At 42.8% G+C, this 144,179-nt stretch overlaps 1 protein-coding gene and 1 long non-coding RNA gene across 3 annotated transcripts; one reads left to right on the forward strand and one right to left on the reverse strand.

Annotated features, from left to right (window-relative positions):
* Nucleotides 1-1,170: 1,170 nt before the first annotated feature.
* On the reverse strand, nucleotides 1,171-34,240 carry LRRN1 (leucine rich repeat neuronal 1). 2 transcript variants are annotated; one of them, XM_090022495.1, is made up of 3 exons: nucleotides 34,053-34,240; nucleotides 28,111-28,237; nucleotides 1,171-6,153 (listed from the first exon to the last, which is right to left on the reverse strand). In XM_090022495.1, the coding sequence occupies exon 3, from the start codon at nucleotides 5,895-5,897 to the stop codon at nucleotides 3,747-3,749; it is 2,151 nt and encodes a 716-aa protein (XP_089878621.1). In that variant the 5' UTR covers nucleotides 5,898-6,153; nucleotides 28,111-28,237; nucleotides 34,053-34,240; the 3' UTR covers nucleotides 1,171-3,746. The 2 variants fall into 2 exon arrangements, with proteins under 2 accessions (XP_089878621.1, XP_089878620.1); XM_090022494.1 differs by lacking the exon at nucleotides 28,111-28,237.
* A 6,731-nt stretch (nucleotides 34,241-40,971) lies between these two features.
* LOC149855909 (uncharacterized) lies at nucleotides 40,972-110,020 on the forward strand. The gene is made up of 3 exons (XR_016438486.1): nucleotides 40,972-41,057; nucleotides 107,853-107,986; nucleotides 109,894-110,020. It is a non-coding gene; the product is annotated as an uncharacterized LOC149855909 (long non-coding RNA).
* The last annotated feature ends 34,159 nt before the right edge of the window (nucleotides 110,021-144,179 follow it).

Raw genomic sequence — 144,179 nt, forward strand, 5'->3', positions numbered from 1 at the left:
TTGACAAAGAAAGGGGTGTGGGAATCGCCAAATATACCCCCATCTCCCATGTCCCCTTTGTAGGGCTTAGCAGCCTGCTTGTTAATAAGGAGTCTGGCATGAGTCCCTCCAGCTCTCCATGTTTGTACCATTCCCTGCAGAAGTAGACCATGCCTTTTATAACTTCCCACCCCTAATCGGAGATCTGACCAGTAAGCTGCATGAGAACATATCTGCTCACTTCTTCCTGAATAGATCATATGAAAATATTTTAGTCAAAATGTTGGCTATCAACGAAACAAGAAAGTATAGGAAATGACAGATAAGATCATTTGAAGTTATAGGCTAAGAACCCAAGCCATCTAAATTGTTGGTTGTATAACTGTCTTCTCTGTAAACTGAGGTTCTTAATAACATATATATATATATATAAATGCTCTGAGCAGGAGTCGAGGACAGACTTTTAAAACTTTGTGCAATCATGTGTGAAATTATGCATCTTCCGGCAAATTTGCATGTGCACTTACCATATCTAGAGTGAATGGTTTGGCCTGTGTGTCAAATGCTCTGTGAATCTAATAGGATATTATGATTTAGGTGATGAAATTAAAAACGAATTTTGCTAACTCACGTAATGACACAACTTTTGACGCTTGCTGCTCTTTAGGGAGCAGGGCCGGTTCTACTGTTGTGCAGCCAAGTGAGAAAACTGCAAAAGTTTAGTTGTGTGTGAAATGTTCCTCCTTAGCACAAAGCAATAGTTTAATAAATGCTAACAGCATGGGAGGAAAGAAATTATAAGCTACTTTGTTTCATTTCTGAGGGAAAAAGTTTGTGTCTAAAATGAATAGAGGAAGCAAATGTATTTTGGAGGGAATTGGGTAAACATGTAACATGTATTTATCCCTCCAATAAACTACAAGCATAAAATTGTCTCTGCTGTGCTACAGGCCACCTGCTTAATAGCTTTTCTCCTGTCCTCTTATTTCCTTAAAGACCTTGCTCTAAAAAAGTAGCAAATAGCGCCAAAGATGGATTATGCCACCACTGCCCCATCATTTCATGAACACAGTTAAAGGAAACCTGCTTAAAAATATTCCACGGCTCATTACACTTGGACCAAAGTTAGCTTGTTTTTGCCATCAGGTTAGATAAGAAGTTTCAAGTAGAATACCACTGTCTTTTCAGGTTCTTTATTTTGAGTGCCATTATACAGATGTGCAGCGCTGCTGTAGGCTGAAAGAGATGATCAGAACAGGGCCTGCTCTGCAGTATCCATAACTTGCTCAGTGAATGATTTTGTAAAGGCTACTTAATGATGCCACACAAGTGGGAAGCCATAACTTTGCTGTCAGCCTCGTCCTTGCCATGCCCTTTACAATGAACATGCCCTGTTGATTTCTCTGCTGCAAAACCAACCCCAGCTTTAATTCATCACGTCTGCTATAATAGCAGGAGCCACTCTAGGTTAGCACAACATATAGGCAAGATGGTAGTTATTGCTTTGGAGCTGTTCAATAGTTAAAAACAGTGGACAATACCTTCCATGGACAACGAAAGGCAGACAAAATAGGAAATGACAAAATAAGAAATAGAAAATAATACTGCTGACTTTTTTGTTATCTCGGAGGAAAGCCCTTTAAAATCCCACATGCAAATAGCATATAGGTACACGTCTGAGCGATTTCATGTGAATGTAAAGGATGTTGTGCAATGATAAATGTTCTTGGTTACAACATGTAATTTGGCAAGTCAGAGATAATTTAAGTGTACAGATGAGGCAAGTCTTCCACCACTAAAATACAGATAAGCCTATGTTGAGACTTTTCAGATATTCAAAGGCAACTGACTGAAGATCTTTTTGTTTTGTTTTGGGACATCACAGGCAGTTTTGAGTTACTGGGGAGTAAAAAAAAAAAAAGCCACCAAAACACTTCAAACATAAAGACGATTTATTTTTGCTCACTAGTAACTCAAAAATAGTTACTTGATATGGAAACATGTTCCAAATTTGCACACGCCACGTGGTATTTGCAAAGTCGGCACTTTATTACACCGGGGTGAGGAGGAGAAGAGGAAATGTAGAAAATTACTTAGAGAATTCTGCACTTGCTCCTTTGGCATCTGGCATGACAATAACAGATGTTGCATCAGAAACCTATCCCTTTGGTGACCTCAACGCACTGTCCTTGTGTCAAGGACTTTGCTAGGAGCCAAAACAGATTGCTTCTGAAAACCCAGTTGTCAGCTGTTAATAAAATTTAACCACAGTGTTCTTTAATTTTGAACCACATTAATCTACCCTCTATTACTTTTAGTAATATAGTTTGAGCTCAGGTTATCTGAAAGTCTATACAAGACCAATATTGATTGTTGGACACATTTTACATCAGTTTATGATATGTAAAACTGATGCATTATTACTATGTGAGAAGACAGAAAAAAGTCCAGATAAAAATGGATCTTTTTAACGGTGAAATATGTGTATGGATTCCACCATTATAATTCAACTTGGTGATCTGAGAAACAGTTCTTTCTGTCAGAGTGGCAGCAAAATGCTTCAGGTGTATATTTTTTTTGCAAAAATCTACTTGGTCTACCCAGAGTTCTGATTCCTCATGTATCTCTTAGCTTTCAATACCAACTAAAAAGGGAAAACATTATGTTCAGTATAGTTTCTTGCCATGTACCTCATTATATCAGTTTTAATTTTGCATGTGAAACAGCAACAAAGTCTTAGACCACACTGTCTTTCTGATTACGTTCTCTTCAATATTTTGTTTTTAATATAGAAACCCAGCAAAAACACCCCAATTAAAAAGAGATACTTCTTTAGAAGAAAAAAAAATTGGAAATCTGTTGAGAACTGGCTTTATAGAAAATCCACACGTTTTATATAGCAGTTTGGATATATTTCAGGTCTAAATATGTTCACCAGCTGAACTAGTGACAACTAAAAATGATACGTTATTGTGACCGTTCTAAAAAAAAATCAGAACAAAACTGTAATTTATTATAGTTCTGCCTTCATTATACACCATGTGTTGGTGGATTAAGCACAACAAAACTCTAGTAATCTTTAAAATAGTCTACTAAATATAATAAAAAGAATAAGATAACAATTAACATTTAGTCTGTTACATTTAAAAAACTGGATGTACATTTTTCTATTGCCTGTTAGCTTTACCTAAGCCTTTTAAACTATTACAAAAAGAAAAAAAAAGGAAAGAAAAGTCATTGTTCAAAAACATTCAAATCAGTTGATACAACATTACAGTACAGTCAACTAACATCATTCAAGATCTAGTCTTTGTTTCTCAGTTAAAGAGTCTTTAGACCAGAGTGTTACAGAACTATTTCAATGCAGTTTCAAAACTTTATGTTAGCTTTTGCAGGATACTGTACTCTCTACTGATGGCTTCAGAAAAAATGGGGTCTTGCTACTTGTGACTCACAGGGAAACCCCAGCCTGTCATTAATTTTTTTCAGCACTGTAGTTAGAACAGTATTATTAACTTTAGCACAGAAACTAAATAAAAAGATAAAAAAAAATAATAAAAAAAAAATTGGAAGCTAGGTGAAGCCGCCATTTGTGTCAAACAATTGCGATACGCTATACTAAAAAATTCTGAAATATCCACCTGTCCTCGCCACTCTGCCACAAACTAGCAAAGTCAAAAATATAAAAGTCTTCAACTTTTCACTTTTGCAGAATAAGCAAAAAAGTCTTTGTGCTCCTTACTACCAGAAGCAAAATATCCTCTGAGTTACCACATGTAATAGCTTCTGGATGTGTCGACTTGAGTTGGCTTGGTTTCTGCAGAGCCATCTTTGTCTTTTTCACTGTCACCTTCCCAGAGATTAATAAGTGGAGGATATAGCTCGTTCAGTGGGATCGAAGATGTCTTTTGCATATATTTTTTCAATGAATGGTGGTAGTTTTTTCTCTTAAATCTTTTAGCAATATAAACAGAGATGGAGGCAAGGCTGATTACGGCAAACATTGATCCCATTACTGCTGCAAGGGCAGTGCTGGTTTCTTGGTCGGAAATGTCAAGCGCAAAAGCTGCATTTTTTGTCGTAACATTAACGCAAGACTTTTGTGTTTGCTGATGGATGTTTGACACAGTTAGGCACACTTCATAATCTGTGGATGGCTGCAAGTGAGTGAGGTTATATTCGTGCACATCAACTGGGACCCTAGCAGTATATGTAATGTGAGGGTTATCAATCTTCATAGTGGCTGATGACCATTTTAGATTAGAGGTCATGACATTAGAATTAACTTTCCAAGAAACTAAGATTGAATGAGATTCTGCTTGCTTGACATATATTTTCAGAACCTGAGTACCATCCAAAAGCGTTCCATTCACTCGTATAGTAGCTACTCTTGTATCGGCCCCTTCTACGTTCTGAGCCACACACGTATATCTCCCAGAGTCTTCAATCTGAATATTAGAGATTTCCAGGGTACCTTCACTACTTAACTTGTATTTGTCCGAGAGACTTTCAACTGTTATTTTATTTCCCAGTGGAGTTACCCAATAAATTTCCGGTTCTGGTTCTGCCATGGCCCGACAGTCTAAAAACACTGTCATGCCTATATCCAAATTCAAATGATTTGGAAAAGTCTCATGAGAAATCATTGGAAGACACTGTTCACTTGAATCTTGTATTAACACTTCTTTCACCTGTTGGCCTCTGTATTCGGGTGGCATAGCACAAAACATGGACAGGGGCTCCATGAAACGGATATTGGTTTTATTTGAGTTTATCCAGTGAATGACGCAGTCACACCTGAGTGGATTACTGTGGATACTGATCTCACGTAGGTTTGGAAGGGATTCCACTGTCTTTTGGTAGACTGCATTCAAGGCATTGTTGTTGAGCATCAGGCTTTCCAGTGCAGGAACATTACGAAATGCTAAACGATGGATGTAAGACAACTTTGGATTGTTGGTGGCTTCAAGCTTTGTGAGTTCAGGAAGGTTATCTAGTGCATATCTATCAACAGAAACTAGTTCTCCCATATTATTTATTCCAAGTTCCTTTAACCGGAGCATATTTTTAAAGTCACCTTCCTGTATTTTGTGAATCGGGTTTTTGTTAAGATCCAGGAATTTTAAATTTGGTACTTTCTCAAGTGCAAGCTGAGGAACTTTGACCAATTTATTATCATAAAAGGAAAGACTTTCAAGACTATCCAACCCAACTAATGCATTTCCAGGGATATCGGTGAGGTACATGCCTGCCAAAACTAGACTTCTTAAATTTGACAGTGGCTTGAAATTCATGTCTAGTATTCCAATCACTGGATTTTCACCAATCATCAGAATTTCCAAATTAGGAGTAGAATCAAACCAGCGACTATCAATAACCTTTAATTTGTTAGAATTAAGATGCAATCTTAAAAGATTCTTCAGGCCAGAAAATGCATTTGCAGAAATGCTGCTAATCTGGTTGTGATTTATATACAGTTCCTGAAGATTACACAGGTCCTGCAAGCAGTAGTCAGTCATCTCTGTTATCTGGTTTTCCTCCAGATGTAATGTAGTGAGTTGAGAGAGATTTGCGAGCCCCACATCTTTAATGCTAGTAAAATTATTCTGTGAAAAATCTAATTCTGTTAAATTGAAAAGCTGTTGGAGTTCATCTGTAGTCTTTGCAATGTTGTTGCTTTGCAAGAGAAGAACTTGAGTGTCACTGGAAAGATTGCTGGGGATTTTTGTTAAACGAAGGTCATTGCAATCAACTGTTGTAGCTTCTCTGTAGGTTGACTGTGGTGTAAACCATGGCCTGATTTCGCATACGCAAAGCTGCGGACATTCATTATTCTGTATGGAAGACTCCGTTAATGAATTCATCAGCAATTCTAGCACCAACTGGAAAACTGTTAAAACAAATCTAATCCTAGCCATGCTGGTTAGCTGGTAAGGTCAACTGCCAGCCCCTTAAGATAGAAATATAGTGAATATATAATTGGTTATCAAGCAGAAAATATAAAACTTAAACATCAGCTTGAAATGTTTGGACATCCAGAAGACAGATGTTTTTAAAAGTTTCCTGAAGACAGGAAATGATCGGAAGTCTCTTTACTGTTCCTCTTTGTTCCAGAAGCTTGCCCAAAGTTCGGCTGTGAGCTGATCAACCCAAAATCAGTATCTGGACAGGTGCCTGAAAAGCAGAGTAGGACAGATGTTATGTTCATTTCATATATATTTTCTACCTGCCTTTCGTTTTTTCAGCCTCTGGAAGGTAAAGGTACTTAAAAGAACAACCAAATTTTGCAAACCTGCTTAACGCAAAGTTATTCTGGTATGATAAACCAGATCTATTTTGGAAGCTCTTCTTTATATATCCCTCAATAATAAGAATTATTTTAATATTTCTAGTTAACTGACCATTAAAATATAAGTAGCTACAACACTGTTTAAGGACACTTTTCTGCAGAAGGTTTTTTGTGCTATACTTGTAAGTTGGTGTTTAAGCACTTAAATTCTTGCTTTTCTTAAAATGCTGAATATTCTGAAACTCTCTGAAATATGTTTGCAACTGGAAGTAGTTCTGAACTTGATCCTGATTAGACTGAAGAGTAATGATTGCAGTTGTGCTCCACCTTACTACTCGCTATATTATAGGAGTTTCCTTAGAAATTTTAGTCAAACACATGAAATCTTCCCAGGTTTGGACAACTGCAATTTTATATGAACCACTTCCATAAAACTGGGCACACCTACATGAAATGCTACGTCAAAAACTCTGACACCACAGCTAGGTCGCTGTAGCAACATGTTCTCTTGCTATATTGCATTGCTACAGCAACATAATGGCTAAAATAACTTTGCGCCACTGGCACGATGCAGTATTGGCTGTTACTGCGCCATCATTCAGTATTTCCAAAAGGAAGTACTAATTGACAGCACAGTAATAACGGGACTGTACATGGATGCGCCCACTGGATTTATATCCAATTTAGCTTTAGTGATAAACATTGGGCTGTAAATACTAGAGATAAAAAATTATCTAGGAATTCAAATCCAGAACAAATTTTGTTCAGTTATATATAAATTATCATCATAACTACATAGCTATAGAGGCTGTGTTATTGGGAGAACTTCTAATTTTGCATAAGAAATGAAAATAGCCCAGCAATGCAAGGTAATTGGGGTATACTCTTTGCCACTATATATTATACGTGGGTAGTAAGAGAACCGATATGCTACGGAGCTTACAGAGAACTGATATGCTTACTATTTTTAGCCCCCATCCTACCCAGAGAAATTTCTCTTTACTCTGGGATGTCAAAAATCTGAATTGTCAAAACAATGTATATTGGGCTGTCTTCAAAACCTGGATCTGATATTGTCTTTAACCAGGAACTATTCCCATTAGGGCTGTACATATACATTAGTTGGCTATCGGATCGGCACCAATAAAAGAAGAAATGATGTTATAGGTTATCGGCTTTTTTGGTCATTGTAGCCAATAGTTATGGCTCCATGCCCGGAGCACCCTGGCAAGCGCAGTCTGGTCCCCATGCTCCACCACTAGCCTGAGCCAGGGGCAGACTACAGGTTGTGGCGGGCAGTGGGAGGGGAGAGGTCATCGTGCAAGGGACATTCTGCTCTGTCAGGTACTGGGCACCTTTGCAAAAGCGCTTTCTCCCCAGCAGCCATGGGAGCTCAGCTACGTGAGGCCCCCCAGCACTGAGGCAGCAGTATGCTCTGTGGCACCCAATGCACCCAGAGCTGGTGTCCTCATGAGGATCCACCACACCCACCTGGGATGGCAACACAGGTTGCATGGAGAGCAAGGCTGTGGGTAAGAGCCACGGGCGAGCGAGTGATGTGCATGGGAATAAGGCAGTCCCCACCTTCCTCGTTGAGGGATGGAGCAGGCAGGAGGCACGTGTGTGTGTGTGTGTGTGTGTGTGTGTGTGTGTGTGTGTGTGTGTGTGTGTGTATATAAGTGCAAAACAAACAAACAAAGAGGTTTATGTATGTCAGTAGTTTAAAATGCCTGGCACTATTACTAAGCATCAGTTATTGGATTGGCATCAGCTGATATGGTTGGTTAATCAATTGGCTATCGGTATCAGCCTAGAAAAGCTTTCAGTGTACCCCTAATTCCTATTAATTACAGGTAGAGCTGTTGCAGGATAAGGCCACGTAAGTGATAAGTTACATTATACCACCTTCTCAGTTTAGCTGTTTGTCACTCTCTTGCTCATCTCTGCATTTGACTGTTCACAGCACTGATAAATTACAATGAAAAGCTTGCAACATTTAGGTATCAACATAGACAGGAGAGTGCGTGTCTGAATTAATCAAAATACAGTATCTGACAGTAGTGGGAAATTCCATTAAAGTGCTTTTTTGAGTCATTAAATGTTCATTCAAGAAAGATACCGAGCTCTTAACAGAAAATCACCTTTGTTGCCTTTGGTGGAGAGGGGAGAGAGAAATGGTTAGTGTCATATATGCAAACCTAGTGATATTTTCTCTTCTGTAAACAACACGCATGTTTTCTCTGTGTGCTTGTGTAATCCAGTTTCTGTATTCTTAGGCCGCCTCTACACATGCAGGCAAAGGGGTGATTGGATCCAATGCATGATCCGTGCAATTGTGGGATTGTGTATTAGATCCAGTTGCACCTGATAGATGGTGTAGAGGGAGCCTGGTCCTGGGCTTCCCCTGTATCAGTAAAAAACAGGCTCCCATGGCCGGGAGCCCTTTTTCCGGTCCAAGCTGTGGAGGCCACGTGCAGTTGGGACTGAGAACCCCGTCAGCTGTGGGACTTCCCAGCCTCTCTAACTGTTGGGTGCTGCTACAGCTTCCCAGCCACAGGGGTGCAGCTGGGAAACTGCACTGGCTGAAATCTTCCACGCCCAGGGGTGTGTTGTGCTCCCCAGCACCTGGGAGATAGCAGTAGCTGCAGTCTCTCAACTGAAGAGTGCCTACACATGCAAATTAAAGCTGGATAGAAACCAGCTATCAAGTTATTACACCTATTTAAGCAATACTTTTATAGCTGGTTGGACCTTTTTAATGCAGGATAGTTAATCTGCATGTGTAAATAGTCTAAATTTGTTGCACAATTAACAAGGTAACTGCACAACAGATATAAGATGTAGAGGGGGCCTTATGTACCACTGCTAGCCCTGTGATAGGAAGGATATTTTAATGGGTACTTGGATTCTACTGTAGACTCATACTCTACTAAAAGAGCTACATGGTTAACAAAATTAATTCTGTTCTCACCTTGGCTTACTCTGGCTACTCAGTTTAGAGGGACGTATAAAGGTAGCAGTGAAGCTACACAGGCATTTTTCATGGGTTCTAGTCAAGGTGGATATTTCCGCTATATCTAGGTTTGTTCTTCACTGAGCATGTTGCTATTGACAAGTCAGGTTGATCCATTCTCTTGGATAGTTAAGCTATGTGTATCAAATTCAATGCAAAGATACTAAAAGCAAACTATGGGACAAAACTGGATAAGAAAAGCATGATTTGGCCTCTGTAAGCTGACTGGGAGACCCATAGGTTTCTGTTGTGCAGATTTTGACGATATTCATCCGAACTGAGGACAGCTGGGGAAATCATATGTCTGAGTACGTGTGAAGGAGAAAACTCTTACTTAATTGCCTTTGTTTACCAAAGCAGATACAAGCCTACTATATCCAAAAAAAGGAAAAAAAAAGAGAAGGAAAATGTAACACTATAGGACTATACTTGTCATTATACAGATTGTAAATTCTTTGGAAATATCAATTTTATATTTAAAAAGTACATATAAAAATGGGCTTTAGCTGAACTACCAAAGTTCCTTATCCTCTCTTAAAAACACTAAAGAAACTCTTCTCCTTTTTTGGCTTATTCTACTAAAATTATGGAAATCTGCTGTGGTTCCTAACTGGTATCATGAGAGGTCCGTCTTCTAATTTCAGTAAACTTTAACCTCAGTTTTAATGGAAACTGATCATTTGGTCTTAATTACAGAGAGATTCCAATATGTTCCATTTGACTACTCGGGCATCTTTTTAGTGAAGACTTCTAAATTAAATGTTATTTTAAAGTCTAGTGTATTCCTATGAATAGTGCATACCACTGTTGAATAGGGGCCAGCCTCCCAAAGCTGTTTATTCCACTCTTTGAGCTTGTAAGTGGCTCTATAATTCACCATAGTCACCTTCATAGGAAAAAACCATACATCCATGCCACACGTTCTACCATTCCCTCTTTCAAAGCCCCTTCTGTAACTTCTATGATACAGCTAAGGGAGTAGCGGCCAAGATATTTACTGGCAAAAATAGTCATAGAAAGCCGGGGTGTCGATGCTGTTTTTGCTTGTTCAGTCAGGAAACAGAAACACTACCGAGTGTTTCTTTTAAGCTATTATAGTTAAGCTCAAATCACATACCTGATCCTGAGAGTACACCAAAAGACTCTTTCTTAAATACATATGAATAATGAATCAATACAATGAAATTGTTACCACCTCATGATGCCCAAAACCAGAAAGAGCTTAAATTTAATATTTACACCTACATATTCAGTTTGTTCTAAATTATTGGCTTAGCTCCACTCTGGTTACATGGACGACAAGTTTTATTGTTTGTTTGTTTTCAAATAAAACTGCACCAGACTGTTTACGTACACCTGGATTGTGGACGTATTGTGAATTTCTACCTTTTCTTTGTTTCAAACGTATCCTATCAGATGTGCATTACATTTATAATTCATTCTCTGTAAGACTGCATTTCTAGTTTTATGGAATGGAATCCGAGTTCCTGAACATTGTGGATATATAACTTAAGATGTTAATAGTGATACTTCCTCCCTCTTCTCTAGTTATTTTTAGTGCAGCTAGTTTTAATTTTCTTTGACTAAAAATGTTTTTCAAAAATGACTTGAGGGTTATTGCCTCCAATCTCCTCCAGCCCAAGGCAGCATGGATGACACTGCAAGTAAAAATCCACTGTAATCAAAAAACAAATTGATTGGTTTTGCAAGCCCCAGTCCATTTTAATGTTTGTGCTCACGTGAGTGACACCCTACAGACTAGCATGTAAAATAGTGTAGAAGGAAATGCTGGAGGTTTTGACAGTTTAAACTTCTATCACCTGGGCCAGGTCAATATTGCAAGAATCAGAGGGTTTTTTCCTTTGATTTTGTTCTTATAAATACCCAGTATCTCAGTACCTGGATGACACATGAATTAATTCTCAGTTGATCCCATTTCTTTAAAACACATTAAATTTTGAAGTAGGATATTTATAAGCATTAGTCCCAGGAGAAGGGGAAAATGAGGATGTTACAGAGAAACAAGATATGTCTTTTACTACCCACCTTGCAGATAGGTCTTTTACTATGATTTCTCCTCTCTACCTTTTCATTTTAATTCTTTAACTGAAACACACTCCCAATCTTCCAATTCTTCTGCCACTTTATAAATCGCAGGTGCTGGTATGCCGGATTTTCAAGGGGCACTGGAATATTTATCAATGCTGCCAAAATGAGGCAAGGGGCAACTGTATTATGGGAAATGGAGCAGTTTTGCCTATATACACTTGGGTCTCAAGGAGCCCACGGTAGCCAACAGGAAACAAACCCAGGAATGCAGAATGTGAAAACACACTAGTACGTTTAATATACACCATAAAGCATGTGGCCTATGGTTCATTTATAACCATGAAGTGTCTTAAACACCATCATTAATACTAGCGAAGTGAAGAGATGCCAATGGGAGGGTGCGGGGGGTGCACTGATGTTTTGTTTGGTTGCTTTTTGGAACACTTTTAGTTTTAAATCTCCTGTCAGTTAGGAAGAAGATGTGTGGTGACAGCATACAGAATAACTCATGGCCACTGTGCAAGTGAAACAGTACGCACACACTTAAGTAAACAAAGCAGTATATGGTAGAACAAGCATAAGGAAGAACAAGTTGGAATAATAAGAAAGAATAAAAACAATTTTCATAATTAATAGCAACTGCCAGCTAGCACGACAGAAGTAATAAAATGTTCTTTACTGTAATGGGGTGAAACATGAGCCTTTTCAATGAAAGGTGTCATTATTCTTGCGGTGGTACCAATTATAAATCGTTGAAGTATGGAAAAACATGCCCAGGCCAAAAAGATAGGAATATTTGCTGCTGAAGGACAGAATATTTCTGATAAGTACTGTAGAAATTGCTGCTGTATCCATTCATCTTGCAAAAATTCCCTCTACCATAGTCTGCATAAGTTTGGATTGGTAGCTACGTAAATGAAGCCTGCCTCAGACAAGTCTAAGTTGAGCCATGAGCCACAAGTCTTCACAGGATTGTCTGAATGTTGCCCTCTTGAGTGGCCTTCTTTCTGACCTCAGTTTGTGAGGCCCTTGCCTTGCCTTGTTGTAAAGCAGTTGATGCTGGAATAGTTGCAGTGGACTGACAGATGCTATCTCCATAAAGTCTGTTTGGAAGATTTTATGTTACATGAGAATGCTACATATGACCAACTATTCCAGGATGTTTGAGGGGAGGAATATCCATTAAGGCCCATCTACACATTACGCTTGAGGCATGTTAGACTAGGGACAGACATTAAAAAAGCCAAAGCCTCAATTGATTCAGTCTTTGCAGGTTACTCTAACCTGCCTAGGTTGAACTGATTTGCAACTGCACAGACATTCCCTCTTGACTGAGGAAATGCAGGCCCATGCCTGCAGTTGCTCAGGGCAGGAGCTGGGGGGGGTGGTGCTAGAGCCCCCCCTTGGCTGCAGGGAAGCTATACTGGGTGCAGGGAGGGGGACCATGGCCAGCCTGGGCAGTATTAGTTAAGTCTGATACTACATTCAACCAGGTTTTGGCTATTTTGAAACCAGTTTCTGATCAGTTGATGTATGTAATGTCTTTCCCTAGCCTTAATCACGTCTTGAATGGTTACCTGGCCACATGTTTATATTCCACAAAATGTGAAGCAACTTTGTAGCTGCTTCCTATCACACCATTAATTGTGTGGCCAGGGGTCCCAGTGGCTAGGAGCCCCATAAACTGATTGGAGCTGCTAGCTGTGGGGAGCCATGTGAACCTCCAAGCCATGAGACCTCTTAGCTGACACTGGCTCCCAGCTGTGGGAGCATGTCCCCCAGCTGGGAGCCCCATCAGCTGACAGGGGTCCCACCTGCAGGGACTTCCCCATGCACCCCTACAGCTGGGAGACGGCAGTTGATGCTGCTCATGTGAGTGTCCCAACTAGGCAGGTGCTCCATGCACCCTTGCAGCTGCAAGACTGCAACTGATGCAGTGTCCCAGCCACAGGGGTGCTCCATGCACCACGTGCAGCATGGTAGGAGATGCAATTGTGTGGATTGCATATCAGAATCCATGTACACCTGCATGTGTAAAGTAGAGATAAATTGGTCCAATATCAGATTAGCACTGATATAAAGAAAATTGACTGCATCAGAAGTCACCCTGTTATGGCTGATAAATGCCCTGTTCATATGCGCAGCCGCAGTGCAGCACATAGGTGGCAAGCAACACAGCTTGGCAGCTTGGAGAGCTGTGTACACCTGGTATGTCTGTTGTGGTGGATGGGGAGAGGGAAGGGAAGGGGCAGATCGAGGCCCCCATGGTGAGGGAGGAGTGGGGCTGTGGATGGAGCTGTGGCTTGTCTGATGGCTGGGGGGGTAGGGGGACAGCTCCTGCCTCTACATGCACCCAGGAGGGCACAAGGGGGGGCATGTGCCCCCCAGATCTGGAAAGGGTGGGGTGAGTTGGGGCCAGGGCAGTGCTGGGTTCTTCCTGGCAGGGGTTGGGCCAGGCTGCGCTCAGGGTGGGCAGCAGCGCTGAGAGTGGGGGTTGGTGGGGGCACTACAGCAAAGCTTGGGGTGGCTGCAGCTGCCCCCTATAGACCCCCTTCCAGCGCCACTGATGCCCGTCCTGAGTGTAGCCCAGCCCAGCCCTGCCAGGAAGAGCCAGGCACTTCTCCCGCCCCACCCCATGCAGATCTGGAGGGCACTTGACACCCCCCCCCAGACAAACCACAGTTCTGTCCCGTACCCTGCCCTGTGCTGCCCAGGCAGCACCTGCCCCAACCCCAACCCCTCTATCGCAGGGGCCCTTGATTTGCCCCCCATGCCCCTTCCACCACAACAGACTTACCAGCCAGATGCTGCTCTTCAAGCTGCTGAGTTGTGTATCAGAAAAGCAGATCAGTATCGGCCAATATGCCTCCTTAAAAATCAGCTATTGGTATTGGCCCCAAAAAACTTATCAGTGCACCCGCAGTGTAAACGAACATTTAGAGATGGAAACGAAGTAATGCCATTGTGTAAAGTCTTGGGAACACTGCATCTAGAATAGAATGCACAGTTCTAATCACACATGCTCAATTAAGATGAATGCAAACCAAAACAGATGGAGAGATGAGCTTGTAGGGAGGTCAGGGGAATTAAGAGCCAGTCAAATGATTGGGGTGTGTGTGAAAGAACTCAGCTTGTTTAGCAAGTTGAAGGCTGAAGACGGATATAATTACTTTCCATTAGGGTTGTAAATGCAAGGAATAGAAGAGAACTACTTAACTCAAAGAACAGTGGTGACACAAAAGCAATGAGATGAGATGTTCCCTATCACCCTTGTAAAATGAGGGGTGGGGGGGAAGGGACAAATGCACATAATTGGTTTTAAGGTAAAGCCCACATTTGAGACATGATATAATGTGGATAACAGTGATAGCAGGGGCCTGGATCTTTTCCAGTTCTCTGCTTATTAGGGCTGTGCGAAATTTCGCTGAGTGTTTTGTTTTGAAGCTGTTTCGATGCCTTTCAGGCAAATCAACACAAAACCAAAAGCACTGAAACAGCTTTGAAACCAAATGAGGGCACTCAAAATGTTTCAAAAGTTTCGAAGCAGCCCAGTCATGGGAGGCAGGGGAGAGCCAGAGTTGCTGTCCAAGTGGCTTCACAGCCCCAGGTAGCTCAGCCTGGCTGGGAGGGCTGCGCTCTGTGGGGCTGGCAGAGCTGGGTGGAGCGCAGCGCTGACTCTGCCAATCGGCTCCACCACTCCCATGGAGCTCAGCCCAGGCTCTGATCAGCCATGCTCTGCACTGGTCCCAGGCACCAAGGCAGCCTCCTCTCATCTGGGGCACAGATCCAGGGGCTCACACCCCTGGGAAGGCTGCTGGGCTGTGCTGGACTCCTCCCGGGAGCCCCCAGATCTGTGCACTGGATGAGAGGAGGCCCAGGCAGCAGCAGCAATCTTCTCCGGTGCTCGGTGCAAGCAGCGGCAGCCTCCTCATCTGGCATGCAGATCTGGGGGCCTGCAGCCCTGGGAGGAGTCTGGCACAGCCCTGCAGCCCTCCCCGGGGTGCAGGCCCCAGGGTCTGCGTGCCGGATGAGAGGAGGTTGCTGATGCAGGCAAGTGTCAGGACTTTTGCTTTGAAGAGTTTAAGGTGCAATTTTCCAGAAACCCCTGTACCCATCTACTTGAACCTTGGCAGGTTTCATGCCTTCTGAAGGGGCTACCATTTCTGCAATTCGCATCCAAATCAGGCAAGAAATGACAATGTTTTAGGTATTTTCATGATTCCCCATTATAGCCTATAGGCAAAATGTCAAAACAATGAAGTAGTTTGGGCTAAATGAAGCAGGACATTGCTTTGAAATGAAACAAAATGATGAAGCGAGACACTGTCCCTTCAGAACGGCGAAGTAGACGTCGAAATGAAACGATGGTGTTTTGCACAGCCTAGTGTTTGTTTGTTTCTATGCGATCTTAAACATCAGTTAAGAAGCCATGCGAATTACTTGGTATTATATGCTGGAGTGGTCAAGGACCTCTGAGAACGGCTCACTGTACCTAAAGGGATGAGGAGCATTTTGAATCATTCAACAGCAACTATTTGGGCCCATTGTGCAGTGGCATAAATACACCTGGACGGATGGGTCAACTGCCAATTTGGGGAGTGGGACAATAAAAAGTGGCTCCAGCTGCACAATCGCAGTTGCGATCACAAAGGCTAACGGGAGTTGCTGCTGCCTGTGCTCAGTTGGGTCCCTACACCGATGCCCTTATGGACTGTCAGTGCAATAAGAAAACAAGGCAGGTGAGTAAAGAAGGAAGAGCGGGTATCTTTAATACTTGGAAGGGAAAGCAGAGGCCCACCATGTTATAAAAGGTAAGACAGTTCAGTTCAGTAACGTAGCAGCATTGTCATCTTAAAATACGTGCCTCCTTAGAATCCAAAAGATTTGTTTCACATTTAGGCAACGCGTGTTTTGGGGAGGAAAAACAGAAGTCCCAGCAGCCCCTTCCTGCTGTACCTCCAGATCAATGACACACACATTTCCTAGTTTACATCTGCAGGCAATGGGCCAGATTCTCTTCCAGTTAAATGTTGACTGATGCGACTCCACTGGATTCCTTTGAGCTGTTCCTGATTTACACAGGACAGAAATCAGAATCCAAGCCTGCATATCTAAATTAGTTGCTGCCATTTTTGGAAAAAAAGTATGCATTATTAATGACTTGTTGCTAATTAGGACCTAGTCTTGAGAATACAAGTGACTGGGGAAACATCCAGGCAGTGATTTGCTTGTGCCGTTACTACGCTTATACGCAGAATTGCATGAAATGTGTGTTGCTTTAAAATTGTAATTGTACAGCCTACATTTTATAATTGCTATAATCTGTTTCACTCTGGGAAAAGAGATCTACCACCCAGGACTCTTGTATCACAAAAATCAAGGGAATCTGTGGAGACAAAAATTGGATCATGGTCTTCCATTGGAAATAACCAGGATGTTTACAGGGAGCCTATTAAAAGAGCACTTTTCTCATGTGTTGCATTTAAAATAGTTTTGTCTGCACAGAAAAATATCCAAAAATGTTACTGCGAAGCTCTCTCAGTTAATTACTGAAATATAAAAAGTCTTATTAAATATTTCAAATGGCACTGAAAAAAAAAAAAGATGTTTATAGATTCCACCTGTATATGTTTTAGAAAATGTCAAGCTGAAGAAGATGCCAGGGAGCCTTTGTTTTGTTAAAAGAGCATGCTGTAGCTCCAAAATCTGCATGGGAGCTTGCTAATAGAAGCACAGTAGTAAACAAAGGCTTAGAGTATGAAAATTGCAAAAAGCATTTTATAACCCTAAAAGAGTCCTAAGGTATGTTTTATTTTTTCACATTTTTGTTCCTCCATAGACAGCATTTCAGTTAAAATTATTTTTTAGTACATTTGTAGAGAAACCTTTAAATTGTTTAATTCCAAGCAAGTCAATTTGCTGTATTTCAGAAAATAACTGTAGCTTGTTCCGTTGGTTTTGTTTTGAAAATATTAGAGTCTATCTTCTCAGAATCAATGCAAAGATCAGTCCATTAATAATATGCATACTATAGTACCAGCGTATTTCAATCCAACAACCCTTCTAAAATTTATCAGTTACTGAGCCTTGTTTTTAGCCTATGCATTAGATACAGCAATTTTCATTAACACTTTGAAGTAAAGTCACAGTAGAGAGATTCTTCTCATTTATACATGAGTGCAATGTGGGTGCTGTGCAGAATGTAGCTACTGTATATTGATGAGCGACCAACTCAAGCATGGAATTGCAACACTGCCTCTCTGTTGACTTCCAGTTGAAAACCTCTAGCAAATTAGCCTTAACAAGCCATATTAGAAACCTCAAGAATAATAAGTGCTTTCAAACAGTGGGCTGTCAAATTACATGTGCTAATAGTCTAGTTATTCATTTTTAAAGGGAAGAAAACCTCTTAAAAACATTTAAAAGCTATGAAAATCTGCAAAGCAAAATATAACATAATACAATAGTGGCCAATTTATTGGGTAGCATTGTGCCTGTACACTAATTTTTACTGATGGTAGAAATGACAGGTAAGCACTTGGGGAAATGTGCTGTGCTTCTGCTGCTACCACTCAAATGTTAATGTTCTGTTAAGCAGAGGGACGCAATCCTTTGATGAAAAAAAGTCTGTAGCAACGTTCCTGTTTAACCAAGGATATGCTCATCAGAAGGTGAGCGAACTAAAATTGCTCGCAAGATTCTCTAAATAGGGTAGGTCTTCATATAACCAATGAAATATTTCACATTTGGTTTACAGTTAATTTGCTGGAACCTTTTTGGAGATGAGGTGTGGATTCTCCTACTCCAAGGAGCAAGGCTGACTCCACAGACTAACCTCAAACATTTCACCTGAGAAGAGATGAAAGTGATATTTTCAGTATTTTCTTCACTATGGTCTTCATTTTGAGGAGTGCCTCTAACTCCAATAGTACACGACACAACATTTCATGGCTTGACCCTCTGACCCACTCATCCATATGGGAATGTTTTCATATGGGCAGTAACCGCAGTATACTGCCAGCAACCCAGACATCTGCTGTTACTATTCACTACCCTGGGCAAATCTAACTCCAAATGCCACCTTTATTTATTGCACCTCAGTGGCTGTATACAGCCTATTTTGCTCCCATCACTATTGGTGACCAGGTCAGTCACTGCCAATAGGATAGCAGAGCACTTCCACTGCTCACAATGATTGTGATCTGTGCTCATCTTCCTTACATTTACAGCTCCATTGCTTGGCATTTAGGATGAACTTCTGTGAATAAATTCTTCTAGGATCAACATGGTGGAACCTTATGGTGTACTCCGATCTTGCACAACTACAAAAATGCTCGCGCTGGGTTTTGACCAGTTTTCCTCCTTCCTTCTGCTAACTCTGACCATCCTTGAGGATCTTCATTAAGGAAGTTCAGAAGCATGGCAATTAGAGCAATGTACCACAACGGATGGAAAGTAATACCATTTTTTTAACACAACATTTAGAACCTCTTGTATGGCTAGAATACCTTGGAAACTTCATCATTGTCTCGTCCTCCTTTTGCCTTTACTATTCTCATAACCATGAATACCAGACAATCTCTTTTCTGTACTTGGTCACATTTGGCATAATTGTGGACTTCAGAATGAGGCAAGGATAGTCAGCCTCACCTCGGTCTCTGGAAAATTCATGGAGCAGGTATTCAAGGAATCCATTTCTAAGCGCTTGGAGAAGGTAGTTGGGAGCAGTTGCATTGGATTCACTGACCAACTCCACTGTCTTCTATGATGAGATGCCTCTATGGATGTGGGAAAAGTAGTGGATGTGATGTACCTTGATTTTGGCAAGGTTTTTGGTATGGTCTACCACAATCTTCTTGAAAGAAAGCTAAGGAAGTAAGAGTTGGATGAATGGACTGTACAATGAATAGAAAACTGGCTGAATCATCAGGCTCAAAGGGTAATAATCAAATAGATTGATGTCTAGTTTGCAGCTGGTATCAAGTGGTGTGCCCCAGGGGTTGGTTTTGTTCAGTCTCTTTATCAATGGCTTGGAAGATGGGACAGAGTACACCCTCAACAAGTGTGCAGATGACAAGCAGCAGATAGATACAGAACCAAGTACAGGAGGGTAGGGCTAGGATTCAGAGGGACCTCAACAAATTGGAAGACTGGACCAAAAAAAATTTCATGAGGTTCAGAAAGGACAAGTGCGAAGTCCTCCACTTAGGACAGAACAGCCCCATGCACCAGTACAGGGACTGACTGGCTAAGCAGCAGCTCTGCAGAAAAGGATCTGGGGGTTACAGTGGAGAAAAAGCTGAGTATGACCCAACAGTGTGCCCTTGTTGTGAAAAAACCTAATGGCCTACTGGGCTGCATCAGTAGGAGCACTGCCAGCAGACTGAGGAAAGCAATTCCTTCCCTCTGCTCAGCACTGGTGAGGCCACAACTGGAGTAGTGTGTCCAGTTTTGGGCCCCTCACGACAGAAAGGATGTGGACAGATTGGAGAGAGTCCAGTAGAGGGCAATGAAAATGGTGAGGAAGCTGCGGCTCACGACTTATCCAGATCAAGTAAGCCCAGCTCCCTCAGTGTCTCAAGTTGCAGCAAAGGAAGTTTAGGTTGGCTATTAGGAGAAATGTTCTCATTCGAAGGGTAGCAAAGCACAGGAACAGGTTACCCAGAGAGGTTGTCGAATCTCTATTCCTGGAGTTTAAGAGCTGGCTACAAAAAGCCTTGGCTGGGATAATTTAATTGGGATGGCCCTGCTTTGAGCAAGGTATTGGACTAGATGCGACCTCCTGAGGTCCCTTCCAACTCTAATTTTATATGATTCTATAGTTATCTGCAGAGACCTACTGCTCTGAGTATTTTTTTATTGCAGCATATAGTGCCGTTGCTTATTCTCATGGTCTGGCTATTACGGAGGATGCATTTTTGTTCATTGTGCACTAGTATCTGCAAAGTCCCAACCAGCAAATCTGCTTTAGATGACTGACTGTCTGATTCATCCTGGTTTGCCAATACCTGACTTCAAAACTGAATTTTTTGCTCACTCGTTTTTCCATTTTCTTTGCTGATAAGATTAGTTGACAATTAAGCAGAGAGGTGGTTGACAGTGGTAAGGCACTAAAGTGGAAAGCTGATAATCTGTTTATACTCTAGCTCTTCCACAGGCTTCCCATATCTCAGTTTGCCATCCACTAAATAAATGTAAGTAATCCTTCCTCTCATTCTTTATCCATCTGACCCAGCTGAGGTGAAACAAAGGAGGTACCTGTCAAGTTCACAGTGACTGGTGTAGCGGTTTGCTCATTACAGAATCAGGGACCTGGATTTAACTCACTGGGACAAAGGCTACACCTCAATGAGTCTACAGCTCCAATGTGGCAGAGGTCCCAAAGCCATTCAAGGCATAATTTGGTCCTGTGCTAGCAAACCGTATTTGGATTTGTATAAAAACTGTAACTGTCTCTCTGCTTTTGTAAACAGTATCCAAATATTACATTCATGTGAATGATCACCTAGAAATGAGCATGTTGAGAATGATATGAAACACAACTTGTTGCAGTTGTGCTCTCTGCCTATCTCCCCCTCCCTGCCTCCAGCAAAAAAAAAAGCAATTTCATTCAACTCAGTTGGGACAGGTAGTTCCTAGCAATAAAGGAAAGAAAACGGGTTATACCCAATTTCCTCAGGAAGACTTTTCTCGACTTTTCTTTCCCATACTGTTTGCTCTCCCTCATTACTACTCAGGGCCATGGTTCAGTTACTAAACATGAACTGCATTCTTCTTCTCATCTCCCCTCTTCATCAACATACTCAGTGTAAGCAGAAAATACAGGTAGTCCTGTATCAAAGAGGACTTGAAATGTCCTTCAGATGTATCTGGCCCTTATCAGTTTCGTGCAAGGCTGGTTGAAGAGGTTTGACTCCCAGGGTCCCTATGTTTGAACAGGCAGTAGTGCACCAGGACCTAGTTGGAAGTGTTGGAGAAAATCCTTTCTTCCCCTACTCTGTCTAAACAGGGTAGAGGGGATTGCTTAGTAGAATTAATTATCATGCAGGTGTGGTGCTATGTGACGTATCTTTGACCAGAAAGACGAGAGGGATGCCAGAAATGCATATTTTTCATGAAGCCAGAAAAAATGACCTTTTCTTTCCTCCTGTACTGGCTCCCTGGTAGTGACATTATCGTGCTTCCTATACAACTTTAGATGAGGTTTCCAATTTTGTGACTCCTCTGGGTTTCCCTTCTGCCAGGGGAAGACCACAGCTTGTAGGGGTTAATATCAACAGTGAATGATGCCAGAGAGAAACCTCATGCTAGAAAGGGTAGCCAATAAATACGTAAAATAGAAGAGCCAGTGTGCATGTATAAAATTAACATATTAATGACCGTGGCTATAGGAAGCACAAAAGCCTTGTGATAAAAGCATATATACAAAAGTATACACACAAACAGTTCATTTATTTTATAGCCTAGATCTGGTACCAAGCAAGTGAGTAAAAGAGGAAAGGCAGAACCATTTTTTGTTGCTAAATCACACTTTGATCACTTCAATATTTTTCTTCACGTGGCTCTGCTGAAATAATTGCTTTGCAATTTCCAGGGTGATTAAACATTAAATACCATCTAGAGCTTTACTTTTTACAGAGTCTGCCCATGCAACCAATCTTTTTGGAAGGTGGTGCACAGACTGAATTCTGCACGCCTACTGACTTCACTGGGAATTGGATATGGGCAAGACAGAGGATTACATTCTAAATGGCATAGCGTTTATACATATAAGTTAATGCAACTGTATATAGAATTGGCTGATATAGGGACTTCTAAGTGCTCATTCAAGACTGAACACACCAATAAAAGAAATAAATAGATGAATCATGGGAGGTGGTGAATGATACAATACATAGGCTGTTAACACTAACTCGCCGATCTGGAATGTAACCAAGCCTAGATAACAGAAACGATTCCATTTAAAAGCCACAGATTTGGTTTTTTTGCAACTACACTAAATTAAAGTTTTACTCTGTGTTAGTAAGAGTAATTCTTCTCAAGTTAACAATAGCCTTATTTTCACCTCCTGTTTTACCAGCACCTTAGTGTACTTTACTTGATATATGTCTCTGTAAAAGTTTTCTTCAGAAGCAGCTCAATGTTCTCAATGCAAAGCCTTCTAGTCATCCTTCTTCTAAAGGTAACATGACATTAATCAAACATAGTGTTGTGCTTCAAAAGAAGAGAGAGATTTTTTGAGATTACTGTTGGAATTAAATAATGATGGCAAACTAAGAGCAAACTATTACATAGGATGTACTATTGTCATCTGAAAGATTATACTCTGTCTAAACAGGACTGTATTAAATGTTATATTATTTAAGCATCACCCATAATTAGCTAAACAATGCATTTATCGTACAGAAAAGAAGTCAGGATCTTGGTTCAGAAAAGTTCATAAATCTACAGACAGAACGCAGCGAAAAGTGAACAAATGTGGGTATAAATGGTTTCAATGGGACATACAAACTCTTCCCAATTTTTACTGGGGAAGCTTGTCGTTATCAAGGCAGCAAGTTTCCTGCTGCTTATCACTGCTTATTTCTTACACTTCTGAAAACTGTATATTCCGTAATTTTTGCCTGTTACAGAAGAAAAAAGTTAAATTGTACTTTGCAGTCCAGAATTTAAAACTGCTGGTTCTGTTTACTTAATGCAAATACTTTTTCTGATTAAGATGATTTATTCAGGCATTGAAATGCTTAATTTGTGTATACTGGACTTGCTTCAGTAAAAAAAGAGACAAAGAGGGAAGGCATGACTGACTTGCCAACTAATTTACGAAGAACATTTGTCTGGCTGCACTTGGCATCTTGTACTGTGATAGATGTTTTAAGGACCTGACTTTAAGCTACCGTTTCTCAGCAAGCTTTTTTTTCTTCTTCTTGTAAATAGGTCCCTTACCAACTTTGTTGATCCACACGTAAAAATCTGGATCTACAACTAATTTCTGCTCCTCGCAATACTACCTGGTGTGTTTAATATCAGTATTTACTTCATTTTTTGTTAGAAGGATAGATCATTTGTAATTTAGTGAACAGCTAAGGCCCAATCATTAACTGATCTGCCTCATACTGCAGCACATTAGCAAGGTGTGCATTTCCTAGGTATTTTTGGTTTTGTTTAAATTGAATCGACGCAGGAGAAAACAGAAAAGGTAGGATTAATTACATCCATGATAAACATGCAAATTACAGTACATAGAGTCTACCAGCTTGATTTATATTCTGTAACAAACAAAAATGTCACCATCTTCTGTTTTATGCTAGACAACCTAAACAGCCGTCTCCTCCAAAAGCAAACAGAGCACAATGCAAGCAGAATAAAAGGAATACTAGTTCTTAAGCCCAACAGTATTTTCAACTACTGGTTTTTGTGCTATTGTAAACGCATACGCCCAGATTCTCCCATACTGGAGAATGAGCAGATCCTCAAACCAGCGTGCAAACCCAAGGCAACTAAAGCAGGTTCTTTGGACCCAATCCAATACTCTTTTGAATACACAGAAGTCTTTCGATTGACTTCCCTGGCAGCTGAACCTAGGACTATTAGCTTCACAGGCCACATTCTGCACTGACATTATAAAACTCCACTGACTACTGCGGAGTTTAACTGGAAGTCAGTGTAGAGGCTAGTCCCAAGTCAACACTTCATAAAAACAAACACTCCATAAATGCATCTTAATTTGGTTACTGACATTTAAGCTGTGTGTTAACTGTTTCAAGGAGAATTAGATGTTAAAGACTGCTGGCCAAATAGATGCTGACTGACTACGGTAGAGAAGCCGTGCAAACCTTACTTCTAGAACACCCCTACCCACAAAAGCCTGGGCTAGTGTACCTCATCGACATGGACAACTCCAGCCTTACAGTCGGAAGGATAGATACTCTTTCATTTACATGGATATTTATCAAGACTAACTTCAAAGTTCTGAACATTTTTAGGCTCTTGACTGGGCTATGAAAGGATGACTGTACTTCTCCAGCTCTGTATGGGAACTGTGTGCAGCATTTCCATATCTAGACAGGACAAGAGAGAACTATATCTTAAAACAGGGGCAGGCAATTATTTTAGCTGAAGGGCCACTGAATGAATTCTGGTGAGCTGGCAAGGGCTGGAATGGTAGTCCCACCCCTTGACAGGAGCTCTGCCCCCTGGTCACCATCTTGGGACTGGAAATCCTGCCCCTAACCCTTGCTTGACCTTTTCCACCAGACGTCCCTCCCTCTGCCCCCCAGAAATATTCCCTTTGGGAGGTGAGGGTTCTTTTGCCCACCCCTGTCTTAGAAAGATGTCAAGGATAGTGGTATGAAAACTTTGAAGGTTGATTAATGTGAAATCTCTTTCCTGGAACCAGAAAAACAGCAAATCACACACTAAGTCAAGCACCCAGGGGCGATGCGTAGGGGGTGCATGTGGGTGTACGTGTACCCTCCGAGCATGGCGGTGCATCCCTTGCAAAAAGGCACTGCCAACCCTATCAGCGGCACCTGCGGGTAGTCGCTGCTCACCACTAATACCATCGGTGGCATCTGCAGGTGATCCGCGATTCCTGCTGGCCACTACTGCCACTGGCTGCTAGTGGTCTGCAGGAGCTCCCCCACTTACCACTGCCATGCTCCCGCCACCGACGTGCCCCACCCCAGCTGCCAGGGGCACGCGCCATTCTTGCAAACACCTACTATAACATTTTAATTTTATTACAAAAAATATTTTTATCATTATTTGTATTTGTGTAGTGTATATAGAAATGATTACATAATAACTCAAAAATAAAGTCTTACTTGTATATTGGGTGCGGGAGCTGGGGTTTGAGAGAGTGTGCCTATGTTTGGGGGGCAATAAGGTACGTTGCGGGGTGTGTGACCCCATACATTTGTGGGGTATGGGGGGGCTGGGACTCCCCCTCCCCTTCCCCCACCATGGTGGAGAGCCTCCAGCAGCAGCAGCAGGTGGGGGTGATCAGGATGTTTGTGCTTGGCCCAGGTGCTGCCACTGGTGGCACGCTGCTATAGCTAGTGCTGCACATGAGGGCAAGTACAACCTGTCTGGCCCACCTCTAATTGCATGGGGCTCCCCACTGCACATGCGCAGCTCCTGCACCACCAGGGGTAACCCCTGCAATGGAGCCAGCTTCCTTCCCCAGGTCCCAGGACTCTGCTGGAAGTGGAGGGGAGCCTGGCCCCTGCTTCCCCACAGAGCACAGGGACTTGCATGACAGGCAGTGGCAAAGACAGGGAGCTCCATCACAGGGGCCTCCCCTGGTGGTGTGGGAGCTGCACGTGCACCACAGGGAGCTCCGCCTGACAGAGGCAGGCTGCCTGGACTACTCTCCTTGCCCCCAATGTGCAGTGCTGGTCAGAGCTGTATGCCACCAGCTGTAGCACCTGTGCTGGGCACAAGTGCCTTGAGTGCTCCTGCCTGTTACTGCTGCCTGCGCTGGGGGCTGTGCACCATGCGGGGGGGGGGGATGCCCACCCAAACTCCACGGTCCCACCGCTCCCTAGGTATAGGCTCTGTGCTGCTGCCAGCCCCAGCCATACAGCCCTGCTTGGAAGCTGCATGCTGGCCGGGCCAGGCCCTTCCTTGCACGATGGTGGGAGCGAGGCATAATAGGGTATGTTGGGGTGTATGTGTATGCACTTCACTCCCACCCCCATGAGCAGAAGGGCTGGGTAGTGTACAACTAGTTGGTGAGCACCCATGGGCTGGATGAAATGTTTGGCGGGCCGGATTTGCCCACTCCTGTGTTAGAAAGATTGCAAGGATAGTGGTGTGAAAACTTTGAAGGTCGATGAATGTTAACTTCAAAGAAAGCTTGGAGTTGGCAATGATTTCAGCCTAACCTGTTATAAAAGAAGAAAAGAAAAAGAAAAAGCAGATAGTCCTTTACAATGCAAGCCTAATTTGTAAGTTTTAGCATTCCTCTTAGCCAGATGAGCCAACCTGCATGACTTTTTAATGCTAAATTGTCTTTATGGTGGCAGCTGACATCCAGGAGTCTTGCAGAGACCAAATACTTCTGAGTCACCTTAGCATATTTGAAAGTGAAAAGCACAAAAATGAATATATTTCATAAAGACACCATGCAGCTTAATTTAGGAATTTGAGGAACAGAATTGGTGTCAGTTAGAAATGTGCATACATATACTGCTTGGAAGACCAATGATGGAGTTAAAATCGTTTCAATAAAAGCTTATGGCCCGTCTTACAAACCCACAAGGCATGAAGAGCCAGAAACCAACCTAACATGGAAATCCACTTAAGACACAAGTATAAAAAGTTTTCCAAATCAAGTTAATCCCTGGTAAAACTTTAATGTGTAACCTGAATGGGGGTTCATTATAGGTGTGTCACTGTAACTCGGGGGGAAGTGGCGCTCTGTTACTCGGGGGGAAGTGGAACAGGAGGAGCAGCCTGTGGCTGTTTGCACTCCTAATAAGGCACAACTACCTGATTGGGAATGGGGCCCAGATGCTTGTTATAAGAACAGGGCCCTGAGCAGTGAAGCCAGCAGTTTGTTGCTAGCAGCCGGGAGAAGACCACCACCCAGCTACAGCTGCTGCTCGTGCCATCTTGGCAGTATAGGGCAGGAGCTATGGGGAAGGTGGAGGCTCCTGGTCCTGGGGCTTGAGTTAAAACTACACCCTGCTGGGGAGGATAGTGTGGTGGAACTGCTGGTGGTGGGGCAGTCTTCAGGAAATGCCACACCATGCCTCCCTAATGAACTGTGAGTGTGGGGCACCAAGAAAAAGCCTCAGCCCCCACTGCTTTGAGGGTGATCTTGTGGAGGGGAAAGGCTAGGCAAACACACCCCAAAGTCAAAGCTGGAGCCCAGGCTCACAGTGAGTCCTGAGGCTGGGGTCAGGAAGGGATCCGAGGCAGACTCTAGGCCCACTATTAATCCTGAGTGGCATTAAGGAGTTGGGTGTGAGGCCCTAAGCCTATGAGGGAGCTAGGTGTAAGGCTCCTTGGGCAAGGAGATTAAGGGGATGGTGAGCCCAGTGTAGGGAAGGGGATGAGGCCCCAGTGTAAGGATGCGAGAGGACCAAGGGGGTCCCGAGCTGGGCACAGAGCCTGAGGAGAAGGTAGGGGCTGCGAGCCCTGAGTGGGGAATTATGAGTCCCAATGTAAGGGCACAGAGATTGGGGGAACTGGAGTGAGAGTCCTGATATGAGGGCACAGGAGGGCAGATCCCAGTGTGAGGCACTGGGGCATTATGGATGTCAACTGTGAGACATGGTATAAGAGGAGGTTTGGAGCCATGTATTAGGCCCTTGGCATCGGGGTAAGTAAATGGGTAGCCTCATTATGAACATCAAGTTGTTATCAAAGGCATGGCAGACAAGGTAGGTGGGCAGATGCCCACTTGTTACAATCGCCCATTCAGATTCTATTTTTGAGCGAAGAACTGTATGAGGATAAAGAGTTTAGTTTCTGAGTGTCATACTTCTGTTTTTGGAAAACAAATGTTTTGTGCAATAATTATGATAATTTTAAAGCAATTATGAAACTATTTAAAACAAACAAACAAAAAACCACACAATAGGGCTGGGTGAAGCTTTGGTCTCCAATTTGATTCAGCAGAGATTTGGCCCAATTTGGTGGCCGAATCTCTGAATTCGAATCTAATCAGGAGACCCTTTAATCCTTCTGAATCGAATCGCAACCCCCAAATTGATTCAAAGTATTTGATGATTTGGCCATAGAAATAGCTTTAAATGTTTTTTCTACATACCTCAGGGTACCAGGCAGCTCGTGAATGCTGCAATGGTGGGGCCACAGAAGTGCAGGGAGCTCCCCAGTGTGCTCGGCCGCAGACCCAGAAGTGGACCAGAAGCACTTCTGGTCCGCTTCCAGGTTCACTGCAAGTAATGTGGAGAAGACTCCTGAATCCCAGGGTTTGCTAGTTCCTAATTTCCATTAAATTGTGTGGGAATTGCATCCATACCTGTGAGATTAGAACTTGGGCCAACATTTTAGAATGTCAAATATTTAAGCAACCTGATTTTTGGTTTTATATTCTAAAGAAAAAAATATACACATACACTCAAAAAAGCTTCTGTATTGTCATATTTCCATCTACCTGCAGTTTTTCAGTCTGTTAATTAATGATGACAGACACAGAAATTGCTGTATTCGCATTAGTTTGTTAAATTAAATACCTAGAAATGAGATGCTGACAGTCTCTAGAATTCCTAAATAAATAAGTCATAAGTCATTTTCAAAAAAGCCAATATTAAACAGGCCACTTAACTTTGAAGAAGCAAGGGGGAAAGAGTTCCAGCTGTACTGTTGTAAATGAAGACTGGCATCACAGAAAGAATTATAAAACTAAGTAAGTAAAGGTCCCAAAGTTACTTTTCAAAGGGCTGTTTCAAAACTTGCATGCATCCTCAACACAACTCAGATATTTTAAGACCCATTTTAAAAGTTATTTGCCTCGAATTAGATGGTAGATACCTAAAATACATAACTTAAAACTCTCTCAAAGCATTTGGTCTAATCTGAGAATATATATTTGATTTTAGCCTACAAGAGGCTGGGAAGTTTGGTTCCACTTCCCTTGACACACAAGTCAAATGCATACTCAGGATATTAGAAGTCTGGTGTGCGTCATTAAAAATGAGAAATTGTAGATTAGGAGATGCTGTCAATTGAAAGGTACTGAGCAATTTTTATTTAAGAGTTTCAAGAACAATCAGTAACTCCTATTAAAGTCAGTGAGTCCCAGTTGATTCAGTGGGAACAGCGTTAGGCCAACACTAGGTGGTTCTGAACATCCCATCCGTAACATTTTCATTCAGGGCCACAAACAAAAATTGAAAGGGCTGCCTACATATAGGAAAGGCCAAAGGAAAAAAATGCAAGAAGTGATGCGTTCTTAAAAAGAAATGCAAGTTTAATTTGGGCATATCTTGGGGGAAAAAAGGTCTATTATTGATCCATTTCCCATTACTAAAGGATGGCTTATTAAATCAGCTATTAAAAATAAAATTTGGAATGTCAATGACTAATTCAAAACATACACTCAGTCTATTTTCTACAAAAAAAATTGTCATTTGATTTTCTTAATAGCTTTTCAGAATATTAATTGACAAATTCTTGGGGAAGCTCATCATTACTTATCGTTATTGTGATATAATGACAGTGTCTGTGCTAAGATGCATTTGCATTTTTGTTATTGTTGCCAGGTTTTTTTTTTGTTTTTTTTTACTGTTACTTAGTAACAGTAGGGTATACATTAATTGGTAGGGTATAAATTAATTGTAGATGTTTAGCCATCAATGGGAATACTTTTTTCTTAGTTAGTTGCCCTGTGTTTTTTTCCTAAAGACACATTTATTTAGCATTGTAGACTCACAAAAGAATCTGGTGTGGAAATTCCTGAAGTATTTGTATATTTTTTCTTGCCTTTTAGTTTTCCCTTTACGGGGTGGGAAATCAAACACTGAAAACATTAAAATTATTACAGATAGTGATTCTATACAGAGGAACAGGAACAAAGAGCATTTAAACCCAAAACTTTGGTAGGCAGAGGTTGAATCTAATATTCTAAAGACATAAATAGATATGCTGCAGTATTTGAGCGTCTGATACAGTTAATTGCTGGATGTCTCCTGTGTGGTACTTAGCACTTAAGTCCTAGGAGCAGTATCTTGCAGGGTAGGATTTTAGTTAGGCAAGGGAGGTATGTTAGCATTTATTAGATTGCTATGAACCAGCACTAGGAAAATAGATAACAGGAGGAAATTATTTATATGTCCCCCAAAACTTTACACAGATTGTCTTCAGTTCTGTGTCCACAAAATGTCTGCCAGAAAAAAAAAAAAACAAAAAAAAACCTTTAGCTTGGAAGGATGAAGTATCACACGTGTATTGTTCATGTAACTATGGTAACCTACAAATGCCACCAGTGTTTCCATTTCATACACAAATGAGGGGACAGCTGTGGAGACCACATGTCTGCCAATAGAATAATATATGTGAACTGGGATGGCTTAAGGTCAGAAAATTACAACTCATTTATATTAATAAGGGCTTCAAAGAGCTTCTTAGTTATAAAATGAACATTAGAACAGAGCAAAACATTCCTGAAGGACATCTGATTGCTCAATAAACCTTTCCATTTTTCTTGCTGCCATTTGCTGGGCAATCCAGATCTCGACAGCATTTTTTTCCCTGAACATGCACAAGTCCCATATTCTTTTGTAAATGTAAGTTATTTTTTCCCCTTTTGGTTTCATTTCTTCTAAGTGCCCTAAACTGATTCCAGCCTTTACCTATTCTGTATTCTGAACCAAAAAGTCTACTGAGGTCAAAAGAAGACTTCTTGACTGGTCTTTGGACCAGGTCCATAATTGGGAGTTTTGCCTAGGCAAGTACCCTAGAAGCAAGCCCTCAGAGTGCAAAAATAGTACAGGTCAAACCTCACCCTCTGTTTATCTGGCAGAAAAGTGACAAACTTTAATTTCTATCCATAATATTAATGAATCAAACTAAAGCCCAGAAATAATGCCAATACCATCAGAAGCACTCTTACAAGACTCTTGGTTACAAAGGCGACCATTTGCACAATTGATTACTTTGAAATTAAATTAGTAAATTTGAGGCCAGCATAATAGCTGATGGTCATGAAAATTAACAGGAAACTCAAGGCAATACAAGTAATTTACATTTCAAGAATTTTAAACTATGCAGGTTGCAGTTTCAAATAATATATATGTTTTACTGGAGTTATAGTTCATTCAAGGTATTTCACAGCTTGCCTAGAAGTCAAGAGTTTCTCAATGTGGTCTTCACTGACAGTGGCAGCCTGCTGATAGAAGGATGTGCTAGGAAAGCACAGCTGATGAAAACAAACCAATTAGGAAGTTTTCCTTAGTCTCCAAAGGGCTATGCTATTGTATCACACCAGAACAACAAGGCTAGTTCATTACTTCAAATGAATACTGTTTTGAGTGCAGCAGAAGAGAAATACATGTTTGAAATAATTCTGATGGCAATTATATTACTCTGTCAAATGCCCATTTACAAAATCTATGACAAATATTAATCCACGGCCCATTAAGGAGTTAAAGATGCCCTCATTATCTCCACAAGCTGGAATGCCTGAATGCACTATTTTTTACTACCACCAATGAAAGACTTGTACATATTTACAAAGCCTGAAACTGTTAAAAAGCTAACTGAACAAAAACTCCTTTTTAACTACCAGTTTGCTTACTGTCCAGATGAACTTGCCCACCTGGGCAGAGTCTGCCTTCAGCGATTAGCCTTGCTTTCTACTTTTTAACTGATTATAGTTTATATCCCATTTAAGATGGTACAAAATGGATAACTCGTTTCCTTCTCTAATCCATAGGATGTCACTCATGTCAACTGCTGACAAATACTTAAGTCCGTTACTGCTGACTGAGCCTTTACGATTCAAGTGTTACTAGGTTATGTCATTTCATAGGGAACGGTATAAAAGTCTGCTCAGATACATTTTGAGCAAAGGCAGAAAACCTTTTGGGTAAGTGGTCATCACATGAGAGTTTCCCCCCCTTGGAGAAAAAAAAAAAATGCAACTTTCAGAGCATGAGCCAAGTATTCATATTGGCACATCAGGAAGGAATCCCCTTGTTTCAGGCTCCACAGCATCACGGGAGAAGAGGGCATCAACTTTTTCTGAAGTATCATGTATTTGTTATGGCCAAAAGCAGCAGACTTGATTTGATGGGCTGACAATCTGATTGGGGCTAACAATTAACTCTTAACTAATACATTCCCCAGGATGTTGCTTTCGTATATGCAGCTGTCTTTAAGTACTGTTCATTTCAACTTACGGGACATAAAGAAAAATATTGGTAACTTTAGGCAATGATGGGATTTACAATTAGCTCTGTTTATTTCAAATGTCTCTGGGATTGTTTCACATGCACCCCAATTACCCTACTTTTCAATAAATTGTTTATAGTCCTGCTTGAAATGTCAAGCTCACTTTATAGGCATCCTGCAACTCCATAAGGAAGACGGACTTTAATATTCACAGAAGAACCTTATTATCATGATTTGCTATTTGGTAGGTAGTTATGAAGACCAAAAAAAAAAAAAAAAAAAAAAAAAAAAAAAAAAAATTAGAAGCAGCCTGTCGGGTAATCTGCTGGCTTTGGACTATAACATTTTCTGATTTAAGTTTGTTTCTGTTACTTTGCCTTCCATTGCCTAGTGGGAAAATGCACTGAACCAGCACTAAATAACTTAAGGAAACATGTAAAATAGCAGACTAACATCTGTTGTATTCCTCCTCATAACACTGAACCCTCTAATACAATGCACACTCTCTTTCTCTCTTTCAATGAAGCTTTCGAATGCAGGGGTTAACCCCTTTCACTGAATGGGGCCTTTTACTTTTGAGAATAGCTTATGAGACTAACAAAAGGAGAGGCAACTTGTGCTTGGCATGTTAGTAGGTATATTCACCCAGACTCACGTGCAGCCCATGCTGCAAGCCTTTTGTCTAACTGGGCTTCACAATGATGGGAGGTGAACAGTGCACAGGGTGTTGTCTATCAAGCTAATGCTAGCAAAGACAAGGAAAGTCCTTGCTTTGTGGTCCTCTGAATGAGATTATTGATTTTTTTTTCAGGGTTGTTACAGTGAGCCGCATGATGCAAAACAAGAATGCTGCTGATATATATTACTATATCTCAATATAAAAATGTACCAGAATTATAGGTCGGATTATTATCTGGCCAAAACCATGCTTCATTACCTTCAATTAGCTCTCGGGGCCAGTTCTGGCCCTAAGTTGCTGGAACCCAGTGAGAGTGCATATTCCTCCTCCGAGTACAGTGTGAAATATTAGAAGCCTGCCCAAACAGCCCAATCCTTTACTGGTTTGAGGGATATTTTTCAGTCTAATGGTGTGTGTGGGGGGATGCAAGTCGAAAGAGTTGGTGCTGAAGCATTATGTCAAGCTGCAGGAGTCCCACCTCTCTCATCCATCCCGAGCAACCAAGATTTTTCAAATCTGCCCCAAACAAATTATGCAGGTACGGGGCCCCGTCCTCAGCGCAATGTTTCCATTGCAAACGGCTCCCAAAGAATTTGGCTTCCAGATAAAGGTGACAGCAAGGCGTCCAATTCCCAAACAGAAAAAAAAAAAAAAGCCTCACACTGAGCCTTTCTTCCATTTCCTGAAGGTCTATTGTGAAACTGAAGACTCCTTGTCTTTTCCAATTCCTTCATGTGAATGGATGAGGCAAGACATCTGCCAGGATACACTCCCATTTGCATGCAAATCAGAAAGGCGCACACAGGCAGACAAACGCACCCATTTCGCCGGGGACCCGAGGCCAGCAAAACTTCGCTCCTGGGGCCACTTCCCATGCAGGGCAGCTGGACTCTGGGGGGGGGGGGGGGGGGCTCATCCCATCCCCGCTGCACCGCCAGGTTCAAGCAGAGGAAGAAACTTAAGTGTTGGGGGGGGGGGGGGGGGAGAAGCTGAAATAAAGCTGGCAGCAAGGGTAGGGGGGCAAGGCCTGGGACAAAGCAGGGATAGGGATGCTTTGCCCCGAATTCAGGGAGGGGGAGGGGAGTTCCTGGCAAACTTTGCTCCCCCGGCTGACGCCTGTGCAGGGCTGCTCTCCCCCTACCGCCGCCCTGCACAGAGAGGAGGGAGCCAGCACTTACCCTGGGGACGCGGAGCCCCGCAGCAGCAGCAGCGGCGGCGATGCCCGGCTGCCCATGCATCTGGCCGGGGTCCGGCTCGGCGCGGAAGGGCAAGGGCTGCAGGCGGCCCCGCAGCTGCTCAGCTCCGCATCGCTCCCGCCCGCTTTGTGCGGCCGCAGCCGGCGCGCACCTGGGGGGGGCGGGCGGTCAGCTGACGGCCGGGCGCCGATTGGCTGCTCCGCTCCCCGCGAACAAAGCGGGGGGCGCGGCTGCCCCCGCGCGCCCCGCCCCCCCGGCCCGCACCCCCTCACGCGCCCGCGCTGCCGGCGGGACGTCGCCCTCGGGGCGGTTGGGCCGCTCGCTCTAGGCGCCGCCGAGGGGCTGGTGGTCTTCGCCCGGCCGAGTGGCCCAGCGGTCCCCAAGCTGCGGCCCCACCTCACGTAAAGCCGTGCCACCCTCAGCACCGCCCGCGCCGTACCAAGTCATTTCCTTGCCTGGCAGGTTGCCTGCGGGCCCCCAAACCGGGGCATCTGTTGTGGCGTGCCCCCGGCAGCTCTTTAGCCCGTCTGGCCTGGTCAGGCTTCGAAGGGCGGACAGATTGGCTTGGAGCAGCCGTGCCTGGGGCCGGGGGCTCGTTTGGGGCCTTGGTGCCGATGGCCTCGGACGTTTTCGGCGGCCCCTTCGCGTTGCCCCTCTCCGGGAGCCTGGCGTGAGAGTATCTTAGTGCAATAGTGATCGTACCAATATTCAGCGTAATTGGGTTTTGTTTTTATAACCCCAGTTGGCCCTCCCCTAAGGCCACTGCTTTCGTCCCGGGCTGGAGCCTGTGCGGGGGTGCTCCCTCACCCCCACAGAAAGAGGGAAGGAGGGAGGTATTGACATGTTTTATGACGCGCTTTGAGAAAGGGGCCAGGAACAAGGAGGGGGGAGTTGGGGGGAGCCCTGGTTCTTAGCCCCCTGGGTAGAGAGGTCCTGGGTTTGGAGAGGTGCAGGGGGCTGGACCCGATGATCTTCCGAGGTCTCTTCCAGCCTTACGATCTATGAATCTAGTCCAAGCCCCACTTAAAGCAGGACCATCCCCACTTATATTATCCCAGCCAAGGCTTTGTGTAGCTGGGTCTTAAAAGCCTCCAGGGCTGGAGATGAGGGTGGAGAAGGGAAGAGAAAAATCAGTTTAAATGACTGAATGCTTTATTTGTCCCAGACCGGTTTGGTGCAGGACCTCTGCATCAGGGATTCGGTGGAGGAAACATCACTGAGGGGCCTGTGTGTGTCCTCAAGTTTTTCTGCACTCCTGAAAAGAAATGTGAAGGGTGCTCCTTGTAGGGGCCGGATGCCTCTGATTTCTTGCTGATCAGACTTACTTAGATTTAATTTAATTTAATTTTTTTTAGGCTTTTGTTTTAACCCCACTGCAAGGCATTGAAGTCTGTCCATAAGGTTTTGTTGGGGTTTATCGGCAGGCTTAGGCGGTTGTTGCAGTATTTAATCCACCTGCTGAAGCCTGTCCTTACAGCCATGAGGCGGAGAGACTTCCTAAGTCTTGAAAAATTAAAGGTTAGAGGCTAAAGCCCACCATGCACTTACCAGAGAAAATTACTAGCTCACAGCCTGCCTGTGACCCAGCACCATTTGACTCTTGTCTTTCATCCAGATGGAATACAAAATGCTTCACAAACATTATTTAAGTGTATCTGAAGGCGAACAGTGCAAATGTTGAGGTGTTGTACAGTAGGTTATGCTATCGTGGCTATTAACAGTTTGGCCTTTTCCAACAAAGCACCACATTTATTTTTTCTATTCTAAGTATAGGGGCAAAGTAATCCCTGAAGCACCTTTGTATCGTAACCATAGGCAAGGGCTGCTGTTAACGGCAACTGCTCTACTGCAGTAACTCGCTGTACCTAGAGACTAAACAAAGGGCATTTCCAATTGAGGCATTTACAGGTTAAGGAAATTTTCCAATAGAAAAGTGAAACAACATCACTCGCTGAAGTTATATTCATGTTTCCTTTGTGGGTGCTTAAGTAAAAGCCTGATGAATTAGTTAAGATGGAAGATAGGATCTGGCTTGAACTTCAAGACTTTGAAATTGTTCGAATAAGTCTTTCTACATGCTCAGGTTCCCATTTGTTTCCTGTTGGCTCTCTCCCTTCTCTTCTGACTCTCAGTCTTGTGTCGTATTGTTCCCCATCTTTCTTTTGCCACTTCCGACTCCCACTTTATCCACTGAAATAACGGACTGTGGACATTGGCTGACATTTCATTACTTGAGTGCTTCTTTGTTCAGGCCTGGGAGGATGGCATCTGGGTTCAAATTGTTGGACCAAAAAAGCATTCAGTGTTACCTTTAGAGGCAATTCAGAACTGAAGCATGTAAATACACCAGCCAGACAGAGCAAAACAGACTAGATATCCCAAAATGTAAGGAGTTCAAAGAGATGAGGCAGCAGAAAACACCTTATGCTCTGGGCCATAAAACAGCACTTAGGCATGAGCAGTCACCACCGCACGAGCACTTTTTTGGTGCTTGCTTTTCTGGTGGATGTGCAAGGCCCATGGCAAGTTTGCCACTTCCAGGCCACGGTTTGCCAGGCCGCAGCATAAAAACTTTGGGAACCCCTGCCATAGGCTACACCTGCAGGTAAAAATTTTCTCTTGATGTTGAACACAAACTGGAAAAAGTGCGAGGACATGTAAGACAGGTGAACTTCGTTGTGATAATGGAAACTTAATATGGTACTTTCTAAGGAACTGATTTAAAAACCAGTTTAACAATTTATAACAAGGAAAGCTCTCTTTAATTGAGGTGAAGATAAGTTAAATACGTAGCCAATATGGTCTTTGGTTAATTATGCTGACGGCCTCAGGTTTCCCTTTGAGGCACTAAATTTTTTCTATCCGTCCAAAAGGTCATTTGGATCCTATTAAAAGTGAAGTTTTTTATATGCAAGGAAATTGAATTTTCAGAAGGAACCCATAAATGGCCTCCAAAATGTTGCTTTCTGTTCTACAGCATTCTGAATTCTCAGTCAGTCTACGTGTTATGTCTCCACTATCCATCGCTTGCTTTTGGTATAAAAAAGGATAAAGTAGCTGAAGTATTCTAGCAAAATCCTCCACACCAGGGGTGGGCAATTATTTGGGCTGGAGGGCCACTTAAGGAGTTTTGGTGAGCTGTTTTGGGAGGGGGGGAGGGGGGTTGCTGAACTGACCGGGCAGAGGGGAGTGATTGATCCTATTCAGCACTGGGCCCATCTACCCCACACACAGTGCTGGGGGTGCTGGATGGAGCTGGTGGGCGGGCAGGGTCTCCATGGAGTCAGGCCAGGACCCCTGGAGGCAGGGCATGTTTAACCGGGTGGATGGGATGGGGCCACAGACTAGGTGAGGAGCAGTGTTTGGGAGTGGGGGTGGGATGGGCAGGTGGGTCCAGGGATGCAGGGTGGGGACAGCATAGGGTTGAGGCAGAGCTGCAGTCCACTCCCCGCATGCCCCGGGACAGGCAGTGGTTCTGTGGGCAGGGACTGGGCCCTGCACTGTCACTGCCCCATGATCCCAGCCCCTTGTCCACCTATCCTGCTCCCAGATATCACTCCCTGCTCGCCCGCAGCCCATCCCGTCTGCTCGGCCGAGTGTGCCCTGCCCTCAGGGGTCCTAAGCTGGCCTCCAGGGAGACCTCACCCGCCCGCCATCTGGCACCCCTGGCCATGGGTGAGGGGCAGAGGGGCTGGGTCCAGTGGCAGCTGAGACACTGGAAGCAGCATTGATGTTTCTTTGCGTTGACGTGTTTTATTGGGACAGCTAGCACAAAATAAGGTTCTCAGTTAAGATGAACAGTGTGTTCCATAGTTCTTTGCAAGCTAAGTTACATAATTGGGCATACAGTGCTCTACAATTATTACATATGTGCCAGTAAAGAGTGTTCTTTATACACAACTGGCTTCTTCATTGAAATGTTGGGACTCTGCTGAAAAAGCTAGGACATGTCCTGGGAGGGTAGGACAGGACATTTTGAAGTAGAGTACGTAGCTTCTGAAAACCCTCCAGCTTTGGAACATGCACAAGCAGTGTGCTGGTACTGGCAAACACTTCAGTGAAATGCTTTAATTTGAAACAGCAGCTTGGGGTAGGAGTATGAAAAGGATATTAAATAGTCATCTATATTCAGAGCCATCCCTAGGGGTGTGTGGGGCCCAGTGCGGCGTTGAGTGGCTGGAGCTGGTGGACTGGGTTGTGGGGGGGAATGGTGAGCAGTCGGAGCCAGTGGAAAGGGTCGGTGTTGGCAAGCGGCCAGAGCCAGCAGTGGTGGTGGCTTGGTGGCAGTGGTGCGTGGTGGCTGCAGCAGGGCCTATGCAGCACTGACCACAGGGCCCCCAAAATGTGGGGCCCAGGGCCTGGGGCAGTTGTCCCAATTCACCCTCCCTTCTTCCCCAGGGATGGCTCTGTCTATATTTCACGTGGTAAATTTTGACGCTGGAAGCCGATTATGTTTGTCCAACCCAGTGGTTTTCAACCTTATTAAACTAAGGCCCTTGTTAGACTCAAGACCCATTGGAAAGTGCCAGTTCTTTGCTTTCACTTTCTTTTTTGACTATGGGAAAACCATAGAGCAATAAACCTTTTTTTTGTTGCAAAGAACTCAGAAGGACCACAACAGGGTAGAATGTTTTTGCCACTTCGGATTCCTATTCAACATCTTTGAGTTCATCTTGTGAATCATGTAGGTGCTTGCATGGTATCCCCAGTTAAGAATTGCTGGTCTAGCCACTAGGTTAGTTCATTTGTAGTAAACCCTAATGTCCAATTTTAGGACCTCAGTGGCTGAGTGACCAGGTGAATACGCATGCTTGCTTGCAAGAGTCTTCACCTGCAACATGGCAGAGTTTGAATGATGAGTTGTAGGAGCTCGGCATGGCTGGAATGAACTCCCATCCATATGCCGGAATTAACTCCCATCCATGTTACCCAGCTTTTTGAGTTGTGCAATGGAGGACAATATTTGACAGTGGGGCCAACGTTCACACTTATAAGGAGCCTTTAATGTTTTTCTTAAAGTTTCAGTTTCTGGAGTCAAGCTATTAGGGGAATGTCTGATTTTTTTAGTTTAAAAAAAGTTTCTCAATTGCGGAGAGAATCTACGTGGTGCAATATTTGTTAAGATTGCTCAGTTTTCAACTCATCTCATGCCTTTGAGGCCTTGTTCGTGATTTTTAAATGCTCGTGCTTGGGAATTCTGCTTCTGTCATTGAACTCATTTTTAAAAAGTGACTTGCGTGACACTAAACTGTAAGTAAATAAATTTGTATCGTAAAGATAGGAGAGATTCATGGTAATTGAGTTTTGCTAGCCCAAGACTCCAGCTGATAGGAACAGCTGCAGAAGCAGTCAGACCAGGCATTACTGAATGTGGTGGAAGTCTTTTAACCTCAACTTCACTTTATTCCTGCCCTCTTTTCATAGGGCCTGGCTTGGGTTGCTTCTCTGCCTCACACATACAGAATGCTAGATCAAAACTGTACTGGGCAGAGACCCCTTCCCTCCTTCAACGCACATCCTCTCTCTCCAGGGCCAGTAGGATGGAAGTGATGCCTCTCTTTTTCACTGCCTTGTCCTCCTTGTGTGGTCTTGGGGAAGCACCGTGAAAAGGATCCAGTCAGAAACTCTAGCTGGAAGGAGAAGAAGCAGTCAAAGAAAAAGAATTCAGCCATTAAATGAACTTCCTAAAGTTCTTAGTGCTTAATTTTCCCTGATTAGCTGTTTGCTCTAACTCTTCCTTCCCTCCCTATTCTTTTAACCTCTGTTCCTGCCCCCTTTTTCCTGCCTTGCTGCCTTCACTATGCTTTCTCCTGCCTTTTGTTTTCCTTTAGCTCATTTCCCCTTCCCCAAATTTGCAGAAATAATGTTTTTCTCTTCGCCCTGTGCCTGTCCCGTCTGTTTAGATTGGAACCATTTGGGGGCAGGGAGTGTTAGTTGCTCTGCATTCGGAGAGCGATTTGGAGAGCGCTTGCAATGGAGCCCTGCTTTTGGCTGGTCCTTAGGTGCTACCATCATGAACGTGATTCTGATAATGAAGCAGTAGTCTATGCAGCTCTCCCTGACCATTGACATTTTTTTTCTGAAACGGACATCGTATCACTAAACTGCTTAACTTTTTGAGCGTGCGTGGAGTCCTGTTCTCTGAACTGTGCTGGGAAAACCTACCATACATTTCTGTAAGGAGAACCCCTGTGATATCAGTGGGAAATCTACACAGGAAGGCAGCAGAGTATAGTGTGAGCCAGAGAACATTGCTGTGCATCACAACAGAAACTGCTGCAAACTGGTATGAAATTAAACTGAATCTCTAAAAATGCCTACCAGTTTCCTGGGATTTTTTTGCATTATAAATACGATTGTTACTGAAGACTGATTTGGGTGAGGAAATAATTGGTATTTGCATTTTGTCCCTAGGACCCTGAGCTTGGACGATAGGTTAGTGAGTGGCAACCCTACTGGGGTTATATTCAGAATTGCAAGTGGGCTTGATTTGTGCATGAAGTTACCATGGCAGCCCATTCAGTAATTAACTGTGAAAATCCAGTGGCCACTAGTATGTATAACTGGCCATTTACATAAGGCTAGCACAATTATGCAGACAGATATTGTAACCGAGTACACACAGGCATGTACAGATACATTCATCTTTTTGTATGTGCAGTTATATGTACCGGATTCCATAATACGTTTCAATATGGGCATAGCCGTGTGCCAGCCATAGCAGTATGTAGGTACCGCATTCAACAGAAAGTCTCGGTTTTGCTCCATAAAGACTGTTTGGTTTGCTGATTGAGACTATGATTTCTGTGAAGCCATCTTTGTGATGAGGAGGAATGTTTGGCTGAAAAATGTTCTGCTTCTGTTGATGAAAGACTGGTGTAAACAGTTGTCTTATCTTTGTTTCAAGGGCACCAGGAAGTAAATGCACCTTGATCTTGATGTCAGACGTTCTACAGGCTGGACCTAAATGATGTGTTCTTAAAGCAGGTCAGTCATTTCAGACAAGTATCCCATCCTACTTTCCTTATGCATTATTCATTCTGGAGCATTTCTTTTTGGTGGATGCACCCTTCCACTGTAAAGGTGAATATTTCATGAAGGAAGACTTCCAATCCCATTTCATCACTTTTCCAGGAAACCCCATAAGCTTCTTAGAAAGCTTGATTCACCTTAAAGAATATTACCGAGTTTAATTGCCAGCCTATCATTTTTCATCTACCCTAAGAATAAAAGTCATGATAAACAGGGCATGAAATCCCTTCCAACCAGACTTCCATGGTGTGCTGTTAGTGTGAGGGCATTTTGCAATGTTTGATACAAGAAATGATTCATTATATTTCCCTGACAATAAAAAAAGCCTTCCTTTAAATTTCATGATATTATATAGCAGGTGTATATAAGGCTCAGATATTTATTTGTGTAATGCTTAAAGGAGCAGGCATGCAAAAGTCTCAAAGCTGCAAAGGTACATAATGGTATGTGCATAGTCCTCACTGTGACATCTCAGTGGCCCCTAAGTAATAAAAACTGAAACACAGAAACAGCCTCTGCCTTACCTGTAGGAGAAAAGTCTTTGTTAGTTTATAGGTCTGTTTGTATATATGGTAAGTGTATCAGGAGCTAATTGTTGGGAAGTTAATTCAACAGTGAGTTTTGCATTCAGTAAACATCTATTTCAATCTCAAGGCCTCTCCTGTTTTTGGTGTTTAGTTCCATTGCTCCAGGGTAAGGAGGTGACCAGAGGCAATGGCGACCTCTTTAGTAGGTATGGCAGTTCATGAAGGGTTATAAATGCCAGCATGGAGATCTCAGGGGTATTGGTTGTAGCCGTGTTGGACTAAGGACATATAGGCAGACAGGGTTTTTGGGTAAATCTTTTTTGGGTACAATCTTTTTTTATTAGTTGGTCTAATAAAAGATATCAGCATGGAGATCTTGAACCGGACTTTGTATTCAGTAGAAGTCCAGCAGAGAATGGAGTACCAGGGTGACCTGTGTTGGTAAAATGACAGTCTGTTGCCTTTAGTAGCTTCAGAATAAGTAGTTCCATTCAGAGATATGAGTTGCAGTAATGAAGCTTGGACAGTCCAAATGCAGGGGTCATTGTAGTCATGTCTGTATCTGGTAGAGTTTGTCCTTCTTTTCTCCAATTCTCTTGTCTGCCTGCTAGTCTACTGAGATTATGAGCCTCTCAGGGCAAGAGCTATTACTGTGCATCTGTGCAGCACCTGACACAGTGGGACCTTGAGCTCAGGTGGGAATCCCAGGCACTGCCATATTATGAAAAATAACTTCTAGTTTTTCTTCAAAGTGGGGACCATTCCGAATAAGTACCCTAGGCTTCATCCTGAATTCAATCTCAAGTGCTGCTTTGTGTCTGCTTGGCTTAAAACTGATTTCTCTCTCCCCTTCTTTCCTCCCTCCAGCCTTGCACTGGATATATCTTGGCCAATTCAGAGGCTATGGTTTTTCATAGTAAATATATCTTTTCTAGAACATATTAATTGAAAAAAAAAATCTTCCTAATGTGAAATTAACCTTGAAACTGAAGAATGCTTCCATGCTAAGATGTTGAACTGGCATCTGTAAATCAATCTGTCTGCTGTATTTGTGGTCCCGAAAGGGATATGATTTGTATAGAATGAAGATGTTTTTTCAAACCTTTTCATATGCTAACATCTGAATATAGCAACTCAGAAGATATTCATTTGAGCATAATTTATTCCAAACTCCCTCTGGAATAAACATTGTGCTTTGGAGGACTGCAAAGCTTGTGAGTTTTGTACCTATATATGAAGCTTTTAACCTTTATTGCTTCCCAAGATGGTAGGATGATAGGAAGTCCCTACACCCTGTGTCAGTTGTGGCATGGCTGAAAATTAAACAACAGTATTTTCCATCTAGATCCAAGTAGATGGGTATCCATATGACAAGAATCAGCATTAGTTAGTTTTGCCAGCCATATTGGTAGTGCTAGCAGACAGACAAATACAGATGTCACCTGCCCAAAGTTATTTAGTTGATTTGGTGAAAGACTGAAGTGTGGATATTTGTGCATAACCTTCTTTTGGAGGGGTGCTTGACACATGCCAGATAAAGCACTAAACATACTTTTCAAGAACAAAGGTTAAACTTTATTCTTTATATTCTGCTCCAAAAAATGGGCAATGTCTGATGATGGCCCAGTAACTGGGTCACCTGGAACTAATTGTAGGTGAGAATATGCATTTTTTCTTAATTATAAAGCAAAATCATGTACATTTGATATGTTCCCTGTGGAGCATTTTGGAGCAATAAACTAAATAAACAGATTCTGCTGATATTCATAGCACTTTCCATGTGTGACAGGTACAGCAATATAAATATTTTCATTTTAATTAGAAATAATCTTTGTTTCATTATAAATCCAAATATAATTTATCTCATCAGTTTCATGTTAAAAATATTCTTCATTTAGAAAACTGTGGGTGAGGGTTCGTGAGGAAGCAGGTGAAGCAGATAGGCACTGTTGTAAGGCTATAAGTAGTCTCAGTAACAGCCAAAAGGAGAATAAAAGGCACAGAACAAACTATTTCCTAGCCGTGCAGATGCTGGCTAAGCTCTGTACACCCTGGAGATTCAGTGAAATGCCAGCAACCACAGGGCCTAATTGTACCTCCTGGATCTATGAGGAGAAGAATGATTGTGTTTCATAGATTTCATAGATTTTCATAGCCATTAGGGCTGGAAGGGACCTCGGGAGATCATCGAGTCCAGCCCCCTGCCCAAAGGGCAGGAAGTCAGCTGGGGTCATAGGATCCCAGCAAGATAAGCATCCAATTTACTCTTGAAGGCGTTCAATGTAGGTGCTTGAACCACCTCTGCCGGCAGACTGTTCCAGACCTTGGGGGCTCGGACAGTAAAGAAATTCTTCCTTATGTCCAGCCTGAAACGGTCTTGCAGGAGTTTGTGACCGTTCGACCTCGTCATCCCTTGGGGCGCTCTGGTGAACAGACGTTCCCCCAGATCCTGGTGGTCACCCCTGATAAACTTATAGGTGGCCATCAGATCACCCCTGAGCCTGCGCTTTTCCAGGCTAAAGAGTCCCATGTCTCTCAGCCTGTCATCGTAAGATCTGTTTTCCTGACCTCTGATCATGCGCGTGGCTCTCCTCTGGACTCTCTCAAGCTTCTCCACATCCTTTTTGAATTGTGGAGCCCAAAACTGGATGCAGTACTCCAGCTGCGGCCTCACCAAGGCCGAGTACAAGGAGAGAATGACGTCCCGGGATTTGCTCGAGAAGCATCTATGGATGCACGCCAGCATTTTGGTCGCTTTACTAGCCGCAGCATCGCATTGGAGGCTCATGTTCATCTTGTGGTCAATGACGACCCCCAAGTCTCTTTCTTCTGTAGTGCTAACCAACGTAGCACTGCCGAGCCTATAAGGGTGCTGCAGGTTTTTCCACCCAAGGTGGAGAACCTTGCATTTTTCGGTGTTAAACACCATGAGGTTCTCGTCTGCCCATTTGCTGAGCTTGTCCAGGTCAGCCTGGATCACCCGCCTATCTTCTGGTGTGGATGCTTTGCCCCAAAGTTTGGTGTCATCGGCGAACTTGGCCAGTCCACTCCTGACTCCAATGTCCGCATCGTTAATGAAGATGTTGAACAGGATGGGTCCCAGGACAGAGCCTTGAGGGACCCCACTGGTCACAGGGCACCATGATGAGTGACTGCCATCAGTTACAACCCTCTGGGTCCGACCACGAAGCCAATTTCCCAGCCAGCGGATCGTGGTGGAGCCAAGGCCACAACTGGGCAGTTTGGCCAAGAGGTGATCATGGGATACCAGATCAAAAGCTTTTTTGAAGTCAAGATATATGACATCAATCTCTTCTCCCTTGTCCAGGTGATGGGTCACCTGGTCATAGAAGGAAATGAGATTGGTCAAACAAGACCTACCTGCAACAAACCCATGCTGGCTGTCCCTTAGGATGTTAGCCTGGGCCAGTCCCTCAAGGATGGCCTCCTTAATAAACTTTTCTAAGATCTTCCCCAGGATAGAAGTCAGGCTAATGGGCCTGTAGTTAGCCAGATCCACTCTCCTCCCTTTCTTGAAGATCGGCACCACATTGGCCTTCTTCCAGTCTTCGGGCACTACACCAGAGCACCAGGAGTTTTCAAAGATCCGTGCCAGGGGCTGGGCTATGACGCTCGCCAGCTCTTTGAGTACCCTGGGGTGCAGGTTGTCAGGGCCGGCTGACTTGAAGGTATCCAGCTTCTCAAGGTGTTCCTTCACGAGGTCAGCATTGATGGAGGGTAGGGGATCCCCCTCACCCAGATTTCCCATAGCAGGCATGGGCATCCCGTGTGACTGATGAAAGACTGACGCAAAGTACCTATTTAATAGGTTGGCTTTTTCCTGGGCGTCAGTTGTCAGTTGCCCCATCTGGTTTAGGAGGGGTCCAACATTGCCTTTGCTTTTCCTCCGGCTCCCCACATATCTGAAAAAGGACTTTTTGTTGTCCTTGATGCCTGAAGCTAGTTGGAGTTCAGTTGCAGCCTTGGCTTTCCTGGTTTGGTCCCTGCAGGACCGGACCAGCACGGAGTAATCCTCCTTGGAGGTGAATCCCGTCCTCCATCCTTTGTAGGCTTTCCTTTTTAGCCACAGTAGGTCCGCTAGGTCTCTGGAGAGCCAGGGGTGCTGCTGTGCCTTCTTGCTGCCTTTCCTCTGTGTTGGAATAGATTTAGCTTGTGCACTGAGGATCGCTTCCTTGAGAAGCAACCACTCTTCTTGAACTCCCATCTCCCTGGGGTCATGGTCTCTGAGGGCCTGACCGACTAGCCTCTTGAGCTTGTCAAAGTCGGCTTTTCTGAAGTCAAGGACTTCTGTGTTGCTGACTGACTTGCCAGCTTTACGGCGGATGGTGAAGGTGATCAGCTCGTGGTCGCTGTCACCCAACTTCCCATCAATCACTAGGTCGCCGATTAGGTCATCCCCCGTAGCCAGTACCAGGTCAAGCAGCGCTTTGCCTCTCGTTGGCCCATAGACTTCTTGAGTCAGGTAGAGGTCATCCACGCACGAGAGAAAGCTTTGCGCCCGCTCAGATTTAGCTGAGTGATCTTCCCAGGAGATGTCCGGGTAATTGAAGTCACCCATGACAACCAAGGTCCTGGAGCAAGCGGCCTCAGTCAGTTCCCGGGTGAACTCCTGGTCAAGCTCGGGACTTTGAGTGGGAGGTCTGTAGTAGACTGTAGTTTCAATTATTGCATGTCAAAATTGGGGAAGATATTTCTCCAGCCGGAATGTAATGCCCTCCCTTATGTTGGGGAAAACATTATGTCCCTTCTGGCCCTGTGATGTTCATCATGGAAGGTGATATAAATGGGCTCTTGTGACAAGGCCCGTGGCCACAGGGTTGGCCGTGACACCCCCTAGTGGCTTTACTGCTCCTGCCTGGCTCAAACTCTGATGCCACTCGCCCTAGATTACTTGTCTGCCTTGCCTTGTTCTTAAATATTGTAGGTTGATTCAGGGAGGCTGCCAACAAGTGTTAGGGTGAGCCCCAATCCCAGTTAGTTCCCACAGGGTCTCTTCTGAAACCCCAGTAGCCTGAGTCCAGCCCTTAGGTTTGGGAAGTCCGTCTCAGCCTGACTAGACCCCTGTAGGGCACCAAGAGCCTTAAGGGCAAATTGCACAGTTCCTTCACCTTCCCTGTACCATGCCCCAAGCTTCATAGATGTTTGTTTTCATTGATGTAACTTTATACACATGGCCCTTTTGGGCTCTCAGGCACCTGGTCCCTTACGCAGCCCCTCCTCCGGGCTCTCGGACCTGCTGGTTTGGGTCTCAGCCTTTTTTAAGCTCCTGGGCTCCTTTCTGTCTGAAGGCTTTTGGGTTACCTGTCCCCTGAATAGGACTTAAGCCTGCCCCAGCAGGGCTCAAGGCTAAACTACCAGTCTAACTAAAATGAATAAGAAACCCCACTGCCCTCCAGCAGACATCTCAAACACTCTAGGGGTTTAACATAAATGAAGGCCACTTGCCTGTAAACCCAGTCTTTCTCAGTCCCAGGAACTTGCCTCTGTTCCCATACCTGCAGAGTAGTTCAGCCCCAAATCCAGGTTCAGGTGCCCTGCAGCCAGGAGCTCCTCACATTTTGGTTGCTGGGGAGAGACTACCTGACCAGTGCAGGCTCTGGGCTTATATAGCTGCAGCCTGAGCAGTCTTCCGGTCAGGCGAGTCCCTCATCAGCTCCCCTTTGCCACCTGCAAGCAGGCTCTTGGGCTGCTTGCTCTCAGATGAGCAGGTACATCTCAGTGTCCTGCTACAGCTGTACAAAAGAAAATCCCTTGAAAGGGAAGTTGCTGGGGCTATATCCAGGACAGCCTGGAAGCAGACAGAAGACATGCATCTAGGGTGGGAGCACAGACAAAGAGTCTTGGTTTCACACCAATAACCTGAGATGTACGAATCTGGTGGAAGGGTTTGCAACCCATTCATAAGACTGGCAGACAATCCTCATGGATTCCATCACTGGAATGAAACTCTGTGTAGATAAACTGACCCCTTCTGGGCTCTCTCCCATGAATTCCTACTGCACAAAGGGTTGATTTAGCATGCATTTAGTAGCCTTGTCTATGATGACGGAAGAGCATTGTCTGTCATTCATAATGAGGTATGTGGTGGGTAAAGCATGCTTCTGGGATGGTCTCATGCTCTGTTTAGCTTTAATGTATAACCCATGCAGCATCCCTAAGGAATGACAGAGGCCTTACAAAGGCTATAGAGAGAGAGGTTCACTGATAAAGCACCTACCACACTGGGCAGAGGTGTGCATTGACAAAAAGTAGCTTTAGCCAGACTGGCTAATGCAAGTGCTTGAAGAGTCAAGGGCTTGATAAAGATCTGCCAAACCTCAGCAGCACATAGATATCTGCTGACACTGCTTGTGCTTTTTCTCCCTCAATAGGAGAAGATTTTTCATTTAAAAAGATAAATGGCAACACAATTTCTAGTCTTCATCAAAGTGCAGTGATTGGCATTTTCTGAGGTGCCACACAGTTGTAATTCTGCATTTGGATTAAGAATGAGCCATTGCATCTCCTGTCTCTCCTTGGTAGCCAAAAGTGGTGACCGCAGTGTCATAGACATGTTTATAAGCATATTGAAGAGGAAGTGTGGTCTTGTGGTTAGAACAGACCTTTACAAAATGCTTCAGTAGGATTTAATTTCTAGCTCTGCCACAAACTTTCAAAGTAACCTTGGTAAGTCCCTAGATTTCCACATAAAATGTGTTTTTTCACCTAAAATGTGAAGAACTACATTTCTGCCCCCTTCACTGTGAGTTGTTCATTTAGACTTTATAATCTGTTTGGGACAGGGACTGAATACAAGAAATATGTCAATGTGCTATATTTCATGTGATGTGTCCAGGCAGGTGTACCTATTACAAATAAAAATCAAGTCAAGTGACACCTCTGGCAAGCTACGGCCACCTTTGTTTTAAATTGCTGAGTGCTATACTTTGATTGTGACCTTTGGCTTGCACAGAGGCCAGAAGTAGGTCTCCGACTGTAACTTGAGGACTATAAATCTCTACATAGAAAGGAGACTTCAGGAGTTGTTATAATTGGAGAAACCAATTCAGAGTGCACAGAAAGATTTATTTTGCACATATGTCTGCACTGAATCCATAGTCTGTCTACTATGATAGTGTTTTACATGTGCAGATGAGGCAAATGAACTGAGATCATAGCAGATGTGGCCTATAAAGCTTTACAGAAAATCATTGCTTTTTAAATCCCTTTATCCCTGTTATTTTCCTGCCACTGTGAAAATCTAGTAGCAGAGAAAACTGGCACAGTGCAGAGTAGATACGTAATATGTAATGGTAAGTAGGCAAAAATCCTTCTATTTGTATGATCCTGGAGACACATTTGAAATATCAGTGTGAGCTCTTCATGTCTTCTATAAATAAAAATAACTTATCCACACTCAATGGAGAATTATACGTATTTGTGCTAACCTCTTTATATGTGGTGATTTGATACCCAGGACTAATCTTACTTCTAATTAAATATAGACAACTCAGAATGCTAACCCAATCAAAATGTTTTATAAAAAAAGTGTATCCCAGATTGATGCCTGAGTATAAACATGAGTTGTGCACTGCAAGTAATACAGCCCCTGATCTCAAGTCCTTCAGTTTAGTGTCTGCATTAGTTTTTCCCACCCCCTGCATAAACAGAAAAAAAAATGGCTTAGGAAATAGAATTGTGCCAGAATGCCTAGCAGGCATCTAGAAATTTTCAGGTGCATGATTACTTCCTTCATCTCCACATTAAAGCATTCCTCCTGACTGTAGTACAAATTTAATCAGCTAAGCTACATCCTCTTACTACTAGCGGGTCCATGAGTCCTGGAAATTGGGTAATCTGCTGCAAGGGTGAGTGGGTTTTCTTCAAGTGCAGAAGTTAGGCTTGTATCCCGTACTGTAGTGAAAGATGGATGTTTTAATGTGTACAAGATATTGCATTTGGGAAAGATTTACCGGAATTTTTGAACTGAACAATAAATGTATATAAAGAGGTAGTTAGCTATGCCACTTTGAAATTAGGCAGCAAGCAGGGCATACTGACTCATTCAGAAATGCCTGAGCTTTCATAGCTACTGTGGTCAGGTGCTCCAAAGTGAGCCATAGCCTGTGAAAATTCATGCCTCCAGACAAGTTGGTCTGTACCAGTGATTCTCAATCAGGGTGCTGCAGTACGTTGGGGTGCTTTGAGATCGTTTTAAGGGAGTTGTGGGATGCCACACAATATTAGATTTGCAACAATATTAGATGTGCAACACAATCAGATGTGCCATACAATATTAGACGGGCAAACATGATTCACAAGATAAGCCCTGAGATTTCAAGTAGGAGTCCACAGTGTTAAAAACATGGTGACTTGTTGGCGGGGATCTTTCTCTGTTCTTTGCACCAGAAAAATTGCTCTATTATTGTCCATAGTGAAGATATGATGTAAATTAAGGATTGGAATTTTCTGAGGGGTGCCTTGAGCCTAACAAGGGCTGCCTTGAATCTAAAAAGGTTGAGAACCACTGTTATTTGGTTCTGCCTTGTGGATAAATGTGTATGATAGGTACATTTTTATCAGAATGTTTAAAAATGAACTTACCAATATGTATAATGACATTAATTGGAAACAATATGTATAGTGACACTAACTGGAGACTTACCTGAGAAAGGACTGCAAATTTTTCCCCTTGTGTTCAGTCTTGAGGGGTTAATTTCAAGACCCCATACTGTTATTCAGGGGAGACAAAAGAGTTAGCTTTCAGAATACCCAACATATGATCTTAAACAGAAGGATTGAAAGTTATAGCTGAAAGTTTCAAAGGAGCCCAGCTACCTCCCTCCCCACCAAGAATAAAGCTAACAAATGTTAAGTCTAGAAATGAAAAGTGAATGGACCCATTCAGTTCTCATGCCATAATGTCGTTTCTCATTTATTGTTGCCCAATCACCATAGAAAAAATAGGTCTGGATTCAACAGTCATTGCTGATTCCTGACTCCATATCCATTGCCCTTTTCCTATCCCCTGTGCTTCTCAATATCCTGCACTTATCTTGTCAGTTTTCTATCTTCCCAAAATGGCGTGTTGCTACTTATCTCCCCAGCTTTCTATTGGGACTGCAAGTCACAGGCAGTTCACAATATGCATCGTGAACTTTTCTTAGCTGTATGGGATGCAGCTACAGGGGCAGATCCGTAGTGTAACAAGTGATGCTGCCTGGACCACCAGTTCTGGGTGCCGGCTTAGAGGGAGTACAGAAAAGGCAGCTCCCGCTGGTGCTGCGGCTGATCTGGCTTGGCCCCTACTGCTACTACCAAAGAAGCACAGACCTAAGTTGTTGTTATGCCTCTGGGTCCAGGTCTGAACTACTTACCCCATCAAAGCTCTTGTTTCTCAAGGGGTTCTTGCCAAAGTAAGTACAAAAAATAGGCCTTGCTGCATTTGTCACAAAAAAAATCCAACTGCCTAACAAACCCGAAGTATGGTGGAGGCGATGACACAAGTAGCCCATTTGCTTCAGAATTTTAGCTGGAAGGACACAGTCCCAATGGATAAAAGTGGAGTGTGTGTGGTCTTTTAACCCAGAGCAAAAGGAAAGATGAAGCATCAGAGCCATATCAATTTAAAGAGCTGACGACAAAAATATGTATTCTTTCAGCCATAATCATTTAAACCAATGGCTCAGTTTTCTACTTCTCCTGACTGTACATTAGATATAAATTGCTTGAGAGTGACAGGTTTTGAGGCTCTTCTCATCTGACTTTAAAAACATCTGCCTTAGGAACTGACTTTGTATGCAACTTCTGATTGTTTCCCCCATTATTTTACCAAATAAAAGGAAGTGTTTAGTAAAAATAGCTGTTATTCTTAAAAACTGCAAAATAATTTTTTCCTTTAGGATAAAGCCAGTCATATAAAATGAGATCCGTTATAGATAAGTGTAGTGGGTGTAAATGTTTTACTTTTAGGGAGTGAAGTGTTAAATATTTACTTAAAGGGAAAATGCAACTTAAAATCTAGTCAACTGTATAATTTGTTGTTGTTTGTATTATAGCAGGGTTAAGAGGCCCAGACACAGATCAGGCTTCCATTGAGTTACAGGGACATGTGCATAAAGATAAAGGAAGAATTATTATCCACATTTTACACACACCGGAGGCACAGGTTAGACTAAATGCTTTGCCCAAGACTTTCATGGAGGCATTCAATGGCAAAGCTGAAAATGGAATCCAGATTGCCCAAGTGTCTTTTAACCATGTGACTGCTCCGAAATGGATTCAGAGTGGCTCCAGATATGACCATTTACCCTGGAAGCACCCTGCCACTTTTGTGGCTTTATCCAATTGTCACTTGTTGGGGTGCAGACAGAAGTGACATTTTTCTAGTGATCTGGCCCTGAAAGGTCTCTACAACCATGTCATAACACACATGTACAGCTGCAGAGTGTTTTTAAAAAGGCCAATTGTACAAAAAATTAACCCAGGTTAAATCAGGTATTACATTAAGGCATCAAAAGCAGAGTGCCGTAGGGAACTTGTGGTCCCTACAGGGTTAATTTCCCCCTCAAGCTGTCAGGGGGAAGGAGAGGGAGCTCCTGGCTCCTGAATGGCCAGAGCCGGTGGGGGTGAGGAATGGGATCCCATTGTCTCACAGGCCCCATCTTGCTCCCTCCAATACCCCAGCCAGGGTAGCTGGGGGAGGGCCCACAAGGGGAGGATGCCCCATTTCTCACCCCGTCCCCCTCAGCTCTGGCCATTCATGGTCTGGGATCTCTGTGCCTGGCTACAGGAATTCAGCCCCCCTTACCCTACAAGCCCAACTCGGCTCCCCTCAATACCCCAGCTGGGACATTTGGGGGGGCATGAGGTGAAGAGGCTGCATTCCCCTAGCTCTGGACATTCAGCAGCTAGGTGATCACTCTCCCTCTCCCTCCCTTGCTGACAGCTCTGGAGCCTGTGGGGGAGGGGGAGAGTGGGGACAAGGTAAGTTTGGCAGCTTCCAGGGAGGCTGCAGGAGCACCCCTGGGCCAGTGCAGGCTGGCTCTAGCTCTCCTCCCCTCCCTGCCCCTGCCCCAACAGGTGAACTTCCCTTGGATTGGGGTGGGGGCTTTAACTCATGGCGCTTTATGTAAAGCACCATGAGTTATAGCAGGGCACTAAGATCCATCTGGGCCTTTTGTTTCCTTTCTCTTACTTTTGCTCTTGTGCAAACTACCCATGCAAGCTGTGTGAATAAGGTAATGATTGATTGTGCAATCACATTTGCCTGTGCTCCTGTAAAGTTTGGTAGTGTCTGACTGACTGTGCCAAAAAGCAGTGAAAATGACTGCACATGCTGTGGTCAAATACACACTTTCAGCAACAGGGAAAAATAGGGAACTACCTAGATTTTTTTTTCAGGCTTTCTAGAACATAAGGATTCTTTTAATCAATGGGAGTAAAAACAAATTCCCATAGAAGTATGTCTGTAAGTGTATTCTAAATTAATGCCATATCATTTATTTGTCAAAGACTCATCAGTTTATGTATCAATTATAATGCTTTGAAAATAATAATTCCCTTGGCTTTGTGGAATCCATCTGTCTATATCCAAAGCCAGAATATGAGTCATAGCTGAAGCCAATAAAACAATAAAAGAGAAGTGAAAATGCTAACGTTCTTGTCGCGAATCACAAAATGACTGTAAGAACAACTTCTAACAGAACGGACTTCTCGAAAAAATCTAATCTGTTTTATATCTGTTATGTTCTAAAGGACTCTTGATTAAAGGATTTATTTTTTTCAATCACATAGATCTCATTTCGATGTCTTGGGCACATTATACACGAAACTCATCTTTGGATCACAACATTGGCAGAACGTGCACATCTGTAATGAGGGACAGTGTTCAACAGGGTTTGTTAAAATTAGTATTATGAGAAAAAATGAAAGAGTATAGGACAAAGAAAGGGGAAGGAGGAAAAACCCACATTTTGGCAAAGTTGCTTATGCTTATTCTCATTCCTTTGGTTATGGCTGCCTTAAGGCATCCATCTCAGTAACTATTATATTATGTTTAACTTGAATCACTTCCAACATCACTCTGGTGAAAGAAAGTGTTTGTGTTGCCGGTGCATGACGACTGATTTTTGGGTTTATCATGAACGCTGGCACTCTTCCATTGCAAAAATAGTATGGCCATAGAGTGACGTATTTATCAAGCCAGGCAAAAGTAGAACGGGTGGTTTTAGTGTCCATTGTAACCCTTCCTCCTCCCCAAATGTTTTTGTACTGGTAGGATTTTTAGAACTTCTGAAATTAATACCTCCTGAAAGAAATGTCTCCCTTTGGGAGCAGACAGCTTTCAGTCCTACTCCTGTGTGAAGGTAAAAGAGCTCTGTTTTCATTTACTGTTTATGAGATGTGCATTCATATTATCAAGTGACCATGGGACTCTGTGCTCTTAAGAACCTGAAAAATGAGAAGAAGCCCATTATTTTTTAATGTAAAGAGGATGATTGTAAACTTTGGAAGGGGCTATACAACTTTAGCTATCTGCCTTACTGTAGGTTATATATTGATGCTGCTAAGGCAGTTAACCATGCACAGTATTTACCAGACAATCTGTTTGGCATATAAAAGCAGTATTTATTGGGAATAACACTGAACAGGTGCTTTTTTATTGCAGAGTATGACTCATAGGAGATTGCCTTGCTCTTTGTGTGTGAATTTTGCTGTACTGTGCTTAGGTAAATGCAGGATCATATTTTTCCAAATAAAGCTTCTGCTTAATAAGGAGATTTATTATCTCAGCTCTCCTGTTCCCACACAAGGAAGGAACTTTCATTTATGCATCCAAAGTTTTCACAGCCCTAAGGGAAAGTAAAGTCAGATACCTGTAGTAAAATAATCCCATATTATTTTTCTCTAATAAATTAGGATTGCTTTTAGCATCAGATTGCTGGCATTGCAGACCTGGGGACCTGTCTCCAGCTGTGGCTAGTACTTAGCATTGATAGACTGCGTAGTTATTTTCAGTGGTAGTCTCTGATCTGGACCACAGCGCGTGATATCAAGGAAGAGAGCCAAACAATGAAGAAAATATAGAGAATTACAGTGAACCTTTCTGTCACCACAGGTATCACTGTATCCCTTTCCTATTGGCTTGGTGCCAAATAGACCTGTACACTAGTCTGGTCTCTGCTGTTTATAGCTCTTCCACCATTTACTTGTACCTGTTCTTTCACAATAATTCACTTATGTGGCTCTACTACTTGCTCTGCAGGAAGTTACATTACTGTTACGACTTTCAGTGGGAGTGTTTACACATACCCCTGACTGTGCATTAGGTACTGAGCAGTCAGTCCTGGCCGGTACTGCACAGTCCAAGTAGCGTGCAGTTATTTTTAGACACTACGGTGATATAACATCGGCATCCCAGTTTGTGTCCTCCAATACTGTGTTGCCGTAGCTCGTTATTATATTGACATAGCATCTTGTGTAGATGTGCCCAGTATGTTCTGTAGAGGGGTAGCTTGCTACCTTCATTGAGCTTGCTGTATATTTCTTTGAAAAAGTCAAGTACACTTTCAGAGTTGCTATTCTGGAGTAGTTTGCAGTATTATGTGGTGCTATCATACTATACCTGGAACCAGGGACTCCTTTAATTTTATTTATTTTTGATTAAAAGGAAGCCCAAGAACAAGTATAAAAGTGTGGCAGCAATGAACAATTCTATAAAAGGACGATAGTCTGGACTTGTTTCAACATAAGTCTGGCTAATAAAATATCTTCCACCTAAGTTCTATAAAAAGTGTCCCCTGCGGCTGGCCAACTTGCTGTAGTTCCTGGTTAATGGAGCTTACTCATAATTAATACAGATGACGAATATATCACAGACTCAGAGCTATGAACTGTGAACATGGCACATGAGTTTTCTGGTTTTATTTCTGTCTGCCTGACATTTCCAGGCCCACACTTGTACTTCTATTTATGGACAGAGTGGGTAGGAGTCCAATCTGTATTCTGAGTTTGTGTGTCCACAAATCAGGAATTTGCCTTAAGCCATGGTTATCATTGCAGAATTTCATACAACCACAGAATCCTAGAAAATGAGAGTGGGAAGGGACCTCAGGAGGTCACATCTAGTCCACACCCTGTTCAAAGCAGGACCAGCCCCAACTAGATCATCCTGCCAAGGCTTTGTCTAGCCAGGTCTTAAAAACCTCCAAGGTTGGAGATTCCACCACCTCTTGGGGTAACCTGTTCTTTCCAGGGTTTTTCTAGTGAGAGTTTTTCCTCATATATAACCTAAACTTTTCTCGCTGCAACTTGAGACTGTTGCTCCTTGTTTTGTCATCTGCCACCACTGAGAACAGTCTAACTTCATCTTTTGAACCACCTTTCAGGTAGTTGAAGGCTGCTATTAAATCCCCTCTCAGTCTTCCCTTCTCTAAACTAAATACGCCCTGTTTCCTCTGCCTCTTGTCATTAGTCATGTCCCCCAGCTCCCTCATCATTTTTGTTGTCTTCCTCTGGACTCTTTCCAATTTGTCCACATTCTTTCTGTAGTGGGGGGCCTCAAAACTGGATGTAGTATTCCAGATGTGGCCTCGTCAGTGCTGAATAGAGGGAAGAATCACTTCCCTTGACCTACTGGCAACACTCCTGCCAATGCAATCCAGGATGCCGTTAGCCTTCTTGGCAACAAGGGCACACTGTTGGCTCATATTCAGCTTATTATCCACAATAACCCCCATGTCCTTTTATGCAGAGCTGCTGCCCAGCCAGTCAGTGCCCAGCCTGCACTGGTTGGTGCATGGGATTATTTTCTCTCATCCCATTTATGTTTCTGGAATTTCAGGAAGTCATGTTCTTGCTCCTGACTACACACATTTTGAAGGGTGACCTCTTCTCTTCTGAGCCCTTTTGCCTCCTAGTCAGTCTACCAACGAGATAACCTACTCCGAGTCTGCCAGTTTCCCCCTCCCCCACAGAATCGGTAGACTGTGTGCAGGTATTATGTGCAACCTGAGAGTCTCAGTTTTGATGGATGAGAGGCAGTAAATCCTGTCTTTTTTCCCCTACTGATGCTAAAACTTCTCTTCGTAGTTTCTCTTCCTTCTCCTATTTGGATTGTCCTCCTTGGACAGAAGTAGCAACCAGTAGAGTGAAGTATAAAGATCACGCCAGTGATAGATATGACTGTAACACCCTGACGCACTGCTTGGGAACACACCAGAAACAGAGAACAGTCAACACTTCTGTGTTTTTTTTTTTTACCTCATTATTACTTATACTAGGATAGCCCCTCATGGCCTCAACCAAGAAGCAGGTCTCATTTTGTGCAAGATATGACGCGAACTAGTGGGAATATACAGTCCTGTCATCTAAATTTATGTAAGACCTTGATGCAGCACAGAAGAACTGTATAAAACAGAATGGAAAACATGAATTAAATAAGACTATCTTCATTTCCAGCTATTACTACTTGATTGGGCCAGAAAAGAAGGGAGAAACGTAAGGCCTTAATTTTTAAACAAGCCTAAGAGAACTATTTGTTCTGTGGAACAAGGGCATCTCCTGTCCTTAGTCTCCTTTTGAAATTTCAGCTTAATTTCCTTTCCTTTTAAGTCCTTCTTTCCTTTATTCACTATGTATGCAAAACCAGCAGACACAGTCTGTTTGTGACTGAGTTGGAGAGGAAGCTTTCTTGACGGCAATTACATTTGGCACATCATTTCTAGAAAATAGTAAACTTCTTACATTCATAAACAGAAAGCAAAGCCAAAGTGATTGTATAAAGTACTTGCTACAAAATCAGCAATTAATATGATATGCATATTATTATGATATGCATATTATTATTTGGAACAGACACACCTGCGTGAACATGTGTGATGAAAGAACAACATCAGAGAGACCAGAGGGTAGGCACTGCAATGAAGTACAACCGATCAGACAAGACTATAAAAAGTAGAACCTTCCACAGGAACGTGTGCAGATTTTCCTTCTTATGATCCAAACCAAGTATGGACTTGAGCACATGCTTAAGATTAAGCCCACGAGTTATTCAAATGACATCAGTTAGATGACTTGTGCAAACAGTACTCACAAGTTCATTGCCAAATCCAGGGCTAAGGTCAGGAGAATGGTGTAGCTGATCAACAAGTGACCCAGTTTCAAAAGGGTGGAAGAAGTCCATTCTGCAATGTTGAGGGTGCAGTTCCTGTTACATTTGGGAATAGTCTGCTAACAAGGCTTGTAAAAGGCATTATTGCTATATACATTTACAATTAAGCTAAGCAAAGTAGTCCAAAAATGTATAAATTAACTGTATTGAGGGATGAAATACATGGTCCAACCTATCTGATTTTTTTTCATCACTAATTTAAGGAATCATTTGATGCAATTCCCTGAATTTAAATTTAAAATAGATACTGTTTTGATACTATCAGCTTCTAGCAATTATGGTAATTTTATTAAGAATTTGCATCTACAATTTATAATTGAAACTGTCTCAAAAATAGAATGTTATTCTGTCTTCTCAAGGAGTCAGTATTAATAAATACAAAGTCCTGCCTGTGTGATATAAATATGATCCTAGGATAAGGAAGAGATTGCTATATATTAATGGCCAGTCATTAATGCATACATAATACTATACACTAATGTATTGCTGTACATTAATGGGGTGGGATGCAACAGTAGCAAAACCCAGCATTTTTAGGACAGGATATGAAAACTAATACTGTGTGCGGCTGTAACTTCAAGGAGAATTTGGACAATCCACATGTAATTAGTTTGCATTAGATTAGGACACTTGCTTTAAATCCTTATTCCTACAAAAAAGCATCCATGACTTCTTTGACTTAGTTGTACATATCTTCTGGGAGACATATTTGCAATAAAACTGTACATGGACAAACCCAGTCCATATAAATATCATATCAGGCCCTTTTAACAAACTGTGGAAAGACTCTGTGACTCAGTCCTAAATTTCTTTGCTTATTGGAGTTGAATAAGAAAAAGGGAGAGCTTAAAAGGTACAAGCACAAATTCACTTAATTTAAATGAAGCTTGAAACAGTATTATTTCATCTAGATTTGCACTACAGTATCCATCTGTATTTACTTCTTATGCCATGTTAGCTAGTAAGCAAAGTGATATATATTTTTTTAAAGTCATTCACATGGCAATGTGGAAAATGGCTGCCAGGCCAGGAATGTGATGTGAAGTAATATGAACTCTACCTTCTCACTTCCCTGCTTAAAGCATGTATTATATAATGCCCTTGCATCCCTTTGTGCTCCATTATCAATAATCAGCTGCAACCAGTGAAAGCTTCGTCTATACACTGCAACAAGAATGGCAGCAAGTGGGAAATTAGAAAGGGTTGCCTAGCTTTTGCAGAAAATGTTCTCCTCTGAAACCTTCACTGTAATCTCCAGGCTGAGTGCTTAACTCTAGATTGAGAGTAACTTTAGTCGGAGACTTTTATTTCCTCTTCATTTGGAATAATGGTTACCAAAAGTGTCACACTGTGGGCTGGGAATTATCAGTCATTCAGGATCTACTTCTTCCTCCTTTATCACTTCTGAGCAGTGTGTGAACAAACTAATTTGAGCTGTGGAGGTTGGGGTTACTCCACAATAATGTGTGGGCCATCAAAAGACATTTCATTTTGAAAAGACTCGGCAGTCCTCTTCCCTAAGATGGTTCTGTTTTCTTTACCCAGAAAAAAGCAGGATGCTGGGACTTAAAATATATAGCAGAGGAGAGGTCAAAGTGCTAACTATCCTGCTAGTTAATACCCTGTACCACCACACTGAAGCCCTGGGAGCTCAGCCCTTATGTGGCAGCAACTGTAGTTTTGCAGGGTATGTGTGTGGGTTCTATTTTTTTTTTTTTTGTCATTTCCTATTCATAATTTCCTCTCCTAGCTTGACTGATATTCGATCTCTGTGAGTTTCCCAAACAAAGAAGAGCAATTACGGCTTCTGATTAAAAAGCCTCAGCAGCATGGTGTGTGCAAATCAAGATAAACATTTATCTGCAACTGTTCCCTTTGTGCCCTTGAGGGCTTAGGCTCAGGCTTGGTTCAGGTTGCAGAAATATTTGCTATTGCTGTATTTGCTGTGTGTGTTGGGGATGGGGGATGCCAGCAGAAGAGGATAGTCCTGGGTCTGCAAATGAAGATAAGGGCTGAATTACTGGGAGGGATGGCTTTAGAGCTCACCAGTAGTCACCTGCAGATAATATGCTCTTGCAGTATGTGGGTTAACAGGGGCAGCTGAAGTGACCACAATTTCTGTATTGTGCAGATTCAGATGGGGGATGTATCGCTGTCTTATAGAAAACCCCCTCCCCTCTCTCATGTTTCAAAGGACACCTGTCAGGGCAACTGATCACATTTTAAAAACGAATAGAGGAAAATATTTTGGTGTGTTACAGTGGGGCTGCTCCTGCCATCATGCTTTCTGCTCTGTCAGAATTGCTATTATAGGCAGCTTTTATTGAAAGGCTCCTGAGACAGCCAAGAAGGAAAATGCAGTAAGCAGGAATTTAGCTACAAAAAAGAGCGAAGTGCCATGTATCAAACCCCATGGATTGTCATAAAAATATTTCTATGGGGAACAAAATCCATGGATTTTCTTGGCCTCCAATAACAGGAAAGAGTTGAGCAAGGCAGAATGTAAAGTAAAACCCCGGTTCATTCCTCAGGTTATGCCTGTTCTTTCTTGACTGAAGACCTGAGGGGTTGTGAGTGCTGTACAGATATAGGGTAGGTACAGATATTTAAGAAGTCTGAGGTGGAATCGCTCGAAGTCCCATGGTTTGCTGTATGCAGTGTACTTTTGATCAGAAGCAAACAGAACACACATTCAACCTTGGTGGTGGGGGGGGGCAAATCTTAGACTGGGTACCACCATTTTTTTAAGCCAGTCTGTGTGCTGATCTTCTGTTCTGTCATGAGTATAGACTGGTTCCCAATCATTTACATCAGTGAAAATGAAATGTCTATACCTGGCCGTAGTCTCATCTTGGTGGTTGCATGGAGTTGCAGCATGCACGGGAAGAATCCTTGCTGCTCTGAGTTTCCTGGGTTTTGGGGAGAGATTGCTGCTGTGCCACAATAGGTTATTAAATGACTAACTACCTGACCACTACCTTCCCACTTAACTTCGGATGGCCTGTAGGACAGCATGCTCTGTGTGCTCCAATGAGGCTGTAGTGAGCCAATCTCTGCTTGGGCTGTGGAGTCCTTGCCTCTCCCTGTCTGTCACAGGCTATCCAACTATAGTCTAGCTCCAGCAGCCTCTCTGATCATGAGTAAAAGGGTTTGTGATGATGAAATAATTGCATGGGTTTATATGGATTTCACTGGGCACATATGGGGTGGGGGCTGTTATTTTTTATGTCTTCTTGGTGGTTCTTTGCAGATGAAGATGTGAGGAAGGTAACTGCCCACGCCGGTTGCAGGCCCACTGGTGACTAGTCAGTCCAGCTGCAGAGAGGCAAATCCTGTTGCAATGGTTATACATGTATGGCTGATTGCTACTAGATGAGGGTGTATCTTTCCTACTTCTGCTCTTCTCAATGGCTCTGTACTGACATTCAAATAAGGCTGTTGCCTTTTTGATTTGGAGCCACCAGGTGTGCAGCCTGCCTTTCCGACAGTTTGTGGTCAGTTCTGTAGGCAGAAAAGGACCTCTTCAGGGTGTCCGTGAAATGCTTACGTAGGGCCCTTCTATCACGTTTCCCAGTCGTCAGTTCCCCATACAGCATGGCCTTTGGTAGGCGGTTGTCATCCATCTGGGCCACGTGGCTTGCCCATCGCAGCTGAGTTTGCAGGAGAATCACCTCGATGCTGGTGGTATTGGCTCTTTGTAGCACCTCCATGTTGGTGACATAATCCTGCCAGCAGATCTTGAAAATGGTGTGGAGGCAGTCCTGATGAAAGCGCTCAAGGAGGTGTACATGGCAGTGATATAAGACCCATGACTCAACACCGTTCAGTAGGGTGGAAATAACAGCAGCTCTGTACCCCTTATCTTTGGTCTGTGTCTGTGGGCTGTGACTGTTCCAGACCCACTTGGAGAGCCTGCCAAAGGCACTAATGACTTTTGAGAGTCTGGTAGGTGAACTGCTTGACAGCACTTAGCTCAGTTCTTTTGATAGTCATCTTCAGTTGTACATAAACTTGGCGTGGAGCTGGCTGATGATTGATGAAGAACTTCAGTCTTCCTCAGGCTGACAGCGATACCAAAGAGTTGTACTGCAGTAGCAAAGCAAGGTGTCGTGTGCTGCAGATTGTGGTGGGTGTTGGCCAGCAGGGCACAATCATCTACAAACAGAAGTTCACAGACATATTTTATGTAAAATGTCATGATGTCTGGGAAGACTCAATGTCCAGTGAACTAAGAATTTCAGTGCAGCAGCCCTGTCTCCAGAATTAACTTTCTGCCTTTCTCTTCCTTTCACAGCTTTGTCCCCATCTTCCACTAGCTGAGCTGTTGGACCCATTAACTTATATTGCATCAGTGACAACACTAAAGCCGAAATGTTACTTATGCTTTACTAGACAAGAATTTTTTGTCCAACCACCTTATAGCATGGCTTGATCTTGCCTTTGTAGACAAAGTTTAACCATCATCCTGACAACATAGTATTTTGGTTTTCCTTCAGTGTACATTACCTTGAATAACCAGGCCTATTAAAATGGCATTCCCCTGCTGCAGGACTGAAGTGTTTTAATCATGGTACCTATTTATTTGTTTTATTCATGTTCCTATGTCATATCCATTGCCATGATATTTAAGGGCCTAATCAAGTAAAAAATATATACAATGGGTGCATCTACACAAGATGTTTACTGCGGAGCTGCCTAATTAGTTCTGTAGCAAAACATCACCATCTACACACGCAGTGCTATTAAGAAGGATAAATTAATTAACTCCACTGTATGATACTGCTGCCAGACACAAGTACTGTCTTATGGTGGGGTTCTTTACTTTGCCACAGTGCATGTGTAGATGCTGATAGGGCTGGCTGGGGCATGAGGGTGCTTCAATGTGGAGGCTGTGCTGGCTAGGCCCACACTGAAGCACCCTTGTGCCCCAGCTACCCCATCCACAGCATGTTGAACCAGGTTGGAGCAGCCTCAGACTGGCAGGCTGACCCCTCAGGCCTCCTGCCAGCTGGGGTTGCTCCACCCCAGCTCAACATGTTGCAGTCCTGGGCACATGTACAAACAGCATGCCCAGGAGCAATAAACTCCAATGTGAACTGCTCCAGAGCTTATTCAGACATGCCAATTGCATTTGCAGATGCACCCTATAAAACTTAAATTCATGATTTGTTCCTTTCTGTGTCTTGCCATAGGTGTATAGGTCTCCTCTGCTTCTAGACCTGTTTGGGCATGTCTGCATGTGCACATTTACTGTGCAGCAACCAAAATTACTACACAGTCTGGGCACATGTCTACATGTGCATACCCACACCGTGCAGTAAATATGGTGAATTATTGTGATTTGAGTGTAAATTTGCATCATGCAGGTATCAAATTTATGCCCAATTAGTTACTGTGCAGTAACGTACATGTAGATGACTTGCTATGCAGTAACACTGTGTGGGTGGACTGACTTGGGACTCACTTTAGTCCCAAGTCAGTCCCCACACAGTGTTAATGTGTTTTAACGCTTGCACATGCAGACGCTGACCTATTTCCACTTACTGTGCAATGATTTACTGCATAGTAAATTTAAGCCAGTGTAAATGCACATGTAGACACGCCCTCTACATATCTCAGGTCTCACTGCTTCCCATGCTCATTTATCTCCATCTCTGTTTCAGGACTGATTTCATTCCCCATGAGAAGCAGTGCTTCATAAAATGTAACAGAGCCCCATTCAAAACATACCAAACTTTTCCAAAGACTCGAGGCTTTGGATGTAGGCCTGTTTATTCATTAAGTTCATCTGGGTTTGAAATTAATTCTCTTTTTCCAGCAGACACAGCTGGTAGAAGCATTCTATTTTGTGGTATATTGTAGATGTAATACATTTGTATTTCATATAGTGATTTAATGCATCAGTCATAAGATAACATTGCAAATTCTGGAGACGGCTTTCTACAATCTCTGTACGTCTGAGTGCTTGGGTTAGTTTGTAATTAAATACTAATTTAGTTTAGTATGGAAACACTTTATTAGAAATCTGTTATCTGTTCTGAAATTACCAATAAACCGTTACCTTTTCTTAAAATAACCTTTGAAATCATTGTAATCAAAATTAGCAAAGCATATAGAATTCTCAAAGTAGGATTTTCACCCACAACATTTTCCTGTTTCTTAAAATGCCTTTGGAAATGCTGATTAATTTGTAACAACGCTTGAAATGCCATCCAAATGGATAAATGAAAAATAGACTCCTCTAATGTACCTGAGGCTAGAATGGCCTCAAAGCCTTTTTGCCTTTAGAAGCTTGTTTCACTTCTTTTGCTGCTTTAACACTGCCTGGTGGTCAAATAGTTTAAAAGATAGCAGGGAACAAACTGCAGAAGACTTCATAGGAGAAAATAAATAGATTATGCACAGACTTCCTGGAACATGAAGCCAGGCCATATGGGTAGCAGAGATATGTTTGAACTCCAGTTCAGGGACAAAAAAAAGGCTTGTCTTGCTTAAAATAGACCTTGTTCATAGTGGTAAATGGGGTTCTTTTGGGGTGTATTCCACAGCAAAACGGCCTAATTACTTTTTTACATGTCAATGACATGAGAACGAAAAGAATCTTTAATCCCTTGACAAGTGAACTGTTCTTTAAGTAGGGAATATTTGGACAAAACACACCTGCTTAGTGCTTAGCTTGCTTAAAACAATAAAACTAGGGAGGGGAAGGGTGACTGGTGAGATCAGGGAAGTATAATGGAATGAAATCCTCCATTTTTAGGTTGCTGGTTGAAATCCAACTGGGGAAATGGGCAAAAGTTATTATAGTATTTCTTATCACATCATTACTAGTCAGTTGAAAAGACAGCATCATGGTGACTTGGACATGTTTATGTATACTCATATTGGGAAAAAAAAAAAGGAAAGGCCTGGCTGTTCCTTTACTGTTACTTGATATGCTGTAAGTTTTCTTTTCTTTTTTTGTTGTTGAAAAAACTAGTGAAAATCACAAAAGAAAATAAAGATTGGTTAAAGCCCAGCAGGCCCATTTTGGGGATAGTAAAGAGTATACTTGGTGGAAATATCGCCTGCTCCAGGGTTGTAAGTCTGACTATTTTGCCCTCAGTTTTTTCTTTTACTAGTAGTATTCCATGGTGGAAACGCTCAACATTTTTCATTCCTCAGCTCAGAAATGTGTGGGAGATATCTTCTAGGTTATTTTTTTCTGGCTGAATTTAATCATTGGATTTTGAGAAGGCCTAGGGACGCATCTCTCTGAAATTAGTATTTGATTGTTTCTGGCTGGTGAAAGATTTACAGCCCTTTGGAGCTACAGAGAGGCTATTTCTGATTCTGCAAGCCTGGTTCTGAGTTTCACCTGGGTAGCCATTAGCACCTGCACAATGTTTGTGTCATATGGGAAGTGAGCAGAGAATTTGGATTCGGTATGGTTTATACCCACTTTGTATCGGCTTTGCACAAGTGTAAATAGCTACATGAGTGATCAGCAGTGTGACATCAGATCAGGAGACTGAAACCTGAGTCGAGACCAAGTGGAACTGCTATCGGCTGCATGGCTGTGGTGTGAAGTGCTTGGTAATTCAAAGCAGTGATGGTGAGGGGGGTGGGGGAGAAAATAGCTTTTTTACAGAGCCACCCCAGAATCCGCAAAGCTTTGTTTGAACACTAAAACTAGTTGGCCTGCTATTCCTAATGTCCCCCTCACAGTCACACCAGGGGATCTTTATTTGCAGAGGTTCCTGGAAATAGCACGATGCACACATTTGCGGGAATATTTGCACATGATATAACTTTGGAAAGGTTCAGAGGTCAGCTTGACAGCTTTTTTGTGGGCAATGCAAGTAATAAATACTCAAAGCACTAGCTAGGATGAATAGTTAATGGATAATCTGTAGTCCAAAATAAAAATTTACCAAAACTTGTACTCTTAACTAAGGAACAGAAGGTGCTTGAGGATAATTAGTAGACAGAACAAAGGAAACATATTTAACGTTCTTTGTATTCATTGCTTCTTTAGTCCAGAACTGCCTTGCAGATCTTGAGATTTCATTATGAAAAAAGAGTGTTTCTGACTTTTATGGTTACACAGAAAAACTTCCAGTGATAAACTGAGAGCAAATTGAAAGAATGCTGCCTTCCTCAGTTTGCAGATTACTTGAAATCATAGCCACAAAAACTCCCATGTTCATCTCAACTAGTTGTTGACTCAAATATATTGAAGGTGATTAATCTGTTATATCAGTTATTTTGCTGCTGATTGTTTTAGCAGCGTTATCCATCTATTTATTACATTCCCTATCCAGATCTCCTCTTCCTTGCTTTCCAGAGGCCCTTGTTTTCCTACCCACCTACCACCAGCTTCCTCCCTAATAGCTATGGGATCCTAACACATATTCCTAATAAAAAATTTAGTACATTTTTCTAATAAAAAATTTTAGTAAATTGAGAATTTAGTAAATTTTAGTCTTTTAATAATATTAAAACAAAATATTAATATTTTATTACTAGTAATGATAAAACAAATGAAACAGGTTACTGGCTTTGTTCTCTTTTATATTTAATCAATTAAAATATTTCCTCAGAATGTATACGATGCTGCTGCACAATTTCAATATGTCCCAACATCCTGTTGCAGGCAACAGAGTAACTCTGCTGTTGAATGTCAGGGGCCATATTTGTCTTTCTGAAATTGTTTCCCTTAAATATCTTGCCTGGCTTTCCTTCTCAGTATGATGACTCCCATGTAACTCCTCAGCATGAAGATAAGGCTTTGGGATGTCTGTTTTTGGGAACAATTTTTATTTGCATTATTGCAGCATATAGGGCCCTTGCTAAAGGACCTAAATACTTTTGCCTAGGCACTGTATCCGTACAGATAATCCTTTCTTGGAAGGTTTGCAATCTAAATAAGCAGGAAGGGAGGTAGAGACAATGTAGCAGGTCAATAGAAGAACCAGGAAGAGAATTTGAATTGTCCAAACCCAGTCCAGTGTCCTGCTCATTGAATTGTGCTGCCTCCTTGAAGATGGGCCCAGACCTAAACTTTAAATAGTTTGCCCATAAACTTTTCTGGAAAATTTGGATCCCAGCCAGTGTCTGAAATTTGACATTTGGGCTGAACTCCCCTGAACATAGTCTGTCTTGCTCCAGGGCTAGAATCTCTACACTTTATAGCGATTACTTACCTTGTTTCTGAGCTGTAAAAGGTCTTGTACAAATATAAATTCAGCATCACTCATCTCAGCCTCACAAAATGCTTGTTTAACATGTAGCGATCAATGTTGAATTAGAAACTGGGGGTGGGGGAGGGGGCTGGTGGTCCTTGGAGATCACATTTCTATTTCAGCACCATTTCGTCTATTTAAATGCTAATGCAACTCTATAGCTGATAAGGTCTCACCAAGTGCAGTGTCCATATTATATTTATTGTTGTGCTAGTATAAATAAAGCAAAGACAATCAATCCTGATAATTCTCATTGGTGAACATATTCTGTCTCCTGTATGTTTAGGATTGTACCAGTCATTGATTAAAAAACATCTGAGGATCAAACCACCTTGCATCATTCTGATTCCTATGGAAAAGGACCCAAGGAAAGTGTTTCTCCATACCTAATGCCATTGCATAATGGCGTTTTTAAAAGAAGTCCTGTTTTGTAGTTCAAAGGGGAGCGGTGGAGTGGAGAGAAGAAGTGAACATCCCGAAGAGAAGAGATGGCAGTGTGTCTCCCTGGATAGCTGCCGACTTTGCTAGTGGTTTGGAGTAGTTAGTGAGGAGCCATGGATTCTTCCTCTCTCCTTTCAGCCCTTTTGGGCTAGATTATCAGAGGTATTTGATTTAAGTTGGAGTCAGATTCCTGCATCCCTTCTGAAAGTCTGGACTTTAGTGCTGACGGAGGAGGTTGTGAAGGATATCCTGTTCTTTCTAGACCTGTTATAGCTGGCAAACAGCAGTGCAAGAGGGGAGGCCTAATCATCTGGCTCAGAGGCTTTGATTCCTCATTCCCTAGAGCCAGGGTGCATTTGGTCATTGATTTCAGGGATGGTTGGACCTAGTCCCAGATCAGTATATCCTTACCTTTCAGCATGTGCTTAAGAGCTTTGGACCATCTATACATGTGCTCCAGGGTGGGGTGAGGGCATTTTAATTAGAGGGGTTCTAATTAAAATGCCCTCAGCATCACAAGTATTCAGCATCCCGCAGTGAATACACTTGTTCAATGAGCTTTAGTTAAAGTCCCCCTGCTGCCATTTTGAAATGAGGGGATGCTGAATACAAATGACAGCAAGGCTGCTGGAGCAGTCTAATTAGTCTGCTTCAGCAGACTCAATTAATCGATTAATCAAGTCTCCTTTGATGCATTCAAATTGGTCTCCTGGTGGTGCCAGACCCAAGGCTGGATTAATGCGTAGGCAAACTAGGTGCATGCCTAGGGCCCTGCAGGGCGTCTGCATCTTTTTTCACTGCAGTCACTAACTGAGCTTTTTGTTTGCTGTTCTGTGCCCCTGACATCCTCTTCTTAGGTACTTGCAATATTTTCACAGCTGGTGAAAATTAAAACAAGTGTCCCAGCACACATACACCCTTTCAAATTCTGACATATGCTTGCATACCTTGGCACATGCTTGTACATACTGGCACACACTTGCACACACTGGCACACGCTTGAAAGGGTGATGGCCAGTGAAAATTAAAATAAGTGTCCCAGCTGTGGCCCTGCTTCTGCTGCTACCACCATTGCCAAGCAGCTGCTACCAATCCATGCCCCCTTTCCCCCCATGGTGCAGCTCTGGTATGTATTACTATTCAGGCAGCTAAGTGAGTTAATGGCCTCCTAATGACACATTGTTCTTCACTTCACAGGTGTTAACATTCATCTCCCATAGCTACCTAAATAGTAATACCAGAGCTGCACCAAGCTGCCCTGCCTCTGCCTGAATTGCTGCATAGTGCTGTCAGCACCCCGCTGACTAGGGTGCTTGGAAACTTGTCGATGCTGCCCACCCTTAAGGCTGGCTCTGATTAGTGATAGAGTTGAGGTGTGCTCCATTCCCTGGGTTAGTCTAATCTCCAAATGCTGTGGAGTCACAAAGATACAACGGTAGAGTACTGAATTTGGGCTTAGATGAAGTCAGTGAAAACACCAAAGCCTAAGGCATTGCTACCATTGCATGAAATATATATGGATGCTGGAACTAGTGATGTAACAGGGAAAATGCATGCTAAATGTTAGATCTCCAGGAATTATTTAGCATGCAGAGTTGCTGCCCAGGAAAAATTATATTTCCTCACCTAAATAACATCTCTCTTCCCTATGTTGCTAATTTTGCCAGTCTTTTATGTGCCAGTCCCATGATTCTTTTAAATATTTTTGTATTAATGTTGAAATTATCCATCTGGGTGGTTTTGGCATCTGCTTGAGCGTTTTGTTTTATTTTATTTTATTTTATTTTTGGCTATGTGCATATGTTCAGGGGGTAAATGCTAGGGGGAGGTTAGATTGCTTTAAAAGTGCTGGAGGAAGTTACCCAGAGAGGTTGTGTAATCTCCATCCTGGGAAATTTTTAAGACCTGACTACGCAAAGCTTTGGCTGGGCTGATCTAGCTGTGGATGGTCTTGCTATGAGCAAGGGATTGGATTAGATGTGACCTCCTGAGGTCCTTTCCAACCCTAATTTTCTATGATTCTATCTCACCTGCCTCCCCTAGTCTTCTTGTGAATGCTGCCTGCATCCCTGGTCCCTTCAATCACTCCCATGAATCCTACCAGACCCCCCACCATTCTCCTGATCCCTCCTACAGATCCCACCTGCACCCCTGATCCCCCAACCCCCCCCCCCCCCCCGACCCTTGATCCCCAGTCACAGGGTCACTCAGGTGCCCTGTTCCTAGGAAGGAATAAGGGCAGCTGCCCATCACAAGGGCAGCTCAGGTGATGGTTGCTGGGGCAACCGTGCTGGTCAGGTGACCAGAAGGGGGCGGGGCTGGGCCTTTATAAACAGCCCAGGCCGGAGGTAGTTAGTAGTTCCCATCTGGCAGTTTGAGGTGCAGGAGCTCTGCAGCAGAGCAGAGCAGAGCACACAAGGGGCTGCACTGTGGAGAGGGTGGAGAGAACCCTGACTGGGAGGCCATTGCTAGAGAGCCAAGTGAGCTTAGATCCCATGTTATAGCCAGGAGGCTTGTTGTTGTGTTACAGCCATTTAGCTTATGGTTCTGTTTCGTTACTGTTACACGGGAGGACCGGGTGAGGCTATAAGGGGATGGAGGAGGCCTCACTTAGGAGTGCCCCGGTAGAGTGGGGGTGCTCCCAGCACCGGAGTGTGGTGCTATATTGCAGGGTGTACTACCCCAGCCCTGGGGAGGGGCACAGTGCCAGTGAGGGCACCATAGTTGGGGTATAAGACCCCAGCCCTGAGAAGGGCAAAGAGGATTTTGGGACCAGGCACGGCTGAGGCCACCAGAGCCCCACTGGTAAGGAGCACCAGTGAGAAGCCCGCAGGGGCTCGTGTTAGGCTCCAAGGGAGAGCCACACGAAGAGAAGCCCAGGGTGGGTGCTACTAGAGAGATGAGCCCGGAGAGGGCGAGTCTGTGATTACAGAGAGCCCGGAGAGGCCAATTCTCCACGTTCTTCTAGATTCAAGAATCAAAGTGCTACAGCAATCCATTTTTGTACCTCCTAGGGAGGAATTCCCAGCTGCAAAATTATTCTGCTCACTGACAAGGGAGTGTCAATTTTTAAAGTGCCATTCTGGATTTATAAAGGATGTTAGAGAAATAAATGACTACACATCTTAATCAGCATGGGCTGATGCCGTGTCCATCTTGGCAAGTGGGTACAGAGAGAAGCCCCGGTGAGGGCAAGTATTGAGCGAAGCCCCAGGAGGGGGCGTATACTATTGATAGAAACACCAGTAGGGGTGTGGACTGAGAAGGATCCCAGAGGGGCTCCCCAGTGGTGGGGACCCCGAAGGGTCAAAGGGGCCAGGTAAGGCTCAGGCCACCTGAGCCCAACTGGGAATTGATAGAAACCCCAGTAGGGGTGTGGACTGGAAAGGGTCCCAGAGGGGCTCCCCAGTGGTGGGGACCCTGAAGAGTCAAAGGGGCCAGGTAAGGCTCAGGCTGCCTGAGCCCAACTGGGAATTGATAGAAACCCCAGTAGGGGTGCGGACTGGAAAGGGTCCCAGAGGGGCTCCACAGTGGTGGGGAGGGGCCAGGTAAGGCTCAGGCCACCTGAGCCCAACTGGGAAGAGTACTGTCAGTAAGCCCGAGAGGGCTAATGGGTAGAAGGGGCGCCGGTTGCGTGACAAGCTCAGGGGTGCCAGAGAAAGGGCGCCGGTTGCGTGACAGCCCAGAGGCGCTGAGGGCGTGACAAGCCCAAGGGCGCTAGGCAGGGCGCAGAAAGGAAAAGGACCTGATAACGTCCGGAAGAGCTGCGAGGCTTGGGGCGTGCTAAAGGGGAGGTAGGAGGCACGCATAGCCCATCAGGCTGGGGTGCACCGAGTCATCCCATACGGAACAGGGGATAGTTTCAGCATAACATCGTGTACAAAGGGATCAAAGGCAGCCTCCCATAGAAACTTATATATGCCAACAAGATGTGGCGGGCGAGAAAAGAGGGTGCTGGATCGCCTACTTGACACGGTAGGGGGCGCTAGAGGGATCACGGCCGCCCCTAGGCCCTACTCTGTGACACCCACCTCAGCCTGTTTACTCACTTTTCCCAAAATCCCTGCTAGCCCCTCCCATTCTGACTTACTTAGATTGGGTGGCCATTTTTAATGTGATATAACCTCCCCAAATGTTTGTGCTTAACCTTTGGCTCTCTCTCCATTAATATAAGACATGTTATACTAGGGAGGCAATTATGCAAGCAGTAAAAGCCCCACAAAAGCACTGCAAACACAGTCTTTGGAAAGCTCTTCTGACAGCAATGCATTGGGAAATTTTTATTTGCTCTCAGAAAAGGAAACTTTTTAGGTGAGTTTCTTCCATCAACATAGTCATGAAATTGAAGCTGTCTTAGCTCATAGTAAGCCAGCCTACTTCTGAGATCTGTTCCACTGAACCAGCTTTCTTGCATAACCCAGTGGGATTTGGTTTTGGACAGCTAAAGCTTTTGTCTGCACTGTGTATTTTCTTACCTGCTGTTCTCAATGAACAGTGCTATCTGTACCCAATACTAGGATGTGCTAGTGATAGAGCAAATTCATGTATTTGCCTGCCTGCTGTGGTGTTTGAGCTCTTCCAATTGTATTTTATTAACATCTTTATGAGTAGAGAAACTGAGGGGCAGGATAAATAAAGAGAATTGTCAAAGAGCATGGAAGAAATTTATGGCTGATCACAGAATAGAACCAAGGGCTCAAGACTCCAATCCAGCGTCCTAATTGCAGGATCATTCCCCCTACCTTTTTCCCCCTTATAGGCAAGGTTAGACAACACTTACCTTGTATTGTCCTTAATACTAGCATGGCTACAGGTGTCAGCACTAGCGCATGGGCTAATGCATTGAATTGAAAACATCGGCCAAAATTTGAATTTTATTTCAGAGCTAGCACAAAAATGATCTGAAGCTTTGCATAAAGGAAAGTGTTAGAGAAAAGTCTTTGATTTCATATGGAAGAGCAGGGTCCTGTAGGATTTGAGAGGCTCAGATTATATTCCCTGATCCATGCATCCTTAAACAGTGGTGCATTTAAATATAGATTTGGACCAACTTTTGCAATGTGGAGTGATTTCTAGCAGTAATGACTGCAAATCATTTACTCATTAAAATCAGCACAACACTGAAGATGTCTAGGTTGTGTCTGATAACTAACATATTTTATGAAATGTTGATGGGTACATAAGACTTTATTAGTAATCCCAGTAATACCAGCAGCAATCACTCTGAAGTGTTGATGCCTATTGGTGATTGAATTCTGGAATGGCGTTCCTTTTGATTTTTGCATTTAAAAAATGAATTTTGTTTGAACATAGGAGACCTCAGGATGATCAAATAAATAAATAACTTTCTCTCTCTCGTCCAGTCTTAATTGCACTTGGACACAAATGGTTTATGTTCACAGTTTATAGAGATTAAGGCCAATAGGGATGATTAGATCTAGGCCATTAAATATCACTTTGCTGTTGACTCTGATAACATGCATTTAGCTAAAGCAAAACTTCCAGAAAGGCATCTAGCCTTCATTTGAAGACATTAAGACCAGGAGGATCTACCATGTTCCATTGTGACTTGTCTCTATGGTTAATCAAAATATGTATATGACAGATTTATGCCTTATTTCTAATTTAAATGTCCATCTTCAGCTCCTAGCTATTGGTCCTTGCTTTTCTCTACTAAATTAAAGTACCCACCAATTTCTCTGTAGAAAGGTACTGTAATTAAGATACTTCTCACTACTTTTTCTTTTTTTCCCCTAAAACAAATGGATCAAAAAATTCACATTCTTGCTGGCAGGCAAGTTCTGTCCGTAGCTCTTTTCTACCCCTTCTCCAACTTGTCCGTGTCCTTTTATGCGGACATAAGAACTGCGGACATCAGAACTGTACGCGTTATTGGAGTGTTGGTCTCACTACTGCCAGGTCTAAAGGTAAAATCTCAAATTCTGGGTTTTGGAATAGATGTTGACATCTAAACTCATAGGAGAATTCATAGAGAAAAGCACCATTCAGTAGAGGTTCAAAATCTGGCCCTTAGTGCATTTTATAGGGTAAGTGGCCTTTCTTATATCTACTGCTGTTGCCAGAGAGAGGTCAGAATCAAAGGATATAAAGACACTGACATTTAGATCAATATTCATATTCTGACTTTGCAAAATTGGTCCGTTTCTAATGGTTTGAAAGCAAGGCTTGAAGTTGAGCATTCATGAGCCTAATTCAAGCACAGACTGTCACACAAACTGTGGGAGCTCTTTTTTCTTTCTTTCAGACAGCCTGAACCTTTGGTTTTTGGTTTATTCCACGTCTGAGTAGGTGTTGACATTATAACCAATAATGAGAGCCAAAAAATCTGCCTGTTTAGATGTCTTTTAAAATAGCACAAACACTACCCAGGAGAGCAGTATTTTTAGTAGACTGATACTGTATAAACTAACATTACACCTAATTCAAAATATATGCTCCACTGCCAGTGTTTGAAATAAGTTCATGTGCTGAGTTCTGCTTCAAAAGAAATCATCATAGGAAATGACGTAGTTTGTGTTGCTCTTCGCTTGCTGTGCCATTTAGAATCAGGCATTTGATGTTTCTAAAGCCAGTTCTAGAGCTAATGGTGGTGCCAGGTGGAAAATTACTCTCGGCTTCTACAAAGTGATGCCACGTCTGTTTCATTAAGCACCTTGTCCTTGTGAACTGAATGTCCAACATGGAGTAAGCTACAGTTTGAGGCTATGGTTCTGCCTTGGGGATCCCTATACTGTGCCTATGCTGACCCTAAATGCAGGATCAGGGCCTAGCTGTGTTCATTCACTGGAAGTTTATTTTTACTTGTATTTAATTTACTGTGCGTGCATCTGTGGCACTACCTTTACCTGAGCAGAATCGAGCAGGATCCTAGAAAATGAGGGCTGGAAGGGACCTCAGGAGGTCACATCTAGTTCAACCTCTGCTCAAAGCAGGACCAGCCCCAACTAGATCATCCTACTACATCTCTGCCATGTGTCACAAACCCTGCCCCAGTAACGGACACTTCCTTGGTTGTACCTATGATCTTTCACGGCTTAGGCCTCCTATGGTCTGAACACCCATGCTTTTTCCCATGGCATTCACCATGCAAAATGGTAATGATTGACAAGGAGGCCATGAAGCAGCAGAAGTAACATTATTATTATTATTATTATTATTATTTTTTGGCTCATGGTGAAGTCACAGCCCCTCTCTAACATTACTGCCGGGCAGTTCTCATAGCAGTGTGTAAGGTGTAGAGAGCCGGAGAAGTCAAGGTCTGGCCCATAAGTATGCAAAATATGTGGATCTGCTAGCTAAAATGTGTGGGTAAGGAACCAAAAGCTTTCCACTGTCCTTCATGAAGCCTGGGGACAGCAACCCAGAGTGCCTGCGCAGGTGCTTCTCACCCTGAGTCCAGGTGTGTCGAGGAGGAAGTATTTCTCCCTATCTCCTGGATCCCCGTGCATGAATCCTATTTGCATGGGAGGTGGAAACTTTGCTCAGGGGGCACAAGACACATGAAGGAGTCCACTTGTTGGTAGCAATGAAATGAGTTGAAGGAACCAAGCATGTTACCCCTCATAAAGTTATAGAAAGAAAGGAAGAGGCATTTTGGTTTCATAATGGTACCAGAAGGTCTGCTGCATCGGAAGCAAGCAATGCAACTTTCTTGGCAGTAATTGAGGGAGGATGTGAAGAAAGACTTTATTCTTTCCTGTAGCCCATTTAATGAGGATCACTAAGAATTGATTTTCTGAAATCAAAAGGCTGTTTATGGTTTCAGTTGCTTCTGCAATGCCTGGTCCATGTGATGGGACTTACCTTGGAGCCGGCATTCACGGGCAGCTCGCATTCCTGTCTCACACTGCCACTGCCCTTTGTTCGTTCAAAGTCTCCTATGGAAACACCCCAGTGAACATTCAGCGTATGTAAGTGACTCAGTGCAGCAGCGTAGCGCTCTCCTTAAACACATCAGACATCTAGGAGCCTCAGCGCTTTTGTGGGTTTTTTGTTTTGTTTTTATTCAAAGCAGCGTTTCTCAAGGAAAATAAATTTTCCAAGGTGAGTTTTGATATGATTTTGCTGGCTGCTATGCTATTTGTGTATCAAAGAGCAGTTCAGTTCTGAAAAGTGACTTTGTAAAACTGGCATCATCCTTAATATCCAGTTAAACAGAAATTGTTCATTGGGTATTGATCTGCCAAGAGTGAAATCTCTACGTAGGATCAAAGAGTCGAGCAGAGTTGGGGTTTTTTTTGTTTTTTTTTTTTACTTCTCATCTTTTGCCAATATTAATATTCTGCTGGTCAGACTGGGGTCTGCAGGCAATGTGCATCATTGTCACGAGACTGTATGCTCATTGGCACCTGGCATCTTCCTGACTGGGGAAGATTTTCTGGCTGTGTAGATTGTCACAGCCCCATTAACCTCGAGGGAGGGTACTTAGGACAACTGGCAAAAGCTGAGGACCTGCCTCCTTTGCTTTGCATGGGCTGGCACAAGTGGAACTGGGCATGCACCTTACAGACTAGATATGGTCAAGGCTGATATGCACCTTATAGATTAACTAAATAAGATACATAGAGAGCACACACTCATGAACTCGAGTTCACTTCATCAGGTGGAACTGATCAATATTTGCTAACCCAACCCATCCATCGGTGACTGATTACATAGGACTGGAGCACACTTACTTTCTGTTGCATTGGTTTACAGGAGTGATAGGAATAAGATACAGTACTCAGTGCCAACAATTTTTCCCCCTAAGCAAATATTGAACAACATGTTCACACGTGGTTACTTTGGAGTAGACTCATATTTTAAAATGCTCCTGCACTTGGTCAGCCCAAACCTTTTGCTGCTACTTTCCTACCCTGGAAGGACAGATATCTGAAGGGTATTAACATCTGCACATCCAATTTTGCACAAGGCAGCTATGTCTTTATAAAATACCCATCTCAAGTTTGTCTTGGGGAAAAGTAGAGGTGAAGTGTTGTTTTAGGTGATGGCTCAGAAAACATGCAAGGAACAAGGGTTTTTTGTGGGGGGTTTATTGAACCAGCTGAATTGTTGCAGGAAAAGATGGTTCTTCTTCCTGAGCAGCTGTTCATCCATCCCTCTGAGTGACAGATTTTATAAGGACATATCAAACTGCTCAGTACCACTATACCTTCTGTGGCCTTATTGCCATTGCTCTATGATGACCTATTGGCAATAAATGTGAGGATCTGCCTTGTCTCATCACGAGATTGAACTTCTTTTAAGAAACCCTTGGCTTGTCACGTATTTAAAAAAACTTAGCAGCCAGTGTCAGTCCAATTTGACCACGGCAGAGTGTTGTTAGTAATCAAAAGCTACATTGTAATAACTATTACAATGGCACCACAGAAGCCCTTAAAAGCTTGGAAGTCAGAAGCTACGAGAGGTCTCCTGTATTCCTTGTCCCATTCACATTGCTTACAACACTATCAACAACATACTTCAGTGCTCCATAGGGTTTCTACTTCCAACTTCAGTGGGTACCAAAAAGCATTATGCACCCCAGCTTCATCAACCTTACACTGTCACACAAACATTCACAGTGACCCCACACATTCCTATGTCCACAGATCAGCATATCCCTATTGCACATTCAAGGACTTATTCTGCCTTAACATAGCTAAGTTCAGTGCAATTTTATGCTCAGAACTAGTTTATCAAAGTGGCTTTGAAGCAAACCCAGCTGCAGGTTCAAACGTTACCCTTGCATATGCCAACAGGCATTGGTATGCACTGCTCAGATCTATATTTGCATGTCTAACTATCAGACTGGGAAATGCAAACGTGCATTTTGTGCTCACAGCTGGATGTGCTAGCAAATTTTGCACTTGCAGGCCTCAGAGTCTCTTTGAGAGCTGGCTTGTATGTAAGAAAGCAGGGCAGCATTAGAGATTTTAGTCTGTGTGTTTGCATACCGAATCCCTTTTGGTTAAGTAAAAAATGCTAGTCTCTAGTTTCTGCCTTTTTATTTACATATTGTAACATTTGATATAGCTGCAGCGTTTTATTAATAGTTCACTCAAGCCAATTATTTTAATCTAAAGGGTTATTCACTGTAAATTCATCATGCCTTCACTTTTCTTTGAAGGACTGATATTGATGTCTTCTGAAGATGGGAAAATAAATACTATACTGCTTTACATCTAAGCTGTAAGCAAGGGTTTATTTCAGAATCAAGGGTCCAAGGTGACATTTGCAAAGAGTTGTGTTTCCCATGCATCAGTAATTTGGACCAGAGTATTGCATTTCTCAGAAAAAAAGCGGTGTTTTCTTTTCCTTCTTCCTTGGGTGCATAGGAAGCTGTTTCAAACTCTTTGATTTAAATTTAGAAGGCTTCTGTGTGGGCTTAATTTAATTTGTGTAGGGATGGGAGGGAAGGAAAAAAAAAAACCCCAGACAGCTCTGAGTAGCAGAGGCCTTGCTAGAAAGACTAGGTCTGTAGTAAGAATGACAAGGATGTTTATTGTGCCAGAACTCCTCCGATGGTGTGGCTTCCACTTACAGCTTTGCAAGAGTTTCCTTGTGTGACCTTGGTCAAGTCACTTAGTCTGTCTTTGCTATTAGTTTTTCCTCTGTGAGGTGTGAAACTAATCCCTTCTCCCAACCTACAGATCTCTCATCTAGTTAGAATATGCTGTATGGGGCAGGGGGGGACTCATATTTTACAGTGCCTAGCACAGTAAAAAAACTTTTATCTTGATTAAGTCTTCCAGACAGAACTGTAGGAGTACTGTTCTGCATAGAGGAAATGAGACCAAGCATAGAAATGCTGCCATTTAGAATATGACCATAATGGTTGTATTTAGTTTCCTTAGAAGATCCAAAACAAAGTGATAGCACTGTGCAGTGTGTCCTGTAGTACAAAGTGATATATGGTCTTGATTCTCAAAAATGCCCTGGATCCTCAGTTCCTGTTGACTTAGCTGGTATGTGTGGGCTCTGCCCCCCCCTTGCAGGATTGAGTTGTGTATCAGCAGATTATTACAGTTGCCGTATATATTATGGTGGCAACAACAGGGCCAACAGAAATCCAGGACTCTCTAGTGCTAGTAACTGTACATGTGCTTAGTATGGACTGATCCTTACCTGCAAGTTGCTATGCATACAAAGCATGTGAGGGGAAATACATGTGTTAGTAGCCCAGTGGCAAAGCTGGGCTCTAGATCTTTGCCTCTTGACACACAAGCCTGTGTTGCAGCCATTGCTTCTCTGAGATGTCAGGACCAAGTTTTTGTTTCATTAGAAATTATCTTTGTATTTGGGTTCTTTATAGAGTAGCTTTTATTAGATATACTACTAACTTGTATCTATATGGTGGGTTTACATGAAAAAATGGCATGGTGCAGTTTAAAAAATAAATAAATAAATGGCATTGTCTTTGAGAATTCTGAGAGTTTTTTTCAATGATGGATTCTCAGATTTGCCTAAAATCTCATGTCCTGACCACTAGTTAAATTATAGCAGTGCTTGTGGCTAATGTCTCCTGGTGATTGGTGATTTGGGACCACAAGGGACAGTATTCCCAGTGCAAAGAGCTAAGATCCTGAAACATTGTTATGTAGAGCAGCATTGATTGATTTTCTTGTTCAAATTATTTTCAAGCTTAGTCAGTGTTTTTGTAGTCAATAATTTCCCTGAAGCTTGGGACCTGCCATATTATGGTTCATAACATTTTAACCCGGGTGGATTATTATGCAATCAATTGTGCATTATTGTATTGCTCTTAAAAGTTGGTTGATGACAATTCTTTTGGTATTACATTCAGGTTAACTTAAGTTACAAAAGGAAGGATTTAATGATGACACATTCCAAGAAGAATTCATGACTTGATGGAAGAAAGCACTTTGGGTTTATTTTGGCCCAATTAAAGTCACATGTTTCACTGCTTTGAAATCCCAGGGCTCCTATACATGTGCAGGGAGCCGGCTCTGATGCTTTGGAAATCCAGCACATTGGAGCAGACTCAGAGCATGGAAATAAATGCACTCCAGCAAACTCTGGCATCACATGTATCAACATCCCCGTGCCAAGAAATGGCGGTGGGGTGCTTCAAACTAAAGCTTGTCTGATGAGCTTTAGTTCAAAGTGCCCTACCGCCATTTTTCAACATAGTGGGTGCTGATACATGTACCGTTGGGCACTTTTAATTAGCATGGCTCGTCTTTCTTCCACAAATACCGGCTGTTATTGCAATCATCCTCTGTACTGCCTTTTTTTTTTCAGTTAGGACCGTCAATTCAGTAGTGTTCCCTGCATGTCGCATGGTTTTACTTTATGCAATAGCAGCTACAAGCATTGAATGAGGCATTTCCCTCATACTGCTGTCCTGTCAGGAGAAGTCCTTTGATATACAAGCAGGTCATTTATTACAGCAGCCTGCTTGCAGAAGGCAAAACATTTGCTTATCAAAGTGACCTCTTTGTTTTCCCTAGGTCACAAGGGCAGCTTTTCCCAGGGGAAGAAGGAACGATTTCTAGTTAACTTCTTGCGAGCTAGGTAACATCAACACTAGTGTCAGAGCGGAGATTAGCAGGAAGTTGATTTTATTGATGGGTTGTTACAGCATGTTCTCATCCAGCAGCATTGTGTTTGTGATGCTCCAGGTAGAGGTTAATTGTCCTTTCCAGTAGGCAAGTATTTATTTCACAGATGCTTGGTGAGCAAGTTCCTAATGCGCTTGGCTTTATGTTTATTAAAATAGCCTAAATTGATTATGATGGATTCTGTTTTTAGCTCTAAAGGTGCCAGAAATAAGCATATGTTCTCTTTGGATATGAAAAAAGTGTTTTTTTCCCTATTTCAACTAGGTATCTGATCTGGGGGAATACATACAGGAGAAAAAATGTATTATGGAATCATTTGGATGTTCTGTTGCTTTTTTGGCATGTGTTTTATACCCAGAAGGACAGATCTGCAGCTGCTCCCCAAGCAGACATCAAAGAGAAATCTGCACATGAAATGGTCACACAATCAGGCTCATGGGAAGTACTTCAAGGTAGTTAAATAAATGAGACTGCTTTGACCCACTTGGGGCTTGATCATTTTCCTCACCTCATCTCAGTTTCCAATAGACAGTGCAAGGGGAAATGAGGAGGACAGAAAGCAGTTTCTCTGATTGGAGCATGACCAGGATGCCAGCACGAGCACTTATGTTCTTGGGCTAGGTACAGACAGTCAAAAAACCTGAGGCTGAATCGATTCAATTTTTGCAAGTTAGACTAAACTGCATAGATTGAACTGATACAAGAGTGAACACACATTCACTTTTGATTCCAGAAATGAAGTCATGTGCCCTCAATGGTCCAGGCCAGAAGCTGGAGGGGGAGGGCAGGGAAGTGCTAGAGCCTGCCTCCCTGCTTGGCTGGAGCAGACAGTTTGGGCCAAGCCCAGCCTGCCCACCTTGCCAGGGAGGATTTGCAGGGGAGGTACAAAGCACCCTGGGATGCTGGGGGACTGTGAATTAACTTGAATCTGGAGGGGATGTGGGACAGAAGTTTAGTAAACTGATTTAACCTAAATCAGTTTAGTCTGATACTATATCCAGGTCTATCTTAAACTGGTTTCAGCCATTTTGAAAGTTGTTCATGTACACTGAACTTCTAGGCTAGGGACAGAAATTATACATAAACCGGTTAGAGTCATCAGAAACTGGTTTACACCTGTAATAGAACAGAAGCTTAGTTCACATGAATGAGTTTGAAAATGGCTGAAACTGGTTTAAGATAAATCTTGTTGAACGTAGTATCAGACTTAACTGATTTGGGTAAAAACCGGTTTATCACATTTCTGTCCCAGAGCCCTTCCTGGTTCAAGTTAAATCACAGTCCCCCAGGTTTCCCAGCATGCTTTCCAGCCCTGTGTTGGGCTGTGCTTCCTGTTCCAGCAGAGGGGGGATGGGCGGAAAGGCAGGGACTGCCCTCCCAGGCAAACCCCAGCTGGGGTCAGGGACGGGGGGGTTAAACCCACCTTCCCCCAAGTACAGAGTGGCCTTGCTGCTAAACTTACTGAAACTTGCTGCTGGCTGTGAATGTGGACTACAAATCCCAGAGGCACCTGGAAGCAGGAAGGGGAAGTGATGAGTAGCCCTGGAGAGTCTTGCTGCTATGATTCTGGACTGCAAATCTCAGCGACTTAAGGGGAAGCAGGAAGAGGAAGCAAACATACAGCCCATGATGACTACATGCCAGAGAGGTGTGCTCTAGCACCCTTCAGCTTCTGGCTTGAGCCACTGCAGACATGTGCCTTAGTTTCCTGAATCAAAAGTAAATGTGTGTCCACTTGTTTTTCAATTTAATATCTGCAGTTTAGATTAACCTGCAATGACTGAAATGATTCAGCCTTGGGCTTTTTGACTGTCTGTACTTAGCTCTATTGTGTTACAGATTTGAACTGGTTTCTGATCACTTCTACCAGTTTATGTTTAATTTATGCCCCTAGCTTTGTAGCCATACATTGCATCTGGATCATTCCAGGTGGGGCCAGTTCAAATCCCACTGGATACAACAGAAGGACTCTTACGGAGTTGAACAGAAATTGTTATCATGTGATCAGTAATTTGGCTCAACGTCTCCTTTGAAAGGCAGCAGAAAGCCTTCTGACACTTTTAGAAGCAACACAATTTAATACTGACTCATACTGAATCTCTATCACTTCCATGTACAGCATTTTTGCTTTCTTTAGAGGTCTCCCATCCAAAAAATGGTTGGTTTATATTGCTTAGATTGTGAGATTTGATAAGTTCATGGCCTGAAGTGCTTTGCCTATAGAGACTTTTCTTTTCATGGAGACATTATACAGTTTATTTACAATGTAATGTATGCATCTGTTTCCATTTGTGCAACCTCCGGAGGGAAAGTCAGAATCTACATCTAAATGGAGGCACTTTGAAAATCTGTGGAATTTTGAAGCCTAAAGGCATTTTTATAGCAGGCTGCTGCTTGTTAAGTGTTTGAGCCTACACATTGTGGCAGGTAAACCTCATTCTCAATGCAGCTGCCTGAGCTACGGCTTTGGTAAATATCTCTGACTCGTTTGCATTGTTTACTTATGACATGATTCTTGATATGGTTGAAACGAGGGAAAACAAACCTCTTAATGCATGGAGGTATATTTCTCCACAGCCCAGGGATTAAGGCTTTTCTTAATATAAATAATCTATCAGTGCCTTTTGTCAGAAGACAATGATATCGTAGCCATGTGTGTAGTGTAGCAAGATTGCTGAAAGAGAAGAATTACATCTCTGCGTCCTCTGTGTTAGGAAGTGGAAGAGCAGCATAAGTAACAGAGCTGCATCCAGGCAAGTTTAAATTGGTATGAAATCCATACTTGGTTGAATTTCTCCTTTGCATTTCAGAGAGAAATATATTCTTTGCAGGGGAGAACTCTGAAATGATGAATTTTGATTCTCCACGATAGTTTCAAATGGTCCTTAGGCAATATGTTTGATTTGTAATGGCAGCAACTTAATTCTTCTTTCTTGTTTTTTTTTTTTTTTTTAGTTGGTCACCATATTCTAATTTACTTCTGATCATTTTAATTTTGAACAACCAAAATAAACTTTAACCAATGGTAATGCAGGATAAAGTTGCATATAAATTCTAGCTGGAGTGCAAGCCGTGTGTGTGCATGTTCAGAACTCACTGGAGTAGCTTTTGTTTGGTGCCCCTTTAAGCTCATTAGATCAGCTTCAATTTTTACAGCACAGGGAGCTCACTTTAACCACCATTATACATGTCAGCAGAAAAATGGAAATTTAAAAATGCAGTGAACAACATAACTGAACTTTCCTCGAATTTAGCAGAGGCAAAGCCGTAGGCAAGTTATCTCAGTTCACCACTAGTACATATTACTCATTATAGTGGCATGTGCCTTTGGTATCTATAAAGCTAGAGATATAGTGTACATAGTCTTAGTTAGAAATGGTAGATTCCCTTAGGCAATTTATTCTGCTTGTGTTTAAAGTTGAGACTGTGAGCCTTCATTGTATGGACCTTACAAATGCTAGCCACCGACTTGACCCGATGAACAGCTTTTGGCACATTTTTGCAGTAAAATGTAATTAAATCACATTGTAAAAAGCTGGGACATAGCTTTTGTTCTTGGGATGCTAAATTTTCTTGACAGTCTTGCAAAGCTGGACTACATTAAAACTACTTTGGAGACAGCAGAATTACTCTTTCAAATCATTTTCTTTTAATGCAAAAAGACCATTTGAAATCAGTGCTGGCAAAAATGCACCTTGTAGGGCGTGAAAAAGAATAAGAGGACATTTTAATAAGTTGCTGTGGCATTGTGTGTTAAAACCCATGCTCTTTTGTTATACTGTAGTCATGTTTATTCCTCTGTAAAGTGCTCTGTGGTGAATAATACGATATAGGAACTAATTATCAGTATTCCCGGACAGTGCCTCCATGCTGCAGGGTCTTGCTGTTTCTCTCCAATGTACTTTCAACATCTGAGTAGGAACTCTAGAAGCTGGTCTATGCCAAGGGGAAAACTTAGATGATTTCACAAACTTAGAAAATGGGTCAGCATTTTCCTGCACTACCATCTGCATGAGATTCCCAGCCAGAAGAGATGTAAAAACTGGTCTAATTTGGTCTCTCAGCAAAAAGCAAAACTGACCCAAAAATATAATTGTAAAAAGTTTGCCATTTGTTTCTCTTCTCTGGGCTGCTTCTCTTAGCTAACTCTGTTCCTCTCTCCTGACAGCCTTGGCTACCTCTGCAAGACCCAATTCATTAAACTGCAAGTTCACAGTAAACATCTCAATAGCCGTGCCCTGCTGGTGCTGGCTGAAATCTGCTAACGGTTCAAAACCTCCTGAGTTTATAGAGCAGTTTTGCTTGTGTAATACATTCTGCCTGGACCTTAAGTAGAGTTCAGATTTATGCCAACATATGGTCATTTGGAAAGCAGCTTTTTGATCATACAAGTCTTCAATTGGAGCTCGGAATGGGGAATTTTTGCAAGACTGATGCTGACACATGCACATAATCACAAGCATTCTCAAGTCCAAGGTGTGCTAAAAAGAAAGTCTTGCATAAGGGTCTCATTTATAATGCTTTTTAACCGGTTCCATCGCCAACTCTTCTCTGTGTAAGCTCTGTTCCCTCAGAAGGACTAACAAGTGTTTAAGTTCAAGTGAAACAAAGGCTAAGAATAAAGCACTGGATAGAAATGATGATCCATGGGCCATAAACTGATTATTACTTGCCCATAATAAATGTACACATGATGAACTTTCTACATAATCAACTTTACATGTTTAAGAAATAGTTTCTTGTTATGACCCCAAGTCATCACATACTTGTAAATACACCATGGTAAAATGTAGGCATTCAATATGCCATGAAGTATCCCAAGGAAATGATGATGTCAGAATAGATGTATATTTGAACAGGAAGGTTTCAGTGGCAGTGGGGAAAGTGAGGAGGAAAAAATGCACTGGCAGCTCAGAAAGACAGCGGTCGCAAGATCCTCTTTGGAAGTAGGCCTTTCCCACCTTTTCCCTAACCTGTCCTAATTAGACTATTTAGATTATTATTGGGGAAGGGGAAGAGGAGGAGAAACGCAGCACTGCTCTCTTATTGTGGTGGGCACAGCTGTAAGCATGTTATTTTTTTGTGGTGTGTGCGTGCACGTGGGCATGCTTTAAATACAAATTTAAGAGCAGTGAGTCTGTTTAAATCCTACCATGTTCCAACAATAGCCAGAGTCACCCATGCCTAGCAAACTGCATGCTGAAGAGGAACATAATGAAATGTAACGATGAATTTTACAACGGCCTGCTGGCAGTCAAATCTGCTCTATTTTTGCCTGTGCCATCCACAACAAAATAATAAAGCGCTGCAGTAATCTTGGTCTAGCGATGTGGCTTTAGTAACGGGCGCGCTGTCAGGTGCGAGGTGCAGAAGTCTGTTGCATTTGCCAGAGGCATGATTATAAACTGCTGAGGCAAGGAGAATGCCTCTAGGGGCTTCAGGGAAGTGTGCTCCAGAGTGGCATGGGCTACTGTCCATCCAGGTTGTTGTCAGGGAAGGAGACAGAGGGGAAGGGTTCTTGATATGCTTGTGCCCTCTCTAACTACACATCTTTTGAGGTACAGAATGACGTAGTCTGTATTCAGCTGCCTCCTCCCCCAGCCCCCTAAACTACTTGGGGGTGCAGAAAGCATAAGATTAAATGCAGCTTGTGTCCTTTGCTCCTCCCCTGCACGCCTACTTCTCCTCACGTTTGCACCAGAAATTGCATAGCAATTTCAAATGAAGTTTTGTTCTACCTCTAATTAAAACCACCTATGTTAAGGATCTAGCTCTTCTGCTGGTGCTTTGGGTGGTCACTGATGCTGAGTTACACTTTATTCTGCTGCTATATACTATAATGTGTCACTTTGGACAGCATGTGGCATTTAATTTGCTGCTGTACAACATTCCTCCAACTAAAATACTTATGTAGGGATTTTTTTGACATAGCAATGGTGCTGATTCAGTCTTTATGTGGTCAAGGGAAGGCCCCTGTTTTTTAAATTCAGAATAGAAGGAAGAAGAGGTTGCAGAGAGGAATCTCATGGTATCATAGTGCTTAGGGTCAGAAGGGGCCTAAACACATCATCAGGACCGACCCCCATGTCAGTGGAGCACAGAACGTGTAAGTAGAATGGGACTAGATAAACTGCTAGGAAATACCCAGTAGGTGACAAGCAGATAGTGGCAGAGGTATAGAAAAAAATATGATGGACATTTTCCCTTGTAATTTCTATAAGTCCTTTGGGAGGCTACATTATTAGTAGCTTGAAAGTTAACGTGTTATTTTAACGCCCTTAAAATTACCCTTTTACATTGGAGTATATCCTGTGCAACAATAACAATAGATGGCTATGGAATGACCTCTCCCATGGGGCTTTGTAGCCATTCATAAATCTTTTGAATTTCGCTCTTGCAGCTTATGACATCCTTAGAGCCCCTTGAGTAAATTACAGATTTGCACTAATTCCCTACATTTTCCTATATACACATGCTGTGGTAATTGGTTCTGCTTTAATTTAGGGCTATTGAATGCCTCAAAAGAACTAGAGGATTCTAAATCCACTACATTTTGGAAGCAGGCCAGGGAGTACATTTTTTTTCTTTGGTGTCCCCTCTCCCCCAGGAATTCACATTCAATGTGCTACATGGGTATCAGTGCATATATATTGAGTATCCAAAAGACAGTCAATTCTGCATTTCTGCTATGTTGTTATCTTTTCTGAGCTTGTTGGATTTCACCATTCTGACAAGCTTCTCTTAGTCACTGCGAACTATTGGATGCCCCTTTTATCCAACATAATACCTGTCATTTCTGTGAAGCTTTGAATCCCTTTTGACTTCTTTTTGTGCTCATTCTCTATCACCTTCATAATTAAAAGTGTTTACACTTGCCAAGATGGACACAGCATCAGCCCATGCTGATTAAGATGTGTAGTCATTTATTTCTCTAACATGCTGTATCCTTTATAAATCCAGAATGGCACTTTAAAAATTGACACTCCCTTGTCAGTGAGCAGAATAATTTTGCAGCTGGGAATTCCTCCCTAGGAGGTACAAAAATGGATTGCTGTAGCACTTTACTTGATTCTTGAATCTAGAAGAATGTGGAGAATTGGCCTGGTGCATGAAGAAGCTAGCTAGATCCCAGAAACATGTTCCTTAAAGGATATGCTATGAAACAAGGCTAATGAGGGCCAGGCCTCAGTTTATTAAAAAGTCACAGGATTTTTGTGGGTGATATCTTTTATTGGACCAACTGTATAGTTGGAAAGGACATAGGTGAACTGTACCTATCTTCAGGTCTCCTAAAATGTCACAGTATTTTTAATGGGATAGCTAGTGCAAAGCTTCAGGTTCTGGTTTGATTCGGAGGAGATTTGGCCTGATTTGGCAGCCAAATCTCCAAATCCAAATGAAATCAGGAGACCAGTTAAAAGGTGCAAATCAATTTGAAGCTCTCCAAGTCGATTTGGAAAAGATTCAGAGAGCTTCAGAGATTTGGGCAGTCCCTGCTTACTGCAGCAGGGAGCTGGACCCAGACCCCATGCTGGTAAGTAGGGGGTGGGGAAGAGGGGCTGAAGGAGGTGGCAGGTGACCATGGGGGGACCTGTGCCAGGCCCCATCCCTTGCCTGCTCCCCTAGTGCTCCCTGACCACCGCCTGCTCTCCCAGCCCCCCCATGGCTGCCCCGCTCACCCCTGCTCCCGGCCCTTTAAAAAAGAACCCCCCGCCCCGCCCAGACTCACCAGCTGCTGCAGTGACTTTGGGGCTTCTGGGGGCTCATGGCAGAGCCCCCCCACACAACATGGGGCAGTGGGAATTGCCCCCCCCCCAGCAGGAGCTGGTGAATTGGGGCTTTTTTCCCCAAAGCGCCAGGAGCTGGGAGAGCAGGTGGGGCAGCCATTGAGAGCAGATGGGGGATGGGGCCAATTCCAAGATTTGGCCAATTTGGCTGCAGCCGAATCAGATTCAGCTGAATTGATTCAGGACAGTGATTCGAATCGCCATCCCTTGAATCGACCGAATCCAAAGCAAACACTAGCTGTTTCGCACAGCCTCACTAGACAGGGAATTTATGGAATTGAAATCAGCAAGCCTATGTAAGGTAAGTAAATAGAGCAGGAATGTCATATTGTATGCATGACATTTTAGACACGGTACAGAACATGCCTCATGTTAAATCCCTTGCTTTCTGAGTTGGAAGTTGAAGATAAAGGCACACCTTATGTTTTTCTATTGCAGTTCCCTCTGACTCTGCGGGAAACAGCATCCAGCCCTTCTCATGGAGAAGGAAGTTTGCCACAACTTAGACAGTCTTTGAAAGGTATCTTTGAAAGGCACTTGAAAAAAAGAGACTGACTCTTGCATTGGTAGATGCAAACCAGAGTTTTGTTCACTTTGCCAGCTGCGGTATCGTATTGGTGGTTCATATTCATCTTGTGGTCAATCATGATCCCCAAGTCTCTTTGAAAGGAGGGGAAAGGGGGATTTCTAGTATCCCTATAGAACACATTTTTCACTCTCTTTTTCACATTGGACAGGGTGACTTATTTTCCGTAGATTTTCAGTGGCCTTCGTGCTGGTGGAAGTGACAGACTGACTGCTCCGGAGTTTATATTCTAGTCATCACTCTAACATGTGAGCGCCTTCAAGCAGTGCATTAGTAACATGACTAAAATCTCTCATGTGAAGCATGTTATTCCTCTCATCCTTTCCCCAGGGGGGAGAGGGGGGAAACTGTACTTCAGTCAAGTGTTTTGTTTTAATAGGGTTTTGTCTGAGGGGATATTTTTGATGCCCCTATGTATCTTCCTCTGTCCTCAGGCATTTGAGCACTGGGAAAAAAGAGACCGACTCTTAACCTTCTCTAGAGAGCCAGTATAGCATAAGATCAGCAGTGCCGACTACCTTTTACTGCCATCCTGGTGTGTCTCAAACTGAAAAAGGCATTTTGCCTTTTTTACTCATGATGCCAACAAAGTGGGTCCTACTGGTGGATTAAAAAAAATAAGACTACCCCATGCACTTTGACATTGTCCATTGAACAGTCCAATGGTTGCACTTTGTCTACCAAAATGGTCTGATCTCAAATTAGTAATCTAGAAAGGCTGTGTGAGTGTCTGCCGTATAGAGAAATGTCATCCTGAAACTGAGGTTGATAAATATTCCTCGTTGCAAGGTCAGTTTTCCATTGCCAAAGTGAAGTCAATCTTTATTGTTCTTTCTGAAGTAAATGTAATAATAGACTAAAATGAATGGAGAAGAAATATTGGGAGACAAATGTGTTGTAATAGGATGAAATTGTCACATTTTCTGGGCAAGGTCTGGGGACAGAGAGTGTAGCATACAATAAGAAAGAGCACTCAATAGAAGGATTTTTTTTTTCTTCCCCAAGCAGGGACTATTTGTTAAGAAAAATATAAGCAGTGTAAAAAAGTGGAAGCAGAAATGCGGTATAGCCAATCCGAAAGTTAAAAAAACATGCCATTCCCCAGCACCACAGCATCAGGTAAAATTCGCAAGATTGTATTTTGTTTGCTTTCTGTTTTTTTAAAACTTGAATAAAGTCATCAAATATCACAAGGCTCCTGATAAAACCAGGGCAATGGTAGAATGGGAAATGTCAGTTTTTCTTGTCCTGTCAGACACAGGTGATATAATCAAGCACTGTGTGTGAGAGAGAGAAGGAGCCACCAGGCTCCAAGACTTATGGGCCAATCAAAGGTTTAGCGGCCCCGGGTCCGCAGCCCCAAGGAGCCTGGCAGAGATTCCCCTTACCCAGGTGTGTCGGGAAGGGAGGGGCCGATAATTTCCCCGCCAGTATAAAGAAGAGCCTGGAACAGGCAGGAAGCAACAATGCAGAACCGAAAAGAGGAGGAGGAGGTGGAGGTGGAGCACGCTGGCACACGCAGGGAACTCTAAAAGCAACACTGAGTGCTGGTAGGAGCCTCTGGCAGAGAGCAAAACCCCGCGGGGTTTTGGAACCCAGTTTGCTGGTCCCTGTGGGGTGTAGATCTGTTTGTTTACCGGCAGGGAGCTGGCTGAGCCAAGAGAAGGGTACCGTAATAGCCGTAATAGAGGGGCACTATTGACTTTGGGGCACCGTAGTACGTGTAATAGTGGCACAAGCCAATAATATAGACTTAAGTTGTTTAGAGAAATCGTGGCAAGCTCTACAAGGGGCTCTCAGAGAAAGAGAGAGAGCCAACAAGAGAGATTGACCCGACGAAGGTCAGGTTTGATTTCGAGCGTGGCTGCAGACAGCCGGAGCAGCAACACAGGCCAGGAGAGCCTCCTCTGTTTTCGTGTTTTCTTTTTGACCTTTCTTTTGTTGTTTGTTTGAGAGGAACTGAGGACATGTGGCTGGACCAATTGGCTGGCCACTGCCCGGTGGAACGGGCGAGGGTGTAGGGGTAGCGGAGCCCTCAGAAACTCGGGACCTCGCGGGACGCCGGTGAGACTAATAATTGGACTACACGTGAAGTATCTGAACCAACTCCATTAACATCAAGTCATGGCAGGCGAAACATATGCATGTAAGATCCCCAATTATAGCTGATAACACCCTAGGCAGCGTCTGTCAGGTCCACAGGGGATGGTGATACTCGACACATTGAAAGACAGAAGGGGCCATATTCTGCCCTCAGTAGTGCTAGTGATTGCGGAAAGCAAGGCTGTAAGGATCAATGGGAATTCTTTACACCAGTGTAACTCGATGGAAGTTGGTCAGATTCGACCCTGTTTTTAGTCTGGTGCAGTTGTGTGTGATTCCAATGTCATTTCACCCACCTGAAATGGGACCGTAGAGTTCTGCTCAGATTATTTGAAGAAGAAAATGGGATGAAAGACAGACCTCCTCTTTAAGGCATCTCGCTGTGTTAGCAACTTAGTATTATGTATGTGTACTGTTAACTTAGGAGTCCCAATCATGATCAGCCACCCTCTTGTTCTAGGCTATATAGAAAGGATGGTTGGATGGTTAGCATCTCAGATTACTTATAATGTAATTTCTTATGGCAGACTGGTGGGTTGTCTCACCATCCAGGGCATTAAAACCCTCATCAGTCCTTTAAAGCCCTTCTCTAGGCCTTATTTTATTAACCACTGAAGTGGTTATGAAACAAAAGCAAACCAACTGAAAAGTGCCAGTAAATGAAATCAATCTGCTCTCTTACATTTGTGTGCCTAATTTTGAACAAAAACATTTCCTGTCCCAGTCAGACCCTCTTGAAGCTGCTACGACTGCTACATTTGGAAATAAGAGTCCATAACAATAGAATATTTTGTGTCATAATGTGACCCATTGTGTTAAGATGTGCCATGGCCTGATGTGATGTGTACTTCTGCTGCTAACCTGTTATGAAGTGATTTAAACATGGTAAAGGATGATATTTAAGGATGAAAGAACACAGAGTCACTTTCAAAAGAGAATTTAATTGTGAGACAAAGCTTGGAGGAGTTAGTGAAATTAAGTTTTCCAAAAATGCAAAAACAAAACAAACAAAAAAGCAAGGAAAAACATCTCTGGAAAGTTCTTTTTTAATTGGAAATTTTTGCCCCCCCCCCCTTTTTTTTTTTTGGCTTAACTGAAGTAGGACTTTTTTAATGAAAAATAGTTAACAATTTTGTCAACCATTTTTTGCTATCCCTTCCTCTCTGTTCTGTATACTTAAGTATTTCAGATGTACATTTGTAGGGCAATTCTAGTAATCAGTGTGTGCAGATGGACACCAGAATGCATCTCCGTTCTTAGAGATTCTACCTGAGTCCCAATGTGGTTTCAGGCCATTCAGAAGTAGATTAGACATGCATATTTTTTGTTGCTGGGCAGCTGCAGGAGAAGTGCTATGAGCAACCCAGAAATCTTTATGTGGCCTTCATTGACCTGATTAAGGCCTCTGATTCAATCAACAGAGAAGCCCTGTGGAAGATCCTGATGAGATTTAGATTCCTACCAATACTTGTTACCATCATCGGACTTCATGATGACATGACAGCAACTATCCTAAGCAGTTGCTCAGAAATGGACCCCTTTACCATTAGAACTGAGGTCAAGCAAGGATGCGTGATTGCACCGAGACTTTTTTTCCCATCTGTACTGCAGCTATTCTGTATCTCATTGCATATAGACTTCCATCTGTAGTTAACATTCTGTATTGCATGGATAGGAATCTCTTTAATATTAACGGATTACATTCCAAATCCAAGATAACCAACACTTCCATTACTGATCTTCAGCACTCTGATGATTGTGTCGCGTGTCTAGTCAACTGAGGTAGACAAGGTTCTTTGGGTAGATGTGATATCTTTTATTAGACCAAATAAATAGTGGGAAAAAGTGTTCTCTGCAAGTTTTTGGGCACAAATGCCCTTCAAGCATACGTGTTTAGACCAACATGGATATGACCAGCATGGATACAACCAATGCCCCTCCATTGAGCTCCAGGTCACTCTCAAGTGTTTTTGTGAAGTATACAAAATGCTTAGCCTCACTGTCAACTTCATGAAAACGAAACTACTTTACCAGTCTACCCCAAACCATCAATTAATGGGCAATCATTGGAGAATGTTGAGTATTACAGTTAAAGGGCGGTTGTTGGAGAACGTTGAGCATTTCTACTCCCTGGGCAGTCACCTTTCCCAAAATGTAGACATACATGACGATATTCATCACTGAATAAAATATTCTATGCTACCTTTGGACATGTCCAAACTCTTGTCTTGAATGATCAAACCAAACTTCTCATGTACCAGGCTGTTGTCATCCCTACCCTGCTGTATTGGTATGAAGCCTGAATAACATATCAGAAACACCCGAAAGCCTTGGAATGTTACCGTCAGCAATGCCTTTGGAAAATCTTCTATATGAGTTGGAAAGACAGAAGAATGAATGCCAGTTTTCTGGCTTAAGTTAACACCCCAAGTGTTGGAGCTGTGTTTATACAGCACCAGCTCTGTTGAATAGGATGTCATAAGAATGTTTGACAAACAGATCCTGTACTCCCAACACACCCATACATGGTACCTGCTCTAGAGGGGAGCAAAAGAAGAGATTTAAGGACACCCTGAAGAAGGCCAGTCTGAAGAAATACAATATTAATGCCAGTACCTGGGAGACTCAAGCATTAAATCATCCCCAGCGACAGCATGAAACACAATAAGGCCTTTACTGTTCTAAGGAACCTCGCCTTACGGTGGAGGCAAAGAGGTGAGTGAGACAAAGGGAAAAGGCTGTGACATAACACCAAAATCCACTCCTTCCTCCCCAAACTTTATACCATATCTGCAGCTGAACATGGAGTTCTTGGTGTGGCCTCTTCAGTTATCTCTGGGTTCATGATGACTTCCCTATCTACTGGAAGACTGTCATCCTTATATCGAGGGATTGCTGATGACACAATGTACCTTAGTTGGCAACTGCGTCATAAGCATAACTAATAACCAGGGATCCTAGTTTTCTGTTTGTCATGGAAAACTGCAGAATCCATGTTGTTCCAAGACCTACTGAAAACATAACGGTATTGCACTGCAAGTGGCACCGTTTCTGCTCTCTCTTATTTTTGCTGCTGTTTTTGCCTCTCAGCCAATAAGCAGTGGGTGGGGTAGGAGGAGGAATCAAGGAGACAGGTGGTTGGCCAAGACGCAAAAACCATGGCAAAAATAAGAGAGCAGAAATGGCACAGCTCTCCATGGGTCACCACCATGCTTTCAGCAGGTCATGGATAAACGTGGACTTTTGTGTTTTTTAAACTGAGATATTTAATTTTTTTTCCTGCAGAGAACTAGGATCCCTGCTAATAACAACATACAGCGACGGAAGAGAGCTGCTAGGTTCATCATCATTCTCCACTGGCAAACAGGCACTGCACAATGGTACCAGCCACATTAAATCATCGTGTTTCACAGCAGAGCCAAGAAAGCCATTTTTAAATATATCATCAGTTCCTTCTGGTTAAATAAATTAATTAACTTCCTGTGAAATGTATTAACATATCTAAGAATGAGTTTGCTTCCTGCAGTATTGGCATATACAGAAATTCACTGTGGGGAGTCAGTGGAGTTCTGGCCAACTGAGGATTTATTATTTATATACTTTTTTTTTTTTTTTTTTTGAAGATTTTCATCTTTTTTTGGATCCTGTAGCAAGCTGGGGTTACAACGTTTAAGTTCACTTTATAATTAAAGCAGGGAACATTAAAGTTGCAGCATTAAATGACCTTTTGCTTAGTTTCCATTGCGTTAAGGAGATATTTCTTTTCCCTTTCTGATTCAGGCTTTGCTTTGTATAAAGTGATAAAAATATTCTGATTTTTTTAATCTTTAGACAGCATGTCACAGTCACAGTGTCATTTGAAGGGAGTTTGAAGTAACAGTTTGATTGATGCTCCACTTTAAAAATGTGTCTGGATTTGTCATCTGCAAGTTATTCTAAACAGGAATGGTCCTGTCTGTCTAGTTCCTACTGCCTCAACTCTGAACACCTTACAATCAGGAATGGATTCCAGCTTCCTAACTCCCCTGTGAGACAAAGAAATACTATCCTTATTTTAGAGAAGGGGAATTAAGGCACAGGAGAGATTAAGGGTGCCTGTACGCAAGCTGGGAGGCTGCTCAGATGTGCTGTAATTACATCACATTGGAGCAGAGTCGATTAATCGCTGGTAATTTCCGCGCTCCAGCCAGCCTTCGCGCCTTGTGTATCAGTGTCTCCGTGCTTCAAAATGGCAATGGGGGTGCTTTAACTAATGCTTGTTTGCTGGAGCATGTGTAAAAATGCCCTAAGAGACTAGCCCAGGATCACTCGGGAATGCTCTGTTTGGAACTGAACTGAGGTTTCTTTTGTCCCGGTTCGGTGTCCTGTTCATTAACACATGCTTCCTACTGGGTTGGGTTGAACTGCAAATTGAGTTATGAGCATTCGTGTTATATGCTTCTATTGGAGGGCTACTGCACAGACAGCCAGAAAGGCTGAAGACAAGTGCGTGAGAGAAAAGGAAGTGAAGGGTCCATGGAGGGAAGCTGAGAGGGCATCGGGCAGGATGTGGGTATCTGGCATGCTAGCGGTTAAGGTGGATAGGAGAGGTATTTGCACATAGCAAAGAATGGGAGCAGGTAATTATTTCAAAGTGGCTTGTGTCAAGAGTGTTTAATGTTGTTTGGGTGCTGTACTTCACGGTCGTCATATAATGCATGTGGTTTACTGCAGATCTTGACAAGTCGGCATAAGTGGTAGGATGTTAAAGGATGCAGCACAGGCGTGCATCTGAGAAATTAAATGGCACAGGAGTAATAGTTTGTTTTCACACTCATCTTTTCACTGAAGATTTCTGGAAAAGCTGAAAGCATTTCTGTGAGCATTCAGAATGGCCGAGGTTCTCTAAGGCGGTATTTGCTGCATTACTTGATCTAGCTCAGCTCCACAGTGGAGTTCGTCTGAATGTTCCTGTTTCTGTAAAAATCATTCTGGGCTGCTAATCAATTGATTTATGGGCTCCAGGCAGTTTATATTTCTTTTCTATTAAATCTGGGACACCTCAAGTTCAATATGTGGGCTACCAAAATTTGCATTGGAGACTGGGATGAATTAATTGCCAGCATTAGCAAACAGAGCTATCCAGCCATACCAATGGAACTTGTAGCCAAGGCCACAAGCTGATTCCCTCAGGAGGTCAAAAAGAAATGCTGCTCCCACATACTGTATTGTTCAATTGACTGTCTCTAGCTGTTCCCCAAGGTACACAGATGAATTTTAATCATTAGGGCACCTATACACATGCCTGACACCTGCTTCAACACATGCTGGATGCCTGCTCCAACCAAATAGCACGATATGGTCTGAGAAGCTGCCAGTTTGCACGCTCCAGCAGCCTCAGCATCACATGTATTCACTGTCCCTGCATTTCAAAATGGCAGCAGGGTGCTTTAACTAAAGCTTGTTGAGTGAGCTTTAGGTAAAGTACCTCTGCTGCCAGTTTGAAGCACGTGGTGCTGAGTACACAAGACACTGAAGGTGCTTTAATTAGAGCAGATCTCTAATTGAAGCGCCCACCCCCGACTGCAGAATGTGTAAAGACACCCTGGGATGCGAAGGTTGAAATACAACAATAGTATTCAGGTTGTTAGTGAACTGCACATACTGTATCCCCAGTCTCTTTCCCCTCCCCCAATTATGAGCTATGAGGCACTTATAGACTTTCCATCATGCTGCTTTATCATTTTCTGATGAGTGCCTCAGATTACCTGAGATCTGAATGTCCACTTCTTATCTTGTGACGTACAACATACACAGAGTAGTCTGTATATAGAACTAACCCATTAGCATGCAGCTCACAAGTGAAGATATTTTTGGGGAGAGTCAGAAATCTGAAGGCATAAAATATAACACAGATTTATCATTGGTAAGTATGTAAATATAAATGAAATGGGAGTATGGACAATAGATAACTGAATCTTGTCTATTAGGGAAAGGCATAGCACATTGATTTATAGCTTCTATAACCATTTGATTTTTGCCCAGTGGATTTTCTACTGATCTTTTAGAATCTTATACTAGGACACAGAGGATTTGGGGATTTTTTTTTAAAGATAATGAACAGTTAAGGATTAGAGCATTTCTAGGAAAAAAAAAAATCCTTGAGAGAGCTTCCATAGGTATAATTGGTACGTGACCAGTCCCAGACAGTAATTTATATCTTTGCTGCTGTAAAAGGCCTAATTTACTAAAGCCAGGAAAAGTCAATGGGTGAATAGCCTGTTGTCTGTGGACTGACTTTGTCCTGGTAAGAATTCAAGAGGACATTAATGTAAAGAGACTCCAGTCTGCATTTAGTATGTTTTTTGTAAAAGATTTTCTGTATATGGTCTGAGAAGCTGCTTAATGGGCACATCTTTGAATACATCTGCTGTAGATCACTGTTCAGCAGCATGTTAGAAAGTCCATAAACAGTGATTGCTGTATACTGAATGAAAATATCTAAGGACAGACAGATCCAGGGGGGTGCATTGGTGCACCCCCTCTCTTTGACTCCTGGTCCACCTAAAGGTTAAAACCAGGTGCCTGGCAGTTGCCGCAGCATTTCTAGACAGCAATTCTATTTTATTTTTTTTTGCTGCGGGATTCAGTTAGCTTCATGGCTCACTGTAATCTACCTGATCCCCACCAAACTCTTCATTCTACAGGTGTCAATGACCCTCTCTTCTTTTCAATGGTCTTGATGTTCTTCCAGTCAGGGTGTCCTTTGTTCTGCAATCCTGCTGTCTGTTAGCTGCTCCTGGTAATGAAGCTCCTATTTCACAGCCCTGCTGATGGTTTCTAACTCATTCCACTGAAGTTATATTTGTCTTTGCTTCAATCTTAAACAGCCCTGGGCCTGTAGCATATTAGTAAAGCTTCTAGTTTATTTTAACTGGAGAAAAGTATGTGTTGTTTTATCTGTGATGATGCACCTCGCCACCTGCACCTCCCCTCCTTCCCCCTTTCAAAATCCTAGATCTGCCCATGCCCAAGGATCGACTGCTAGGAAAATAGGGCTGGTCCATCACCTCCCAAATGCACCTTTGTTTCTTAAAAGTGGTCTTTAAAATTCTCCTTAGGTCAAGTATCAAAACATTTTAACATACAAGTGCCTTATGGGACATTGTTCACCTTTATAAACCTTGCCTACAATCAAAGATTATTTCTAACATTTCCTTTTCAGTTTGAGAGAAGCCTGGTACAATAGTCTTCTTTAAAATTCTTATAATGTTTAAGCATGCAAAGTATAATTATTGCTTCTCAGATCTTCATCCCCCTGCAGACAGGATGATGTGAAAGCACTGAAAAATGTTGAGCTGAGGCAGTTGTGCAGTATGTATTACAAATACTAATCTTGCCCCATACAGAAGTAATCTCTTTGACTGCAGCCATTGGAAGCCTCTGTTCTGTTCTGGACAAGAGCTTGATCAGAGCATAATGCTTGCTAACAGCTTAGCTCAGGATACTGTTGCTATGGTAAGCCCTCAAAATACCTTAGAAGAAAGAAGTGCCCTAACCAGGATTTCTCATAAAACACCAGTACCACCCATCTTCTAAGTCATATTCCCATCAGTACTCAAAAATGATGTCAAACATTCAGTCTGTAAACTGTGTCCTCCATATTTTGGCAATACAGATGCATTGCTTGTAGGGGCTGTGAAACAAGATGTGTGATTTTACTTGATGCATGAATTGAAACAGTCTGAAAGTAGAGTAGCTTACTTTTGGAATATCATGTCATTTTACTGAACTTTTTGAAAAGCAGCAGCTCATATGAAATGTTACTGGCTCAATACTCTAGCTAGGGACAGGCATTCAAAAAGCCTGAGCCTGAATTGAATCAATCTTTGCAGATTAGTCTAACCTGGCTAGGCTGAATCAATTTGTAACTGGACATACATCCCAGACATAGGCACATGCCTGCAGTGGCTCAGGCTAGAAGCCATGGGGCATTAGAGCAGCCCTCCCTTCCCTTCCTCAGTGCTGAGCTAAGGGGAGCATGGCCAGGCCCCGACAGGATGCTCTGATTAGACAGGAGTCCCCATCCCACCAGCCCAGCAGGGAATTGATAATGCAGTGTTTATCACCCCTAGCTCAGCGTTTATCAACCCATATAGAAAAAAACAGTGGGATATTACCAGTTATCTCTTGATTCTGCCTTTGCCAGTCTCCGACAGCACAGATCGTAGCCAGCATGTGGCCTGCTAGCTATTGCTGAGAGATGTACAGACAGAGGGGATGAGGCAATCCCTGCTGAGCAGGAGTGGGGAGGGGAAGGGGGGACCAGATGGAAGGCAGGCAGATGCCTGAAGTCTCTGTGAAGCTCCAGCCAGGGAGCAGAGGGGAGGGGCCAGCTCTGCTGCGGAGCAGAGAGCCCTACCCAGACCAAAGAGCATACTGGGATGCTGGGGGAATCTGGTTTAACTTAAACCAGCAAGGGGTCTGGGACAGATATTGCATAAACTGGTTTGAGCCAAATCAGTTAAGCCTGATACTACATTCAACCAGGTTTTATCTCAAACAAATCAGGCCATTTTCAGACTGATTTATGTGCGCTAAACATCTGTTCCACTATAGGTTTAAACCAGTTTCTGATCACTCAAACCAGTTTATGTGTAATATCTGTTCCTAGCCATTATGTCTATTTCAGCAAAGGAGCACCAGAAGGGATGCTTTTAAGTACACCCTTTTGCCACTGTTTTCCGTTATGAAGACGATACGAATGCAGAAAGCAGGTTAAATATGCACCCTATAGACCAACTAAATCAGAGATTTATATCATAAACTTTTGTGGGCTGAGCTCATTTCATCAGATGCAGATATGCAGATGCAGTCATTCAATTACAAGGAGAAAATACAGCACACATATGCCACAGCATGGCATTTTGCTACCAAGTAAGAAAGGCCCACAAAAGAGGAATGATAACTAGAAAATAATGTAGGAACAAATAGATGGTAAAGACATGAATGAGAGAAGCTTCAACTATGAGGACACATTTCTCAGAGAAGCATATCTCACTTTTAGACATGAAGTAATTTTGTGCGGAGGGGAGCTAACAGTTTTTTAGAACAGAAACTATACTGATGAATTCCAGAGAGCGAGTTGCTGTTGTTATTGCACTGATAATTTATGTTACATCGATTTTGGATTGTTCAGTGTTTGGAATTTGTAGCAAGTCTAACAAAGAAAGATTTTAGACTTCCCTTAATTTTATATAGCATCACAATAAGAATTATTCCTGTGGTCATTATTCAAGGAGGTCAGATGGCAGGAATAAAAATACAATGCACAAAGTCCAATTTAATGCTAGCTCTAGCTTTGAAGGGAAGCACAGAAACTTGCTGACAAATGATTTACTATTATTTGCGTAAACAATGGCTGAATTAAAAGTAGCTATTCTTGCTTATAGTTTCATAGTTGGTAGGGTCGCAATGGACCTGAGCAGATCATCAAGTCTGACCCTCTGCCATGGGCAGGAAAGGATGCTGGGGTCAAATGACCCTGACTAGGTGATTATCCAGCCTCCTTCTGAAGACCCCCAGGGCAGGAGCCTGCACCACTTCCCTTGGAAGTTGGTTCCAGATCCTAGCTGCCCTGACTGTGAAGTAGTGCCTCCGGATGTCTAGCCTGAGTCTACTCTCTGTCATCTTATGGCCATTATTCCGTGTTACTCCCGGTAGTGCTTGGGGGAACAGGGACTCTCCCATTGCCTGCTGGTCCCCCATGGCCAGTTTATAGATGGTCAGCAGATCCCCTCACAGCCTTCTCTTGTGGAGGCTGAACAGGTTCAGGTCCCGTAGCCTCTCTTCATAGGGCCTGCCCTGCTGCCCCCTGATCATGCGAGTGGCCTCCTCTGGACCCTCTCCATGCTGTCCACATCCCTCCTGAAGTGTGGTGCCCAGAACTGGACACAGTACTCCAACTGCAGCCTGACCACTGTTGCATAGAGGGGGAGGATCACCTCCTTGGACCTGCTTGTGATGCATCTGTGGATTCATGACAAGGTGTGGTTAGCCTTCCTGACCGTGTCCTCACATTGGCGGCCCATTTTCATCTTGGCATCAATGATAACTCCAAGATCCTTTTCTGCCTTTGTGCTGATGAGAAGCGAGTTCCCCCAGCATATAGGTATGCTGCTGGTTCTTCCTCCCCAGGTGCAGTACCTTGCATTTGTCAGTATTGAAACCCATCCTATTCTCATCTGCCCACCCCTGTAACCTGTCCAGATCTAGTTGTAGCCTGTCCCTCTCTTCTAGTGTGCCTACTTCTCCCCACATCTTAGTGTCATCCACGAATTTGAACAAGGTGCTTTTTACCCCCTCGTCCACAAGTCACTGATGAAGATGTTGAACAGGTTGGGCCCAAGGATTGAGCCCTGGGGAACCCCACTGCCCACATCCCTCCAGGTCAAAAATGACCCGTCCTCCACCACTCTCTGGGTGCAGCCCTCCAGCCAATTTGTGACCCATCTGACTATGTAGGCATCAACACCACAGTCACCTAATTTTTTAATGAGAATGGGATGAAAGACAGTGTTGAAGACCTTCCTAAAGTCCAGAAACACTATGTCCACCGTGACACCTGCGTCTAAGGTTGTAGAAGGCCACCAGGTTGGTCTGACAGGACCTGCCTCTAATGAACCCACGTTGATTGCCCCTAAGCGTAATCTCCCCTGCTGGTCCCTTGCAGATGTGCTCCTGGATAATTTTCTCAAAGAGCTTCCCCAGGACCAAGGTAAGACTAATGAGCCTATAGTTTCCTGGGTCCTCCTTCCTCCCTTTTATTGAAAATGGGAAGCATGTTGGCCCTTTTCCAGTCCTCTGGCACCTCACCAGAGCACCATGAGTGCTTGTAAAGCTGTGCCAGGGGTCCCACAATGACCTCTGCTAATTCCCTCAGCACTCTGGGGTGGAGATCATCAGGACCTGCTGATTTGAACATGTCTAGTCCCATCAGAAGTTCCCTGACTAGGTCTTCACTGACCTTGGGCCTGGCTGCGCCTCTCCTGGGTCCATCCAGGATTCTGGTGGCGAGGGATGTCCCGGTCCCTGCTCAGAAAAATGGAGGCAAAGAATTTGTTAAAGTCAGATGGCAGAAGAAAAACACAATGCATAAAGTCCAATTTAATGCTAGCTGTAGCCTTGAGGGAAAGCGCAGAAACTTGCTGATAAATGATTTAATATTATTTGAATAAACAATGGTTGAATTAAAAGCAGCTATTCTTGCTTATACATCTAAGCAAGGAATTTTGGTGATTAAAAGATTGTACAGAGGATAAAAACATCTTTGAAGTTGTTTAATGTCTTTCCTTTCAATTAATGTAATCTGCTTTCTTACATAAAATGAAAATGTTCCTAAGCCCAATACAAGAAATATGAGCACAACAGAAACTGGAAAAAGAACAGGACAATCATACAAATGCTGTGTCAGTTTTAAGCAGTATGAATCCATGACTAAAGCCATCTAATTGGGAGGTTCTGTTGATGGGAAGATATTGCCTGCGAAGTATAAATTATGGTTTTTGGTTTAACTGCTAGTAAGGTAAGTAGAAAAGCTTTCAGTAATTTCAGTGGAAGATGGGTCAGGCCTGTAATATATTTAAATACATCTTGCTTTACATTTTCAAAGAAAACTATATTACTTTTAAATTCAGGGCTGAACAGCTCCTTGACAATTTTGAGTGCCTCCAACACCTTTGAGAAGCAAGACCTGCCTGCCTTCCTCCCTTGCTTCCTTCCATTTCTGTGAAATCTTCCAGGCACAAAGTACGCAAAGATCTCAGACCTGAGGAAGGGCACTTTGTGCTCAAAAGCTGGTCTAACATTTCTCCCAATTATACAAGCAGAAAAGCGACCTTATTTTCTTGTAACAACCATTACTGTACCATTGTACTCCTCTACCTGTTTCTAGGTCTTGCCTTGTACTTGTGTAGTAGGTTGCTTGGGAGAGTGACTGTCTCCATTTTCTGTTTGAATAACTTGTAGCACAGTATGTTGCTGTGCATGCTACTAGTTATGATCTGCAAAAGGTATTATTACAGCATTCTTTGGAAGGCATGTGTAGTCCTGCAAACTTCATTTAAAAACCAAACCAAACCATGTGTTAATTTACACCTGACTATATTTTTATTGCACTACCTCAGCCAAGCATGGCTAATCAAGCGATCAGTGGAGGGACTCTTGACAGAATCAGGACGCCCATTTCAGAATAACACCCTATTTTTTCTCATTATTTATGCTATTTGGCCTTTCAGAATAAACCTTCTAGTAGGTGTCTTCTTGCCAACCATTTAAACAGCTCTGTGACAATGTGTGTATTTCCCAACCACCCCATAACAAAACACGTTATTTGTTAGAACTTCCCGATCAGTTCCATCTTCCCAACTTGTTTATCTTGTCTACTTTGCTTAGCTAATATTTTTTACTTCACTTCTAATTGCCTTTCCAAGCCAGCCTTGCCTAACTTGTTTTATTAACCTAAATCCTTAGCTTTACCTAAAAGTCATGTTCTAGAAGGAGCTATTTAATTCCCTTAGGCCATATATAAGAAAGGCTTAAAAACCATGACATTTTTTTTTCTAAAAATGGCTTCTGGTTCCTTTCAATGGATTTTGAAAGTTGTCATCTTTAATGGTCATTTTTCAAGCCTTTCTGTACAACCAGGAGAATTATGAGTTTATTTCTTTTGAAAGTAAAGACTAAACTTCTTGTGTTAATGCCTTCTTATGTACTCACCAAATATTGAGATCCTCTTCATAAAAAATTCTCATTTCTTGTTACTGAAATACCCCTTCCCTCCCCCCAAACAACCCAAACCTTAATAAGATTGGATGGAGTTGGATAAACAAACAATAAATCCAGCATTTCCCATGGTCTGAGACCTTCCTGGCTGTTCGCCGTCTTTCTGGATGTTGCATTGTTGTCCTATGAATCATGCTGTCTTCCTTGCTGTAAGTCTCAGTAGACTGACTGCTGCCACCATGTCTCATGTCTGTGTGCTGAGTGCTTTACAATTCAAAGAGGACCCTTCCTATCTATAAGAACTATGTACAGAGTTGCTGCAACTGCAGCCAGTAGTCGGGCCCTTCAAACCCAGGCTGACATCCTGATATTACTCTTCTTCTGCCCTACCTCCCTCCCCGACCCCCGTGTCTTATATTACAGGTATCCTACTATTTATTCATCCCATTCCGACCTCTGAACTCTCTTCCTCAGACCCAACTTGAATTGACCATCTTCTCAAAAGCCTGGGAGAAAGGACAGACCTTACATCTTGTCTGGTTACTTCTGGAATCTATCCCTAGCTTGCAAACATGTCTGTGACTCCAATATTACTTATATGTAAAAAGTTACATAGGAAATATATTGAATCATGAAGCTAGCCTGAACTTTAGAACCATGTGCTGTCAATTGTGAGTCAAAATTCACGGCACACCATTATGAAGCTTTGCCTGGCATTGGGGTGTTAATGAACTTTTAAAGGAAGTTATATGTCATTTTTATCTGGAAACTACTGCAGAAACTCTTGGCTGGCCTTCATTTGTGTCATGTAATGTCCCATCACTCTCCTTACAAAGATTCACCTAACATTGTAGAATGCCACATACTACATGACACTGCTTGTGACAAAGCGTATTTCATTTTACTCAGTTTATAAGTAGCTTCTTCTGTTTATTGATGGGTTTTACATGATGGCTTGGTGCTTTAGTGAGAGATGTGGTCTCTCGTAACAGAGGCTATTTTATATGTCTGTTTTTGAGCTATGGAATATCAATATAAATTTCATCCACAAATCAGAGTCTTTCAGTTCATTCTGCATGTTCTTTTAGTTATTTATCTGGTTTGTAGCTGACAGGTTTCTATTCATTCAGGTCTGTTAGGGAAGCAAGTGAAGTATTTTCAAGGAAGCTAATGAGATTCAGTGTTTGAATACAGATCAACTGCAAGCACCCACAGTTAAGCTGAGCATGGTTCCAGTCTATTACATCTTTTAACCATTTCAGATGTAGGCGTCTATGCTTAGCTGGCCAGTGGAACTAGTTGACAGCCTTTTGCTTAACTGAGATAGGACCACTGCCTATCTGGAAACTGGATGTTTCTATTTCCTTTTTTCCCTTCCTTGTGCTTATTCTGTATGGATTCTGAGAGTTACGCTACACTGGGAATCCTCAATCTTGAAATAATAATATTTGCTCTGACTCATTGGGCATGTCTACAGGTGCTTTTACATGCACCTAAACTTCATGTGCATTTGCCTAATGCACATTAAGGTGATTTAGGCATGCATCTACACATGTACAAGCTAAGGTGCGTTAACACCGTGTGTGGACTGACTTGGAACTAAAGTTAGCCCCAAATCAGTTGACATATGGAGTATTAATGTGCTTTAGGGTGTCTACACATTGCAGGTATCAAATTTAGGTGCGAAAAGCCTACAATCACTATTTTTAAAGGCACATTAAGGGCGTGCATGTGTAGACCCATGGCCTTAATGTGCCTTAAATATGGATAATTCACCTTAAATTGGCACCTGTAGATGTGCCCATTAAAGTGTAGAACTGTCCAGAGAAGAAACTAAAAATACTTTCAAGCATTATTGAATTTGGGTACAGTGTATATGCCCATGATGTTTCTTCTTTCTTAGATCTCCAAGTCTGCATTCTCATTTTACAGTCTGTATTTATTTTTCACTATATCAACTTTCTCTTCTGTTTTTATCACTTCAGTTTAGCCTTCCTACCCCTTGCTTGGCTCCATCTCAACCTATGCTTCCTGTAGAGCAGAATGGGAAACCAATCACATTCATGTCTGAGTCAAAGCTTTTAACCTATAATATTTGATTTTATTTGAAATTAGGGCAAATTTAATTTCCCAGCTTTAAAAGTATATATACACATGTGTGTGCGTGAATATATAATTTTAAATGTACTCAGACTAGGTTTATGTGTATCCTGGAAGACTACTTGGACAGAGTCCATTAAATTAAACTGGCAACATTTTGAAGAGGCCTGTTTTAAATTGCAGCTTGGAATTAAAATAAAGTGATGGCTAGTTTAAAAGAAAGGATTTGTAATTTAAGTTTCCTCACTGTAGTTGTAAGTCATAGGGTAATTGAGATCATTAAAACAATATTGTACAAAATGGACATTTTCATTCCAGTGATGATCTTGTGAAATGAATCAATGAATTTAAAGTTTAATTATGTCATTATAGTGGCTGAGCATGCACTCTTTTTCTGGCAATGGAGTGTGGTCCGAATATAAAGTTGCTTTAAGTCACAGTTGATTTGGACTAATACACAATCATTCAGTTGAAAATGCTCTAGTAATTGATATCACTTTTGCTTGAAATGAGTACAAGCTCAACTGAAAGAGAGCGAATTTAAGAGTGATTGTAATAACACATGCCAAAAACATTTTTCTTCAGGCTCTGGCACTGAGTGTACAGGTACAGTTCATCAAAAATAAAATGGTTTTGGATTTAAGTTATGAGAAACAACCAAATGGTTGCCAGTTTTTCAGAGAAGATTTAAAATCTGGCAGCCTGTATTTTAAAAACTGCCTCACACCAGATGAAGTCTTGCATTCCTTGAAGTTAGGAAACAGCATACCAAATCGTGACTTTATGAAATCCCAAACATGTACAACAAGGGTTTTGCTTGTAGCCATGTTAATCTAAGGACATAGGCAGGCAAGCTTCTTTGGGTAGATGCGATATCTTTTATCAACTTAGAAGTTGAAAAAAAGTTATTTGCAAGCTTTCAGACACAAGCACCCTTCTTCAGGCATAGGGGGTCTCTGTTCTGTTCTGCAGCTGTATTGCACTTTAAGGGCCCATGTGTGAAGTTATGCTCGTGCAGGGTTTATTTATTCTACTTCTATAGAACAGGCCTGCAGTACAATGTAGGTAGATTTGTCTTTTTGTAAGAGTGAAAAAACACTCTGTGCTCTCAAAGAAAGCATGTGTTTAGGGGGCGTGTGTGTTTTCTTTTTGGGCATTGAACTGATAAAAAATATGCCATATGCAGCCTATAAAGATAACATATGTAGGGTTGAAGGCATGTAAAACTAAGGCAGACTACAGTATCTAGTTTCATTTGGCTAAATGGGCAGGTTGGTACTTCATTAGAAGTTTTAAGCAGAGGAGGCTTCATTCACTGGAATACAGGGCCATCAAAATGAATGGCAATCTCAATGAGCCATGTAGATCCCAATAAAAAATGGTAAAAGTTGAGTCCAAAGTGCCTGAGATCTTTGAGGAGACATTCCTATCCCTCCTCCCTGTGCTTGCCCTTGTCAGAAAAAGCTATGCAACTACCTATGATGTCATATATCTATTTGTCCACTACTTGAGTAGCACAAAATACTCATCCATTCTATAGCGTATTTCTGTGTAGATTTATATATGCTTTCCATGCGAACCCAAATGGAAATTAGACAAGGCTTCGTGATTATGTCTCTTCTTTCTGTATGAATACTAGTAACCATTGCTGCACACCTTCTTTGTCATACTGACATCTGTAACAGGAGTAACGCGTTCTCCTGTTTGAACATCCTGTGTCACCTTCTCCTCCTGATGTATTACTTGCTGAAAAAATATAGTGTGGGAGGCTGCTTTAGGTATGCGGCCCTGATGTCAGGGTCTAATTACACAGCTCCACCATCCCCTACACTGTCTCCATCTCCACCCCCAGATCTTAACAGCACTGGTCAGTCAACAGATCTTTTAGTTAGGGCTTCTGGTGGTCTTGTTTGCCCTCTGAACTTGGGTGCTCAGTCAAGAACGATTACCAGTCCTTTGGTCTCATTCTCAACTTTTATTGAGTTGCCAATGGAAATAGTAACTTAAAGTAAAGAGTTATCACTTGTCATAATGGGAAACCAAAATAGTAATGTATAGTAAGGAGTCAGTATCCTTCTACCAACCTTCCTTTTTCTGGGATTCCCCTTTACAGGATGGCTTCTGGTGGCCCTGCCTCCAGTGTCCCGAGGTCTCTTAGCTACAATCCAGACTGTAGCAAGCTGAAAAATCACTGGCCACCCTTAGCCACCTGGTTATTCCCCTGGTATGGTTGCTTCCTTCAGAGTTGTCGTCTTAAGTTGTTATTGCTCACAACATGGGGCCAATCCCACCTCTGCCAGCAATTGAATTCCTTATGTGCCCAAGGGCTACTGCTGCTTGCAAGGTACAGTCCTCCCCCAATTGGGATCCTCATCACCTGGGTCACATCTTGCTCCATGTTCAGAGCTTAGCTCCTTACTCCTGGTTTCTGCCTGAAACCGCCTTGTTCAATTTCTTTCTAGCTCTTCTTCCGCAGGTCCAGAGAATCTCACATTGTCAGTGTCCTCAGAAGCTCCAGTAAACCATCCTGGCCCGGCATTGCCTGTCAAGCTTGCTGCTCTGGTGTTTGCCTACCAGTGCCTCCATGCCAGCACTGGTAAGTACTGTCCCCCAGTCCTGATCCCTATCCCAGGGTCCATCCTCTACTTCCTGTGGTTTGGAGTCTTCCTCCCTTCCCTGGAGTCTCATAATCCCTATTAAGCTTTGCGCACTCCTGACATCATTCTCCTGCATCAAGTTTAAAGGGGCTATGCTTACATATACTCTCATCTCGCCACTTCCTTCCTGGAGTCGGCTCATCCACAAGGTAAGTGTAGCAGGAGTGAACTCTGACTCGCTGGTACAGCACCATTTTGATCTTTTTAAAAAAATAATTCAGTTCTGAACCATAGCTATGACCATATTGGGCAAGACTATAATGAGCATTACCACTGTATTTGCCAAAGACAGATTGTATTGTCATAGATTCCTAGGCAACCTGACGTACAAAGATTCCAAACATGTATGACACTGATAAGAATGGGGCCTTCAGAAAGAAATCACAAATATGTCTGTTGTTAATATGAGGGAGAAGGGAGGGAACCTTTAAAATCCTCTTGACTATACACTGCTTCCACAGATTGTCTATTTCAGAGATATCTCCTAGTTTACTGACTCTCTGAAATCTTCTTTTTGCCCTTGAATCAGCACTGGATTGTGACACTTCCCTAACAGGAAATACTCATACGTAAATGTGAAGAAAGACAGCACCCAATAACTATTGCTGTGTACTTTTCATGGGGTGCTTACACAAGTTACATTTTTCATGCAATTGGGCCCCGGAAAAAATTTTACAGCCATGTTGTAACACATGTGCACAGCTTCAGAGTGCTTTTAAAATGGCTGATTGTATGACACATTTAACCCTGGTCAAATCAGGCAATACATTAACTCACTCTAAGCAGAGCAACTTAGGGAACACGTGTTCCCTCCAGGGTTAATTTTTCCTGCTTTGCAGGACTGGGCTGATGCTCGCACTGGTGAGCACCAGCCCAGCCCCACTCCCAAGGCTGTTGGCGGGGGAGGGAGTGGGGAGGGAGGAGCTAGTAAGGAGCTGCCTGCTGTTTTGCCATAGCTGGAGCTAGAGCTGAAACTGGAGTTGGAGGGTGCCTGACAGGGTGAAACAGAGCCCCCTTGCCTCATGGCTCACCCTGCATATAACCTGGCTGGTGTATTGGGGGGTCAGGTCTGTGAGTCTGTGCCCCATGTGCCCTCCCTCCCCCCCAGTTCTGGCCACAGCAATGCAGCCAGCAGCTCCATGCTGCTGCCACTGTCAAGAGGCCTGGGTGGGGGATAGGAGAAGAGAGCCCCACCTCACTTTATGGGCCCAGCCTGGCTGCCCCCCAGTAGCTGAGCTCAGGTAGCTGTGGGGGGGGAGGGGGCACAAGGTGATGGGGGCTCCTTTCCCTCATCCCCTGCCTAGGCTTCTTGACAGTGGCAGCAGCTGCTTTGCCATGATCAGAGCTGAGGTGGAGGGAGCCTCGAACAGAGTCCCCTCGCCTCACAGGCCCAGCCTGGCTCCCCCCAATAGCTCAGTTGAGATAGTTGGTGGGGGGAGGCTGTGAGGCAAGGAGGCTCTGTCCCACCCTGCCTTCCCCCTCTAGCCAATGCAAAGCAGCCCACAACTGTGTGCTGGCTGCTCCCTCCATCTCCCATTTCTTCCTCTGCTCCCGCCACCCTTTGCTGAGGTGGGGCAGGGGGTGATGCGGGGGAGAGGGGCAGTTTGACAGTCTTTTTAGAGGCTGCTGGAATACCCCTGCCTACTAGCCAGGGCTGGTGCAGACAGGCTCCAGCCCCACCCTGACCCAACGTCTGTTGGGTTGGACAGGCTCTAACTCATGGTGCTTTATGTAAAACACCATGAGTTAGAGTGGGGTCCTAAACATCTGTAGGTACTCACGGTGGTTGAGTGTGAGCCATGTGCATGAATTTGAATAGTTCACTGTTTGGTTCTTACCCCCATAGGTTTTGAATGAAAACTGGTACCTTGAGTACTTTATCACATACAAAAGGAAGAGGACAGAAAATAGAGAACAGGACAATCACTGTTAAAAGGATACTACAGTAGGGAAGGTCAACAACATTAAAAGGCACCCACTTCCCATCCCTGGTGCTTCCCTTTCCTTCTCCCAATACTAAGACTTACTGACTTTGGCTAAATGTTGACTGGCAGAAGATGTAGCTTTTTTCCTATCCTGCTACCTGCTAAAGTAAGAAGTGATTTATTTTATACAATCTATAAATATGTGTTTAAATAATAGTTTACATAACCTTCTTTATGAGCTTGTATTCCCCATGAATGTTCAAGTGAGAACTTAGGGCTGAAATGCCTGTGAACGGCTAGCTTTAAATTAGTGCTTGTGGTGTGCCCTTGAATAATTTAGCTAGTCAAAAACCACTTGGTTTTGTAAATATTCAGTCATATTCTAGATTTAAAAGAAAATAAAGGAAGCTATTGAATTAAATTTTGTCACTAAAATTAAAAAACAAGAAAACTGCAATTTATGGACATCTTGTGAGTAGGAAAAAAGGCAGCATGTGTTGCTTTGAGTTGTTTATTATGAAGTTTCAGCTCTAGTTGGTAAAGGACTTGCAATAATTTGCTACCTTTTTCTGCATTTCTTTGTTTCTTCTGTGGATATTACATTAAAATCTTTATATACAGTAAATACTGTTTCTTATTGCAGGCATCTATCTTAAAAGCAGAAGTTTCTTTTTTAAGAAAAGAAAGAAAATACCCCATGAAGATTGATTTCTTTTTATGTTTATTGAGTTTAAACTTGCAGACTTGAAAAGAATTGAACTGGGGTCTCATTTATCATCAGTTTTGGCTACATCTTTAAATAACATCCCCGTTTTTATCGAAATATGTTCACAACATAATTTATGACAGCAGCAGCTTGGCAGATAAAACTATTTTTTTTCTTCATTGAACCTCTCTTCTCCCTGATTTAATATTTTAATAACTAAACCATATCTGCTACTGAACTAGATAGAAGTAACAACTCTTCTATGTAGTCTGATCAGGGAGGAAAATTCTGCAGGCAGAAAATATCTTAGATGTTGTTAAACTATTCACTTATTTTCCACTTGGAAATCATCATAATAGTTGAACCAGCCTTGAATTAGCACATGTGAATTAGTGTTTTAAATTTTTCTTTCTAAATATGTGTGCAGGCAGCTGAAGAGAGTTCTGCACTTTTTAAAGAAAGGTATTTCTAGAGCAGAAGAGCAAATTAGCAATCTTTTTTCAGTTATGAAAGCTTTATAACATACTGTGATTTAAAAAAAACCCAACAAACCATGGGTAAGGCCCTGATTCATCAGATTGCTTAACCATATTTCTAAATTTAAACACACAAAGTATTATTAGCTTCTGTGAGACTGGTTACATGCTTAAAGTCATTTTCAGAAGCCAAAAGTGATCCTATTTTAGAAAGAGGATAGTGAAACAGGGAAAAAAGTAGGGTTCAAAACATGATAGTATGATGTCCTTTGTGATAGTATGTTGTCCAACTCTGCAGACAGCAGCATTTCCTATAAAAGAGCTATGTGCTGAAGGATGAAATGAGAAATGATTAGTGCTTGCAGCTAACCCCGATGGAAACTTTATGGTGGTTTCAAAGAGTTCCAGCCATTTCCATGATTTGTAATTTCTGTATGTCTCTGTACTTTCCACCGGTACAGTCATTACAGTCTGGATTGTTACCAGGCATGCTTTTTAAGGAGTGCTTGGGTATCAGAGTAATATGTTCCACACACTTAAGACACATGGACTAAACAAAATGGGAGATGATTTTCTTTTGCTATTTTTACCTTGCTGTGTGTGCACCAGCTGTTAGGGCATAGCTTTATATTTGTGGTCCTGGTTGTGGAAGTGGTCTTAAAAGTTAAACTTTCAACCTCCAGGCATGCATGTTCAAAATTGCATATGCCCTTTTCGCCCCTCCTGGCAATTTGTAGGTGCACACAATTTTGGATCAGTCAGTTGAATGTACATGTAGTATGCCTACTGGGTGTAAATATACCTCCTCCTAGTGCCTGGCCCTAGCAACCATGCAACAGGCTTCTAGATTTACAGCTAAAGAAGCCGAGGCCTGGGCTTTAGCAGTGTTTTGATGTGGGATAGAAAGGCAGAGGGTCATTACACATACAAATGTACAGGCTGTTTTCCAGTTGCAAATATTAACACCTGTATTCATGCTAGACTTATTATAAGACACACAAAAGGATTATTGTTTGCACAGGAGCTGACTCAAAGGGCAGGCATCAGTGTATACAATTTAGCACTGATAAGTGAAAGCCTCTGGTTGAAAACCTGGCCTCTAAAAGGATGAAAAATGCTGGACTTGCAGGCCAACTCTGCAGCTCTCAACTATTCATTGAGTGCATATTATGCTTTGTGAGAGCTGGAAATGCAAAGCAGCCTGCCTCATACCAGCTGAAACGGGAATTCTGTCCTTTACATGCATGAATAATCCTTTGAGCAATAGGAGCCCGTTAATGACTTTGTGCTGCTGCAGAAGGGTTTTGGGGAGAGGGTCATTCTGTTTCAAACACCTGCTCAGTGAGGTCGTATGGTACTTGTATCCTGTTCCCATGAAACTAATATTGGCCAAAACATCTCTCATTCCCTTTAAGAATAAAGAAGTGATGCATTAAAGACCACTTGGAAGCCATTTAGTGAATTTGTCCTTTAGTTTCTCTCTCCAATGCTATAAGAAAAATCAAAACTACATTATGAATACCAAGTGCTCAGAAAAGCATTATTGCCCCAAATCCCTTCGTTTCATTCTTGAATGACATCTTGCATTCTGTTGTGGGGTAACATGAATTTTTTTTGCAATGATCCAAAGAAAGAGATGGGAGCATTTGGTAAGAGGAAAAATGCTGTTGCTGGGATAGCTATATAAGCTGCTTGCTCTTCCTTGACCAAAGAACGTTTGGGCTTTTGAGTAGTATTTTAGCTAACCCAGTCCTTTTATTCAAAGGCTCCAATTCAGTATTCATTTCTCTTAAGATTTCCATCTACTTAAATTTCTCTTCCGCCTGCAGACTCCTTGTTGATCGACATTTCACTGTACTAGTTCCCCTGTACCTGCAAATATTTAAGTGGAGGACGACTATATAGTCTTGAAATGCAATCCAATGTCAAACATCTATAGCGTGTTAAAGGTTTAGGGAGTTTCCCAGATGCTACCAAGGAGAATCAACTGTCTTAAGACTGATCATCCACAGTGCTTAACAACAACAATAATAATTATTATTAATTGTTATTACTAATTCTTATATCTTAAAACTCAGACATTGCAGTGTAACAGGCAAAGAACCCTTCTGCTTTTTCATTAAGCTAGCAAGAAAGTCAAATGGTCTGGTTTACTTAACGTACCGTGCCGTCCCAGTATACACGGTATGTGTTGAACACTCTTTGACAGTTGTTACGTGACTTTATTCCTTCTCTTTATAGTTACTGTGGTGTTCGCTGGTTTGCAGGCTTGGTATAAATACTGGGTGCAATCCAAATAAAGAGCCACTTAGAACTGTCGTGGTAAGGGGCAAAAATCCTTCAGCCAAATGAAAGCTAAAGGTGGGGGCGGGACAGGGAAGGAAGGGCTACTTCTACATGGGTGTTGATTACTGTCAACAAGCGCGTAGGGAATTGATTTTCTGATTCCCTTCATTCCTCTTCTCATTGCACCATTTCATCGATTGTTCTCTTCCTCTCTGCTGCTATGTAGCATCTTCTCTCAGGCCTGAAGGGCAAGAGAATTGCTTCTCCATCTTAGTTTCTTGGCTGTCTGGAAGCAAATACCCTTGCCCAGGGTGACAGATTCCATTATCATGTGTAGTCACTGAATGCCTCACTTCTGTGACCTGCTTAGTGTCTTCTAGTCAGTGACTAAGCAACACACACCTTTCCCCTAGCTCATACCATGCATGGGTCAGCTACACAAATCATATCATAATTTGCTTTCATAAATCTTAACTAGGCGATTCAAGAAGGTGGGGGTGATGATTTTCCAACAATCATTTATTCTCATGCCATACCAAGTGACAGTGGCTTGTACTCAGGCTCAAGTCCTAATAGATAAGCACAGTTCTATTTAAACAATGGCAGAACTAGCAAGCTATCCCTTGGAAGATCTAAAGAATAATTAACTGGCCATTTAAAACATGTGTTAATTAAATGAAGTAGCCATTTTACACTGTGCAGTATATTGTATTTACATAGCTGCCTTGGCAGGGACAGGCTCTCAGTCACTTTAAAAGGGAACAGAGGGACCTTATGTGAAAGAGAGCTGCTGAAATAGGCCCTTCAGATTGGACTTAATTTAAAGAGCAAATACAAAGTTTGGTGAAATGACAATACCAGTAGATTAAAGCATACAGACAAATACATTGGTGTTATTGTAAACACCTCTGGGTAACTCTGACCTGCGGCCTCTTTGGAGTGAAGCCTTAATCAGTGGTTTATGAACTTTCCACTGGGATCTGTGCTAAGAGCCATACACATTTCTTTTTTACATTTTACTTGTGCCTTAAACCCAGGAACTGCACTGATCTTTGTAGGGTTGGAGAAGAGAGAGTTCAAATGCCAGAAGCATTTCTTCATGCTGTTCTCAGTGATCAGCAGTATTGAAGTAACCTAATGCCACAAAATCTTTTGTTCCTCAAGCTATGGGATGCTCACAGGAGCATATTCATGAAACCAAGAACTGCTGCCATTCATCATACTCCTTTTTGACGCACTTGAGACAAGGGATACCTCTACTGACAGCAAACGGTCTTTCTAGGCGTAACTGAGCAGAGGCCAAGTTTAGCTCAGGAACTCCAAGACAACACCTAGCTTCTGCTATTATAATGAGCATTTTCAGGATCATTATGGGAAACGGTAGTAATGATTTATGCTACATATTTATTTTTACGGAATGAAGCTGAAGGAAGAAATGTGTTATGTGAAAATAAGCACAACCAGATTGGAGTATTGTGCTGATCACAGGAGAGGGGGGAAAAAATAAATTACATTAGTTATGCATTGTTATAAAGCACTTGGGTGTGATTTAGCTTCTCCGGCAGAGAATTAAAAACCATCATAATATGGATGGTATCCGTAAAAGTAATTGAATAGGATTCCTCTTTCCGCACTCAGGGGACATGATTTACCCTGGGTAGGTGCCAGTTAGACTCCACTAGCATCGCTGGAATTACGCCTGATTTACAGTGTGTAAATGAGATCAGAATCTGGTTGTATCCCTGCTGTCTAGTTGCTGAAGCAGTAGCAGTCCCATTAATTATGCAAATAGACTGTGCCTAACTTTGGTTTTTAATGTGGTTAAATTATAGTAATAGGCCTATGCTTTGTTCCAGTAGCTGGACTGTGCAAACAGTGAAAAACAGAGGATGTTTTATTTTCCAGTACATGCCAGTGTAACCTGAGAGAGTGTGGCAGTTCAAAAGGCAGTACGAGTAAATGGCATGTCAGGGTTGCTCGTGTCAGAGTAACAAACTGAGCAGTACTGTAATACCCACAGAGCCCACTGGGGCTTGTCTCGCTGTGAGATGTGGCATACAGAAGGGTGTCACTCTATGGCTAGGTACAGACATTCAAAAAAAGCCAAGGCAGAAATGGTCTAAGTTGCATGGTTTTCTGTAAGTGGCGTAGGTTAGGTCTGTAGAGAACAGGACGCATGTTTGCCCTTTGGTGGTGGGGAGCGAGCATGAAGGCTGCCTGCACTGGCAGAGACCGGCAGGTTGCAGGTACTCTTGCACTACTCCCAGCATGCTCTGCAGGCTTCCCAGGCTGCTGAGCACAGCCAAGTGCCTGGGCCACCCCTGATTGGCTGCTGGGCATGGAGGAACACGCCCCCTGCATACCCACCCAGGGATGCTTTAGAGCAAGCGCAGCCCCATGGAGCCTGATCAGGCTGCCAGGCAAGGGTGAGAATTGACCCTCTGCTCCCTGCCACGTCATCTCTCAGCCATGGGCATCTGTCAGCTTCCAGCAGGCAGTGCAGTGCTGCAGGGGGGATGCTCCCCCGTGCCCAGCAGCCAGTCAGGGGTGGCCCAGGCACTTGGCTGCACTTGGCAGTCTCAAGGAGACAGGATTGGGCTCCGTGGGGCTGCCCCTGCTCACAGGGGTTGTCCTGGGCTCAGTGTCCATGTGTACATCGTAGGGTGTTTTGTGACAGGGTTTGTGCAGGGACACATAATGCCTCCCTGCTCCCCACCCCCACAGTTGCTTGACTGGGACCGACAGCTGGCCAGAGGTGGGAGATAGGGCTGCAGAAAGGGTCTGTGCTGACTTGGCTCTGTGACAGATTGGGGCTGCAGCCTGTTGGGTGCTTGGCTGAAGCAGAGAAGTGCAGAACAAGTGTTAACGAGCTTCCCAGGGATGTGGGGGGGAGGCGGGGGTTTGGGTGGGAGCCGCAAAGGAGCCTGGGATACCAGTGGACAGTGAGCTAACTTGACTTGGTAGGGAATCTGGTACTGCAGTTCCATGCACTGCTCTAACCTAAATTGATTAAGTTTGAGCATGCATCGATCCAGGTCTGTCTTCTGCCATTTAGACCAGTCTGTGTGCACCAACCTTCTGTTTCGTTACAGGTTTCGACCAGTTTGCAATCACATAGACTGGTAAAAGTATAATGTCTTCACCTGGCCCGCGAGAAGATTATGGTGCTGTAGCATTGTCTCACATGCTCTTCTTCATGTGTTCCTTTGGTCCCTGAGCAGATTTCTCTCTCTTTCTCTGTGCCTCTCCCCTTTCCATGCGCAACACTGAAGTTAAAGCAAATAAGGAGAGGAAGAGAGGATAAAAATTCTGTGTCAAGTCACAAAAAGGCCCTAAAGGAGGATGCCCTGAATTTTGTGCCTTTTTTAAAATTTTGCTCCCTCTCACCCATCACCTTAATCTGATTCTTAATTTGAAGTGTTAATTTTTAGAATAGATTTGTGGCATGTGACACACTTCAGGCTCACAGCCCTGGAGACTAGCTCATCCACAGGACAGGCACGTCTATGCTGGCTTTCCTATGATACCCTTCAGCACTGAGATGCCCGGGAAAGGGACACTGGGTAACTTTGGTAAATGGGCAAGGTGAGACCCTGACCCTGACCTCAGAGAGCATTTCAGGACAGATGAAGTAGTTCATCCTCTGTGATCCCGCAGCTGCAGTTCTGTGGCAGACTAGGGAGCGTCTTATGCAAACTCCTGGACAAGCCTGATCCTGATCTCCTGCTAGTGTAAAGTAGGCGTTTATCTGCATTGAAATCAGGGGAATTACATTAGTTTAAAATTAGCGCAAGTGAGAGACCAGTCAAGCCCAGCTGTGTTTCTTCCATTTCCCTTAGGACAGTGGTGAAGGAGGACTGAAAAATAACAGGCATATAAATGGAAGACAGGACAACAAGTTTAGTGAAATTCAGTCTTCTAGGATCCCTCAGACCGCCTATTGGGGCATGACAGCTGACAATGCCACACGGTTTATTTTAGCGTACCAAGGAATGTGCTACATTTCTCAACAAATAGCTCTCCCAAGAATCCTAGGACAGGTGAAGAATATAATCCATGAACCAAACAGCCAAACAAGATATCTGTTCAGGGAAAGCTTAAAATAAATCTGTTACTTGGAAGAAATAAAAGCTTAACATCGGCAAAGTGTAGCAAGACTTGTAATATGTAATTAAAGTCAAATTTATCAAGGCTAGCATTCATTAAATGGATTCTTTCTAAACCCCAGGAACTATGAAGTTCTTTGAGAAGTGATCAATAACCCATTACGATAGTGACACCAACTCTCAACCTAATTACTAGCATCAGAGCAGTGGAGCCTACCTAATGAGTTATAAGCATTATTTGGATAAGTGAAAGTATGTGGGGTTAATATCCTCTCGCTTATATATTTTTATCTATATACCTTGATCTCTCAAGTGCTGCAGAGCTCAGGCTGAAAAGGATGCTAATTAGACCTCTTGTCTTTTCTCCAGCCTTGGATTACAATTGCTGTGTCTATTGTTCAGATGCCTGATGAAAGTCCATATTTCTGGAATGAAAAAATCAAGACTTTTTTCATTAATAGCATGGCTCTGGAAACCTTACGCATGAAAGATTTAATGTTCTTTCTTCCTTAAAGAGACCCTTTTCTATAGTACCTTTTTCTCTTTCATTAAAGCTGGTATATGCTGCCTGCTAAAATTCAGAAGCTCCAACATTAAGACCTGAGAAACTCCCCTTGGCTTTTACGGCTTTTGGATCAGACTCAATATCCATCCAAAGCAAATGGGATAAGTGGAGAGGCCCCCTCTCGTTTTGCAACTGAAAGCATGACATTTTCTGTATGCCTTGTGGAATTCCAGGTAACTGCAAATATTTGCTTGTAGGAGTCAGAGAGAACTCATGTTAGTGAATCTGATCTTTCACGCCTAGTTACTTGTTGTATAGACATTGAACATTTCCATTGCATTCCTTTCTAGGAATGCCCTGCCTATCATTGTCTTCTCTTATTGCAGCATTTTTAAATGTATGAAGGCTAAAGATCTCGGATCAACAAGTATAATAAACACAATTTAAGATCCACTGTGGCTTGCTGGTATAAGTCCAGTTATGATGAGTTCCTGGCTAGGAATAGCTTGGTTCTGATTTGCAGATGGCAGTGTTGAGAGCAGTTTGGTATAATAAAAACCTGTGGCATTATGAGACTTAGCTTACAAATCAAAGATGCACGCATGGAGATTTTCTTATAATTGAATCCATTAGAACAAGCGAATGGAAAGAGCATCTTAAATGATTTCCTGTGAATATTGCCTTAAATCTGGTAGGTGTGCATGGAAGGGAAGTAGCTAAGTATATGCTACTCCACTCTGCATTTATCCACAGAAATAGTGGATACATGCACATGTAGCTTTTGAAAATTGGCTTTAATACATGTTTAAATTGCTTACTATGTTTATGGAGAGAACCTCTCAAATTTTGGAGTCAACGCCTCCCTGTAGCCCTTCTCTTTTCAGAATTCTTCTTCATTTCCTCTCTCTCTCCTCAGAGATAGCTCTTCATAAATTTGGGTATATGTGATGCCAACACAGAGTTAATAAGGCAGCAGAAGTTGCTAGGATCAGCATCCTGACTCTCCAAGTCAGGCAATGGAAATTTTGTTGATGTAATGACTCTTTCTTGTGCTTCATGGGGTGTGGATATCTAGTGCTCTTGCTCTGGTCATTGTCTGGATGAAGTCCTTTAAGAATAGCTCTGAAAAGGAATTTATTTTTCTCCTCTTCAGCCTATTTAAGCAGTTTCAGTTGGGCTCAGCTGTATTTACATCTGAGTTAAGGCTGGTTCTGTTTTTCTACCTTTTTTGTATTCTAATTATAAAATAGTTGCTCCACAGCATAGGGTTATAGAAATAAGAACTGGAAGGGACCTCAAAAGTCATTTTGCTCATTGCCTGTACTGGGCTGTTTGTTATAGTATATTTTCCAGCACTTTGTCCAGCTTGCTTTTAAACAAGGTATCCTGTGGGTGATGCTTTACTTAGGAGACCAGTCTACAGTCTCACAAATTTCCTTAGGCGAACTGACTTCCTCACATCCTGCCTACCTTTGCCTTTCCCCTATTTCATCCTGTTACTTTCCATCTTGTTGGGCTATGTTTTATTTTGCAATCATTTGTCTAGCTGCACTGGTCAGGAGCATGTTGAGATATGATCCCTGACTGACATATATAGCTGTGCCAGCAGAACCAGACTGGTAGATGCAGTTATATCATCAAACTTGTGTTTTTACCAGTTTAGCTTGTTTTGCTCATGACAGTTGGCTCAGGTTTGTTCTTTAAAAAAAACAGATTTCCTACTATAGCTAGGTGCACCTTGGGATAGCATCCTGGTATTACGGTATACATTAAATGCTCCTGAATTTGAGATGTGGCCTTTGGCACGGCACTAAATGCCACCCTAAATAATTTTTCTCTTTTGTTTTCACCATACATAATTCCTCAGATTTTGGGGCTAGCACTCTCAGTAGAGGTAGCCACTAAGGGCTGCAAGCAGAGGATCTCAAGAGAAACTATAAATGTAGAAGTGCTAAGTGGGTCTAACATTTCTATGTTGATAATTAGAGTGTGCAATATTTACCTGTAAATGTGTTGACTTTTAATTATTACAGACTGTGTTCCCTGAGCAACACCAAACTAGAGCTCTTAAATGGATCAAGACCCTTTGCCGGAATCAGATCGAATGGTTACACAGGTGCTTTTATGTCAGACCTCTGTTTAATGTTACAGTTTTATATATTCAGTCCTAGTCTAATTATAAACAGCTTCCTCACTAATGCAAATGCAAGAATACTGACTATTGGAAAAGATGACAGCAGTGTGATTGATGTGTACTGGAGTCTTCTGCTGCTTCTAATTAGGATTTTCTCTGCACTAGTCATCTCAATAACTAACTAGTTATTTGTGGAAAATGCTGATAAATCAGCATTTTGTCTGAAACGGCTTTTTTTTTTTTATGGAAAGTTTCAAGCAGGGCTGAGTGACCCATTTGCCTGAGATGGCACTGCGAAGGAAGTCAGCCAAAGAGGGGTAGCAGAATTCGGCAGAGGGTGGGGGGTGGGTACTATATTTGGGATTGCAAAGAACATGTTTGGTAAAAGAGGGTTTTTCATTAGGTTTCTCTGAAAGCAGCACAGTCTTAAAACAGTATGTCATGAGCATATAGTTACAGTGCATTGCCTTGGAGACCCTAAGATGTTAGGGCCCTACCCCTGGCAGATGGTAATCCGCAGGAAGGCCCGCTTTTGAGGGTCCATATATATGCACTCCAGGGTTTTGATGGAAGGAGCTCTTCTCCCAAAGTATTGGAGTTAGCAGGCAAAGCCAAAAAGTGGTGGGTAAGCAAGTGTGGTGACTTCTGAAACTCAAGGATAAGAGAATTCTCTTTTCCCCAATCAGATGAGGGGAGCAAAAGCATCACAACTGCCACTTTTCATTTCACTTTTCAAATACAATGTCTCACCCATTGTCTGAGGGTCACAATATTCCATTAAAATATCAAGACAAGGGTTTCAGTCAATCGCTTTCCAACCCCAAATCATGCCCCCTGGGTCCTAGGAGGTGTCCTCTGGGATTCTTGGTATGCATCTGACTCTACATTTCCTTGGCCCAGGAGTCTTTCTGCTAGCCAGGATTCTGGTGGTTGTTCTCTGACACTAATCTGCACCTGCATTCATTGATTTTTAAGACTGAAAAAGGACCTTTAGGTCATTTTGCTTGTATGTCACATGCCTTTACATTTGCCAAGTTAACCTCCCTGCAGTAGTCATTACTAGTTCAGTAACTTATGTTTGACTGAAGCATGCCTTCCACAATGATGCCCAGTCTGGAGCTAAAGCCATTAAGAGATAGAGAATCCATAGTTTCCTATTGCACCTTGTTCATGGGTTTCTCACATTGAAATCCATGCCTTATTTCCAACCGGAGCTTTTTGACTTCAGTTTCTACTGCTTGGTTCTTGTGACACTTCTCTCTCTCTTAAAGTCCTTTATTAGCCACTATTTTTTCCCATTAAGAACCTTATACATTGTAATCTAGTTACTTTTCTCTTGCTCTCAGTCTACCAACTAGATGGAGGTTTTTCACAGTGTCAGACACGTCCTTCAGCCCCTGAATACTTTTTTGTGCCTGTCTTCTGCACCCTCCATAGTTTTGCAGCATCCTTTTACAAATGTGAGAAGAACTATACGCTGCAGTATTGTCTCACCATTGCCGTACTAAATTCACGTTTGCATGTAATAAAACACGTTGTGGGTGCAAACACCTGATGTCTTAATTCTGGAGTAATTTCCCTTGGGTTTTATTTATTTTAAATAAATAAATAAGTGCAAACATGAACAGCTCTCACAAGTTGGCCGCCCAGAGTAAACTCTGTTTACTCCTTCACCACCTTGGGGCCAGGTGCTACTAATATAGGCTAACATAGCACCTGGCCCGAAGGTGGTGAAGGAGCTGGTATACATTGAGCAAACGGCTACTCCTAGTGTGAAACGAAAAGTGGTAGAAGACACATGGCATGTACACCAGGATAACATTCTTAGGTGTAAATTTACTTTTGATGTCCTCGGAAGAAACTTGCCATTGGAGAACAGCACTTTTTTGGAGCGAATGCTGTGTTGTGAGTCCACTCTGCTTTTCCTCAAGAGTAAATTGAGTAGGCTTCAGAATAAATGTGTTGTAAATTGGATCCTGTGGTTGCTATGAAGCAATTTCTTTGAATAGGTTCAAATTATTGAGAGATCCAGATTGCTTTGTTTGACTGTTCTACCCTTATCATTATTGTATCACCAGTGATTATTATTTTTTTGTAATACTTCCAGATCACTGATAGAAAACTGAATCCTTCAGGGTATAGTACCTATCCCTACAACCCTTTTAGAAACACCAATTCAGTGATGACTTCTCGGAGACGACTAATTTTTTTTTTTTTAGATCTGTCACTCAGCCAGCCCTTAATCCATTTAATGTGTCATAAATAGGTAGCATGGTGGGACTGTGAATTGAGGTCTGACATTCCTCAGTCTGAATCTGCCTGACCTGATAACAGTGGGGGAAGTTTGTGAGCCTGTATTATACAAACTTGAGAATGCATCAAGTTTGTGCCCATTGTGTAGAGATCCTGCTATTCAAAACCCCTGGGCATTTGGCTGCAGATATAACCAAAAGAGTTAAAGAAAAGCTACATAAAGATTAAAGATGCAGATTCTAACTTCCTACTCCAATTGGCCTGTTTTTCCCTTCAGTGCTGAGCCTGGTTTAATTTGTTAATTTAAGGTGAGTGCCTTTACAGATTGAGGGCAGCATGAGTCACAGTCAGTGGAATCTTAAATGTCAATAGGTTTTTTTTGGGGGGGGGGTTTGCTGAATAATATTTTATATTAGGGAATTTTATTTAAATACACTGTTTTTTTAAAGAAGCGCTTATGCAAGGTTTAACTAGTCAATGCATTTTTCTTGTCAAAAGCAGCCAGAGCATCAACCTATGTTGTGCCCCTTTGTGATATCTGAGTGGGGCAAAAATGGGTGGAGAACCTAGCCACCTCTAACCTATTGGAAATACCCTGCTTCAATGGACTGCTGAACTGCCTCCTGTGTTAATATGCTTCCCATGGATATAGATGAAGAGTATATTGAGCTGTAGGAGCAGTATGGAGCTTCACTAACCCAGTTCTTAGGTGCTGTGTGGGTTCTTAGGGACCACAGCCAGCTGTCCAGATTTAGAGCAACCCTTAAAATTGCTATGACATGTCAAAGCTGACAGCTTGGGAACTAGGGAGATGTATCCAACTGGAATTTCCTTCTCCTCCTCCTCCTCTCCTGTCTTCTGTGCCAAGTATAATGTGGTACAAAGAAACAGTCCTCGGATTTCTGTACGGTATATAGGATGCAGACTCCTTCTGCTGCTTTTCCTTAATCTGGTATTTTACAGCTATTTTAGGAGGGAAACCGGACTAATATAAAATTCCCATTTTTGTTGTTGGTAGTTTTACATGCAATATAAAATATTATATTTATTTAATGGCTTTAAAGTCTACATAAATAATTGAGTTCTCACAGTAAGATGGACCCAAAAATCAATTGGAAAAAAAAAACCAGCATAAAAAATCTGTAATTCCCAAGGGAGAAAAAACACACACATAATACTGTCCCATGATGAAGACAGTAAGGTTCAGTTTTAACAGGTGGGCCTTCGGTACAGATCTGATTTCTTTAACACTGCTGCCCCCAATGAGCCATTCTGATTTTGTCATTCTTAGCAGTTTGTAATACCCAGATCTCTTCCACTGAAAGCAACTGGGACCACCTGCATAGTACTGTCAAATGTGAGTTATGTGACAGCATAAGACACTACCAGGCTTTTAGTTCAAAGAATTAAGCAGATAGAGTCATGATAAAGTGAAGATCTAAAATGATCTGTCTGGAAGATGGAACTTTATACTGTAGCTGGTTTAAAAGAAAAGTATCCCCTAGAAGACATTCTTGCTTTAAGAAATAGATATATTAGACAATACACACATACCCATTGAATGTGTAGAGGGATGAGCGAGATTTATCTATCTGGGGAATTAAAATGACAGGTAATGCATTTTTTAACTAAATAACCTCATAAAGTGTAGTAATAGGAAATCTTCATAACTGTATCTGTTTCTGCTGAGGAATTGTAGGGCATGTATTTATAAAAAAAATGCTAAAAAAGGCCGCCCACATTTTAGCTAACAAAGCTGATTTTGGCTTCTAAGGTTCATTTAATCACTACAATGGCTTAGTTAGAGAGAATGCTGCAGAAGGGTAATTTATCTTTATTTGTCAGCTCCCCAGGGTTGAGTTCTTTTGAAGGGCACAAGTGAATAGGAGGTAAGAATAAAATGCAGGCTGCCTAATTTTGACCTGCGATTTCTTTCAGATGTGGGGCAGGGAGTTTTCTTACACTTACCATCTCAAGCCATCCAGAGACGCCTACATGATGCCAGTGCCCATTGATAATTTGGTGAAGATTAAAATGCTGTGGCAGTTTATACCTTTTAAGTAAAAGAAAAACATGTTGAGTTTTTAATGGAATAAACAAGTGCCCAACTCCCATTTGATGCCTTCTGTTCCTTATGGCTAGGGACAGAAGTTAAACATAAACCAGTTTGTGATCAGAAACTGGTTCAAACCTGTAGCAGACTAGAAGTTCAGTGCACATAAATCAGTTTCAAAATGGCTGAAACCAGTTTAAGATAAACCTGGTTGGATGTAGTATCAGACTTAACTGATTGTGGTCAAGCTTCTATCCCAGATTCTTCCTGGTTTAAGTTAAATCAGAGTCCCTCAGCATCCCATAGGTGTGGGAAGCAGTTTGGCGGGGAAGCAGAGCAGTGCAGTGTGCCAGGAAGGCATGAGGGTAGGCAGGCACTACTGCTGCCTGCCTGCCTGCCTGGTGTTGCTGTGGAGCAGCACCATGCTTTTCTGCCTCCACCTCTCCCTGCAGCAGTGGCCCAGGCTAGAAGCTGGGGTGTGCTAGAGTGAGCCCTCCCATCCCTTCAGGCTGAAGAGAAGCTGTGCTTGTGGGGTGGGTGTGGCCAGACCCCAGCAGGCCTGAGTATGACTGGGAAGGGATTTAAATCCCGACTCTGGCCTGCAGGAACCCCTGCCAGGGTCTGCATGGCTTTTCCCCCCTTGCTTGTGGCTCAGCATGGCCCAGGACCCCCACAGCCCTCTTCCTTTCAACCACCCTGACATCTCATGGGAAGAGCATTCAGTCAAATCTGATCAATAGCAAAGCTTCCTCACTTGTATTGATGAGCTCTATTTGATTCAAGAAATCTATGAGCTGACAAGAGGTAAGGTGTTACTGGATCTGGTACTGGCTAAAGGGGATAATCTAGTCAGCGACCTGAGGATCGAAGTGAAGCTGGGTGATGGTGATCATGAGTTGATCACTTTCTCTGTCCATTGTAAAGCTGGAAAATCTGTCAGATTTGCAGAAATCCTCAACTTTAGGAAAGTGGACTTTTACAAACTCAGGAGGTTGGTGGTAGAGGCTCTAAGAGACCATGATCAGACGGGGAGTAGAGTCCATGATGAGTGGTCACTCCTTAGGGATGCGATCCTAAAAGCACAAAGGAAGTCCATTCTGGCCCATAGGAAAGGTAGCAAAAGAGCTTGGAGACCCCCTTGGCTCAGTAGTGAACTCATGAAGCTCCTGAATCTGAAAAGAGAAGCTTATAAGGGATGGAAGTTGGGAAATACCACTAAGGAGCATTATGCAGCACTGCCTGCACCTGTAGGGGGTGGACTAGAAAAGCTAAGGCTGAAACTGAACTCAAACTGGCTACGGGCATCAAGGACAATAAAAAGTCCTTCTTCAGATGCATGGAAAGTCAGGGAAAAAAACAAGGGCAACATTGGACCCTTGCTGAACCAAATGGGGTAGCTGACATCCGACACCCAGGAAAAAGCTAATCTCCTCAATGATTGCTTTGAGTTGGTTTTCCATCATCCCAAGGGGATCACCCTGCCTGACAGGATGCAGGACTACCTTGGTACGGGTGAACATACAGCTATAATTGGTGAAGATCTTGTGAGGGAACAGCTTGAGAGGCTGGCATCATAGCACAACCAATGGTGAGGATATTTGAGAACTCATGGTACTCGGGAGGGCTTCCTGAAGATTGGAAGAGGGCCAATGTACCTATCTTCAAGAAAGAAAGGAAAGAAGATTCAGGGAACTACAGGCCGATCAGTTGACCTCAATCCCTGGAAAGAACCCATCAACAACAGGCTAACGAACAGCAATGTTTTGAGAGATAGCCAACATGGCTTTGTTGTGGGTAGGCCTTGCCTGACAAACCTCATTTCCTTCTATGACCAGGTGACGCATCACCTGGACAAGGGAGAATAGGTTAATGTCATATATTTGGATTTCAAAAAAGCCTTTGATGTGGTCTCCCATGATGTCCTTATGGCAAAATTGGGGGACTGTGGCCTCGACAACCTTGTGGTCTGATGGCTCCGTGGTCAGACCCAGAGAGTGATAGTTGATGGAACCGAGTCAACATGGCACATGGTGACCAGTGGCATCCCCCAGGGTTCAGTACTCGGACCAGTACTCTTCAATATATTCATTAACTATCTTGATTTTGGTGTCAGAAGTGGACTGACTAAGATCACAGATGACACAAATTATGGGGAAGTGCAGTCATGCTAAAGGATAGGCTGGTGATTCAGGGCAACTGAGGCTCACAAGGTGGGTGGATCAAAACCTAATGGCATTCAACACAGAGAAATGTAGGGCGAAAAACCCACATCATACTTATAGGCTCAGCAGTGCTATACTCACTAGCACCATTACCAAAAGAGACTTGGGAGGTCATGATTGGCCACAAGATGAACATGAGCCACCAATGTGATGCTACAGCCAGAAAAGTAAATAAAACTCTGGCTTGCATCTACTGAGCCATCTCAAGCAAGACCCAAGAAATTATCCTCCAGCTTTACTCGGCCTTGGTGAGGCCACAGCTGGAGTACTGCATCCAGTTCTGGGCTCCATGCTTTAGAAGGGATGTAGAGAAGCTTGAGAGAGTCCAGAGTAGAGCCACATGCATGATTAGAGGTCAAGAGAGCAGGCCTTATGAGGAGAGGCTGAGAAGCATGGGACTCTTCAGCCTGGAGCAATGAATCTCAGGGGTGACTTGGTGGCAGCTTCTAAGTATATAAGGGAGAATACTTATAAGGCATCAGGAACTTGGAGAATATTTGTTCACCAGGGCACCACAAGAGAAGACAAGGTGTGCAGTCACAAACTGCTGGAAGACCATTTTAGACTCAGCATAAGGAAAAACTTCTTTACCATCCCAGTCTCCAGAGTCCAGAATAGACTCCCTCCAGAAGTGGTGCAAGCATCTACTCTGGATCCCTTTAAGAAATGCCTGAATGCTGATCTTGCTGGGGAGATCTGACCCCAACTGACTTCCTGCCCCTTGGGTAGGGGGGCTGGACCCAATGATCTCACAAGGTCCCTTCCAGCCCTAACGTCTATGAAATCTGTGGAAATGGGGCAGTGTCCCAGATGTCTTGGATGTCCTTATGGTCACCCTTCTCATATTGCACTAATAGCCCCGCTCTGCATGTTACAGGTATCGTGCAATTAGCTGGTTAATTGAACAATTACCTGGGGACAAGCTACATGTGCAAAGTAGCTATTACACAATAAGAAGCTCCAACCAGCTATAAATGCATATAGTTAGACCTTGAAAATGTGTACTGACTTTATAGCTAGTTGCTGTTGACTTAAATTTGCATGTGTAGCAGGATCTCTCCTTCAGTTAGAAGCCCTGTCAGCTGATGAGGCTGTCAGCTGCAGGGGTGCACCATGCCCAGTGTAAAACCTCTGAGCCCTGGGATCATGGTAGCTGTGATCTCCAGGATCTGGAGCTTTCATGCACCCCAAAGCCTTAGGGATTGTAGCAGCCATGATCCTCAGGGCCCTGGGTTTCCTGCAGCCCCAGGGTAGGAAGATCGCTGCAGTGGGGATCCTGTAGCTCCAGGATGCAATGAGCACTTCTGCAGCTTGGGAGCCTCTCAACTGGGCTGTGTGGGGCTCCCAGCTGTGGGATTGTGCTTCTTGCCAGAGCAGGGAGAACCCAGGATCAGGTTCTGCTTGCACCAGCAATAAGGCATAATGGGATCTGATGTATGATCCCACAGTTGTGCTTCTTGCCATGCACATGTGGCGTGTCAGGAGGTGTGATTGCGTGAAGTATGCATTAGATCCCATCGTACCTTTACCTGCTTGTGTAAAGGGGGTCATACTTTTTGCATAGGTGAAGCGAGGTAGTTGGGCCATGTTAGTGTGAAATCAGGCAGAAGGCTGATGGTGCCCAGGCACGGGGCTGGGCTGGTACTCAGGGTCACACCACAGCTCAATCCGGTACACAGGGCTGTTCTGGTGCACCAGATCACATCTGTAGACTGACCCCATGTGCTGATCCCACACTGAATCCATTCTGCAGACTGATTTCATGCCACTCATCCTACCTGTGGGACACAAAGGTTCAGCACCACTGTGCTATGGCAGACATGTTGGGTTAAGTTATGCTAATATACAGAGGTCCACAGAAAAGTCTCACCTGGAAACTTAAGTCAGGACCTGTCTGTGTGCGTCTTCCACAGTTATCTCTGACTGACCATGACCAGGGAACCCTTTGTCTGGTTGTGTTCTTGCTTTTAATTTCTGTGTTCTTTATAGTAAGAACAAGAGTGCACACCAGCGATCTTGTATTCTGGTGCAGACAGTACACAGGTTAGACTCTCACTCGTGTAGCTTGGTGAGGTCAATCACAGGCAGGGGAAGTGTTGTGCTGCTGACCCACCCTATGAACCGTAAAAACTACCTTACTTGATTCCATTAACTGATATTCATTATTTTATTTTGACACAAGCAAAACAAAATGAAACTGTACAAAACAAGCCTACAACTCCCCCCGCCCTCTTTTGATGGTGAAGACACAACATAGGCTTCAAAATCTCATACAGTCCTATCTCAGTCAAATCTCATCTCTGATTCTACCTAGTACAGGAAATCAAAAAATTTCTTCAAAGGACTGATTGGACTGAGCTGTAATATTTACAGTTTGGTTTTCAGTTTTGATTGGGATTTTGGGGGAAGGGTGTTATTTAAAGCTCTGAGATGGTGTTTGTTTTAAAACAGCTGGGAGAGTGTGTATAGGCTTGACCAGAGATCTAGATGTATGCATATTTGTGAAAAGTTTGATTAGGTTTTAGGTTTATAAGCCCTGTGAAAATAATGTGCTTTGAACTGGCAGTTTATAACAAAACTCTTGTTAAATTTAAATTCTTAACTTTACTTCTTTCCATGACTGTTGTGGGTCCCGTATTTAGCACGTGCTTAGCTGACTGCAAGAAGTATTGTGTTACAAATCCAATACTTGCACAAAATGTGTCTTTCAGAACAGGATAATAATCACCATTTTGTAATAATCATTGCACAGAACAAGATTGTTAGATTTATAATGTAATTGAATATTCTTAGTTAGGCTTTGCACGTATAGGTTTTCATCACTTGTGATACTACTAGCATTCTTTTATATTCTGTAACTTTATCATTTATTTCTGAACACTATTTGGGTTAACAAAATCTGAGTGTAAACAAGATGGCTCAGAGAAAAAGAAGTCATGACAACGGTAGGGTCTATGGGCATGGCTACACAGTAGAAGGGAGGACTTCAATGATGCAGGGCACGCCTGCTCTCCTTTCCCCCACCAAAGGATATGAGGTACCAGTCTTTACTGCGGTATTGAGCATGTGCCAAGAGCTGCATCAGTGAGATGTACTCATTTGCCTTTACCCAATGTCATTCTAAGGGCGTTCTCCTCCATCCTTAGGGAGTTCATGTGTGCGTACAACATGCATGCCATGCTTCACTAATGAAGTCTAGTGAAGTCCCTCGATAGTGTAGACATGCCCTACGTGGCTAAGAAAACTGTTATATGTCATCTTATACATAATATACATCTGTGTCCTACACCTGCATCTAGCTACTTATTGATCTGGACGGCATCTTCCGTGTGCATTTCTGGCTTCCCTCCTTTGTTACTAAACATACAATTCCCTCAATATCGCCTTCTTTTTCAGCCTTTCTACATTTATTTAATTTCTGGTCTCTATATCTGGTTTCATGTTATCAGATTCAGTAAGGGACATATTTGAAGCCGCTTATGTTTTGACCTTGCCGTTAGCATGAGAACAGATCCAGACAGAATGTTCCTAGCAGGTAACCAGCTGAAGTTTATGATCAGCACTCATTTTTTACATTGCTCATTAAAAACAAAATTTTTCCATGCTGTTGAGCAAAAAAGCCTGCACAAACAATTCCTGCTTAACAAGGTTTTACCGCCTTCTGTTTCTGTTCTTTCTACTGTGAGGTCTGAAACAAGCGGCAAGCAGATGCAGTGACTGCAAGAGGGAGCTGAGAAGCAATCAGCTAACCTGGAATAACTTTGAAAATCGAGGCTGGCTGATTTATTTTGTCATCACATCTCTTGCAATGTGTGCCTGTGTGTGCATGCATGTCTGTGCATGCGTGTGTGCGCGCGTACATGTCTTCCTGGAATAATATAAATATAGGAAAGGCGGAATGATTTTTTCAAAAACAAACAAACAAAAAACGCTTTCCTCCACCCAGCTTCAGAGAAAAGCTTGGAAAAAATTATGAGCACATCCTTGAGGCTCAGAAACCAGAAGGCCAAAAGGACCACAAGCTGCATTTTGTTCTTAATGTCACAACTTTTAAGCCTCCTCCTGAATGCATGATGAGATGATAAAGCTCCAGTCCTCAAGGAGGCACCTTTACCAGTGAGGCAAGGGTATAATGAGGATGTGTATGGGATGTGAGCTTTCTTTCAGCTTTGGTTGAAGCTTGCACTGTGATTCCTGTTCACGTTGTGTCCGTTCCTGGAACTTAATAACCTTATCACTGTCTGGAAGAAATCTCTTTCCATACACATCCTCATTATGTTATTGCACAGCTGGTAAAGGTTCTTTTTTCTTTTGTAAGGAGTGGAAACTCATCTTAAGCAGCATCTAGCATGAGGCGTGATCCTACACTAAATCAGCTATTCCTGTATGCTCTCAAGGCAGTTCCTTTGTTGTTACTAAGCTGATATAAAGCATTATTACTGTTAATGATTGGAAAATATACACCTTGGGACCCCAGCTATCTCAGTTTGATATATATCCTGCCCCCAACAAAGCCAGTTAAATCAGGAGTCTGCCCATGCATCCTTTAATTGCTAATTGATTAATTAATTAAAAAGAGGTTGTTCTGTTTCTGTTTTTTTCTGGGATTTGTTGCATCTTCCTCAGAAGTATCTGGTGCTTGTTGCTGTCCCAAATGGACCACAGATGTGACCTGCTGTAGTGACTCATTTGGGTTTGAAATCTTTACCAACATTTCTCACTTTTCCTTTGTTGGTAAGGTTGTATTTGGTTTCAGTTACTTCTTATAAGGCTCTATAGCAAAGTGGCACCTTGAAAATAGACATAAAACATTCTTGTAGATGCTTGCTTCTCATGTACTCTGTAAGGTATCTCTAGAGATCAGGGACCTGTATGCACAGACAATAAAATATATTTAATTCAATTTCTCAGTTTATATTGTGTGCATCTACATGTGCGCTTTACTGCAGAATTGACTAATTAGCTCCACAGTAAAGTGTCATGGTCTACATGTGCAGCAATATTGGGGTGTAGGAAATTAATTAACTCTGCGGTACTGTCCCCGACAGGACTATTCTATGGTGGAGTAATTACATGTGCTAAAACGCACATGTAGATGGTGACAAGGGGCTGGCTGGGGCACAAGGGTGCTAAAGTGTGAGGGTTGTCTATCGTGTAGCCCCACACTGTAGCACCTTTGTGTCCCAGCCAGCCCCTCTGCCACCCGGAGCCTGAGGCTGACCCCCTGGCCTGACAGCTTGAGGCAGCTCCGCCTCAGCTCCAAGTGCTGCAGTCCTGAGCGCATGTGCAGACACTACACCTGGGATTAGCTGACTCTGGCATGTAATGCATCTAAGTTCACTGTGTCGCATTCATAGCTTGTGTAGATGCACACATTGATTATTAGATGTTACTTTTCTTGGAGTGCAAAGAAAAAAAAGGACTAGTGCCACACACATTCTCGTGTGCATGTAGCTACTAGCATAACTAATCTGATAGATCTGATCTTCTAGGATTAGGCAGCAGAAGTGAAAGTTGGATTATGGGCCACAGCAATTAGTTTCACCATCTGGGATGTGCTAATTGGAGAAGAAAAAAACTGTGCATTGTCTCTGACAGTAAAATCTTGAGGAGCTGGATAAGGTTTTAGATGCAAAATCTTTCAGATCTCCAGTGTGCCCCATGCAGCTCTTCCTGAACCCCTGGGCTAAAGCTCTGTAAAGTACACAAGAGATGTCAATGGGGTGTATGTGTGTGGGGGGAGAAAGGTATAGTTTAACAACCTCCTTCATGAAATTAGGGGGAGTATGTCTTCTCTCAGCACAGCTCATATCATTATCAGGCTGGCTATGGCCTCATGTGGTTGAAGCTTTGACATTTGAGAAGCATCTGTGATAAGTGAAGGAAAAGAACTTGAAAAATGGAATTAAAAATAGGTACCCTAGAAATGGTTTTTTGTTGTCAACTGCCTCAGGGCAGTAATGAACCTCATCAGCTTTCTGATGTGGGATGCTAGATAGCCTTTTCTGAAAATGAAAACAATGTAAGTAAAATGAATGACCTGGCCTTCTCAAGATCTGAGCAGTTTTGGAGTCTGTCCCAAATCAGCTCTATAAGGAGAACTGGAGACCTCAGGAGACATGCCCTTAAGGATAAAAGCTTTCTGAAAAATCATATATTTATAAATGTCAAGTCCAATGTGATTTTTTTTTTTTAAATTTACCACTACCCTCCCTTCCTCCTCACTGCCCCCCAAAAAAGCCAATTGGCCTTTGCTTTCTTCAACAGCTTTCACAATGCTATAGTAAACTAACTGGTGCAGAGTAACAAAATAATGCTGTTAATGGCTTTTTTATTAAGATTTCTTTTGCTTTCTTGGATTAAAGAATCCAATTTTTAGGTGAGGAATTCAACAAGTGTTGAAAAGCTGTAGATAAAAATCCAGGAAGATTGACCAGTCTGAGTAAAATCAGTATATGATGTAGGGAACATAATATAGTTGAACAGTTTAGTCCTCTTCACCAACTAGCTGTTAAACTCTTCCAAAAATAAAGCTTTCTTCCAAACACCATTCAGGGTTGCTAAGTGACAAAAAACATGCTTGCCTTTTTCATTACATACTTAAGCCAATGCATTAAAAATGAGAAAATAAATAGTTAAAGGCCTCATGAAATGTACACTGCCCACATAATAAACACGTTATTCTTGCCACCACTGAAAAAATGCACATTTCAGCATCCATAACCGTGCAGATTCTCATCCAAGCCTAGGAAGTATTTGATGTAATGAGGTGTAATCTTTGGATACTTTAGATGGTGTTGCCCAATCTGAGACACGAACGTGTTGAACATGCTCCCAGTGCTAAGTGGTTAGTTTAGTTTGATTGCTGGATGATGACCCATTTTGCCCAGATCCTCAAGGTACCTTCGTCTTTTGAGAAGCAGACCCGCTTGGCTCAGAGACTGATGGCAAAAATATCCCCCCACACACCCACCAGATAGTCATATTCTTCTCCAACAGTTTAATAGAGAATCATGTATTGGTTACAAATAGATATTTTTAAAAACATTTTACTAAATTTTCCCTTAGAACGCTTCTTAATGTGAAAATAGGTATTTTTGGTCTTGTGCTCTCATTTGGTATTGCTTGGGCACAAAGGCAGTTTTTAAGAAATGATAAACATTTAAAAAAGAATTCAAGTTAATGCGAATAGCCTAGACTCAGAGCTGCTTTAAGCAAAGGGAGTCCACTCACCTCTGAATATAAAAAGTATACTAGCTGAGGGCTGAACTGTAGCTTGGGCTATGCTCTTAAAATACAAGCTCCCTCAAGCAGCCATGTCTTGACATTGCCTCTGTGAGCAGTGGAGAAGGTGTGGGGTTCCACGATGTGCCCAGTGGTGGTGTGTGGAGAGCATTCGTCATACTATCTGCACACCCACAATAGGAGATTTCTTTCCTTGAGGACCTGAGAGACATGGAGGGGGAGTGTGTGATTCCCTAAGTCACAATCTGTATCTTAAGTTACTCCTTGAATAAACAAGGAAAGAGCTGCCCCTAACATGGGGTTTATGACAAGGCCAAGCACAAGTCTCTTCTTTGATGAAAACTTTCAGAAAACGTTCTAGTTATTAATGCAACCTCTGGAAACTCCTCTCTCTGGGAATCATAAAGGATATCAGTTATGCAGTAAGAGAAATACGATCTAGCTTTAGTTAGGGAGAGAATCATCTCTCTTTATAGTAAGATGTTCTGATCAGATAGGGCTAACATTAGGAGTCTCTAGTGGTTGACTTAAAGAAACATCTCCTGTTCTTTCTATGATAAAACACACCAAAAGACAGCAACGAATGCACCCAAATACTAACCTGAATGGCAACTAGCTTAATGAGACTCAGGAAATAGAATTGGACTGCAAATCAGACACATTACAATATGCATATGATTACAAAAATCATTACAATATTTCTTAATAGCATGAGTTTTCAAGCAGACTTAAAAATACCCAGTTTGAACGGGTTGTAACAAGCCAATACCGAGCTAAAGAGAGACAAATGTTGGATGAAAAGAATTATTGTTCAAAGCAAGTTAATTTTGAATGGACTGGCACTCAGAGACCAAGTATCATTGAGCTATATTGAAATGTCTCCCTTTGTCTTCCACAGAAAAGTGGCAATCTTCATGCTGTTTTCCAAGCCAGCCTCATAAGAGCAGTAAGATAGGATTTCATAATGAAAGCTTGTTAACTTAACTGTCCTCTGGTTGCTGGTTGAAATGTTACCTTTGAGCAATAGGTACCTTGCATGATAAGAAAAGCTAGCTACTGTTCATTCAAAAGCAAACAAAAAAAATTGTACCGAGTGTGTCAGCATATTGTGATGGGGAAATTACCAGATATCTACAAGTAGCAATTGTTGGATTTTGGGAGTTTTTCGTTAGCTGTGATGACCCTATTAGGGGACCTGTTAGGCTGCCTGCCGTCCAAAAAGAATTCTAAAAAAAGTCCATCATTTTTATCATCCCAAATCAACGAAGTTTGTGAAGGGATTTCTGAACGAAATTGTAAGTAAAAGGAAGAAATCAATGTTTTGTAGTATCTCTCCAGACATAACGCGTGATGCCAATAAGAGAAACCAGGGCTAATTCATTTTCCTTTATTACTACAAATGGAGCAATAAAAAAGTGGATATGGCTGATAACCGCAGCCTTAGTTGGTGAATCATTGCACAGTTAGGCTGAAAGCTGTTGTCAGACACACAGATTTAAAGGTAATAATGCCAGGAAACAAATTCATGCTTTGCAAGGCCTGCAAAATATTGAGAGCATCCCCATTAGGAAAATACTCTGATACTTCTTTAATTCAGGTTTTAGGCCACCTCTCATTAGACATGTGTTCTTGCACTCTTCATTAGGTGCACTGTGCCTGCAAAATGTGTACAAATGAGAATCCTGTGAGTTCAGTAGCTGGTAAATTGTTCTGTGTCAGTTCCCACAAGATTAAAGAGTTTGTTGTTGGCATGTGGCTCTAAAAAGGTAGATAATCATTGATGACTGAGTTCTATGCAAGAGATTTTCTGCTTACAACCTGGCTCATTAAATTGCTTAAAATATTCATAGGTCACGGTATTCATTGAGGGGTGTGAACTAGATAACTTCAAGTATTATAACTAATCCTCTTTAAAAGGCTGCTTTTAAACAAATACTTCTAGACTTATTAAATGTTTTTCAGTTATCTAAACCCAAAGAAAAAAAAGACCCATGGTAAAAAGGCTAACATAAATGTTGAAGATGTATTTTGAAGAGTCCGCTTGGGTTGTAAGCAGTATTACAAACTGTGCTGCTTTAAATCCATGTGGCAGAAACAATGGGAATCTTCAAAATGTCCTGAAGCCCATTCAGAAATAATAGAAAGTGAACTGTAACTTTAAATAACACAGGTATTTTAGCTGTGGTGCTCTAATCTATTGTGCTGTACCTGATGCGGTAATGGCTACGATTACAGAGCATTTTAATTTCAGTAATGAGTCAAGTTTTGTACATTTAATGAGAGCTTCTGAATTAATAGGAGAGAGATTACAGATGCACAGGTATATTCCTTTTATTAATGTTATCTCTTCTTTGTATTTAGCTGTTAATAGAGACAGATAATTGCTGTCACACTACCTCAGGAATATTTTAAAATATCTATTAGAATGTTATCATTATTATGCTAAAAATATCCATGTTTTTCTTATGCATACGGTAGCTTCTTTATGGACTTTGATTAACTTTTCCAGTTACAATAGTTCCTTCATATATCAATTCTTTCATCTTAGGAGTTTTCTTTTAAGAAGTAATAGTACAGTGGCTCAGAGAAAAATGTTTGATCAAATGATACTGGGAATTGAGAGTGACAAGACTGCGAATTCAAGTAATGACCTGCTGAACTCTAGTAAGGACTTTTTTTTTAAATATAAGAGATCAGAAAACTTGCAAGAGCCTTCAAAGGAGAAGTTGGAGAACATAAATGTAAACAGACTTCACCGTTCATTTGTTCATATAATACTGTAACAATAGTCTTCTCAATAAATTCTTTACCCTGTCCTTTCTCTAACCAAACAACATAATATAAAATTAGGAGTGCACCGTTAGAGATTTGGGAGCTGATACTGATAGCTGATTTTTAAGAAGGTATATCAGCCAATACCAAACAATTTCTGTTACAGCTGCATGCAGCTGGTAAGTCTGTTGTGGTGGAAGGGGAGGGGGAAAGGAAGAGGTGTGGGAAGGGCAGATCAATACCCCCGGCGCTAAGGGAGAGGGCAGGGGCAGGCACTGCCCAGCTCGGGCAGACGGAGCCACGGCTCATTGGGGTGGGGGGCAGCTCCTGCCACTGCTTACACCTTGGAGGGCATGGGGTGGAGGGTGTGTGCCCCTGGATCTGCATAGGATGGGGTGGGCGGGCTGCAGCTGTGGGCTGGAGCTGGGGGTGCACCTGGCTCTTCTTGGCGGGGGCTGGGTTTGGGGTGGGGGCTACAGAGGGGGTTTCAGCCACCCCTAATTTTGCTGCAGCTCCACTCCCAATGCCAACACCTGAATGGTGCAGCTCCTGCTCTTCCTGGTGCGTGGGTGGAGGTGGGGCATTGAGGCGGGCTTGTGGGTGGGGACTGATGCTTGGAGTGGGGCTGCAGCGAAATTTGGGGTGGCTGCAGCCTCCTCCATAGCTCCCACCCTGAGCCCAGACCCCACTGAGAGCCTGGCACAGCCTCAGCTCCAGCACACAGGTCCAGCCCACCCACCCTGCCCTACCCCATGCAGATCCAGGGGCACATGCCTACCCTGTTCCCTCCTGGGGTGCAAGCAGTGGTGGGCACCAGCCTTGCCTGACAAACCATGACTCCATCCCATGCCCTGATATGCCCCTGCCCCCTCCCTCACAGCACGGGTCATTGATCTGCCCCCCCACATCTCTTCCCTCCCCCCCTCCCCTTCCACGACAATGGACTTACCAGCTCTAGGTAGCTCTCCACACTGCCGAACTGTGCTCCTCGCTGCCTGAGTACTGTGCTGTGGCTGCGTGCATGCACAAGCATTTATTGACCAAATTCTTGGCCAAATTGGGCCAATTTCCAATATAGCCGATTTTGTTTAAATCAGTACTGACCCCTGTATCAGTGCATCTCTATATAAAATGATAGCAAAAGTAAATATTTTTTTATACATCAGGAAATCCTTAATGAGGAATATAAAGTTTAAGTTATTTTGGATTCTCTTCTTCAAATTTTCTTCTTCATGGGACATTCTTTGAAGCAATGACATTTTAGTGTGTAATATTTGCTTTGTTCCTCTCTGATGTTTGTCTTGGCTCATTGGTCTAGGGTCTATTGATGAAAACCATGCTGAATTCTCTTAAATATGCTCATATCACCTATACAATTATTTAATATCCATCACCCCAAAGAATTACAAACTTATTTCAGATATTTGAGTGCCTTGTTTCACAGTCATACTTAATCAGCAAAAATACTGGTGAAAAAGCAAGTGTGGTTTAGATTCCAAACATGAAATGGAGCAAACTACTTCACTGGACTCAAGATTCAACATGGGGATGCTCAAAAGCTTGTGGGATTTTGGCAGCCTACTGCTGGTGGCTTCATTGATCCCTAGAAGTTTTTGATGAGCCTTAGAGAGATGGAATCATAGAAAGAATGAGCTGCTTTTATGTTACAAAGGATTGTGATAACTGACATAGTGTCAGTCTTGACTGATGGACCAAGAATGGAGCATCTATTAGGCAGACGGAAAGAACCACAGCAAAGACTTCTTAAAGATAAAAAGATATTTAAATGGGAAGATATTGGATGTGCCACTAAGAGAATAAAAGAAATGATCATCAATAGCCAGAAATGCATGTGCAACAGAGACAATTAGTGGTGCAGCTTGAGATCTGAAGCAGAAATTAGGCAAGCCCATAGTCACGAAATAAGTAATCTAAGTTCACAGAATCAGTCGGTGACAGAGTTGGCAGAACTTGGGTCTCTTGACTTCCACTCTCATATTCTAATTTTCAGATCATGCTGCCACTCATTATGAAATCATATAGAGAATACACCATCTTTGCATACACTTATCACTTTTATGTTGGTGACCCTTCACATTGCTGTAGATAACAAGTTTCCATGAGACCATGTGCGGCAATGTTGCAAGAGCAATAATAAGGTGGACTTGTGTTGTAAATTGTATGTGGATCAATGAGATGCGATGTGGTTCACCAATCATGTTTGTTTCTTACACAAGGTTTTAGACTTGGATATTTATTAGCTATGGGAGATCCATGATTGTTCTAAAAGCACACAGTTATTTCTCTTTGTTTCTTTAATATCAAAATCTGGCCAAATGGTGAAAGATTGTCATTACTGATTTTTTTTTCAATATGTGGTGCAGGTGAGACTAAATAACCAACATTTCCAGCCCAGTCTTTCTCTATGTAAGTCCCTTAGCACTTAAAAACACACCAAAAATTAATATAAAAAGAGAAAATCTATATATTTACTTGAAAAGTTAATTACTTGGTCACCCCTATGTTGGACTTGTGTGGACAAAAAAAAACTTTGAGGTGAACACAGAAAAGGATGCACTGATATGTACATGTACAAAGCCAGTGAATCTGAACAGAATCTGTGATGGAAAATATCAAGGTGAATCATGATTGTTATGATAAACAGCTTCCTCATAGCGGGTGGAGTAGTATGATTATGTAAAAGACTCAAAGGACTCTTCTTTTAGAAAGTGTTTCATGAGAGAGGATGGCGTATACAGAGTAAAAGAAATGGAGCTGGAATGTGACACTTTCAAGGTTCTCTCTTTGTGTTCTGGTTTGGAGCAATGGTGGTAATTCTGATGCATGATGAAGCTCCATAACGGTGTTTAATGCCACCGTGACTTATTATGTATTTATGACTTGCTACTCATTGATGTGAGAAATGGTTAAACAGAGCAGATGAGCTATATTTTTTTGAGCATTACTGACTTTATGGGTTTGCTATACGGTCAGAATCTCAATTAATATATTGCAGATGCCCTTTTCCCCTCTAGACCCATGACCATTAATACCACATTTGTAAATGTATAGCACTCACACCAATCCATAGTTTTTCTAGTTAGCTTCTTGTTCAAGACTAACAGACCTGCTTCCTCCTACTTCTTCCTTCCCCCCAGCAAGTTAATGGCAAGGAGTGTCATAGCACCTACTGTGGCAGCTACTCCAAATAACTAGGTTCCATCTGTTTCAAATCCTAGTGTAATTTTCATCTATGTCCAAAACTGATCTAAATTATAGCAATGTTAACATGTTGAGTGTCCAGGCCTGAAGGTTCAATTTGTGCCGTAGAAACTGAAGAACAAAAACCCTACACAATAACTAGATTAATTACCTAGCAATTAAATTACCACTCCTATCAATAGCAATGAGACAAAATTGTCCTTTAAATGTTGCTGAAAGCCATGCATTTTTTTGCTAAGAAATTAACCAACTAGTTGATAAAAAGGATATTCTCTCTCGTGAAATCCATGCTAAGCTAAAAGTCAAATAAATTTTTTTAGCTGCTCATTTCATACTTTGTAGAGAGCATCCTATGCCTCTATGTGTTTATTACAAAGAAAATATCATATTCATAATTCAAGAGTAGAAAAGGACTTGTACTATGAGATTTGTGCATGCAACATTAGTGTTGCTTTGGACTCGGATCCATTTGTATTCAAGTAAACTATAGAAGAATATTAAATGATTTTCTTCTGTGTTCTTTCTTGTTTCAGGAGGAATTAAAGATACTTGTATGTTCTGATGAAGTGTTAGTGTTTGTCCATGCTCTGTCTTTCATAGTGTATATTGTGACTATATGCTGGGAGTGTCAGTATTCCTTCTGGCCCTCATTACTTCTCTGAATATAAATCAAACCCTTTGTGATATTAAAAAGTTTAATTTTCAGACTGAGCCAAGCTTCAAAACAAAAAGTGACCATTTAAAGGAAACAATTTATAAATTGTGCTTCATAACTCACAATATTCCTCTGAGGTAGTAAGGAATTTTATATGCAGAATACGAGGCAAAGAAGTTAAATGACTTGCTCAAAGACGCAGGGGGAAGTTGACAACAGAGAAACAATTAACACTTTGGTAGTTCCTGGGTCAAAACAGTGTGCTTGTAGGGCTGTGCAAAGCTTTAGTAGATGATTCGATTTGGAGCAGATTCGGCCCAATTCAGGGACCAAATCTCCAAATTGGAATCAAATCTGGAGACCAAGTAAAAACTCTAAATTGATTCAAAGCATCCAAATTGATTTGGAAAAGATTCATCTGATTCAGAGATTTGACCATAAACTAGTCCTTGCCACAGGTGACGACCTGGTGAGGGGTCTGCGGGTCTTCATCCACCTGGGTGACGGTGATCATCGCCTGCTGGAATTTACTATCCAGTGCAGGGTGGTGAAAACAAGCAGCAAGGCAGAGGTTCTCAACTTCAGGAGGGCCGACTTCTGTAAACTAAAAAGGTTAGTAGGAGAGGCATTGGGGTCTCAGAGCTTCAGTAAGATGGGAGTCCAAGATAGGTGGTTGTTCCTCTAGGAGACAATCCTCTGAGCCCAAAGGGAGTCAGTCCCAATGTGCACCAAGGAGGGAAGGAGTGCTAAGAAAGCCCCATGGCTCAGCAAAGGCATACAGAGATGCCTCAGGGCAAAAAAGGAGGCCTACAAACAGTGGAATCAAGGGGCTATCACCAAGGAGGATTACACCTCCATTGCTCGGGACTGCAGGGAGGCTGTTAGGAAGGCCAAAGCAGAGATCGAGCTAACGCTAGCGACCAGAATTAAGGATAATAAAAAGTCTTTTTTCAAATACATAGGAAGTAAGAAGAAGGCACTGGGTAATGTGGGGCCCCTACAGGATAGGCTTGGCAATCTGGTGATTGCAGCAAACGAAAAAGCTGACCTCTTTACCAAATTCTTTGCCTCTATTCCTGAATAGGGACCAGGACACCTCCCCCACTAGAATTGGGGACAGAACCAGGGGAAGCACAACCATGCCTAGGGTCAGGGATGACCTAGTTAGGGAACTTTTGGAGGGGCTGGACGTGTTTAAATCAGTAGGTCCGAGGGTGCTGAGGGAATTGGTGGGGGCCACAATTGGTGGGGGTCATAGCAGGACCCCTGGCACGGCTCTATGAGTTATTGTGGGGCACTGCCAGGTACCAGAGGATTCGAAAAGGGCCAGTGTGGTCCCCATTTACAAGAAGGGGAGAAAAGAGGATTCCGGCAATTATAGGCCCGTCAATCTTACCTCGGCCCTTGGGAAGACCTTTGAGAAAATTATCAAAGAGCACATCTACAAGGGCCCAGCAGGGGAGGTAATGCTCAGGGGCAACCAACACGGGTTCACTGAGGGCAGGTCCTGCCTGACTAACCTGGTTTCTTTTTATTATCAGGTCACAAAGTCCCTGGACAAGGGTGTCGGAGTGGATGTTGTCTTCCTGGACTTTAAGAAGGCCTTTGACATGGTTTCCCCACCACATTCTCTTAAAAAAAACTTGGTGACTGAGGCATTGATGCCTACACAGTCAGATGGGTGGCAAATTGGCTAGATGGTCACACCCAGAGAGTGGTGGTGGATGGGTCATTTTCGCCCCGGAGGGATGTGGGCAGTGGAGTCCTCTAGGGCTTGGTCCTGGGGCCTGTACTGTTCAACATCTTCATCAGTGACCTGGATGTGGGTGTGGAATGCATGCTGTCCAAAATCGCTGATGACACCTAGTTGTGGGATGAGGTAGGCACGCTGGAGGTGAGGGACAGAATCCAGCTAGATTTAGACAAATTACAGAGGTGGGCGGATGAGAATAGGATATAATTCAATGCAGACAAGTGCAAAGTGCTGCATCTAGTGGGAAGGAACCTGCAACACACCTATAGGCTGGCGAACACCCTTCTTCCCAACAGTGGTAGAAAGGGATGTTGGAGTCATTGTTGACTCCAGGATGAACATAAGCCTCCAATGCGAGGAAGCAGTCAGTAAGGCTAACTGCACCTTGTCATGCATCTACAGATGCCTCACAAGCAGGTCCAGGGAGGTGATCCTTCCTTTCTATGTGGCATTGGTCAGGCCACAGTTGGAGTACTGCAACCAGGTCTGGGTGCCACACTTCAAGAAGGATGTGGCAAGCATTGAGAGGGTCCAAAGGAGGGCCACTCACATGGTCAAGGGGCAGCAGGGAAGGCCCTACAAAGAGAGACTAAAGGGCATGAATCTAGTCAGCCTCCACAAGAGAGGACTGAGAAGGGATCTGTTGACCATTTACGAACTCGCCAGGGAAGCCAGTGGTAATTGGGGGAGGCTCTGTTCCCCCCAAGCACCACCCGGGGTTACTAGGAATAACGGTCACAAATTGTTAGAGAGAAGGTTCAGGCTGGACATCAGGAGACGTTACTTTACAGTTAGGGCTCCCAGGTTCTGGAATGGACTCCCAAGGGAGGTGGTGCTCTTTTCTACCTTGGGGGTCTTCAAGAGGAGGCTTGACAGATATTCAGCTGGGGTGACATGATCCCAGCACCCGTTCCTGCCTGGGGCAGGGGATTGGACCTGATGATCTGTTAGGTCCCTTCCAACCCTAAGTACTATGATACTAAATGGGCAGCTGACAGCTGTTTCCAGCTGGTAAGTCTTGGGGTTGGGGGAGGAGGAACAGAAGGGGCTTGGGGGAGGGAGGGATTGGGGCTGGGACAAGCTACCCAGCTGGGGTGGGGGAGCGTGTTACTGGGGAGGGGGTTGGGGGGGATGCGGGATGTGGGTTCGGCAGCAGGAGTGGGGGCTTTGCCCTGCTGCCACTTACCCACCAGTGTGTGTGTGTGGGAGAGGGCAGGATATGGATGCAGCTAGCTTCAGATGGAAAGGGGCAAGCAGCAGCAGGGCATAAGCCCCACTCCCAGTGCTGCTGTGCCTGCATCCCATGTCCCCCTGCACCAGTTGGCAAGCAACAGCATGGCAGAATCCCCATTCTCAGTTCTGATGCGGGTGCGGCAGCACTGGGAATGGGGGCTAAGCCCTGCTGCCTCCTGGAGCGATCTGCGCCTGCATTGCACTCCCTCCACCATGCCAGTTGAGTGGGTGGCAGCAGGGAAAAGCCCCCACAGTTCCCCCCACCCGGGTAGAGGCAGGCACAGCCAGAGAAGCCACAGGATAGGCTCCCATGCCCGGCCCCAGCCTCCCGGCACTTTAAAAAAAAAAAAGAAAGAAAAAAAGCCCTGCATTCACTGGCTCTCGCAGTGGTGATTGGGGCCTCTGGGCACTTGTGGCAGAGGCCCCCCTGCACAGTGCAGGGCAGTGGGGGATAGTGGGGATTGCCCACCCCATAGTTTCATAGCTAGTACGATCGGAAGGGATCTGAGCAGATCATCAAGTCCGACCCCCTGCCATGGCAGGAAAGAGTGTTGGGGTCAAACAACCCCAGCAAGGTAATTGTCAA

This window comes from Crocodylus siamensis, chromosome 11 (assembly GCF_052110815.1).
Source record: "Crocodylus siamensis isolate JL-2025a chromosome 11, ASM5211081v1, whole genome shotgun sequence".
Taxonomy (NCBI): domain Eukaryota; kingdom Metazoa; phylum Chordata; order Crocodylia; family Crocodylidae; genus Crocodylus; species Crocodylus siamensis.

Coding starts and splice junctions, on each gene's coding strand:
- LRRN1 (XM_090022494.1), bottom strand. CDS start 5,897: ATGGCTAGGATTAGATTTGTTTTAACAGTTTTCCAGTTGGTGCTAGAA.